At 38.8% G+C, this 113019-nt stretch overlaps 3 protein-coding genes, 1 long non-coding RNA gene and 1 pseudogene across 4 annotated transcripts; 2 read left to right on the top strand and 3 right to left on the bottom strand.

Annotated features, from left to right (window-relative positions):
• Positions 1–10488: 10488 nt before the first annotated feature.
• On the bottom strand, positions 10489–14012 carry LOC141571718 (uncharacterized). Its single transcript, XR_012496764.1, has 3 exons — positions 12946–14012; positions 11354–11445; positions 10489–10626 (listed from the first exon to the last, which is right to left on the bottom strand). It is a non-coding gene; the product is annotated as an uncharacterized LOC141571718 (long non-coding RNA).
• A 130-nt stretch (positions 14013–14142) lies between these two features.
• On the top strand, positions 14143–30918 carry FUCA2 (alpha-L-fucosidase 2). Its single transcript, XM_074333666.1, has 7 exons — positions 14143–14437; positions 17784–17971; positions 20691–21030; positions 22354–22564; positions 22802–22992; positions 28124–28232; positions 29571–30918. Exons 1-7 carry the CDS (start codon positions 14211–14213, stop codon positions 29712–29714), a joined length of 1410 nt encoding a protein of 469 aa, XP_074189767.1. The 5' UTR covers positions 14143–14210; the 3' UTR covers positions 29715–30918.
• Positions 30919–34549: 3631 nt separating this feature from the next.
• PEX3 (peroxisomal biogenesis factor 3) lies at positions 34550–66822 on the bottom strand. Its single transcript, XM_019744459.2, has 12 exons — positions 66445–66822; positions 60169–60300; positions 55332–55413; positions 49623–49666; positions 48285–48409; positions 47934–48000; positions 47773–47827; positions 47048–47216; positions 45362–45432; positions 43125–43247; positions 37659–37755; positions 34550–35354 (listed from the first exon to the last, which is right to left on the bottom strand). The coding sequence occupies exons 1-12, from the start codon at positions 66515–66517 to the stop codon at positions 35271–35273; spliced, it is 1122 nt and encodes a 373-aa protein (XP_019600018.1). The 5' UTR covers positions 66518–66822; the 3' UTR covers positions 34550–35270.
• Positions 49674–52042, bottom strand: LOC141571771 (ATP synthase peripheral stalk subunit b, mitochondrial pseudogene; annotated as a pseudogene).
• On the top strand, positions 66820–80983 carry ADAT2 (adenosine deaminase tRNA specific 2). The gene is made up of 6 exons (XM_074333667.1): positions 66820–67004; positions 70855–70959; positions 73722–73872; positions 75102–75208; positions 79190–79262; positions 79378–80983. Exons 1-6 carry the CDS (start codon positions 66909–66911, stop codon positions 79419–79421), a joined length of 576 nt encoding a protein of 191 aa, XP_074189768.1. The 5' UTR covers positions 66820–66908; the 3' UTR covers positions 79422–80983.
• The last annotated feature ends 32036 nt before the right edge of the window (positions 80984–113019 follow it).

Genomic DNA, 113019 nt, shown 5'->3' with positions numbered 1-113019 from the left:
TCACCTGTCCATGTCCTGAACCCTCAGAGACTGTCTGTTAGAGGGCGTGCTAAGGTACCCATCATTCAAATGTCAAACACACCTGGGAATTGGGTCCTCCTCAATTCAACCCTCAATACAGTACACTCAGCTGCTGGTGGCAACGCAAAATGGCATAGCCACTTCGGAAACTACTTCGGTACTTTCTTCTAAGGTGAAATGTACACTTGTACTGTGACTTGACAATTCTATTCATAAGTATTTGCCCAAGGGAAATAAAAATTTATATTCACCCAAACATCTGAAAGCAAGCGTTAATAGCAGCTTTATTCATAATCTTTAAAACCTGAAAACAACACAGGTAAGTACTTTCTTACCATAGAATACCACTCACTAATCTAAAGGTATGAACTACTGATACACATACGACATGGAAAGGGCCTCCAAAGTGTAATGCTAAGTAAAAGAAGCCAGACTCAAATGACTTTATACTATATTGTCCCCCTTCAATGGTATTACGCAAAAGGCAAAAATCTAGAGGCAGAAAATGGAGCAGGAGTTGCCAGTTGCTGGGAGTAGAGAGACGGGATGACTTTGGGGGCTAACGGAACTGTTCTATGCTGTGCTCGTTGTGTTGAGTCCCAATAGTATTTGACAAAAGTCATAGAATTGTATGCCAAAAAGAGGGAAATTTACAGTGTGTAAATCATACCTCAAGAAAAAAGAAAAAAGGAAAAATAACCCCCATCTAATTGTTTTCCTTTTCCTTCCCTTTGGAGACAATCCAGCCTAATTCCCTGGACTGGCCGAAATGTTCAGCAGGCAGAGACCCGCATAGAGATTGTTCTGTGTTTAGAAACTTCTCTGGTTCGGAGGCCTTAGACTCACATATAAAAACATAAAAGATGTTCACATGCAATTATGTGGCTCCAGGAAGCAAAGGTCTACCCTTCTGGAGGGGAGACAAAATTATCTTTTGTTCCCTCTTGATGCATCTCCAGCTGCATGGGGGGCAGCTGGGGGACATAAACAAAACAAGAAAGCAGAATAGTTTAGGGGTTGTCTTTGGGACTTGGCAATTTCTGGTTTCTTTGTTTTTAAGCTTGAATTCCCAGGAGGGGGAGGAGTAGATTAAAAATTACCTTTCATTCCTTGATGAGACTGCCCCGTAGAGAAATAAGACAATGTAATTTCTTGATACATTTTCTGCTACATTGTATCTCAGAATAGCATACCACCTGCAGAATCTATTCTGAGGGCTGAGTTTGTGGGAGTTAGAGGACTGCAGGGGCTCACAGACAAACAGGGAGGGCAGCAGGGGAGACTGACAGCAAGTAAACAAACAAGGTCATTTCTTATAGGTCTAATGCTCTGGAGAAAATCAATAGGGTATTCTGATAGGAAATAGCTGGGCAAAGGGGTCCTTTAGCTAGGATGTGGCCTTTGTACATATTTAAAACGTGAGGCATCACAGGTACCAAGAACACAGAGGGCACTGTGACAGGTTGAAGGACCAGCAGATGTGAAAATTCTGCGGAAAGAAGGAGCCACAGAAAGACAGTCAGGAGGCCCAGATGTAATGAGCAAGGAGGAGGAGGTAGAATAGGTGACACAGAGAGGTAAGGGAGGTACCAGATGCTCCACTAATCCAAGTGGAAGGAAGTCGATGAAAGATTTTAAGCAGGAGAGTGACATGCTCTGAATTACATTTAAAAAAATCTTTCCGGATTGGGTACTGATGGATTGGAGGTAGGGAACGAGGGAAAGCAAGGAATCAGGGATCACTCCAACATTTTTGGCGCAAAAATAGTGGTAAAATGAGCTAATTTTTTTTAAAGGAATAGAAATGAGACAGATGTTTTCTTCAATATTTTTAAAATAGGACAGAGCTATATAATTAAAACAATGTGGTGCCATTATATTAATTGTTAAGACTCATTTAACATGTACCATCCATCACACTAAGTACTTTAGATATAGAACACAATTCATCCTCATAGAAATGGTAAAAGACAGGGACCAATTAGCAGTATTTTATGGATGAGGAACAAAGGCACAGAAAGGATAAGTAAAATGTACCAAGTCCCAAAGCTCATGGGCAGCCTCGCTCCAGAGCCCATGTCTGAACCACACATCACTTTACCCACGGCTAGGCCAGTGGAACAGAATATGGAATGCTAAAAAGGATTATGTATCTAAATCTTTGTCATAAAGGCACCATAATAAATCGGGGGAATTCATCAAAAATCAGTGTTTGAAAATTTTCCAATGTATTTGGAAACTGTTTTTAAAATCTTCATTTGACATATTCACCAATAAAGATACACTACGTAGAGACAGAGTAGAAAGTTAAAGGTAAAAAAAACCACAGAAAATATAAACTCTTAGAAGAAAATGTGGGATAGAAAAGCATTTTCTAGAAATGAAAGTAATGGAAAAAATCACAAAGAAAAAATCAATAGGTTTGTCTTTATAAAAATGAAAAACTATAAAGTAAAACAACTCAGAAACAAAATGAAAAGTAAATTGCTTTCCTGAAATATTGTATCCAATTTATATTATGGTTCACATGATCGTATCAATTCATACCATCCCTTGCAGTATTTGTGAATGAATACCCATTATACATGGCCAGCGTTGGCCATAAAAAATTTGAAAACATTTTCTAGATTGACAAGAAAAAATGGTAAACATCTGTTGTTATAATTAGAATTTTTTTAAATTAAAGTCTGTTGGGGCGACAAACAAATGAAGAAACAAAAACGCATGTAGACAATAGTGGTTACCAGAGGGTAAGGGGGAGGGGGATGGTAGATGAGGGTAAAGGAGATCCAGTATATGGTGATGGAAAGAGAACTGACGCTGGGTGGTGAACACACAATGTGATATATATAGATGATGTATTACAGAATTGTACATTAGAAACCTATGTAACTTTAATTATTAGTATTTTAAAAGTCTCGTAACTTTGAACATGTGTTTGATCTCTTTATTGGCCATTTGTATTTCCTGTCTGTGAAATGGTTGTTCATGACCTTTCTCTGTGGAAATTTTAGCTTATTGATTTGTATGAGCAATTTATAGATCAAGAATACATTTTTTTCATATTTGTAGAAAATGTTTTGCCTAGTTCATTGTTTATCTTTTAGCTTCTATTTGACATTTTTTGTTGTTGTTGTTATTGAATTTTTTTTTTTCAAGTCAGTAGTGTATATAGGAAAGCGATTGATTTTTTATACCTTTGTAATCTAGTACCTATTGAACTCTTTCTAGCTCTAAGAGTTTTCAGCTGATTCTCTCTTGGGTTTTTTAAGTCTACAGTAATATCATCTACAAACAGAAGGAGGGACTAAGAGAGGCCAGGAGGACAGGAGGGGGGATGTTTTCTTCTCCATGCTAAAAATAAAACTTTTATTCAGGCTTGATATGTTTTGTTTTGTTTTGTGTGTGTGTGTGTGTGTTGTTGTTTTTTTGCCAGAATTTGCAGCAAATTTGGCAATAAATATCATAGTTTTTTTTCCTTATTCTAATGGAATGTCTCTAGACTTTCACTCAAGTGTGAAGTTGGCTCTTGATGTCATATAAATATTAATGTTTACCTTAGTAACCATCTTTCTATTCTAAGGTTTTTGTTTTTTTAAGGATGTATTGTGGCAGGATATCACTCCTATCTATCAAAGATGATAACATAAATTAAAGCCAAATTTTAAACCTCAGGCAGAAAGTATACTAGCAACACCGTATATATTCCATTTGAAAGAAAAAAAAACCCACAAAAAAACCATCCTGGACTATTTTCTCTGTGTAATGCACAACTTTTTTGTTTGCTTTTTACTAGTCTCTTGATTTTCCTTTGGATAATACTCCTCATCCCTTAAAACAAGAAATCAAGATAAACTTCACTGAAGCTTAATTTATATACAATACATTGTATGCATTTAAATGCATAATTTTATGAATTTTAACAGGTGGGCACACTGGTGAAACTGCCACAATCAAGATACCGGCAATTTCTATTACCCCAAAAGATTCCTGTGCTTCTTCTTAATCCATCCCTGCCTTTGTCCACAGCCCCAGGCAACCACTGGTCTGCTTTTTTGTCACTATGGATTACTTGGCATTTCCTAGAATTTTATATACATGCAACTACCATAGAACTCTTTGCGTCTGGCATCTTACACTTAGTTCTACTCCCACATTTAGTAAGGTAAATGTGACCCCTTGAAAGGCAAAGAAACTTGGTGCTACTGTAGGAAGCCTTCCTCCAAAGGAGAGTGGGGGCCACTGGAAGCACCGAGGATAATCTTTCTTCAAACAATTAATGACTAGCTCCAAAGCAGTTGTCAGAGAGGGTTAGTTAGACTCTTTGTGTTTTGAGGGTTTACAAGTAAGAGTTCCTACTGCTGGTATTGAGTTCTTACTCTCTGGGAAGGAAAGGCGAACAGATGGTCATAATCCATTTGGGCTCAGACTCCAGAAACTGTCCTGCCCCAGGTCCCCTGGAATTCTGGAGATGACCATGTTGTGTGAACTGGAAGTCCTGACCTCAGAGACACGAGCATCCAGGCACTCCTAGAGACGGCCGCTTGTGTGAGCCAACATTGCCAACCACGGAGACCTAGCACCTTGAAAATCCAGACATGGACCCCAAGGCCCTCTGGGAGATAGTTACATGTGCAAGCTAGAAGAAGTGAGTATGGAGCGCTACCAGCTTGAAAACTCAGGCAGGGGCCCCCTGGGAACTTTGGGAGGTCATGTGTGTGTATTAGTATTTTTATTGTTGCTGTAACAAATGACCACAAACTTAGTAGCTGAAAATCACACAAATTTATTATTTTACAGTTCTGGAGGTTAGAAGTCCAAAATGGGTCTCACTGAGCTAAAATTAAGGCGAGCTGTGTTCCTTCTGGAAGCTCTAGGGAAGAATACATTTCCTTGCCTTTTTCAGCTTCTAGAGGCTGCAGCATTCTTTGGCTCATGATTCTCTTCCATCTTCAAAGCCAGCAATGACCAGTCCAATCTTTCTCATGATGTCATCCTTCTGGTTTTGACTCTTCTGCATCTTTCTTCCCCATTCAAAGACTTTTATGATTGCACTGGGCTCACCCAGATTATCCAAGCTAATCTCATTTCAAGGTCAGCATATTAGCAACCTTAATCCCACCTGCAATCTAAATTCCCTTTTGCCATGAAATACGATATAGTCATAGGTTCTGAGGACTGGGGTGGACAGCCTTAGGCATTATTTTGCCTACCACAGTGTGTAACCTGAAAGAGCTGACTGCAAAGAACCACCACTTTGAGAAGCCACATACAGGCATCCTGGGAATGCAAGTGATAGCCACCCATGGGAATTCAGTGAGCTGGCCAACGGAGAGCAGCCCATTGTGAAAACCCATGCGCAGTCATCCTGGGCACCCAGGGAGATGACCACATGTGGGAAGCAAGGAGTATGGGGACAGCTTCCCTTGAAAAACCCAGCAGCCAGCCCCAAACATGCCACAGCACAGAACCAGCATTATCTGTTCAACTCCATTGGGCAGTTGCCAACACATTTCACAACAGCTAGGGGAACAGCAAGAAGCAGAGCCGTGGTGGATAGTCCAACACCAGAGCTCTCCCTGCAGTTGGAGGTGGAAGCTGGACTTACTTCTTTTTGAATATCAAGAGTGCCTACAACAGCTCATGTGGAAACGGGGCGATACTAAGCCTTCTGCCAAGAAGATAAGTGAGTACTTGAGGCAGAGGTAATGAAAACAAACAAAACACGATGAACAAAATATCGAAATTTTAAATATACACAAGATCAATCCTGCACTTAAGGAAAAAAAAAAAGAGTAAATGAAAAACTCCTGTTAATTCTGAGGAATCCATACCTGTAAGATTATGTTTCAACATTCTGGGTAAGTGAGGCAGTCCTGGAAATTCCTCAGCTGTTACGTTGTTCAGTAGCTAATGTATAAGGATTCAGATATGGATTTCACCTTCAAAAACAAGCATGGAGATTTCATAGTAGTTTGAGAAGAATTGTAATGATCAGTCCATTTTCCTAATCCCATTTTACTTGTTGATGAATAACTACATGGTTTAACGTTTAATTTTCTGTGGAGAAAACGGGGAAAACATAAAACATAGAGAACAAATCTTACACAGATATTTGAGGGAGTCTTACCTTTTGGAATGAACATTTGAGCAGTTCTGTGGTCAGATAATAATATGGGCTCTACTAATCTTCACAGAATGAATGAAGCTCTTTCTGGTAAATTCTCAAGGTGTCCACATCCATGAATGAAGAGAAATGTGTTCTGAAGGGAACTGAAACGTGGCCCCCATCTGGAGACTTCTAGGAATTGCAGTCATATGTATTACACCATCTTTATCCCTTGGTAAGAGATGCTACAGGTAATATGAAAAAGGGGTCTCTGCGTGGTGCCAGTCTGTAGGGCACGGCATCTCTTCAGATGAGCCATCACCTCAGCACTGCACACACTTGCTTCTTTATTTTGACCACTGTGTTGTACAATCTCTGATAGCTCTACCGGTCTCACCTACCATAGCCTCCTATGGGGGCTCTGGTCCTCTTATGAGAAGATGACAGCAATCTCTTCTTGTTAGACTCCACCTGCAGGACTGACTCTTGATATCCCTACTGTCTTCAGTTATTCTGGTGAATAGCCCTGGGGGCTCTAAAATGGATAAGATCCTCTGCCTGCCTCTTGTCAAAGCTACTTGAGGCTTCTCTAGTGTTCCTTATGGGTCTTACCCCGAGATTATCGTTCGGAACCCCCTCTTCCCCTCAGTCCTTTCCCTCCCATCACTCAGGTGCCCCACGCAGCTCTCGCACACTTCATCACTACTGCTCTCTGTGGACTCCTTCTCTCTCCACATTGGACTCTGGTTCTTGAAGGAAACAGAGTTCTTGGAAATTTATTCAGGGCTGACTTTATATCCTGGCCCCCTGACCCATGCGGTTTGCCTCTTCTGGAACACTGTTGCTCCCGCTGTGTGTATACCTAAGTAATTTACTTATCCTGGAGATTTTACTGAAAATTTTCATTCACCAGGGAAGCCTTCTCTGACCCTCAAGACTAGATTGGAGTCCCAAGCTCTATGCTTTCATACTATTCTGTACTTCATAGCACGTACCCCAATTTGCGGTATTCTGTCTGGATGGTCATTTGTTTAATGTCCATATTCCCCACTAGAGAACAAGTCATATGAGGGATAGGACTGGGTGTGTTTTTCTGCCCCTGCAACTGCTGCGTCCAGCTCAGTCGGTACCTGGCAGAGTTGGGTCTGAATAAATATATTTTGACCGAATAAAGTAAAGGAGTGATGACTAAACGAATGAGTAAGTGACTGCAGTGTTTTCATTTACACAATAACCAGAGTCCAGGCCGTGCTCCTCAGTTTAGGATGACGGTTAGAAACATGGGCCTAGTCTCTTTAGGCCTACCTGTGCCTTTTTTCCTCGCGTGTAGACTGGGGAAAATAAAAGTGCCTTATGAGGATTTAATGAAACTGGACATATGTACTGCGTATGTGTCACCAAACACTCAGAAGAGTGCTCAGCATATGTAGGCACTAAACAGTACATACAGCCCCTTAAAAACCCCCTCTCTGCAATCCTGGGATTTGTATGGTCACCACATTCAACTGTGGCTACTCGAGGGCACTTACCCTGGCTCACATGAATATAAATATTTTATCTAATCTGTTTGTGTATTTTTAGTGCTTGTTATCCTGTGTTTCTAAGTTCTCCAGGGCTGAATTATCTGTCCAGGCAGCAGGCACAATGCGCACGGCCCACAAAAATGTTCTTGTTTCTTCTGAAGTATAAATGGGGGGAGTGGGGGTGAGGGGAGGGAAGAAGAACTTTTAGGTTAAAGAAAATGTTTTAATATGTCATAGTAATCTATTTGCCTTTATACCAACATAGTCATAAAATATACTTTTAAACAGAGGGCGCCCAAAAAAAATGTGTACACATTTTAAGAAAGGAAAAAACTGTATTAAAATTGTAATACTTAATATATACCGATAACAGAAGATGAAGACAAATCATGTGCATACATTTTTTTGGCACCCCTGATATATGTGTATGTGTGTGTGTGTGTGTGTGTGTGTGTGTGTGTGTATGCTATTATTATTATTTTACTTATTATATTTTTTGGAGGAAGCGGCCCTAGAAGGCAACAGTGTCCCAGGGGCATGAGAGCCAGAGTGCAGAGTGCGGTTCCTACCCCGACTGACACTCCGCACCAGAGCCTTGGTTCCACAGTTAAAAGAAATGAGAACAAAAACAATGTGTGGCAGCGTGACAACTTTCGGGCACCACGTGAATGGTTGATGGTAAGGGCCGGCTGCCCACTGAGAAAGGACATCCCGGCAGTAGGTAATCTTGCTACGCTGCTTGCACCCCCGGGAAAGCAAACGCGCTCAGCTAGAACCGCCGAAGGGAAGGGAGACTCCGCTTCCCTCTTTGCCTCCCGCCGGTTCCTCAGCCGTCCCGCTCCGCCTCACCCACAGATTTCCTGCCCACACTCACCCCCTTTCCCGTCTCCCCCTGGGTATCACCATCCACGCTCCTCCGCCCCGGCTCATGGGCACCTAGTCCCCTGGGGTTCGCCTCCTAGAAGGTTCCAGTGTTTGTCACGGTGCTTTTTCCTGTAGCAAGTCCTTTTGATCCCTCCGCTTGCCTTCTCTTCGCTCATTACTCCTGCACGGTGTGTGCTTTTCTCTGCTTCGTAGTTTTCTTTTTGATTCGAATTTTGGGCACTCTTGGTTTCTCTTGTTGTCCTTTATTTATTTTATTAGCTCCATGCTCTTGTAAGTTCTTTTCTCATATATATATATATATATATATATATATAAAATGTCTACTTTCTCCCTCTTGCCCAGCTCCTTTTCAGTCCTGTTAGTTTCCTCTTCTCTTCTTTTTTCTTTTTCCTTCCCCTCCCTCTCTCCCTCTCTCCCTTCCTTTCTTCCTTCCTTCCTTCCTTCCTTCCTTCCTTCCTTCCTTCCCTTTCTTCTGCTTCCTCTTCCTCCGAGGACCTGGGCCCTACCCCCACCCCCCAGCACAGCCCAGAGGAGGCTGTCCCCCTCAGCCACAAGGGTCACACAAAGAAGACTGCTGTGTCACACAGACCTCTTCTCCCTGAATGTGGCCTCCATGCACAGGCACTAATTTGATCACTCATTTTTCCATGAAGACATTGGAAAGGAGTGAAGTAGAAGACACATGTGTCGCACATTCTGATGCTTAGCTGCGTGAGTGTCAGGGTCCTAAAAGCACCTGGCCGTCCCCATTGTTGAGCAGAGAAAACATGGGTCCTGGTTTTGTTTATTGTCAACCTGCTTGCTTTTGCAAACCAGCATATCTTCTCTCTCCCCGTCCCCATACACACACCAGTTGGTTGGTGGCCAAAATTAATTGTCCAATATGAATTCAATGTAGACAAACCCTGTAAATGAAACAGCCTCTTTAGCAAATATTTAGGCTGTCTCTCGGGTGAATATGCTCTGAGTCTCAGACGCTCCCCCAGCCCCTGCTTCTCCCTAAGGTGGCAAGGGGTTGGGGACAGGGAGGCTTAGGTGCTGCTCCCCAGTCTGCCTCTTCTGATCCTGGGGTACCGACACTTGTCCTGTTGGTGTTCCCAGACGAAGCCTGAAGCTGCTGTCATTCAGGGTCTGGCCTCTATCGGGCCCAGCTCAGCTTTCCCTGGTTGGTACGCTGGAGTCCTCTGAGGTACAGCTGCGAAGCCCACACCCTTGGCATAGAGTGGCCACAGGGAACGACTCAGGCCAGGTTTTCTGTCAGGGTCTCAGCTGCTTTGGGGTCTTGTGTGTGTTACTTGAGTATCGAGGTCATCGGGGAAAGTGAAAAAGCAGCCTCTCCCTTCGTCTAACAACACAGCTCCACCTACTTACATTCTCCAATCAGCCTAAGAGGCTTCCTCTGGAGCCCTAAATTGGATTCAGGACAGAAATGTCCCATCCCTTAGTCTCCCCTTGTTCATCTAACATACATAATAATACGAGTCACACTTAGATGAGGCTTAATATGTGTTTTCGTGATTTAATTCTCACAGCCAGCCTGTGAGGAAGACATACTGTTACCACTCACAGCCAGTGGTGTGGAAGCTGGAGCACAGAGATGTTGCCTGACTGCTCCAGGATCACACAGCCCCGCGGTACAGGAAGCAGCGGGTCTGGGAACCCGGGGGCCTGGCTGTGGAATCGGTGCTCTGACTGTGCTCTGCTGCTCGCCGGCCTCTTCTGCACCTGGTGGCCTCCTCCCTTCATTCCTCCTTCTATTTCCCATCCTCAAGCCAGTAAAAGGCGGGATTTTGTTTCCCCCATGTCATACGCTTGTTCTACCAAAAAGCTGGTTTATTTACCATATAAAGAATGAAGTGGGTTCAGTTTGTTTCAAATGCTTTTCGTCTGCATTTCCAGAGAGAGACTGCGTGTTGATGTCAGCAGGGAGGCCAATGTGTCACCTCTTCTGTTGTCCACTTCAGAGGAATTCTGGTGACAGCTGAGACGGGGCGGTGGCAGTCCTCCAACTCTCTGATGGAGAGACAGACTGTCCTCGAGAGAGCGTCGCTCAGACGTCAGTTCCACCCTCTGCAGCTAACGATAGCCCTGCGAGGAACAAGGAGCAGCAAGCTGGCCAGGGCTGGCCTCCTGCCCTCTCCTGCCCTGCAGATCAGGAGCAGTGACCCTGGTAAGCACCCACGAACCTGCAGCTGGGATGCCTGCACCACCAGCCGTGTGACCTCACAGAGAGGACACCTGTTGCTATAGGGACTAAGACCTTCTCCTTTCACTGTCTTGTCTGGCACCTCACGGTGACCTCAGACAAACAGAGTGGGATCAGGGCTCCTTGACAGTGTTTCCCACTGAGGCCCCAGGCCCCCCACGTGAACAATGTGAATCCGGGGACTCTGTCATTTCTCAAGTTATCTGGATCCTCTATGAAAACCTTTAAACTCAGAGTTTAAGTCTCAGTGTGGTGTGCCATGGCTCAACTAGCAGTAGCTTTAAGTGCAGAGACTGGGTTTGTAAAGCACTATCTTACAAAATGTGAAGTTTAACCTGTTGCATGTAGGTCTCTCCATAAGTGACCATGTTTTAAAATAGTTCATAGATTTCATTCTTTCTGTCTTGAACAGATGTGTATTTAGAGTAGAATCTCTTCTCCCTCTTCATTTCTAAATAAATCTATTTCCTATTTATTCCAAATCCTTTATCAGTGGTTCCCCACCTGGTATTGTAGGGTTATGTGTCCTCAAGGGCCCTAAGGAAACCCTTTCATTTATTTTCAGTATCTCCTACAGAAAGTGTAATTTTATGATAAGGTTGTACTTACTCACTATAAAATATTTCATTGCCTTCAAGTGAAACAGTGAACAACCCAAGTGGCACTTATGCAGATCAGAAGGTTTGATTAGCCCTCAGTACCTGAAATATAAGAAAACATAAGGAATATATTGTATGATAACATAAATTTGTTTGGAAGATGGAAACTTTCAAAATGTGGGGTTCACATGGGCAAATCATGCTTGATGAGAAGATATGGCCCTGCGACTGCATTGTCACCCAGCTATGTCTATTATACCTTTGAGAGTTCAGAAGCTCATTGTCACTGTGAAAAATGTCTTACACACTCATTACACAAACCTCTATTTCAACGGATGCCAAAGCGCAGCGACTGAAAAGGTCCATTTGTTCAAATGTGCCCTGGGGATTCAGTGGGCACTGAGATCCTAGATAATTCCAGGATCAAAGACTAAATAATAAAAACTGTCACCCACTTTATCACTAACTGGGGTTATTGCCACTGGTAATGCATGTTCAGTGGATTCCCTGGACACCCTGGGAAGATGGGGGCCTTATAGTGCAGCTGAGTGTGGTCCTGGGGACCACTGACATTGCATCACAAGCGTGAAGCTCTTATACCTGGGGCGACAGCGGCAGCTGCTTCTCCCATGTCTTTGCGGAGATAGGAGAATGCGGGCAACTAAGGGCTACTTAGTGTCATTTCCTTTGCTAACAAAAATTCCAAAAGAATTCAAAGAGAATTTTATTTATATATGATTTACAAAGCAGGGACATAGCCCTCGGTATGAACCAAAGATATGTTCCCAGGTGAGGAGGGAGAGCAGGGTTTTTAAAAGGCATAAGTTATCAAAGGGATGCATTGCTAGGGGAAACAAGACCACAAACGTACACCATTCATTTTCGGATTGGTGGGGGCAGCTGAACTTTCAACAGTTGGCTGACTCATTGGGCAAGCAAGTGGGGCTGTGAGGTGAGAACAACGGTTAGCTTGTGATTAACCATTTGTCTACATCCTAGGGAAACTGAAGGTCCCTATGACTGATTAAATTTACTTCTAGAAATCGTAGCTCTGTCTGTCTATATAACGCTCAGAAACCCAGCCTTTCCCTAGATAATCAGCAACCCCGGAGGCAGCAGAAGACAGTAGCCGGGACCTGACTAATGGTCACAAGGTTCGGACCTCTGGTGGGATAAAGATAACACCTTGACCTAAGTTATGCTTCAGCTCCTGAGCCCTAAAGTGGAACAACCCCCTGGCTACTTTCCCCTGAGACCGGACAGAGGGATGCTGAAACAGACCTCAGAACTCTCCGCAAGACCAGAAGACATGATTTATTTCCCTTACCTCACCTCCGACCAATCAGTTCCCAGCACCACCCAGAATTCCTAACCCATGGTGTCTTGTGATTTTTCCTATAGACTCTGTAATCTACAGTCCATCGGGGGTTGTTTGGGCTTTTGGGCATTAGCTTTCTGTTCTCCTGGATGGCACCATTCGTAATAAAATAGCCAGTCTTTCTTCACTGCAATTCTCTGCTAGTGCCCAGTGGATGAACTCTTCTGTTAGATAACACTAGTTCTGGTCCAGGCTTGTAGGACAAAAGCTTTTGGGATACTTACCAACAGAAATCAAACAGCACAGAGTGACTGTTCATTTTTCAGGCAGTTACCAGGCCCCAGGAGCAAAATCATGCTCTGTAAGCAGCCTCAGAGTTCAAACTGCAAAAATCCCAATGTTGGGCCACATATTACAATATTAAAGTCCCTTTAAGTCCTCACTTTCTTTGTTTTTTCATAACACTTGATAATTAGAACCCCAGTTCTAACTCAGTGAAGGGCTTCAACAGACATGCTTTGAGCGCTGCTGCTTGGTGCCAGGCTCTGCTTTAAATGCAGGGGCTACAGAAATGAAGGTCGCCATCCCTGTCCTCAGGAAGCTCATACCTACTGAGAAAAGAGATCTCTATCTTCCTACTAATACGAGACAATCTCTGGAATCTTGTATTAGAGGTTGGAATAAGATGTTAATAGAAACACACTGGATGGAGTAGACCACCTGGGAGGGAAGGTGGTGACAGAAAGATGGGAGGAGGTGACATCTGAACTGGCCCATTGAAGGACGAAGGGGTTATGCAGGAACGGAGGGGGTGGGGATTCTGGCTTTACTCTGAAAGCCTAAGAGGGGGAGACATGAGCTTTGATGATGTCCCTTGATCGATCATTCCGTTTCTGGTTTCCTTTCCCAAGCCTTCAGATTTCTCAAACGTTCATCCCACTCGTTTCACCTTGGTTTCTAACGCAGTAGTTCTCAGTTTAGTGCCTGAACCAGAAACAGCAACAAGTAGGACTTGGTTAGAAATGCAAACTGGGGCCCCAATTTGAATTGGAACCGCCTGGAATTTCGCTTGATACAGACTCAGGCACCCAGAAGCCGAGGGTGATCTGGGTTGCTTTCCGTGCCTCCAGCTTGGAAACGACTGGATGACCCACTCGAGGTACTCGCCCTAGCCTCCGGGTCCACGGTGCCACCCCAGGTTGCCCTCTCGGGAGGCTTTTGCAATGGTCGTGCAGCTAGAGGAGAGAGGCTCTCCCACAGGTCTCAGAACCAGATTCATCGCCGCCTCAGATGGATAGCCTAACCCGGACCGTAGCGACGGCAGGCAGCCCCCGGGCTGGCGTAGGGGTGTTACCGGGTCCCGTAGTTAGGCGAGGGAGCCCTGCAGCCGGCCCGGGCATTCAGCGGCAGCGCCCCACAGCGGCCACTCCCACCCCAGCGGGGGAGGTGCCTTTCTACGAGACAGCTTAGTCAGGTGACAGTGGCGGAGCAACGTAGCACGAGACGCGGAAGGACGCGAGCGTGTACAGGACCCGGGACGGCGCCGGACATGCTGCCCCGGGAGCGGCCAGGGCTCGCGCTGCGGCTCCCGCTGCTGCTGCTGCTGCTGCTGCTACTTCCCACGCAGTGTCCCGCCGGTGGCGCCGCACGGTTCGACCCCACCTGGGAGTCCCTGGACCGCCGACAGCTGCCCGCTTGGTTCGACCAGTCCAAGTTCGGCATCTTCATCCATTGGGGCGTGTTCTCCGTGCCCAGTTTCGGGAGCGAATGGTTCTGGTGAGTGCGCCCCCCTCCGCACCGTCTGAGACAGCCTTTGTCCCCCGGGCTCCAGTCACCACCCGGCCCACCGCCTCGGGCTCCTTGTTTTGCTCACTTGTCACTTTCGCCTCCCACGCTGTTTTAACCGCGTTTAGAATTTCCGGTTGTTAAATGTGTAACTTATTGTGTAACGGGTTCATCCTAGATGAACAGTGACTTTTCCCTCCGTGTGACTGCAGTTGTCAGACACTTAATGGGGCTTTGGCTTCTCAGCTTCTGGATAGTTGGTTGCACTTATCAAGTGGTAGCTGTCACACTACAGTATAACCGTCACACGATTCAACCAGCAGAAACCAATCGACTTGTGCAGGGTCAAACTATGTGGGGTGAAGCTTGAGCCTAAACTCAATACTCAGACTCGATGTCCCATCTGCTACCTGCCAATATTCAGTCGTTCTGCCATGAAGTATGGTTACAACAGAAATTCATGGGTATGTGAGACGTCTGTTCAGTTGAGCCTGCACTGGTTCTTTAATGTTAAAATGTTACCATGTGTGCCTCTAGGAATTTTTTTAAAAAAGGTTCTGAATGTTACCCTAAAAAAACAAATCTTAATTAATAGCCTACTACAAGTAAGGTGCTGCACAAAAAAATTGCTCTTTGGACTTTACCTTGAGACCTGTAAAAATGTGCATGTAATCTCTTACAACTTTGAAGTGTTGCATACACCTTTCCTGATTAAGTACTCCAGGTCCTAATTCCTCAAGATAGAAATGTAATCAAATATACGTGTATGTATATAGTATATGTGTGTGTATGCATATATAAATACATGCATACACATATACTATATACACATATATGCATACACACATGTATTCCTAAGTAAAATAGAAATGAACAATGAGTTATTTAAATCTACTTTATATTATATATATGTCATGCAGGGAGTCACGCAGGGTCTCTGGTCCCGCTCCCCACATAAGAACGCAGGACATGGTGAGGCCAAACAGGAACACCCACGGAGCCATAGGTAGGGGGAGTCATACCACTATAGTCTCGCTGGCGGCTGGGTTGGAGAAACAGGAAGCAGGAGCCACACTGTTCACAACCCTCACTGCGCCACTTGCAGGCTCAGCCACCATCCTCTTGCTAGGCCCCCATTCTCTGCTAGCGTAGCCACGGCAGTTATATTAGTGGCCAATGGCTCACTGGTTACAGCTGACGGCCAACTAGCCACAGCTGATGGCCATCCAATCACAGTTGATGGCCATTTACTACCTGAGCCAGCACCTTTCTATGTGAGGTCGAGCCTGGAAACTGCTCTCTGGGGCTCTGTCCCCACAATATATTATATAGTATACATCAAATTTAATGTATACCATATATAGTAGATACAATACAGAGTATATTGTAAACTCTATATTGTATTAACATTACATAGTATACATTCTACCGTTTCTATAATAAGATTGACTTTCTGCAACCACTAATGTCTCTTATTAAATCAAGCCAGTTGCGTCAGCTCTGGAGGACTATTCATTGACTCTTTTGAAATCAACTGATGGTAAAACAAGGGATTCTTTCTTCCCATACCATGTGTTGGCAAACATATTTCAGGATGTTATAAATCTCTCTTTGCAAGTTTTGTGCTCTAAGGCATTTTGAGGTTAGTTTTGAAATGTTTCAGATTAGCTAGGTACATAAATTAACAGATTTTTTTCCTTTTATTAAATATAATACATTATATTTTAAGTTACCATTTTGTTCAGCCCTGAAGATTAGGTAAATATACATTTGGTGCTGGAAGAGGATTTGACATTTGTTAATTGAAATTAGTACTCTACCAAAAACACCTAGTTTTAAGTAATTTTATTCTTTGTGATGGTTAAATTTTCATTTTCTGCAAATGAACACAGGGTTGTTGTGGTAACCTAGAACAATAAAGATACTTCTCAAACAAAACAGAGTATATTCCTAATGGTCTGGAAGTGCATGAACCCTGTGAAAGTTTCTTTAATTATCTATGGTTTCCCTTCGTGTCCTTTCTAAACCTCTGCTCCCCATCCTAATGTGACTTGTGGGCAGTCTACTGTGGTGATGAATATATCTGACTGTCCTGAATGCAGTTCAAAGCCAAATATAAATGACCGACTGTTTAAGTGCCTCTTTTCATGTCTATTAGTATGACATTTGAAAAGTGGCTCTAGACAATATAGAGAAAGAAGCTTCAAATTAGACTGGCGTAGGAGAAAATATAAGAAATTCCTTATTCTTTTTCTACTTTATGACTGTCCGTTTCTTTTTTGTAATTCGACTGAAAAGGTAAAAATGTGTCATAGATCAATTAGAATACTTACTCTTCAAGGTATAGAAAATCCAAATAAAACATGGAATAATAGGGGCTTGTTGTCAAATTTAGAGGTAGTTGGCTCATTGATGAAATCAAAGACATAGGCTCGCTCCGTCATCCTCAGCCTGTTGACTTGTTCCTTGCCCAAACACAGGAAGGCTGGTTTTTCTTATTAGCAAGGAACCCATTCCTGGAAGTTGGCTTCCCCTTAAATTCCATTGGCCAGCATGGGTCACAATGTGTCTATATCCAAGTTGCAGGGGAAGCTGGGAAATTATGTATCTGACTTTTGAGCAGGCAAACAATAGTGCCTGTGACGTTTATCTTCAATGAAGTCCACTCAGCAGAAGCATCTCCTGGTCATTTTTGGGGAGGTGGTGCTGATTAGGGATTGCTCATTCTATAGAAAGACTCCTATGAAAGGCGTGGTGGTGGAAGAAGTAGAAGATGGGTCAGAGGTGGGGCCTAGTTACTGCTGTATTTCTCTACAATGTATATTGTTTTTTGATACAGTTTTCCTCATGAAGGCTTGCTTAGGAAATTTAGGCCCCGTAGCTCAGAATAAATGCATATAACAAGTAATCTTTGGAGGTTGAGTCAGTATATGACAGTAACAGCGTCTTCTTAATTTTACTGTTGCCGCTTCCCCCACTTGTTCATTGCTAGCAGATCCATGTTATATTTTAGGCACCCATCTTCCTGTGACATCTTCAGCACTTACATTACAAAGATACTTACTACATGCTGCAATTTAAAAGTGGGGAATTAATAACGAATGGGTGGCTGGGTTGTCTAGAATGGTCCAGTTTATGAGCTGAGTGGATTTCACAGAGGGATAGATGGAAGTGAGAATAGTTTGGGTTTACATAAGCTTTCTTTAAGGCAATGTTGAACTTAGGTGAAATGAGAAAAAGAATCTGGGTAATATTTGAGTAAGGGGGAATTAGTAAAGGGAGCTGGCGCAATTATTTCAAATGTTTGTATGTATTCTGTTTCTGTTCCTCCCCTTAGGTGGTATTGGCAAAAGGAAAAGATACAAAAGTTTGTGGACTTTATGAAAAATAATTACCCTCCTGGTTTCAAATATGAAGATTTTGGGCCACTATTTACAGCAAAATTTTTTAATGCGAGCCAGTGGGCAGATATTTTTCAGGCTTCTGGTGCCAAATATGTTGTCTTAACTTCCAAACATCATGAAGGTAAGTAAATGCAACATTTGCAAACACTGACAATGGTTATCGAATGTAAAGTAGTTCTTTTGGAAGAAAAAACTAAAGCAAGGTCATCCACGTGAACTCAAGAGTTTTCTCTTAGGACAACCATAAGTGGTTACTGATTTTGCTTATAATTTAAGGGACCACGTGATCCACTCAATTAAGAGGCATTAGGTACACAGAAAATCATACCCTCCACATAACAGAGAAAAAGAATTTTTAAAAAGGATCACATTTTGTTATATGCATATTTAACCACATTTCAAAAATTTGAGTAAAGTTATTTGAAGTGGGATGTGGGTTGCAGGTCAAAATTTATAATTAGAATTGCACTCTTTCCTTTCATTCCACCTCTGTAACATCTTGGGTACCATGGGAGTTATGCTACTGTAGTCTTGTATCCTTACCGACATACATGGCTGTGCTTTTGGCCAACTCTTACATGGCAAAATGGTGGACAATTTGCTAGTGATGAAAGTGACACAGATCACCTAAAAGGAAAAGGATTATGGACCTGTAATGGTGCTCAGAAATATCAGAGATGGTGGAAGACTATCTAGAAGGAAACAGAGTGATTGTATTAGTCTGGGCTCTTCGGAGAAACAGAGCCCAAAGGAAGTATAATAGATACAAAGAGATTTATTATAAGAAATTGACTCAAGCCGTTATGGAGGCTGAGAAGTCCAGACCCAGGAGAGCCGATGGGATAGTTCCAGTCTGAGTCTGCAGGCCTGAGAACCAGGAGAGCAGATGGTATAGGTTTAGTCCAAGTCTGAGTCCAAAGGTAGGAGAAAACCAAGGTCTTAGCTGAAAGACAGGCAGAGAAAGAATTCTTTCTTACTCAGTTTTTTATTCTATTCAGGCCTTCAACAGATTGGATGAGGCCCACCACATTGGGGAGAGCAATCTGTTTTGTACAGTCTACCTATTCAAATGTTTATCTCATGCAGAAATACCCTCATGAACATACCAAGAATAATGTTTAACCAAAGATCTTGGCACTCTGTGGCCTAGTCAAGTTGATGCATAAAGTTAACCATCACTTTGGTCCTACATTCATAGAATCATTTCCATCTATTACCATTTTGATATTTAGAAGATCAGGAAGCATCAACAAATCATGATTGCCGTAACTTCCTGTTAAGTGATCTGACAGTTTCCTCTGTTTGACATCTTTGCCTTGGCGTAAGAAATTTTGCCTCATTGTTTGCTTCGGGGGTGAGGGAAGAACCAAAACCACAAATCTGGAATTATCTTAGAATATTGTCCCCTTTGGCCACATTCTACCAGCTTAATGATTTTCTCCTATAGATGTTTCTCCTGTTCAGATGAATATTTATGAAGTGTGTTTGTTTGTGAACGTGTTGATTTCCTGCTGTAGGAACTGCTCCAAGCTGTACGGCACCAAGTTTTACATAGTGAGCTTATTAAAAGAACAAAACAACTCTCAATCATACTGTGATGAAGCTCATGTTTATAAACTTTCCGAGAACCCATGTTGTCAGACGTTTTCATTGCTTGTGGAAAGCCCCTGCTGCACTTGGTTAGGCAGGAAGGCCACTGTGTGAGTTTATGGTTGTAATGCTGAACTGGACACCCACGTGATTTTAGCATGGCCCAACATGAGGGCCTGTCATGCTGAAACATTTTGAATGAGACTCTAAACATCCACACTTGCGTTGAAGCTTACCACAGACATCTTCGGAACAAGTGTGAGTTCTTTTAAAAGCGTCTTAAACAATGCATCTAAACAGTGTGTCCATCTTAGACGTGTCCTGTTACAAGAGTCAAGTGTTTCACCAAAAGCGCCTTATGTACGTGACTATTCTCAAAGATCCCCTTAGATTTTAGTGGGGTAATAACAACCTACCTATGTTCCTAGGCACTAACTAAAAATTTTGAGTCTTTTATATGATTTCTTAAGTATTTCAGTTTATATATTGCTTCTAATATTTTTACATAGAACAACCAGCCATCTAAATGCAAATTCCTTTTAAAATACAAATTATTTCAAAGTGCTTGTCTAATGGCAGACATTATTTTTCTCAACCATTTAGTTGGTGGGTAATTGAAAGAGCAACATCTAAGCTTATGACTTTACAGTAGGATGAGATTACAAATGGTGGGTATAGTATTTTAAAGTACAGAACTATTGAGCAATAGGGTCGTACCCACCCCCACCCCCACCCCCACCCCTTGTTAAATGAATAATGAGACTAAAGGAGATTTACTGCGACACATGGATCACCAGTGCTCTAAAAATCACACTGTAATAAAATAAATAATCCTAAAAGCAGGGAATGCACTTTAATCTCCAATGTGGTCTGCTAATGTTGATTGTTGATTTTGTGTCAGACCCAGGGCTAGCAGTTGGTGGAGGATATGGTGGAGAACACTGCAGACATGCTGTTCCTCAAGGAGCGTATATTCTAAGAGGGAAAACCCAGAAGCTAGATCAGACTGTGAAGACCTTATGGGTGCCCTGAGAGTTACTTTTACAAACCTCGGTTCTACCTCATTGAAATTCTCATTTGCTTCTTGTATAAAAGCAGAATCTCTACTATGAAAAAAGTTGCCATACAAGTTGTTTGTAGAAGCAGTTATTTATATATCGCACCTACGATCACCTCTGTTGTGGCGTTCGGACAGGTATTTACTACGACTTATCCGTACACTTACACAGGTTTTTCTTATACTTGTGCAGGCTTCACCTTGTGGGGCTCCGAGTACTCGTGGAACTGGAACGCTGTGGATGAGGGGCCGATGAGGGACATTGTCAAGGAACTTGAGGTAGCCGTTCGGACCAGCACCGACCTGCGTTTCGGACTGTACTATTCTCTTTTTGAGTGGTTCCATCCGCTCTTCCTTGGCGATCAATCCAGCTCATTCCAGAAGCGACAATTTCCAGTTTCTAAGATGCTGCCTGAGCTCTATGAGTTGGTGACTAAGTACCGGCCAGAGGTCCTGTGGTCAGATGGTGATGGAGGAGCGCCTGATTGCTACTGGAACAGCACAGGTTTCTTAGCTTGGCTGTACAATGAAAGGCGTGTATGCGATTAGATTGCTGTAGTGACCTTTGAGGTTCCGAAAACATGGATAACATTTTCATGCCCTCGCTTCTTGAAATAGTTCCTTTCAGGCTCATGTGTGGTAGGGGGGAGGAAATCATAAATAATGCTCATTAGGCATGCCAGTATTTACTCAAAATAATCAAGAGTTTCAAATCAGGAATCAAACACAACTCAATAGTCTGATTTTGAAATCAGACTAAAAATCACAGATCCAGAGTTTTGAAGATACTCATTTTGTGGGTCCCTATTTTCATCTGTTCTGGGACAACTCTATTGTTTCTGATTGTGTGCTTTTCAATTCCTCTGATTACTCCTTCTTTTTATTCTCTTACTCTTTGATAACCTTTGCTGCCTAGTCAGTGTCCCCTTCTCTGTCTTTTTTCCGTCATCGTCAGCATTCTCACCTTTTCCTGTTCTCTCCTACTGCATGTTTCACCCTGTCTCATTACAACAGGGAATTCTGATTGAGATCCTCTATTAGGCTTGAACTATATGGAACCAATTTATATTTGTGACCAGAAGGTACTTGGTATTGTGCTAGGAAGGCAGGGAGTGGTCCGCTTATGTTCCCTGGTGCACACCCTGTGCCCAAACGGTGCACATCCAAATACTCTGGAGAGCTCTTGATATTTGTAACAGCAGTTCTTCCAGGTACTCCTTCCAACGAAAAGACTGGGAGCCATCCACTTCAATTTGTGAATCGAAACTGTCCCCTCTAAGGAGAGAGGTGCAGGAGGTCCCACCTGCCAGGATCAATAATGCTGTGGGGATATTTCATGCCACAGCGAATTCCATGATGGCAACAGTCAACTTTTCTGAGACTTTTTTTCAATACTAGGCACAACTGTAAGAGAAAAAGAATGGCTAGAATGTATGTATGAGATTATTCAGTCATAGGTGAGAAAACATCTTGATTGTAAATTCAGTTTTGGCTATCATTCACAATATGGGAACGGGGGAAGCTTCAAATAATAGTACAATACTTTTAGAAGTGTTGTGTGGCTGGACACTGGGCTGGGTGTTTCATATAACTTCTGTTCAAATACTATATGAAGAAATTGATTATTCGGAGGAGTTAGTTTAGGTAACTTGCTCTAGGACAGTGAGCTTGGAAAGGGACAGACAGGACTGCAACCCACCCAGGTTTGTTTGACTTCAAAACCAGGAGCTTTGCATTGTATTAAGCGACAGCGAATTTTCAGGAGTGGATTTCAGTCAGCTCTCTTTTCAGTGATATGTCCTTTTGTGTCAAAAATCTTTACTTTTTGTTTATAAAATGTATCCTTTTCATTTCAGCCCAGTTCGGGACACGGTAGTCACCAATGACCGTTGGGGAGCTGGCAGTATCTGTAAGCATGGCGGCTACTATACCTGCAGTGATCGTTATAACCCAGGACATCTTTTGCCACATAAATGGGAAAACTGCATGACAATAGACAAGTTTTCCTGGGGCTATAGGAGGGATGCTGGAATCTCTGACTACCTTACAATCGAAGAATTGGTGAAGGTACCCTAAAATGTCTAGTAACTACTATGGTAATATTCTTAATAGTGTGGGTGTGTGAGGATTATATTTTATAATGTGGGTAGCTCAATGGCCTATAAACACAGGACGTTATTCAGTCTTCCATGTTTGTTTTCCTAGAGAGTGACTACATGTGTAAGTCCATACATACAACATATTAACACTCACAAAGGAATTGTTTTATCTCTCTAAAAACTATGTTTATTCTTAATTGTTTAGCAACTGGTGCAAACAGTTTCATGTGGAGGCAATCTTTTGATGAATATTGGGCCCACACAAGATGGCACCATTTCTCCAATTTTTGAGGAGCGATTAAGGCAAATGGGGACCTGGCTAAAAGTCAATGGAGAAGCCATTTACGAAACCGTTACTTGGAGATCCCAAAATGACACTGTCACCCCAGATGTATGGTACGTTACTCTTGTTACCAGGTACGATCTGATAGAGGAAGGCATTTAAAATTTCTCTGAGTATATATATAAAGAGAAAAGTAGGATACAAACGGAAATTGGATGAAGGCCTATCTCTACAAAATACTTTCCAAACTTTATTTATTGTAAAGAGAAGGAAGGAAAGAAATCAGCATGCTCTTGAACACTTTTTGTTTAGTGAATTGAGCCTAAATCATCTCTAGATACCTCCTAATGGTGGACAAATTATAGTGAGAAGTCGTCAGCTCTCACAAAAGTTGTAAGCCATTCAGAAAAGTAAAAATGCTGAGTGGTTAATCCACGAGTGAGACTTCTGTTAAATCAGTTAAGTAAATTCTAACTTTTGCAGATGTTGTATCATATCATATTAGCAAGCAAGAGGTGCCAAGAGGGCAGAAAAAAATATTAAAAATCAGCTCAAATAACAGCATTATTGTAATTGATTAAAAATTGTCACTTGTTCATATTATTGAAATAAATCTAAACCTGAAATTTCTTTAAAATTAATTATCTTAACTTGTTAATTTTTCTTTTTATGGTATTCTATAAGGCCTTGCCTCAGATTTTTGTCTCAGCTTTGGAAGGTTCTGTGTGCCAGTGAGTGCCTGAATCAGACCCTGCAGATATGATGGCTTCTTATTGGGTCTTAACATATATAAATAAGGGTAGTATGAGTGAAGCTCTGAAAATTTACCATGTGTTGCTACTAAAGTGATTATAGCCGGATCAAATATAAAGCAAATGATTAGACTAAATGTTCTTTGATCTCACTTGATTTATGACTTAAAAATGCTGTCAGCTCATTGAGGAAAATAAATATAGACAGAAGCAGCTAATGATAGAATTTTAGAATGTTGGGTTTGGGAGCAGCCATAATGAGAACTTAGTACTGAGCCTTCATTTCACAGAAGCCAGTTTAAATTGGTTTTGGAATTTTTTTCTCTGCTTATATTTGTCTATGAGGGTGTCTGATCTGGGACGTCACAATTATTAACCATCATTCCATTAAGTTTTCTTTCAATAAGTAAAGCTAAAAACCAAGATATTTAACAAGGCTTATAAAGTCTTGTGTGTGGCTCCTACCAGTGTCACCAAGCTCAGGTGGCCCTGCTCTTCCCTCCTTACTGTTTAGAGCTCTTTTGCCCTTGGTTTCATCATATATATTTCCCCTCCCAGTACCAGTCATCTACAGTGTTGATGTAAAAAATGCCCAAAACTGTAGAGAATTATGAGTTTATTTGAGTCAAAACTGAGGACAAATGCTGGGCAGCAAGATTTCAAATGCTCCTGAGACGGAAAGTTTGGCAGTTTCTCTTCTGCATTTGAAATTAAGGAGGGAACATGAAGAAGATTACGTGAAGGTGGGAGAAAGCCAAGTGGGGATTGGGTTACAGGGTAGTTAACATTATGTGCTCTCTTGAGGGTGGTCATGCTTATTTCACAGGTATGTTAACCTAAATGCTCACAAGCAGTGGTCGGGGCTTGCTTAAGGCAAAGGTAAACCTTTTACCAAAAAAGTTATCTGCCTGAGGTGTGACTACCCACCATGACCTATGATCAGATTATCCTGAGAAGGTTACTTTCTGTAGAACCCCGTTTGCATACAGAATAGACTCCTGGGTACATCCTTAAAATCCTTTGAGATTTTAGCCCTGACTCACTGTCCCTGTCCCCAGAACTACCCTTAACCTGATTTTCAGTCATTTAATGTCTGTATTTACAGTTTTAATGTGCTGGCCCTCAATTCCTGCACCTCTTTTCTAGGGATCGTGTCCATTCTATTTTTGCTACCTCTTCTTTTGGTCATACCGTAGACCTGAATTACCAGCGATTGCACTCCTTCCATGATCTCAACTTAAAGCATTCCACTACTGTCTCTTCTCTTTTATTTTAGCTCATTCCACATAGCACTTCAGCTTCCAAAGGGATCTGTAATCCATTGATCACACTATCTTTGATCCCATCACGTATCATCTGTCCCTCCTGTCTTACCCTCTTGTATCTTTTCTTCTTCCTTATCAAGTTCAGATTCTGTAGCTGGTTACTCCATTGCAATCTCCTTAATTCTCTCCCTCTGTCATAATCATTAAAATCTCAACTTTGATTAAATGCAGCTCTAATTCCATGCCAGCCCCTGGGCAGCTAAACACACACACACACACACACACACACACACACACACACACACACGTCAAGTAAATTCACTTTTGGCTTTAAGGCCGAGTCCTACGTGATGGATGCTATCACACACTATTCACTCGAGGACATTGTTTTAGCAGTTCTCTCTGTTTTCTCATCTTCAGTTTTTCCTCTTTATTAGATACTTTCCCATCATATACAAATACGTTATTTCTTTCATCTTAAAAAAGTACTCTTTTGACCCTGCTTAGGTTTTCAGTCACCTTCCCATTTTCTCTCATTTCCTCTATTGTAAAACATGATAAAAGAATTGTTTTCACTTGCTATCTCCGATTTCTTGCTCCAGTTCTTCCCTGTAGTAAGGCCTCGGCCCCCCCACTCTCCAATGTCACTGTTATCAAAGCCCGTAATAATCTCTCCCTTGCCAAATCCAGGATCAGTTCCCAGACACTATTTTCTGAGCTTATGGCAGCATTTGCCTCCTTTGATTTCTGTCTCTCCTCGTCTTCTTCGTGCCTGTTGGCTTTCTTAGTTTGCTTTGCTGTCTCTACCTCAGGTTCTCAACCTCTAAGTCTTGAAGTGCCCTGAGACTTAGTCCTTGGACTTCTATTCTCTGTTTATCTTCATTCTCCAAGTGATTCCATCCATTTTCATGGCTTTAAATGCCACACCAATGACCTCTACAATGCAGACACATCTTTTCTTCAACTCCAGATTCCTATGTTCAACTTCCTAGTCAACATCTCCACTTGGAAGTATAAGCGTCTTACACCTCTTATGTCCAAAACGTACATCCTGATTTTTAAATTGGGCTCGAAATTTGCTCCACCCACCATCTTGCTCATCCTTACTGAATGGCACCTTCATCCATTTAGATGGTTGTCAGGCCAAAAACTTTGGTGTCTTTAGTTTCCCTTTCTTTTACATCCCACAGACAACCCATCAGCAAATATGTTTATTTTTGAAACATAGCCAGAATCTGACCACTTCTCATCTTCTCTGTGGCAACCCTCCTCCTGTTTGTCTCCGTTTTCTCTTCTCTGGATTATTGCAGTTTCTTGGCTTATCTGTTTCCATCCTTGCCCTACTAACTTATCTGCAACAAAACCTTTTAAGTAATAAATCAGGTTATGTCACTGCCATACTCAAATTCCTCCAGTGGCTTCCAGGCACAGAGAAAAAGCCAGGTCTCATTGAGGCTTACAAGGTCCTGTGAAAACTGGCTCTTTGTTGGCTCTGTGATCTCGTCTGCTCTCAGGCTGTCCCTCAATTCCTCTCCTTCAACTACCCTGCCCTCCTTGCTGTCCTATCAACAGGCCAAGTACACCCTTGCATTAGGACTTCTCTGCTTGTCAGTCTCTCTTCTTCAGGTACTCACATGACTTTTCCTCACGTTTTTCTGGTTTCCACAATGCCACCTCCTTAAAGAGGTCTTTCCTGACTCTTCTATTTAAAATAATACCCCAGATCACTCCTTTCCAACCTAGCATGCTCCATCCTTCTTACCTGCCTGCAATTTTCTCCATAGCTCTTAATCATCACCTGACATATATTTATTTGCTCATTCCAATTTTTCCCACTACAGTGTAAGCTCTGTCATTTTCTTGGAGAAGCTTCTTACTGATGGTCTAATCTAAAGAGATCCCTGTATTAAAATCTCTCAATTTTCTTGTCCTTCATAGTACTTTTCAAAACTCACACTATTACATTATTTGTGTGATTATTTAATGTCTGTCTTCCTCACTCTAGTCTAAGCTCCATAAGAAAAAGAACTAGGTGTCTGGTTTTCTACTGTATCCCTAGCACCAAGCACAGTACTTGGCTCAGTGTTGACATATGTGCATGTGTCTGCTGAATAAGGAATATGGAGATTTGATCAGCAGGTGGAAAGTCATCTATTCTTGCATCTTACCCGCTTCACTCATACTCCCTGCCTATTTCAACTGAGAACAGTCTGATGAGGCATAGTACTAGAAAAATCTTTGTTCCAAGAAATTCTTTTTAGTCCTGGGGAAGTAGGGGAGGAAGGTGCTGTGATATTGTTATTTATGATAAATATATTTCTGCTACAGAGCTCCTAAAACTCTGAGAATTTCCTAACTGAAGAGAGCTATAATGGTGTCTTTTGTTATGTTAATGAGACAACTTTTGGACCAGCACCAAAGGATGGGGGCTGGTTGCCAGGAGACCCAAATCTCATTATTAGAGGTTTGAAACTTTCAGTCCCTCTCTCCCCACCTCCAGGGAGGGAAGAGAGGCTGGAGGTTGAGTCAATCATCAATGGCCAATGATTTAATCAATCAAATCTATATAATGAAGGTTCCATAAAAACCCGAAATGACAGGGTTTAGAGAGCTTCCAGGTTGGTGGAGAAGCCTAGAGAGTGGCACTTCTGGGGAGGGCACGGAAGCTCCTCACCTTTTCCTGTACCTTGCTCTATGCAGCTCTTCCATCTGGCTTGTTCCTGAGTTATACCCTTTTAGAATAAACTGGTAATCCAGTAAGTGAAATGTTTCTGGGAGTTCTGTGAATTGCTTTAGCAAATCAGTTGAACCCAAGGAGGGGGTCTTTGGAACCTCTGACCTATAGCCTGTGGGTGAGAAGCCCAGGTGACTACCTGGCCTTGTGACGGCATCTGAAGTGGGAGGACTGGTGAGTCTTCTAGGACTGAGCCCTTAACCTGTGGAATCTGACACTCTCTCCAGGTAGAGAGTGTCAGAATTGAACGGAATTGTAGGACCCACAGATCATGTCTGAGAATTGTTTTGTGGTGTGGGGAACCCCCCTCCCCACTCCGTGGAACTGGGATCCCTTTTGGGTGCTGTTTACATTACCCCAGGACTATTTTTCATTCCCTGTATTAATGAAGACATTGGTAAATATTTACCAAATGCAAGTATCTCTGTAAATAATTCCAGATCTGACCCATAAATGAGAAATATTACTATGCTTTTTTTCCCCTTCTAAACAGGTATACATCTAAACCTAAAGAAAAATTGGTCTATGCCATGTTTCTCAAATGGCCCACAACAGGACAGCTGATTCTTGGCCAACCCAAAGCTACTCTGGGGTCCACAGAGGTAAGAGGGAATTTTATCTTTATTGTTCCTTTAAATTGTTGACTAGAATATCCTGATGAAGACATAAATTTTAACTTCAAAGGGAGCCTTAGATGTATTCCTCTTATTACTCATTGAGAGTTATTTTAAAATGAGCTTCATCAATGGCAATCTTTGGCCAAAATCTTTGAAAATTTTCTTTCATTTCTCAGAAAACTAAACTTACAAAACAGCTGCATTATCTCCATGCGTATCAATGTAATATATTCTTCTTCACAGTCATTCTATATTGTTCAAATTCACCGTATGTATCCAAAATGATTCTTTTCATAAAACTGGAATTTGGATTTTTCCCTTGACATCCCACCCCAGAATACATTTGAATAAAAGTAAGATGTCATGGGCCTACTATTTTAAGTTCATAAAAAAATTTGGAGAAAGTTACAGGTTAATTTAATAGTTGTAACCACTAGGTCTGGCACTGAGTTCATTTTGATATATTTTATAGCTTATTTTTAAGATATTGACAATTTCCTTGGAGGTGAATTGTCCATATGATTCTCTTTGCATAATCTTTTCATATTTTATTTCTAATGCTTGTGGCTGATCAGGCAGAAAAGAAGATAAGAGTTCAAATCTGATGTTTAATTACAGCTTAGTGGCCTGGGTATAACATTATCTTTGTATTTTATCAACATTCTGTTTGGCCCTCATTAACACTGTTACATAAAAGTTCATGGTGAAAAAAAAGAAAGAAAGAAGAAAAAAAAGAAAAGCCAAAAAAAAAAAAGTTCATGGGTTTTGTGTTTATATTGCTCTAATGGTAAGCAAAGTTTTATGGTTTATACATATGTAGAAAACTACTTATTTAAATTCATTTAGTATAAGACTATGGATATAAAACAGTTACAGTAAAAATTAATCACAATTACAGATAGTGAATTAGTGGAGGTTATTGGAAAATCTGGGGAGGAAGTCTGGCTGGATAAGGGAGGGACGCCTTTCTCTAAACGTTCTGCGTGAGAACTTAATTTGGGCAGATTGGTTCCAGAGTCATTTTCCCTGATCCTTTCTTTATTCAGCATTTTCTCTAGTCGGACACTTTATTCAACCTTTACAATTCTTCTTGCCCAACTCCTGCACACATGCTTATTGGAGAATAATCTAGGAGCAAGAATATAGGAGCAAGACAGATGTATGCACTCTGAGAAAGGGTTAAAACAATTTGTGACTACTAAGTAAAAAATGGATCTTCTGTTTACAATGCTTTGTAAGAAATATCAACCACTTCCTCTCAATAAAGTAGGTGAGTCCAAGAGATACATTTGGAGACATTTGTGTGTATGTTTTTAATTTCAGGTTAAACTACTGGGACATGGACAGCCACTTCATTGGACCACTTTGAAGGTCCAAAATGGAATCATGGTAGAACTGCCACATCTAACCTCTCACCAGATGCCCTGTAAATGGGGCTGGGCTTTGGCACTAACTAATGTGATGTAATGTGCAGCAGGGTGGTTCATGCTGCAGTTACATCTCAGATGAGAAAATACCAGGTTTCTATAATTATAGCACATAGAGAAAACAAATGTAAAACAGGTCAAGAAAAGTCAAATAATTGTTTAGGCAATGCAGCCCTTTTCCCCTCTTACTCCCTAATTTTTTCCCTAAATTACGCATGTAACTGTTTTAACTCTCCGGTGCACTTTGTAAAGGGGTTCAGAACAGGCCTTCCCAAGGTGTGTCACTTTGACTGTGAATTATTTTGAGCTGAAAGTAATCAAGACCCTATAGGCTCATGAGAAACTTTTACCTCTCCCTTAAAGAATTTAAATTTGGGGCCTTGCCCATAATAAGAGTTATCACTAGAAATAACTTTTTATGCCCTATGTATAGGACAAGACAAACGTGTAATTACTGAACATCTGATTTTCTCATTGTCCCGTGAATGACCTTCCTCCCCTGAAGCCCGAAGGCACCTCACCTCAACCTTAGCTCAGAATGCCATATAAACCTCATTTCAACTTTTGGTCTTTGAACCTCATATGTATGCAGGATCTCTGACTCTCTCATGTATGTGGGGTTTCCACACATACATATGTAATTACGTTTGATTATCTTGTTTATCTGCCTCATGTCAATTTGATTAAACCGGCTGGAAGAACCTATAGAAGGGTAGGGGAATATTTTTCCCTTCCCTACATTTGCTACTGAAATCTCTTCCCTTGAATTTAATTCCACGTGTGATTCAGAGGTGGAAATTTGTATTTTAGAGTAACTAGGAATTGGTGGCATTAAGGACTGAATGGTATCTCCTGCCAAATCCATATGTTGAAGCCCCAATCTGACTGTCTTTGGAGATAGAGCTTTATAAAGAGATCATTAAGGTTAAATGAAATCTGAGGGTGGGGCCCTAATCCAGTATGACTGGTGTCCTTATAAGAAGAGGAAGAGACATTAGGGATGCAAGCCTACAGAGGAAAGGCCCTGTAAGGAGACAGTGAGAAGACAGGCCATCTGCAAGCCAAGGAGAGAGGCCTCAAGAGAACCCAAACCTGATGACACCTTGGACTTTGAGCCTCCAGAACTGTGAGAAAAAAAATTACTGTTGTTTAAGCCAACCAGCTGGCAGTATTTTGTTTATGGCAACCCTAGCAGAGGAATACAAATGGTAGGTATATAATAAATTTGACCTAATGTATTTCCAGTGCTTGTAGTAATTGTGTTTTCATAAAAAAATTGTCTTTTTTCTTCTTGGTAATAAAACTGACATATGTTCACTGTAGATATTTTAAAACATACAGAAATACTCAAAGATAAAATCACTGTTCAGATCACCGCTATTAACATTTTAGTACATATTCATCCAGATTTTTTGGGGGGTGAGGAAGGGGTGTGGGATTGGAGGTTTGGGCCTATTTTAGTAGGTGGGCTAATTTGAGTTCCAATTTAATTTAGTAAATTTGCTTCCTGTATTTGCTTTCAAGCAAGCTAAAGTTGAAAACCTAGTTGAAAATTAGGAAATCAATTTAGATCTTTCCTAAAGATAAAGCAAAATAATGAAGCAAAAATAATACTAATTTTGATGTAACTTTAAAGAAACACTAATTCACTGTTGATCAACTTCAACAAAAGATGTTCAATATGGCCAGATCTTTATTTGAAGTATTACAGCTTCCATTTTGTCACATTAATCAAATGCAGATACCTCAATGTTTCTAAAAAAACAAACAAACAAAAAAGCTTCAAATAGAGAGTGAAATAAAACTTTAAAAAAATTACTCATTGTTGAATTTCAAATTTTTGAAACCATGCCAAAGTATTTACATGAATAAATACTTTAATAGTTCTAAATCTCTATTAACATTATATTAGAGATACAATGTGGACAGATTTACGTGATCCCGAACACTAGACTAAGAAACAGCAAAAAAAAAAAAAAAAAAAAAGGAAAAAACCCAAACAAACTCAAAAAAGCAGTGTTATAGAATCTAAAAGTAGGGTCATTTTTTGAAAAAAGTATTTTTGAGACTAAAATCTGTCAACCACTTAAATTCTTACCCTGTCCACCTTTATTTACACATTGAGAATAAAGGAGACAAGTGGAAATATTTAAGAAAATTATAATTAGATATAGGATATAGTTAATAAGTAGCTATTATGGAGCTAAATGACAAAATACAAACCATCAACAAACGTAACAACAGCCTACTGAATAGGAGAAAACATTTGTAAATGATAGATCTGATAAGAGGTTAATATCCAAAATATATGAAGGACTCATACAATGTAAGACCAAAAAATAAACAGTCCAATTAAAAATGGGCAGAGGATCTGAATAGACATTTCTCCCAAGAGGACATACAGATGGCCAAAAAACATGAAAAGATGCTTAACATCTTCAAGCATCAGAGAAATGAGAATTAAAATCACAATTATTTATCACCTCACACCTGTCAGAATGGGCATCATCAATAATGGACAAATAACAAAAGCTGAAGTAGATGTGGAAAAAAAGGGAACTCCTCCTGTACACTGTTGGTGAGATTGTAAATTGGTACAGCCACTATGGAAAACAGTATGGAGACTCTTCAAAAAATTTAAAAAAGAGCTGCCATATGATCCAGCAATTCCACTTCTGGGTATTTATCTGAAGAAAATAAAAACACTAATTTGAAAAGATATATGCACCCTTATGTTCACTGCATCATTACTAGTAATAGCCAAGATATGGAAGCAACCTAGAAGTCTATCAATAAATCAATGGGTAGAGAAGATATGGTATACACACACAATGGAGTATTGTTGAGCCATAAAAAGAATGAAATCTTGCCATTTGCGACAACATGGATTAACCTAGAGGGTATTATGCATATATATCACACACATATATATACACACATTGTATATATACATGCACAGTAATAAACACATTTATACATGTTTGAAGGAGAAAAGTAGAAGCTGTTTTAAGTAATCTCCATTTAACCGACTCACTAGATTAACTGATGCTCTCCATTTCCTTGAAAAAGCAAACTGATTGATGGCAAGAGCAAGCTGCGGGCTTTCAGTTAGCAGGCTTCTGTCTGGCACACCCTTCACTTCGATTTCCACTTGCTGCAAAATATGTTTATCAAGGGTTAGTTGAGTTTGTCATAGTGGGTTGAATAATATTATTATTGAATGATACTGAATATTCCCCAACAAGTCATGTCCACCCAGAAGCTCAGAATGTGATCTTACTTGGAAAGTGTCTTTGCAGATGGAATTCAGATAAGTATTGAGATAAGCTCACATTAAATGTGGGTGGGTCCTAAATGAGAGTATCCTTATAAGAGACAGAGAACTCAGATACAGAAAAAATGACCATGTGAAGACAGACAGAAATTGGAGTTATGCTGCTACAAGCCAAGGAAGACCTGGGGCCACCAGAAACTGGGTGAGTCAAGGAAGGATTGGAAAGATTCTTCCTTAGAGCCTTCAGAGGGAGCATGGCCTGCTTGCAACTTGATTTTGGACTTCTAAGTGCCAGAACTGTGGGAGAATAAATTTCTGTTGATTTAAGCCACCCAGTTAGTTGTGATTTGTTATGGCAGCTCTAGGAAACTAATACTTACCAAACTGATGATGTCAGCTCAACTCTTTATCATGATTACATGAACTGATGACATGTATGTGTGAAGAGTTGCTTTCTGTGAAAACCAAGTTGAATAGAAAGTCTAGATAAAAGTGTGTTCCCTTTTTATTTATTTATTTTTTAAGGTATTGGTTATTTAACTGTGGACAAAACAGTTCTACAAGATTTGGGGAAATATACTGAAAATCTACAAGAATTTCGTACCTATTTCACAACTGTGTAATGTAATGCATGTAATTTGTATAGAGAAGGTCTATAAGCAGATGTATACTGAAGAGGTAGAAAAGGCCTTGTTCCTACATTAAATAATTGGCAACTAAAAAATATTTATATTTTAAATTAAAATATCTAAGAACACGTGTTATTTATTGTTTATGATATTCTGCTTTAAATGACTTTTTAGATTAAACAACTTAAGGTTCCCAGACAAGGGCTGTTACTGTATTGTGGGAAGACAAATTTGCAATGTCTAAGGCCAATTAGTTTCAAGTACATTGGTTTTTACCTTGTCGTCTTTTCAATTGCCATTAACTCTACAGATGCAGATGATTCCAGGTGATAATTTTCAGCTGTTCGGCTTTCTGTCCTTACAAGGCCACACCTGGTTCAGTCTCATATTTTCCTTGGATGAAATCCTGGGTTAATACTGCTGGAAGAGACGCCCTATTACACACACATTCACTAATTTTCCAAAATGCAGTGTCTCTGTCACCCTATTAGAAATAATATAGTCTGCCACATTTTGAAAAGAAGCATTTGCCCTCCTCTCCACTGTTACATTTTTTTTTATTTTTTAAATATTCTAGACACAGATTTCCAGGCAGTTGGCTTCGGGCCTAGCCTGGCCTTAGAAGAGACTTCACAATTCATTGTCTACCTTCCACTATTGAGCTATATGTTATGTTGGAGGAACATAAAACCATGTTACTGAAAATATTCTTAATTACTGAAAATATATCAAATATACTGATACATCATTTATTTCTGCCCTAATTACCCTTATAAACACAGCACTACAGATTTACTAGAGACAGTGAACTATTTCTTTTCAGAAGGAAATGCTATTTATTTTTTTCTAAAGCAAGTTGAAAGAAAGCATCAATTATATTACCAGTTAAAGTGAAACTTGAAAACTAGCATTTTCCCAAAATAACAGCAAAAATGCTATGAGACAAATAGCTATAAAGTATTAACAAAACCATATTTTACTAAAATATTTTATTGCAATAAGATATCCACTCTGCTCAAAATCAATACAAAGTAAGTTATTAAAATTATTTACATACAAATGAAACTATAGTTAATAACTGTGAGTAAACAGCATCAACACAATTTTAGACTCTAAATCACTATATAATTTTCTAAGATTGTTAACAATAGTAAAGGAAAAACATCCTGATCATGGTTGGTAAATTCACTGATTTACATAAAAAGAAAAGCCTTCCATCAAGTACATTTAAGACAAATAATTCATTCTTTTGAAGAGTAACTGGAGAAAGTCTAATTTACACCTATACACCACAGTCCAGTGAACTGTATGATTGGTTAAATAGCATATTTTCCAAACTTCACACCTATTTCCCACCAGATTTTACCTCAGTATTAATGTCAAAGTAAATTGAATTTCAAATATTAAAAACAAGTATCTACATTACTTTTCAGTCAGTTTGAAGCTAATATCCATGGTGTAACAAATTCTGATATTTGCACTGTGTCCATTCAGATATGCCCACAAAAAGTAGTCTGTTGATGAGTTTAAAAATACATTAAGATGACAAATCTGTTTCATTCTGAAATGAAACTTTAAGAATATATTTTTATTAGGCATTTTGGTAACAAATCATTACCCTATATAGTTGACTTATTCAGTATATTTTTAAAAGTAAGTGAAGTCCACCAGTTTTTGTTGGGAAAAAAAAAAATCATTTCTCCAGTTGTTGAGGAGTACTAAAAGCTTCGTAGACATTAGCCGCAAAGTCTCTCACTTGCTCCATCATCAACAGATCCTAGCAAAGATGACAATAAAATGTTACAGTTTGTAAAAAGTACAGATAATTTGAATTCATTTCTGAAATAAAGCAATGAATTTAGGTCTAAGTTTTGTGGCGTTAAGGTCTAGGAGATATTTATTGTTTAGGTTCTTATATTAGGGATGGTAAGTATGCTATATATTCAAGTGTGACTTTGAGAAAAGACCCAAAATGGTCTTCAAATGGATTTTTATGTGTGCCAAGTGCCAGATAAATATCTTTTGAGTAAAGGATTACAATACTAAGGATACAAGTCTAAAGGTACTTTGGCTGGACGCTGACATGATGTGGTTGAGGTATATTACTTTCTAGAAGATTTAATATAGAATATATGTAGTATGTCATATATATATATATATATATATATATATATATATATATACGCACATACATAAACCACACATGCGCACTTGAGAACAATGGTTCTAAAGGCATTTGTGAGTGAAAAGGAAAAAAAATTACATCTTTATTTTCATTAACCTTTAACTAAAATCGAGCATTTCCTTCAATCATGAATATAAGCAACAAACTGTGATAGTATTAGCAGAACTTGTGAATTTATCTTCTGTAGAAATCATTTTCGTATCATATGATAGTTGTAGAAGTTACATGAACTGCCATTACGTCTTGTATAATGCGTGAACAAAGAAGCAATATTGTGACATCAATTTTTAAAAGTATTTTGAAAATTATATAATTGATTTTCTTTAAACCCTATGTATTTTACAATATGCATTTGTAGATATTGTTCTTAGAAGGGGTCCATAGACTTCATCAGACTGTGAAAGATCCTTGACACAGAAATGGTTAAATGCCCCTGTGAGAGGCAGAGGACTAGGAAGTGAACCTAGTCTTTGTGTCCCTCTTAAGTACCAGAAAACCAAAGTGAGCTTTAGGCAAGTCTTGATCTCATGGGTAAATTCTCTGAACATCATTCGGTATTTTAACTCATAGAAATGATAGTTAAAAAAATTGGTGGAAGTCTTGTCAATTAACAGCCTATTATATACATTTAATCTATATCCAGTCACACTAGAGAACTTTGTAAACAGTATCAGTGGTATTTTTACTAGATTGAAACCTTTTGTTTTCATTATCAATTATACAGATTTTAATTAAGTAGCACATAAATTACTTAAGCACCAAGGCTGCTGGTGGTGTATTATGCTCAGTTTTATTACACTTGTCTGTCAGGATAAACGGCCTAGTGATGTAGCCAGAGACTTTATGAAAGTGGAGAAAAGTAAAGTTAAGGTTTGAATGCCAGAAGTTACAGCCTTTTTTCTCACACTGATATACATGTGAAAATTTAATTAAAAATTTAAAACCAAGTTTTTAATGTAAAAACATTTGAGCTTAAATTAAGTTTAAAATTAAGTGAAATGAGATCAGCTTTACTCACTCTTCTGCAATATGAATGCCTAACTCTCACGGGTGAGAAACATGGCAAAGAAGACTGAACAGAACAATGAGGGGAAATAAGCTTGTGAAGGACAAGCTAATGACACTATACAGAGAAAAGAAGAAATACAACCCAAGACTCAGTGCTCTTCATGTTCCTGAGTAGAAAGTCCACATAGAAAATACTCTAACTTGTCTGAGAAGATGCCGTCTTTACAGTGAGGGCTCAGGGTCTCTTCTCACTGCACATTACTGCAGTAGTTTGGAATTGAGGGGTATTGCAAGTCATTTTTTACTTGTAATACCGTTTCCAAGTTTGCAAATGACACAGAAAAAACTTTATGTGGATTCAAAGTTATCCTTTTAATATCAGTATCACTCCATGCGCTCTAAAGTGCTTTCCTAAGAAAGAAGGAGTAATAGGTAGACTAGTGAAAAAATTTCAATAACCTACTTGTCTATGCAGCGTTTAGTTAGCAAATTATTGGTGTACTATTAATAGTTATATTTGTTAATTATTAAAATGCTTTACTTCTCTACAAAAATGTTTTGGTTTTCCTTAAAATTTGAGGAACGAATCTGCCTCAAGGCTCAATATTCTCACTAGCACAGCTTAACTGTACACTGACCCCTAGAATGTATCTGGACTAAAATGCAGTCTAACAGGTGTAGAGCTATAATATGGAGATGGAAATTTCTAACCTAATCAATTTGCCATGATACGTTCTTACTCTAATGGGGCACTCTATCACATGTGGTTTCAAGTTTTTGGTTTCTTTGAACAAACATCACAGGAGAGAAATGTAATTTTACGTTAGGCAAACAGGACCACCTCCAAAAATACAATCTATTTATAAAACCCCAAAGCTTTCTTCTTACCTGAACAAAATGACTAGGTGTTTCACTGCAAACGGAATGGATCTGTCCATTTATTATTGGAATTATCTTAGCTAAAGGCAGGCTGACACTGGAAAGACTGAAAAATCATCACAGTAATAATTATTTTCTGAACTTTTCTTACAGGTATTTAACATTTTAATTGTAAAATTAATAAATAGGTATTGAAAAATCCTTAATGTATTCATAAGAAAATAAAAATCACATAATTCTACCACCTAGATAAAACTGTATACTTGACATCATGGTTAATTTCTTCAAGTAATTTTTATAAATATTGATGCTTGTGTGTTTTTAACAGATAACTATAACCTCCAAAGAAATATTGCTTTGAATTTTTAATTCATAAGCAGTTTTCACCTTATTAATATATCTCCCAAAGTTGTGTTTTTTAATTACACGGTAATCCATCTACCTGTGACAATTTATATCATCAGCTTCCTAGATTGGGCATTTAAGTTTTTGCCTAATTTTCCTTAATATAAATAACTCTTTGTGTTAACATGGGATTACTGGGTCAAAGGGTATTAATATTTTTAAGGTTTAAAAAATATATTTAAAAAATAAAATGTATATTGCCAAATGCCCTCTGCTTTTCCAGCAGTGTGTGAGAATACCTGCTCCATCATGCCTTCTAAAATGCCAAGCATTATCTTTTTCTTTAATCATTGTATGTTTGGTAGCTGAAAATGATATCTCAACAGTTTTGATATTTCTCTTAATTTCTAGCAATGTTTACTGTTTTTCCCCTCCACTCCAGTGAATTGTACCATTACTTATCCTGCTGTGTAAGCAGGAAACCTAAGCATTAGTCTTGGCACTTACTTCTCCTGTATCCTATATCCAATCTCTCCACAATCTTAAATATTTCTCAAATGTATCTACTTTTCCCCATTGCCAAACCTAGTCCAAACTAAGCATTACCTCTTGTCTGAACATTCGTGAGATGAATAAATGTGAGATTATGTATAATGATTGTTAAATGATTATATGTGATATGATGTTATTATGTATGAAATGACTCTTAAAAAACAGATTGTTGTGTTTCCAACAGAAATTGAAGAGACCACTATCACACAAGGTCCATGAAGTTAGGTTCCACATCTGCTTTACTCACTGTATTCTCCTAGCACCCAGTAAAGGCCCTGGTGCACAGTGCATGTTCAATACGCACTTGCTGAATCAATTAATCAAAGTCTTCATTCATCTACTGCTATGTCCCACTCCAGCTTCCACTTTCCCAAGTCCTTCTCCACAAAGCAAAGTGATCCTGCAAGGCAAATCCTGCCACTTCTCTAGTGGCTCCCAGCATTCTCAAGCCGAGAGCCATAATCGGTGCTGAATTCTCGCCCCAACTTCATCTCACACCACTCTTTTCCCCCTTCCGTCTGTTCCACTGCCACCGGCCTTCTTCCAGGTCCTCAAAGTGAAACTTGGTCCTCCTGTCTTCAAAAGTCTTTGGCCTGTGGCTTCTGTCTTTAATCTCAACTGCCTCACTCCAGTCCAAGGTGTATTTAATAGTCACTCAGTTTTTAGATTTCAGTTCAAATGATTTCCTCAGGGAAAAATACGCTTGCACTTTTCGTGTTTGTTCCAATACTTCCATTACACGTTCATTGTTCTTTTCCTTTCTAACACTTATCATAGTTTGTACAATTATGTTTACTGTCTGTTTCTCCTACTAGATGGTAAGATCCATGAGGGTAGAGACCTAGTACAGCACTTGATACATAGCATGTGCTCAATAAATAGATGTTCGATGAAGGGACAGATTGGCCATTTCTCTCTGTTCTTTTGTGAAGTATCTGTGTTTATGACCATTTCTTTCTGTGGGTATTTCCTTCCTTAACCGATGTGTATATAATGCTATTAACTTCTTTGTATGACATATATAGTTTGCAAACATTTCCCCAACATTATCATTTGCATTTAATATTAATTATAAAGTTAACAAAACTTGTTTGATCTATGTTTTAAATTTTACAATAAAACCTATCATTTTGTTTATCTAAAGTTTTCATTCATTCTTAGAAAGATTTCCTCCACTTTGAGATCAAACAGTTGTTTTCTATCAGTTCATTTATGTTTTTATTGTTTAAACCTCCTGGTCACACACACACACACACACACACACACACACACACACGCTATACGTATGGTACAGGAGGACTTAATTTTATTATTACTATTTTACAATTAGTCACTGTAAAATGACTATTTGTCTTATTAACATTTATGAAATAATATAGCTCTTCCTCATCTTCGTCGTGTGCCAATATCCTGCATATTTTAGACTCCGTTTGTGGCTATTACATACTATTCCATTGCTTTATCTACTCTTTTATGAATAACATTACTCTAATAACTACACATTATATTCTATGTTCTATAGGTGAAGTACATTCATTCCTCTACTTTTTCAATAATTTCTTGAATATTCTCAGCCGTTTATTCCTCCAGATCACTTTTACTGTCAATTTTTCAGATTCAAAAATAAAGCAACCACCTTCTAATCCCTAATTTAGTGGTACTTCGGTTACATTTATAGATTAATTTTGGGAGGCTAACTTCACAATTTTTAGTTGATTTGGGTTTCTAAGTGTAAAATTATGTCACATTTATATAACAATTATTTTTTCCCTCCCTTTCCAAAACTGACATATCATTTTTGAAAGAATTTAACTTAGAAAATCAAGAGTCAGCAAATAGTTTATTATATAGTAATAAATGTTCAGGAAGTTGTCTATTTGCAAGATAAATATATAAAAATTAATGGTGTTTTTGCATTTTGTTCTCAAAATCAGTCATTTCCTAGCCTCACTGCATTGGTTAGAATAAAATGTTGCTGAATAGAGGGGAGGGGGGTTCACACAGAGTGAGGGATATAAATGATAAACGTCTAAGTTTTGCTTTGTCTTGTGCACCTGAAACTAATAAAAAAAAAAAAAAGATGCTGAATAAATATGTCAGTAGTGACCATCTTTTCTAAAATTTGTAAAATAAATAACTTTATTGGGGTGACATTGGTCAGTAACATTATGTAAGTTTCAGGTGTACAACTTTCTAATACATCATCGGTATGCTGCATTGTGTGCTCACCAGCCAAAGTCTAGTCTCCTTCCAAATAGTGACCATCTTTATATTGTTTTAGAATTTAATGGAAATAATTCTAGTGTTGTAACATTAAGTACAACTTTTGATTTCAAATATTCTTTTATTATGTAAAAAGTGTTTCTTATTTCTAAAAGATTTTATTAATAATAAATGTTAAATTTTATTGAATGCCTTTTCAGTAACACTAAAGGTAATGTTTTTGTTGTTTTTTTGTCCTACTTATTAATGTTATAAAGTACTGTCATAGATTTCTTAAAGCTTTAACCATCCTAGTGGTCTTAAAATAAATCCTAATTAGTCAGTGTGGAAGAATAATTAAAAACTCCAGTCTCTGATGTGAGACAGAAGTGACTGAACATATGGCTTTACTACTTGCTAGCTGTTTGACCTCAAGTTATTTAATTTTCTCTTAGTTTCCTCACATGTAAGAAGAGGAAAATAATAGTACCTACCTCTTAATACTATTTTAAAAATTCAATGAGATAATGTTCTGAAAAATACCTATCATTATACTTGCACATGGCAAAGGAAGTATTGGTTGCTATAATTGTTGCTATATATTTCTGGATTTCAGTTGCTTATATTTTATTTAGGATTCATACATTTATATTCATACTTTAAGTCTATACAGTTTTCCTTTTAGTTTCCATCTTTATCCATTATATTTTATATGGGTTATTACTGGTAATAGAAAATTTCTTGATTCTTAAACATTTATTATACATATAGTAGTATATATACATTATGTGCATGTTACATATAGTATATAAATATACACATAAATATAATTTGAGCTATTATTAGTTTGCATCACTTTTCAATTGACTCTCTTGAGGGTTCTGGATTATTAATTGTAATACAAATAAGTAATGATATTTTCTCTCTTTTCTAATAGTAAAAATCTTTTTTCTTGACTTATTGTGATGGCTAGAACTTCCATGATATGTTAAACTATAGGAACGAGAGTAGGCATCATTGGAATATTTCTACTATTGAATGTAAAGTTGGTTATTGACATGTAAGAAAAAGGCTTAGATAGGAAATATCTACTGAGTGCCTAGTGTGCATGATGAAATATGAAAGGGCAAAGATGACTTTGAGAGGAGTCTTAAAATGTAACTAAGGAATAAGACTCCAGTTTAAGGTGAAACCTGTCTGTTGTATATGAAAAGTACAGATGAGTAGTACAAGAGTTCAGAAAAGGAAGACTATCAATGGCTGATGTGGTTGTAGCAAAATTTTACAATTCTTCAGTGTATAAGAGCAAGTACTTGTTCATGTTAAAACAACTGTTACAATTCTTTATTACCACTCAGGAAATAACTAATACTTTGCTAGGTAGAGATTATAGTGAAATTTTATTAATTGGAACACCTTGATTTAGGAAGTATATAGGGGCTCAAATTTATTTTTTGTATAATATAAAGAATTGCTAAAAAAAATCTTAGGATGATATTTAAATTGCTTCAGAAAATAAATTTTATGGCTGCAAGCATTCCATAGCCTCAATGTTAATTGCAAATTATTCTTTTTGTACAATAAAGAAGAGTCCCTGAGAATTGGGCAAATAATAATCTCTTGCCCTACATATCTAAGAATTAAACGGATATTGCACATACATACTGCATATCAGTTACTGTTTCCTCTATTTTTAATGGAAGAGTTTATAGTCAGTTAACATTGATTTAGTACCTATTATTTTCTGAGTTTAATATAAAAAACAGAGGTTCTCAGAGAGTAAAGTCTAATAAGAGATCCAAGGTGCTCATGTTGAGATGATAAGGATATAATAAAACCATAAAATACCTTTGGCAGCATGAATCCATGACTTAGTAACAGTTATGATTAAAGGTACTAACAATAAGGGCTGAAAATTAACACATTTATGTAGCTGTAGAACTAACAGATAACTCATCAAATGGAAATCTATAACAGGAATGCCTGGTTATTATAATGACCAAAGTACTGGGTTATGTAGGTCAATTATGGTTTGCAGTACTGGAATAAATTAGAGAATACATTAAACTTAAAACATTTTCAGTTTTGTATTCTAAAGAATTAAAGAAAATCCAGTAATTGGAATTTGGCCTATAAAGGTAGTTTAATAACTTAAGTACTTCTATGTAGTGGAAAAATTGGGCGAAGAAATTAAAGTTTTAATATTGAATCCAGAGGGAGTTCTAATGAAGGAGTCATTGGTTTAACAGTTCAATTTGCTGAAAAATGAACATTCAAATTCATCCTCTAAATTTTTTTTGTTACCTGAAACAAAACATAAACGTATCCAAAGCACTATTTTATTAGACTGATTAACATTTTTACATGTAATCTTACCTATTCATGGAGTTACCATGTTGCAGGTCCTGTTCAGTAGGTCGAAAGAACTCAGCCATATTGTCTAGCAGTCTACTAAAACCTCGGTTTAAACAGGTATTCAAAACTGTACTAAAATCTGGACTACACAAAATAAGAAGAATAAGTTACTTTTTAAGATTCTCAATGGAAAAGGAAATAAATTCTATAACTGTGGCTACGTTTGACAGCCACCAACATTTCTAGGCACAATCTAGTTTTACAGCCTATAACACTATAACAATGTATCAAGGAGTCAATCTTTAAAATTACCATAAAAGTGAGCTTATTATTTAACGCAACACAATGAGAATATTCATTCACTTCTCTAGATTTTCTTACATTAGTCAGCACTTTGTACAATGTATTTTTAAAGCAATCAATAATATTATTTCTCTTAAGGAAACTCTTGAAGAGAAATCCTCTTATAGTCATAGATTATTGGTTTACTTTACACACTCCATCATGAAATACCAGTGATTTAGAAAATGTTGTTAAACTGTACAGATGAGGAACTGGATACTTGAGGGATGAAGAAATTTGTCAGATGGGATGCAATTAGTAAATAGGGGAGCTAGAATTTGAACCCAGGCCTTTTTGACCTTAAAGTTCAAGCTCTTTTCTTTATACCATATTAGTACTTCACAAAAAACTCTTTTATATAAAGAATAAAATATAGGTGATATGACAGTTGGAAAATGCCTAGTTGAACAGATTAGTTCTATCTTTGACATGCAGAAATCTCAATCTAGGTCAACTCATGGGAGTGGAGGGCTAAGGCTATAACATTTGGGAATTTTTAGCATACAGACAGTAGTGAAAGCAATAGTACATAAAATTGCTTGAGGCACGTGAGGATGAATTAACAAATACCTGGGAAACACTAATATTTAAAGGAAAGACAGGCATAGAGGAACCTAAGAAGAAATAATCTGATAATTTAGAGAAAAATTAAGAGATTATACTGCCATGGAAGCCATAAAGGAAAAGAATTTCAAGAACGGCTTGATCAACAGTTGTCAATTATGAGAGAAAGGTCAGGTAAGATGAATATTATGGGTTGACTGGATTTGGCAAATGATCACTGATGACCTTTTCTAGAGCTTCATAGAGTGATTTGGTGGAAACCTGAATAAGAGAAAAGGGGAGATCGCTACTGCAGAGTGTCAAAGGACTAGAATGTGATGAACTCAGAGAGTAGATTCAGTAGCTGAGATAACCTAAAAATTTGCTGATTTTCTTCAAGATTCTGAAAAAATATAAGCAGAAGATAGAATTTCCTCAGAAAACAGAACTAGAGAAATGGTCTTAAATTATCTTTAAAAGAAGTTTTGATATTTTAATCACTCAAGACAAAGTGGGAAGGACTGGTATTACTACTCAGATTTTACAATGATAAAACTACCTCCAAGAGTTTAAGTAGTGCAACCAGGGTGAACAGCTAGTAGAAGAGTCAGCCTTGAATCTAGGTCTTCCGGTCTTCTAATGTATAGTCTGGGGCCTGGCTGTCTTCTGGGTGATTTAAAACAGTAATACTCAGTTTAGAAAAGATGGGAAATTTTTATCACTTGAGATTTTAGATTACAGTCTATCCTGAAAGGGTTAGGGGGAATAGTTCTCAATATTGGGAGGGGAGGGGAGAAGGGGATGGAAGAGAGAGAGAGAGAGAGAGAGAGAGAGAGAAGTGTGTGTGACTCTGTGTGTGTGTGTGTGTGTTTACATGAAGATTAGCTGAAGCTAGGTAGCTCTGGCTTACAAGAGCATCTCTTCCCAACTCCCCAAGTCAGTACTGAGTGACTTCGAGTTGGTGGTTAGAACTGCTGCGGTTACCATTTCAGTTTTTTTGTTTTTTTTTACATAGGTGGTTCCTAAATATTTACTATTTATTAATATATACTGGGTACACCAGAATCATCCTTGAAAGCTCTTTTCAAAATATAAATGCTAACTATCTTCCAGTTCCTCAACTAGAATATCAGAATCTCTAGGCTAGGGAAGTAGGTGGGCAAGACACGGGTTATCTTGAAAAAAATCTCTGCTTCCCTCCCCACCGTAATAAGAGAAGCACTAATTTAGGTAGGAAATCTTACCTAAAGGCAGGAGAATAGATTCTAAATTTAATTTTAACAAAATATTATGTTGAATATATTGTTTAAATAAAAATGGTCATCATACAATCAAAATAGAAATACGTTTTCTGTTACACGCAGTTCACATACCTTTCCAACATGTCTCTAGTTTCATTGAGTAGTTTAATAGTGGTAACATCTCTAGGAGAAAGCCCACAGGCCTGTGAAATTAAAATGCCACACTTCAGATTTCAAATATTAGCACAGGGTTACAATGAAACTAGTCATATTAATAAACTCAAGAGTTCAAGAAGTCTAAAAGTTTATGTTCTATCAACAATTAAAAAAAATGTTAAACTGAAAAAACTGTAAAGGTTCATATGTACAGGTGAGTAGTATTACATATACGAGTCAAAGTAAAATTAAACTTTGTAAGATCTTTGTTTATCTGGCCTCTCTTGGACACATTTCTAGAATATGTTTACAAAGGAAAAAATAGGCTTTGAGGTTGCAGAGGCCTGGAATATTTTTTTTCCTTTTATTGGTTAAGACATTTTATAAGGACATTTACATGTCTTTTTCATCAATCTACTCTAGTCTGGGGCTCTGTGTGTGTCCTTTCAATGTCAAGTTTCAGGTTTTAATTCAATTCAGTAAAATTTGGTCCATCATTCCTCTCTTCACCTGTTCTTTTGAACCATTTTATTTTTTAGTTCCACTGTCAAATTTTAAAATTTGGAAATTGTTTTGTTACTTCAGAAAACTTTTTTAATACTCTTATTGCATCTCCTTGAGATTCTATTTGTTCGTAACTTTTCGCTTGTTTCTTTCATTAATTCTGTCCCATCTGTTCTGCTTGTTCATTTTAGCCTCCATCCTGCAAGCATGCCTGAAATGGGTTGCAACTTTTTTTTGGCCTACTCATGAATGTAGGCTCTCTCAGCATCCAAATCAGTCTATCTTTGGGGTCTTTAAGGGAGGGCAAAACCTGCAAGCAGTGAAAAACATGGCAGACTTTATTGTAATGCTGAAGTAGGAAATGGAGGCCTTTCTGGTTTAAGACTTCTTTAGTTGTCAAGTGAAAGAGAGTCTTTTCTCAACTGCAAAGAATCGGTACAACCCACTCACATATGAAAAAAACAGTAATTATTTTAAAATGAGGTATATAACCTACACTCTTTGGCATCTTTTTATTCTTAATCAATGAATAACTTAAATCACTACTGCCTGGAACACACCAGTGTCTAACAACACTATGGTGGATAACTGTTAGATTAGGCATTTGTTTCTCAACTGGATGACTACAACTTCCTTCAGTCCATTTGATTCTGCAATCAGTTACTGGCCTGATTAAAATTTACCTTTCTTTGTCTATAAATTGAAGTTCAGACTACTGACCTGGCGTACAAAGCAATTCACAATCTTCCCCCAACTGTCAGCTCTATTTTTTGCCACTTGATCTCATAGAAATGCACTCTAGCCACATGAATTGGTCTCCGGAGTTTCCCATGTGTAATGCAATTACAATCATAATGTAATGTAACGGTAATTTCAGTAACCAATTGTCCTATTCATTTTATATTCTGATCATATAGCATAGTATCTGGCACATAACTAATACCCAATAAAAATCTGCTGACTATCTAAAATTATAAATGTTTCTAACTAGAATTCATGTTTGAAATTTGTTTTCTAAATTAATGAGATTTTACTTAAATTATTGAAATTATGTCTTTAAATCACTTACCTCAGAAATCTAAATTTTAAGGGATAGTAAAAAAAAAAAATTAAAAATATAGAGTAAGTGGTTTGGTTAGATGGTTATAAATTAAGCACCTGCACTGCTAATGGAGTTTCTTCGTCTGGCATCATGTAATGGCATAATAAAGATTTGGATCCATCTTTATTAATCCAAGAGGAAGATTTATGCTGCTCAACGAGATTTCTGATTTCTTTTAGTTTTTGCTCCAAGTCCAAAAGGGACAGAGAATGTTTAAGAGAAACACTAGAAACAGAGAAAACGAAATTGGGATTAACTGAAACTATACAACACAATATATACTCTTCCTAACTGGTGACTAACTGGGATCCTGTTTCATCCAGTCAAACCTGAAACTGCTGATGGTGAAATCATCAGAGTAGATTAAGAAATCAGCCATCAGTTAAGGGGCACTATTACAGAGCCAAGAAAAATCTTGCTGCAGATTTCACAAGTAAACTCCCACTGTGATTAGAGACATTATTAGTATAAACGGGAGATAAACTCTTCAGAGGTAGATTTTAAAGTAGAACTTTTATCTCATGACCCAAATATTTCTGATTTGTTTGGAAGTCAATCAATAAACAATGAAACATTAAAACCTCCCTTAGTATCAAAAGGTTGATAATGGTGAAGAAAATGGATTCCATAATTCAATATCCAAGGGCTGTGTCTGTCTTAGGTTACAAAGAATTTCACGAACCACCATTTGTCAAGTTTCATTAACTTCGCTAGAACAATTCTGATTTTTCTTTTATTCATCAGAATAAGGAAGTCAGAAAAGCCAAACAAAATGCCTTACCTTCCTAAAATCTTCTGCACAGCTTGTTTAATGACAGTGATCAATTCTGTCAGACCTATTAAAGGAAAAACAAACATAAAAGCCTTGTTTATCTTTTAAATTCCTCAGTAATACCAGGAATGAATTACAATTAGTTTAAAGGTCACAAATAAGAATCTCACCATCTCCGAGGAGATGCTGAATGCTTGACAAATATTGCTGTTGGACATCTGGCGGAGCAAGAGCTGTCTGTATCAACAGAAATAAGGTTAAATTATCCAGTATTATTAGTAAATAAATAATACTTTCAGTATAACTTGAGCAATTTTCAGGACCTGGAATAATAGGCAAAATAATACTCTTTAATGTAACAAAAAGTCTAGTTTCAAAATACGAAAAGCAATAATGCTAAAAGTTTACAATCACATAAAATATGAAGATATTTTATAGAAATTATCGGAAAAATAATATTCGGTTAAATTTTGAACCTCTTGAAACAAAGGGCAATATCTTTTTAAATCTATTAAACTTACAGTGCCATTTTTGCCAACTGCTGCATTATCCAGGTAAATGTATCCACCAATAATGTTTAACTGGACTCGCAAAAGAACAACCAGCATACAGGTACTATATACAGCTACGATACTTCTTGTGAAACCTTCACAGAGAAAAGAAAACCATTTGGTACTATTATTAAAACACAAATAAATGTATAAAATCAGAAATCATCCCTATGGTTATTTTTTCATAAGATGATTTAAAAAATTCATTTGTAACTGTTTTGTACAAGAATATATCAATTCAAAATATTTCAAAGTCTATCTCCTTATAACTTTTTAATGTAAATTAGGTATGATCTTAATTGCAACAATAACACATATTGAGTTAAGGGTTATATATTATTAGCTTTAAAAGGGAAACAAGAGGACTGGGAAGCTAAGAGTTGCAGCCTCAGAACTGATTTGTCCGGGGAGCTAGTTCAGAGTAAGAGAAGAGGGCTGAGCATGGAAGAACTCCAGCCTCCAACGGCAGGCAAAGGAGGGTGAGCCCATTAAAGGGCTGGAGGAAGGTATGGAAACTGGGGGAACATCTGGAGACGAGGCTTCATAGCAGCCTAGGACAGAGTGTTCAAAACAGAGGACAGAGCCAAGGCGTTGACTGTTGCCGGGAGGCCTAGCAGGAGGAAAATGTCCACTGGATTTAGCAACACACAAGTTACTACTGACGATTGCAAGAGTTGCTTGGGTGGAGACTCGGGACTGGAAGGCAGGCTGTAGTGTGTCAAAGAGTGAGTGGGAGTGAGAAGGGAATGTAGAAATCTTTGGTATCATATCAGGGGTGTGAGAACGTTTAATAACTGAAAGGAAATACAGGGTACTACACAGGTTTAATTTATTTTCAAATAGGCAAAGCTTAAGCATGACTCAGTTGATAAAGATTAGTCAAGTGGATGGGAAAATGTAGGAATAATAGATAGCATTAAGTTCTAAGACGTGTGTGTGTGTGTGTATTACCCAGGGCATTTCTTTGTTTCAAATTTTTATCACTAATGAAAATTTGTATATAATATCAAAGTAACTATCTGGATTGGAGTAAAAACTTCCTTTAAAGTGTAATATCAGTACCTAGTAGAGGCATACAGTGATCTAGGACAGGTTTATATATTATCATAACAGTAACAATAACAACAGCACCACTGCTGCTAACATTTACCCAGTACTTTCTACGACCAGACATTGATCTACTTGCTTTGTGAGATTTAATCCTGACAACAACTATGAGATAAAGAAGAGTCATCCATATAACAGAGTATAAATTTCCCTTTAGAAATATTTTAAGGATGTGCTGTCACACAGAATATGTAGGCTTACTGATAATCTTCAGATCCTCCCATATTTCTAGCTTGTTTGAAGGCCTAAAGAAAAAAATATGAAAATAATCAGGTAATCTAACAGAAAACTTTGAACTTTATAGCTCTACATTTAATTATAGTTTATCACAGGGTAACTGCAGAAAACAAAGCCCACAAAATATAGGAACAAAACTACTGCAATTTCAGTAACCAATGATAACAACCATTTTCACTAGTACATTGATATATACCCTTCCAGTCCTTTTCTTCTCTTTGGAATTTTTGTAAAATCATATAGGGAAAGAAGGAAAAATGTTTTTTTTCCCTGATTTACATTTTACGTATAATAAAGTAGGTCCTATAATCCCTTCTAAGGTAAATAATGAAGTATTTTTTGTTTAAAGTGTCATTACGAACACATGAATTTAAATGTATATTTGATATGTTTCAACCCACTGTAGTTATTAGTCTTATTGATGTTAAAATTACCCATCTTTGATCAATGAGGGGACTATTCAGGTTGGTTCCTGAATCCTTTTGACATGACCCCAATTAGCCTTCCTTGCTTATTGACACAAAAAGTTGTTCTGGGTTTATCTTGTTCAATTCTTGCAGCAGACCTGAAATCAGCCATTTTTTCCGAGAGTCCTAGTTCCCTGTAGTAGGAAACGGTAGTCTGAAACTGCAGCCTTCGATTAGGGATATGCATTGCTACTGGGTAGGTCATTATTTCTATGCCTTTTCAGTAGACTAAGCTAGTAAGTGTGTGTGTGTGTGTGTGTGTGTGTGCGCGCGCGCGCGCGCGCGGGCATATCTATTTATATAAACACATATTCAAAGAGATAAAATACATTAAGAATTCATTCTGAAACTTCTAATTCAAAATTAGAACCATGGGGCTTTAACTTCACATCATTGATAATACCCCCGTATTTCTTTGTCAACACCAGAAATCAGTGAAACCAATGCAATTACTAATTTGCATTATCCCTCACTCTATGCACAACAGTCTCAGAATAGCAAAAGCAATATTTAAAAGACTTTAATGTTTTTGTTTTTCAACTCTGTGAGCTCTAAGAGCATATATCCCACTAAGAATTTACAGTCAAATTTCTGTTTTAAAGGCCCCTGGCACAGTTTCTGTCTTTGCGGTTATACCACCAACTAGACACATTTTTAGGCTAATTTATTTTACTATCATTTTTAGACATTGGTTTTTAAACATTAAATAGTTTTATAAATATGTATTTATATGGTCCCAAAGGCAAATTTATATAACACAGTATATTTAAAGAAATCTGTTCCCATTCCCCTTTATCCTCCCTTCTTCATAGATTATTATTTAAAAATACTTTGCCATGTTTTGCTCCATATAAATAAATATGTATTGATATTTATATCTGCCCCTTAGATAAATGGTAGCATACTATACACATTATACTTTACCTTTTAAAAAATACATAACAATATATCCTGGAGATCATTCTGTAGGAATATAAAGATAATCACCTCCTCCCCCACCATTGGTCAATAGATAGTTTGTTTTAATTCTCTCATATGAGTCTCAGGCATTTCATTTTTAGGTAGTAGACAACAATACAGAAAGATTCTGTCACACAGTCTAATTCCCACTTAGTCAACTGTTTGTAGCTGTCTTAACTGGGATGCATTTACAAAACTGGCTGTGTCTGGGCCATCTTTGCAGCAGCTTTAGGTCTGCACTTCCTGCCGTGTAGATACATTCTGTCTCATGTGCTTATCATGTGCTCTTGCTCCTTCCAATGCATCATATTCTGCAGAGATATGATAGTCTAGGCGATTCTTTACCTCCTTGTATGCTCTATGCAGCCATTTCCGGTAAGTAACCTCCAAGGCTATAGCATGTCATCCCTCTGGACGTCAAAACTGTAATGGTGTTTCTGAACCAGTGCCTGATGTGACTTCTCCAGATCAGCTGCACTCTGGATGTATTTGAAGGAAGCCTGTTTTACCTCTTCTAGTTGGGCAATTTTTTGCTTATTGAGTTTATCATCAAATTCCCCAATACAGGCACCATATATTTTTTTTTTAACTGCGTAGACAATCAACCGTATTGTTGATATGGCAGAGATGGTCTCCGGTGTAATCACATATATTTCTTTGGATAGAAAATTTAAGAGAAGCCCAGTTCCGAGCACATAGGGTCCTGTTACACCGGTTTTAGGATTAAGGAACAGGGATCAGCCCATGATGAACTTTTCCTCCATATTCAGGAAGAGGCGGTACAGGGACAAGACTCGGCTGCCCAGGGTGAAAGATCCTTGTTGCCTCCAATACCTGTGGGCCGAGGAGGGCTGTGTTCTCGAGATGGGGCTGCTGTGGCAGTGGCAGAATGTACCACCCAGGACAACAGTCTGCCTGGGGCAGGAGCAAGATAGTTGCTTGCAAGTCTCTCCTTTTTTTTTAAACCACAGCACAGTACTCCCCTGTGTGAATACGCTATGTGGATAGAGTTCAGTGCTTTTCAAACCACCTATGTGGAAGGAACAGTTGTTTTTTTTTTCTTTCTTTCTTATTTCCAATCTGTCACAGACCAATACTATTGTAAAACACAATTAAAATAAATTACTAGAAAAATGAAATAAAAACCCAGAAAGATATACAAACACATATTCTTTATTACTATATTCAGAAATAAATTTACATTTCAATAAGAAGTTGAGTTACCATTACAATTGTGGGACATTACTAGCGTCTTATCTTTCTTTGCCACTGAACAGACACTAGAGCTCCCATTACCCCTTTCCTAGATGGCACAGGTTCAGAAGATCTATGGAGTGAATCCTACAAGGTACTGCTGCAACCTGAAGCTAATGTTTAAGCCTCACGGTGGAATGCCATATTTATTCTGATAAAATTGAGAATCAACCAAAATTCAAGGGTTAAGTATTCTAACACAGGTAAATCACATTTTCTTTTGAATGTTACCTCATAAAAAATTTAAAGTGCTTGTTACAGAAATCTAAATGAAACAAGGTAAGAAAACAGCACTTCCAAAAATTTCAATATAGGAAGTACTTAGTAGCAACAGTCTAAGGAAGGGGAAATAAGTCTTGAAACTATCTAGTTGAGGTGACTTTAGTAGGAGAGGGAAGAGTTATAGCCATACAGGACATTTCTTCATATTGCCATTCACCATTATTAGACCTTAAAAGTAGACTTAAACTTAGAGTTATAAGAAAAATAAGTTCCGGAGACCTAAGGCACAGCAATGGTGAGTACAGTTATTAAAATGCATTGTATACTTACAATTTGCTGAGAGAGTAAATCTTAAGTGTTCTCATTACACACACACATGTAACTACATAAGGTGCTGGATATGTTAATTACCTTGATGGTGGTAATCATTTCACAGGTATGTATTTTTAAAAAATGATTTAAAAAAATTCACCTTATTATCTTTTTAAAAGATTTCGATTCCAAATCTATGTAGAAGAACAGAGAAAACACTTTGTATTTAAAGATTCATTTCAAATGATTTGTCTAATGGAATTAACTCCAAGTTAAATACCACGACACTCTTTAATGTCACTGAAATATAAGTATCTGTGTAAGAATTACACTAATCCTTTCCAAGTGTTCTACCTCTCTTGTGAGGTAGGCTGTTGAAGATTCTTTGTCACTGAAACTTCATGGCCATTATCAATCTCCACTAAGAATGCCAAGCACTGAAAACAGTGATGGACATTTACTTGCTGTCACAAAACTGACAAAATAAGACTACCAAGTCTTTTATTTATTTCTGATTAGCTATTGTTATAATTAGTTTAAATAGAAAATGAACTTGCTTGACAGGCTTATATGAGAGCTTAGCTGACTAAAAATTAATACAAAAGCAGTCATAAGATTGGAGGCCTTATTTAATTACACTTCGTCAGGGCTTAAACCCCTCTTTAGCAAATGGTTTTCAACTGGACATTCTCACCCCACAAACTGCAAATAGTACATTCAAATCAAAAGAAAGGCAAGAAAAAAATAATATGAGATATTTAAAAAGGAAACAGTCAATGAGAACTGTTGCCCGTCTTAAACACCCAGGAGCTTAAGAACTTCTCCTGTGTATTGAGTAAGAAAACAGGAATGACACCTTTTCTTTAGAGCTGTCCAGGATGAGCCATCAAAATTAATCCCTGTGTTCTCTAGCCTCCCATATTTTCTCCCCACATTTTACTTCTACTTTTTACCCTAGATTAAACATAATGTCTTGAATTATCATACTTTATTTCATCTACTTCCTCCCTTGGATGACAATGTCTTAAAGGGAAAGAGACAAAATCTTATCTTGAATCTCCTAAAGAACAGGGAACATAGGGCCTTGCAGGAAACAGAGTCACCGAGAAGGAACAATGCCACTATATGTTTATTGTGTCTGTTTTTATGTTGCTTTTATAAAAGTGCTATTCACTTATTTCATTTGTCTTATCTCCCCAATAAGACTAAAACTTATGGCAATTATAATGCATTTCTATTCTTTATCCCCTACTTATGTACATATTTCTTTATCCCCTATTTATGTTCATACAGGTGATAATTAAGCCTTTATTTGAGAGTAATCTGCTTACATGTTTCTTCTTCATATAATTATATGAACTAATTTATAAACTGAATCTTACATCTATTAAGAAAGTGTGTCAACCTCTAAGAGAATGATGAAATTTAGGAGGAAAACCCCTTATCACTAGCATTATACTTTAATCAAATTGAAAAAAAAATCCCAAGTATACAAATCCACTGGTATTTTGGGAGGTATTCTCTGAATATAGAAAATGTTTTTCAAAGAAATTTTCCAGCTTACTATTTAAGCTGTCTGAACAGTAAATTCCTATCTGCAAAATGGAGATGCTAATATCTGCCTCATAAGGATATTGTGAAAATTAAATGGGAGCATGTATATAAGACATCTGGCACTGGGCCTGGCACAGAGAAACACTCCAGAAATAGTACTTCCTTCCCCCAGCTATTGAAGGATGATTTATAAGGAAAGTGAATATTTCAGTAAGTTCACAATGATTAGTATTTATTTATTGAAACCATTTCCCTCCATCTTGTTCATTAAAATAAGAAGCCCTTTCCTTCTGGAACTCTTCTCAAATGAACACAGCACCACACTAAATTACAATACCCCAACACATACTGCACTCCGTATACGAGGTCCTATGAAAGTGGTTTGTACACAGTAAACTGTCATGGTAAGGTAAATTGTCATTATTGTATGCTCATGTTATATTTTTACTTCATTTTGTTAATAATATAAAAGGCAAGTTCATATGCCTTATTTCTCTAAGATATATGTTCATATGCTTTACCTATTACTGTAAACTCGTTACGAAGCACAATGTTTAACATAACTTAGCTTCACAACATCTGGTTCAGGAACATATTCCATAAGCACGCAATAATTAAATTTCTGAATAACATCAAAGTAATATAAGACCTATTTACACGAAAACCAGAATGCATGTAAATATTGACCTAAATATTTTGTGCATCAAGTTAGAGTATAAATAAATAAATGGACAAAATAGAATGAATTCAATGATACAGTTAGCAAACATCTTTTTCTCAATAAGCCTATGTAAGTTTTAATTAGAAAAACAAGGAAACAAAGACCCCTGAACTATTTCAGTTGATCAAATCAACTTTAAGAGCAGTATATCAACAAAAAACAGTGTAGCTTGCATTTATTTACCTGTTTTTTAGCAGAGCTGTGAGGCTCTCAGAATTGAGTTGCTGCATTAAGGCCTCTCTCAGTGTGGGCAGCATGGAGAGCACTGCAATACGAACAGAACATACAAACGGTCACAAGTAACATGGCTGCCCTCACCGAGAAGTGCGCATTATTTTGGGCTGTATGATAGGACTAGCAACTAGCAAGGGCTGGGAGACAAGGTCAGGGATAGAGTTTTCAAGTTATTGTTAACATTAATAAAAATGGATTATGTACTAATAATTTATCTGCTTATGTTAAGTGAACAAAGTTTTATACATATTATGATCACAGCAATGTAAACAAGTGCACAAAGAAGAAAGAATGTGAAGAATTATTCCCAGATGTTAACAGTGGTGGTCTTTGGGCTATGGATTATGGGTAATTCTTTTTTTTCTCTTTTGTACGCTCCAAATTTTCTTTACAATAAATGTTTATTTCTGATAGAATGAAATGATTAAAAACACTTTTATCTTTAGCTATACGTTTTGCTTCACACTTTATTTCTAATTTTAGAAAAAAGTTTATTAAATACTACGAAGCAATACGCAGTTATTAAAACCTAGACAAAAGCTGCTGAGTTGTAGTTTTGGTTTTGCCAATAGCTATTGCCTGTAACTCCCATGAATAACATCATGATAAAATAAGATACAGTACTCCAAGGAAAAAAGATTGCATGTAATTTACAGGAGTTGATTTATGGCTCCATGCATGGCATAAGACATGCTGGAGAAATACACACATATAAATTTAAAATGAGTTTCTAACACTAATAAGCAATGACAAAACAAAACTGAAAAATATCAAGAGGTCACAAATGCCACATTTTAAAAGGGAAAACTTTAGTGTATGATTTTTACTTCTTGACTGGGCAAGACACATTTATTACAAAATCCATAACATGATATGTTACCTTACCAAGAAAAAGCAAGGCTAGAGTCCTACATTCAGAAATAGAAGTTAGCAGGGAACTAGTTTAAAGATTGTGTGGTGTGAACCACATTGAAACAATAAAGCTTTTCGCAGGAAAAAAAACCCCAAAAAGATAATGTGGTATAACAACATGATCTGAGAGGAGTCTCTTCAATAATTCTCCTGAGAGATAAGAGCTTTTTACGTTCCCTTTAAGCCTATTCAACTGAAGAAAAGCCTATTCTTCTCTTCCAGTCGTCAGTATTAACACTGAACAAATATGTTTCTGTATCTAGTTGAATACAGCTTTCATGTCTTCTTTTAGCCATCTGGTCTCCATGATAAGCATCCCCAGTCCAACCACAAATCACAGATGACCCTTCATCAGCTGTGAATCTGCGTGACCTGAGAAAGTTACTTAACCTCTCCGTGGCTCAATATCCTCATCTGTAACTGAGGATAACACTGGATCTACCTTGTACGATTGTTGTAAGGATTGAGGCATACAAAGCATTTAGAACAGTGCTTCTTTGCACATGGAAATGCTCAATAAGTGTTAGTGCTTATTATTATCCTTACTTAGCTTCTGACATATTCCAGTTTGTATCTTCTTAACATGTGAGAGGCAGAAATGGACCTGTACTCTGATTACTGCAGAGCATGTTGTAATTACCTTGGATCCAACTGCAGACTTTATTACTGTCGCCTAAGATGAAATTAGTATTTCTGTAAGCCTCAGTATACGATTTGCTCATAACAAGCTGGACAATTCTGTATCTGTACAAGTGACTTTTAATGCAGACAATTCATTTATTCCAGTCTAGCACTTATATGGGACAAGACTATTTTGCATCCTGAAACTTCATTTATAGTGTCAGATATGTGTCTAAGCACCATGTCATGTGTAAATTTAGGAAGCATTTCTCCTAAATCTTGAGTAAAATCATGAAGAAGGTAAAGCCAATGGGCAGGGCACAGAGCATTCTATTGATGCTACCTTTCAAGTTGGGGCTAACTTCTTGGGTAGAAAAACTAGCTATATTTACCTAAAAGTACTAAATTTTTCTAGTATATTCATCACATCTTATCCAAAAGGATAGAAATGTAATCATGATCTGTAACCCCATTATCAATGCATCCAGAAAGCTAACTGGGAAAGTTTTTCAGTGAATCTATACTTTGGCTCCTAGTGATCACCATATTTTATTTTTAATTGCCTACAGTCAGCTACTCAATTCATCTGAGGGCTGTGAGGTCATAGAAAAGTGCCACCACATTCTGGTTGCAGGAGCATAAGTAGCTGACAGCCCCAGCTGCCACCCCTCTGGATGCATTACCATGTCGGCACCACTCCCAGCCAACCAGAGCGCTCAGTGGGGACATGGAAGCAGGACGATTCCTGCGGGACTCACCTACCAGGGGACTTAGGCTTGAGGACTCCCGACCAGCCTGCCAAAGCTTTCTAGAACTGTGCTGCAGATGGAAACTCTTCTTACCTAATCTTCCTTCCTTTTCCCTTTCCATTCACCTATCAGACCTGCATTGTAGTCTAAAGGCTTTCCTTGACTACTTCCGTTCCCTTCCCTTTATTCTTCACAGGGGCTTCCCCCAATTAAGCTCTTGTACATCTAATCCCATCTTAGCATCTGCTTCCCAGAGGACCCAAACTGACACAAGGGTCCATGCCAAACTGAGATGATTTTGAAGCGCCAGAGTCTACCTTTTTCCATTTTCTGAAAATGTGAGTAATAACTAAAAACAGACTGTTCTTATTCTCTAAAAATTCATTATAAGGTCCTTGGCAGCACCACTATATTGAATGCTGAATATCCATTTAAAGAATTACATCACTGTAAAAAAGTTACTGAGGATTCTATGCCAACCACTTTATATGCACTATCTCATCACATTCTCACAAAACATTTATGAAGTGGGTTTTAGAAGATCTTTGTATAGAGAAGAGAGCTGAGATTTAGATTTGCCCAAAGACACACAGCTATTATGAGGCAAAACTGGGAAGTGAACCAGAGACGCCCCACTCTTGAGCTGTGCTCTTACACACTGTGTCTTGGGTTGTCATTATATACCGTATTTGTGATTACTATTTGCTTTATAGAATGCCATATTATTGTTTCAAATGTAAAAAATCATAATCCAGCTGTAACTTTGGATGTGTCTCTTAATTTCCTTAATCTCAGTCTCTTTAGTTGTTAAATGAGACTGAACTAAAAATAAAGTTCTCTGAAAAAAATTCTACTTTTAAAATTGAACAAAGAGAACCTACCTTTATACATTCTTCCTAAATTAATTGTTCTTGAAAGAAATGTCAGAGAAAGGATTAAGTTTTAAATAATAATAATAATAATAATAATAATAATAATAAATCCCAAACAGGTTTGACATGGATGTGAAAACTGATTCTTTAAAGTTATGCCAGTTACACAATAACATTTTGTTCTTTTCAAACGATTTTGTAATAGCATTCTACTAGTAGGTTTCTAGCTCTGGAGGATAAACTATTACTATTAATTATCACTGACTGACTGTATAGTATTGTACTAAACTTACAGGTCTGTGGTTGCCTACTGTAAATTTAACAAACTTGAGACGCTCTGCTGCGACATGTAAGAGCCAGTGGGATCAGGCCTACCTGTGCAGCCTCACTTCCTAACACGCATCCGTTGCTCATTCCACTGTAGCTACACAGCCTTTTTGCTGTTTCTTGAATGTGCCAAGCTCGTTTCCATCTTCCAGGCATTTTGCATGGTTCCTCCATTGTATTATCTGGTTTCTCCTCAAATGTCACCTCCGCAAAGAGGCCTGACTCTCCTGACTGCTGTATCTTAAAGAGCATTCCCACCCCGTCAAAGCTTTAGTCTCCTTATAGCAGCCACCACTGCCTAAAATTATCTACTTGTTGGTTATCCTCATTTTCTCTCACTAGCACATGAACTCTGAATGTCTGGGATTTTTTTATTTTTTATTGTTCACCTTGTTTCCTAATCGCTGGGTACCCCCAGTATTTGCTGAATGAATAAATAAAATGAATGAACAAGCATTTATATTGTATACTGATTTATATTGATTTTTAAAAATCCACATTAAATGATGTATTTCAGTTAAGTCATGTGATAAATACTTGTTAGATTTATCATTTTTCCTTTGCCTTTTAACACGTTGCGTATGGCGGGGTTTAAATCCCTCATACCCCTCTGTTACGGCAGGTTTTTAAAAGAAACTACATTAAAATGCACTCTTCTCTTTAAAGCATAAATGCTTCTATGTCATTTATTATTTTTCTATGGAATTTTTTAGGATTTACTCACCTATGATGTTAGTAATCCCTCCTGGTGTGATACTGCAGAAAGCAGCTTCCTTTGTGCAGTGGGACAATATGTATTTCATGAGGTATCACCGAAGAATTAAATAAAATAATTCGGTGTTTTTCCAAAAATAACATAATTCAAAATCGCCTAAGGGATACTAAGGTTCCGAATGTTATAAACAAATCACTACAGTTCTGGAAAACTCTGTTTATTCGTACATCCACTGTTGTGAATGTAACACGTGAAATGACTCATGGGTGAAAAAATGTATCCGATTCAAAATCACTATTTTTTTAGAAAAAAAAATAATATGAATTCTAAAAAGTGTACCTATGATGCAGACTTTATTCATTAACGACATTTGCCCGTTAGATATTAACGAAACACAAATAATTCAATAAAATATGCAAAGTAAAAAGAGTCAACAGTAAAAACGAGAATTCTCGTTATCCGTCCTTAACACATGGCTCAGAAAAAAACGAAGATTCTCGTGATCCGTACGCAACGTGTTAAGTTTGGTCCCAGAGTTATGCAAATTAATATAAATCATCAAATAACTATCAATATTCTCTTTGCCTTACCAGTCATATTGCAAGTCCTCTGGTTACTTTCAAAATGGTACTGTCGTCGCGCTTGGGCGATGTATTCTGCAGCCTCCTTTTCCTGTATTTCTCTGATTTTCTTCTGTCCGTATTTCCCCAGGATATATACTCCTAAAATTGTATTTTTAAAACAAGCTAGTATATTAATCCAATTCATTAGAGTATTAAAAATTCCAAATAGTAGTTTTAACCTGGTTTATCCAAATATAAGGCTTATATTAGTGAAAAGCTAAAAATTACAACTTTTAAAAACCTAAATTAAAGAGTTATGTAAGAACTGTGACCTAAAGAGAAGGAAAAGGAGATTGGCATTTTAACAGCCAATGATAGAGGGGTACATAAGGACTAGGTCTGAAGAAACAAAAAGGAATTAAGTCTCCAAAGTCTGGTAATGCCTTTGATAGTGGACTGGAGGTATTCTAAATGACCAGCAATAGGGTATCGTTTAAATAAATTATGGTTCACGAATACAATGAAATTTGATGTAGCTATTAAAAAAACACATTACTATACAGGTAATGACTCACGGAAATGTCCATGTTTTACTGTTAGGTGATAAAATAAGATCCTGGAAGTTTTGCTTTTTAATGTAAGCTGATATACAGAAAAACAGATGGGTGTTAATTTCTAACATATAATAAACAATGGTCAGTGTTGAATAGTGAGATAGCAGATGACTTTTTTCCTTCTTTTTGCTTCTCTATATTTTCTTCAATAAACATATAATACTTTTTAAAACTATAAGGAAAAAATTTTAAAAGGAAGAATAAAAGAAAGGTACACAGTCAGGCAGACTTCTAAAACCAGTAACTTATGCAAAACCAGGAGGGAGCGGAGGGTATAGAAATTTCTCAATTATAACAGTGTAAAAATATAGGCAGGGTCATGTGGCCAGCAACTTACTTTAACACAGTTCATCATAGATAGCATGATATAAATGTGTACATTTTGGTCTATACCCCAGGGGCAGTCAGTTGTCCTAACTGGGAATGTGAATACTCCAGAGTGGTTAGCTAGCACTTGATCAAAAGCCCTACTCCAAGGTTTAAGCACATCAACTAACTTTTATCTAGCATAAGGAATATCAGAAATGGATTTCCACAGATTAGATTAATTGTGTTTAAGATTCTGGATTAGCTAAAACATTTTAGTAATACTCATTTGAACAAGAATGCACAAATCCAGCGAGTCCTTCACCTTTAGGAGTGGCTTACCTCAGATCCTCAACTGCTGGTTTGCAGGATTCTTAGTCAGAGGTGTTAACTGCATGGCCAGCAAATCCTACAGCTAGACTACTGTTGCATTTCCTTCAGGGAAACTATTTATGCACGGTTCTATTGTAGCAGTAAAAAGGACACTGGGACTTCACTGAGCTGATAGAAAAAGTTATGATACTCTTTTATCTATGCTTGCTAACAGATGTTTTTATGTGTGCCAGAATTTGCTTCACTACAACCTGGCAACAAGGTTCTAGGGGGGTAGATAAATCCTCACCTACCTCCAACTGTCTGGGGCCCCCAATATCTACCAAAAAGAACCTAAGAATTGGCATGACCTAAAAATTGGGTTTGGCCTGTTTGTCACAGATGGGGAGGAGGCAGCCCTTTAAGAACTGTAAAGCAAACACATATCCAGAATTATTTTCACTAACATAAGCATTATAGATGAACTGATGCCATGTTATGTTTTCCTAAAAATAACAGTTCATTAAAAGGTATGTCCTACAAATCATTAGGCAGAAATAAAGTATGAGTGCTGTTATGTCTGTCTGCAAACAAAGACATTATAATCATGCTTAAAGAACAAGTAACAGTTCATGTAAGTGGCTTCTTCAGAGCTACCTGTCTTATAATCTGTCTTCAATAACCTGATGACGGGGCCACAAAACCAAGGAAGAAACTGGCTTATATTTCACAAAGTAACACTCTGATAGGCAACTGTTTGTTACTTGACAACTACTTCTCAATGAATTACTTGTATTTTATTTGCACAACAGATTGCAAATTTTGTGTAAAATTATTTCTCAAATAATAGTGTAAAATGAAACACTGCAATAATGCGCTTTGTATAGCTAAGAATTTTCTGGAATAATAGTATATTTGATTGGTATATGTGTTTTCCTGGGGAGAGGGCCCACTGCTCTCATTAAATCCTCAGCACTGTCAGGTAAAATTTTTTTAGAAACTATTGATTGATAAACATAGTATATTTTAACTAAAGCTAAAAGAAGAAAATGAATTGTTATGGGTTGAACTGTGTGTATCCCAAATTCCTACGTTGAAGCCCCAGTACTTCAGAATGTTACCTTATTTGGGTCTTTACAGAGGTAATCAAGTTAAAAGGTCATGAAGGTGGTGCCTAATCCAATATGACTGATGTTCTTATAAGAAGAGGAAATTTACACACAGACGTGTAGAGAGAAGATGATGTCAAGACACAGGAATATGGATAAAAAGTGGGCTCTGTAATACATCTGACTGAAAGTAGCCTCACAGGGTGATGTGATCATAAATCCCTAACAAGGCAGGTCACGGTGGGTAGTCACAGCCCAGGCCTGTACAAAGGTTTGTCTCTGCCCTAAGCAAGTCCATTGTCCTGATGCATCTAGGTTAACACACCTGCGCAGTGCCAGAGTGATCCTCTTTTTAGACGCCTTGAAGGAGTAACCACCCTGGAGGGAACACAATTTTGTTAACTGTCCTGTACCTTGCTTTCTCCCATCTACATGTAATCTTTACATTCCTTACTTAATTCCAAATGTATACCGTGTTTCCCTGAAAATAAGACCTAGCCGGACCATCAGCTCTAATGCGTCTTTTGGAGCAAAAATTAATATAAGACCTAGTCTTATATTATAGTAAAATTAGACAGGGTATTGTATTATATTATATTATATTATATTATATTATATTATATTATATTAATTATATTATATTATATTAATTATATTATATTATATTATATTATATTATATTATATTATATTATATTATATTATATATACCTGGTCTTATACTGTTAAAGTAAGACCAGGTCTCATATTAATTTTTGTTCCAAAAGATGTGTTAGAGCTAATGGTCTGGCTAAGTCTTATTTTTGGGGAAACACGGTAGAAGAAATTGCAAAACTCATTTTCTGGAGCATTTGAGATCTTGTTCCCAGGCATATATTGTCAGTTTGGCTCAAATAAACTCTTACAAAACTTCTGCACAGGTTTGGACATTTCTTGCGTTGACAGGGAGGAGAGGGCCGTCTACAAACCGAGGAGAGCGGCCTGGAGCAGATTCTTCTCACAGCCTCAGAAGGAGCCAATCCTACTAACACATGGATCTTAGACCTCTGGCCTGCAGAACTGTGAGACAACACATTTCTGCTGTTTAAGCCACTCAGTTTGTGGTACTCTGTTATGGCAGCCTTGGCAAATTAATAGACAGAATTAGGCCAAAATTCCACAATCCATTATTCTTTTTGGAGTAGCACTGAAATAAGTTCCTACGCAAAGTCTAATTTACCCAGGCTCTCATTCCCAAAATTCATAAATTCTGATTTTGTCAGATTTATCTCTGTAGGACAGTAAGAATGAAGGAAGAGAATTAATTAGCTAAATTCTGGAGCTCAGGACCATCTGATTCTGACTGGCTGCCTGAATTCTGGCCTAGAAGACAGCAGATACTGATGACTGTGGCACCAACTAGGTAGGTACCTCTGAGCAAGTCCCTTCCTCTCTCTGGGTCTAAATTTCTTTACTCATAAAATAAAAGGATGGAATCAGATGAGCTTTAAAGTCTCCTCTGTAGCTATAACTTTATTTATGAATAATGAAAAATTCACTAAATGCCTCAAAAAATAAATGTGGAATATTTCAAGGTTTCCTTTCAGAACATTGCTGATAAAGCAAGATACCTTCTAGTCTATCCATATTATATATTTGGATTTTTATAACCGTTTTAGTCTCCTCTTCCTGGATGAAAATCCCTGAAATGCAACTATTTTACCAGGTTAATAATTTCAATAGAAGTCTGAAAAGGTCATAAGGTCATAAGGGTGGGGCTCTCATGAATGGGATTAGTGCCCTTATAAAAGGGATTTCACCCAGCTCCACAGACCCTTCTGCCAGGTGAGGTATAGCAAGAAGTCTGAAACCTGAGGTCAGGCCCCCATGTAACCCTGCTGGCACCCTGATCTTGGACTTCCAGTGTCTACAACTGGGAGAAATAAATTTCTGTTGTTTATAAGCCGCCCATTCTGTGGTATTTTGTTATAGCAGCCTGAACGGACTAAGACACTTGTTTTTCATTCTTATCAGACCATAAAGTCCATGAAGGGAAAGTGGTATAGTGTGCAAAGAGAATGTGCTTTGGTGGGGATCTAACACACCTGGGTTTGAATTCTAGCTTCCTTCTTACTAACTCTGAGACCCTGGGCAAGTTTCTTAACTTCTTAGGGATCTGGTTCCCACATTTTTGAATGGACATAATAATCACTACCCTGTTGTCATCCCCACTGAATAGAAGAGCTCAGCACAATGTCCACTGGGCACCCAATAAAGTGGAATTATTACTATTAAAAATCTCCAAAAATCTTCTATTTCCATCACATTACCTTCAATACAGACACTTGATAAATACTTCTTAAATTAGATAAATTGAAATGTAACATGTTATAGGACGTTTTCCTTTAAGCAGAAAGAATATGAGACTCAAGTGCCAATCACAGTCATCTATTCTTCTTTTTCTTTTAGACTAATTTCCTTTTTTGTTATGAAGCTCTAGGATTATTTTCTTTTTCTGCCTCTGGCAACCCTTTCTCATTCCTCTTAATCTGTAACTATAAAGCTCTCAATAGATTTTTGAAAAAAATCTATTACCTATCTCTTAAGTATACACTCTTTTGCTTCTCCTATGATTACTTCTAATCTACCATGAGATTGTTCCATAAATTTGAAGGGGGTATGTTAGTCTTCCTGAGATTGTTAAAGAGAGATTATTTTCTTTCCTTCAGTGGTGGCAAAAGTATTTTATTTATACTTCTTCCATCACACATATATCTGTAGCTTCTACAAATAAATTGGACTCAGCAGTCTTAGCATAATCTAAATACACATTAGATATCAGTGGCTGAAGATATCAAAAAACACATTTTATTTATAAAGGATTTCTCCAAAAATGCGATAAAAACTTACATATGCTCATTATCAAATTATGACACAGACCTCAGAGACTAGGAAAAGACTCTCCTTACCTCATCTACAAGAAGCCTGTTCCAAACTTGCAAGAACCAACAGACCTGAATTATTAATTTAAAATTGTTTGGGGTTAATAGAATATAATTTAAGAGCAAGAGAAAAGCAACCAAATTCTTTCTGAAACATCTGTTCTTGATTTTTAAGTATGTGGGTAACCAAAGCATGTAGTTGGTGATAATATTTTCAAAAAACTCAGATTCTAAAAATTCCTTCTTAACATTCCTACCTTTTTTTCTTCTATATCTATCTCACAAGGCTTTTTATTCTGTCCTTCATGTCCCTGCTCATTATGACATGACTGCTATATGAGGAAAAAGGGTTCTTAACATTATCTTTTTCTAAATCTCCTCTCCTCCTGTGCAACTAGATGGGCATTGATCCCAAACTTGAAGAGGAAATAACATGCCACAAGCGCTGTCTTACTGCATAATTTACTGCACAGTTTGTATTCTAAAATCAGAAACGAGCTAAAAATATTGAGGGTTTCTTTTTTGTGTCTAGTATATACATTTCAGTTCTGTACGATTGTGCTGTTTTCAAAAATTCAAATTAACTTTAAACAACACTCGAAATGCACGCTTTAAGTAACTCTCCTAGAATATTATGAAACTTCTGCGAAGGGTGAAAGCCAAGCAAAGTACCGGGAGTGCCAAATAGAAACGAAGGATCTCACAGGAAAACCACAGAGGAGAATTAAAAAGCATGTGTCTGGAAGAGAATGGTGCCTTGAAACAGAAACGTAATTGTGGTGGGTCCTCCAACGGTCAGCGAGAAGAAAGCATAGGCGGAAAACAGAGTAAGGGGCACTGTCAGGGCAAAGGGCACCCATTTCACCACTGGAGAGATGGAAAGAACCTCGGAAGTTTGTCACCCCGCTCCCCATCCGACGGCTGAACGAAGCCCTTCTACACATCCCGGACTACGGTCTCCAGGCCTCTATGTTTTAGAAGACAGTCACCTCTCTCCCACCCCCTGCTCCCAATGCCCCGTGCCAAGAACCCTGTCACCCACCTCCGAGGACCGTGCCCAGGAAGATACATTTCTTTTTGTGACGTTTCAGAAAATTCCACATAGATCTCAGCATCTTCCGGCCCTGGGGGTGCGGGCTGCCTAGGAGTGGGAGGGTGGTTCACCAGGAAAGCGTTTCTCTGTCACCTGACCTAGACGACCCGGCAGGACCGTCGTTGTTCCCCTGGGTGCTCTCCAGAAATCACACACCCAACTTTCCGCAGAGACTGTCACCGGAGCGGGAAGGGGGCGTGGACTACAGCAGAGCAGCTGCGCTTTCTGTTGCAGCCACTGCGCCGCCGCAGCGGCTCACTGGTCCCCGGCACCCGGTCCGTCCAGAATTAGCTCCCGAGTGCCTCGCTGTTCGACTCCGCCCGGAAACGGCGGCCGGCAGCCGCCGCGTTCCGTTGCCGGCGCTCTTCCGCTGTTGCGGCCTGCAGTGCTGAGTTCCGCGGCCCCAGGACGGTATGGAGGTGAAGCAGGCATCCACGCCGGCTCCTGGCGGAGAGTTCTCGGTGTTGGTGGAGGAGACCGAAAAGTGGATGGAGGAGGCGATGCAAATGGTGAGCAGCCTGGGAGGTGGACGCCGCGGGTGGGAACTTCCTACGGTTCTCATCCCAACCCTATCATTTGAGCAAACGTCCCGGGTGCTTTCTCATCACCACAGTCTCGATGGCTTGCACGCTCTCTGGGTGGCTGGCTTTCCTGCCCTGAGATTTTATTGCGGCCATTCTCACAGGGGCTTTGGGGGAGGAAGAGAGGAAATACAGAAAGTTTTTTCAACTGGCATGAAGTATGCGCCAAATATCCCTATTCAGTTGTTGTTGGCACGTATGTGCTGATTCCCCTTCTTTCCCGTGGACACACTCGCATATGCGCCAAGTCACATTGTTTTGTATTTATGACCCCTTGAACCCATCCAGTAGAAGGAAGCTGAGCATGTGCCTGGTAGAGAGCAGGATAAAAACAAGTTCCTCTGCAGCCAGATACTACCTGCCATTCATTCGCCCATCCACTCATCACACTGCTCTCTGTCCCTTTATTTCCTTCCATCCCTCCCTTTGAAACCAAGATTAAGGAGGGCTCTAATCAGATTTTTGTAGAATCCAAGCTTTACCCATACTTATGTGTGCCAGCGAGCTCTTTAATAGGGATTAAAGTGTGTTTGAAAAGTACATATATATGTACATTCTTAACCTTTCAGCCTCAGTGTCTTTATTTGTGAAATGGGCATATATGATATCTATCTCACAGGGTTGTATAGATTAAGAGAAAATGTTTGTAAAGCACCTGACAAAATATGCTCAATAAATAGAAGCTGTTTTTTTAAATCAGATGAACAAAGACTAGAGGAGAACACACGAAAATAATTCATTAACAGATAAAGTTATGGATTATTTTAAAGAAATTTAACAATTTATTTTTGTAGCAAAAATATTTTAACAAACTCATTGAAGAGATAGAATTACAAATATAAAACCTGAAAAGAACCAGTAGTAAATACATGTTAGTATTTCTCGAGAGAAGGCCTGGAATGAAGACGGACTCTTTAAAGTCTATCACCAAAGGCAGAAAACATAAAAGAAAAATTGACAGGCTTTAATTGCATAAATACTGAAAATGTCTACATATTAAAAAGGCAAGATACAAAGTAAAGCAAATGCCAAAGAGGGAAAATATTTGCAACATATATAAAAAGACAGATTTGATAACTTTAATACTCCTGTGTATTTTGAAACCATATGGGGCAGCTGGATGGCTCAGTTGGTTAGAGCACAGGCTCTCAACAAGGAGCTTCTGGAGGGGCGGCTGGATTGTTCAGTTGGTTACAGCACGGGCTCTCAACGGCAAGGCTGCCGGTTCAATTCCCACATGGGATGGTGGGCTGTGCCCACTGCAAGTAAAGATTGAATAGGGCAGCTGGTCTTGGAGATGAGCTGCACCGTCCACAACTAGATTAAAGGACAATGACTTGGAGCTGATGGGCCCTGGAGAAACACACTGTTCCCCAATATTCCCCAATTAAAAAACAACAACAAAAAAATAGATATTCTTAGATTGCCTTCTAGAATTATGTTGATCACTACAGTACCCACCAGCACATGTGGCTATTTAAATTTAAATGAACTAAGATGAAATAAAATGAAATATTCAGTTCCTCAGTCACGTTAGCCACATTTCAAGTATTTAGTAGCCACACATAGCCAGTGGTTACATATTGGACAGAGCAGATCAAGAGACATTTCCATTACTACAAAAGGTTCTGTTGGACAGCACTGGTCGGAAATGGTCACAGTTCCATCACCAGTGTACAAGGATGTTTTGTCCTAACCCCTATTCCCGCTAGCCCTGGAATTACCACTCTTTAATATTTGGTAATATAGGCAAGAAGTAACATCTGTGTAACTTTTTGTTATTCTTTGATAAAGTTATCAAACTTTAAATAAAGTCATTTGCTTTATTATTCTTTTGTAAAATCACTATTTTTCATGACAGTTTTTTTTTGGAGAGCTAAGCATATAATAAAGGTTATTGTTGTAATCATCACAGCATCTAATTCTAAGGGTATAGGCTTGGAAACATATATAAGAATAAGTAACAGTGTTGCACTCTTGTTATGTTCCAGACACAGTGCTATGCACAATGTTTCCTGTGGGCCATAATATATAAGTCCCACAGCAGCCCTATAAGGTGGGTATTATTACTGTCCTTATTTTCATATGGGCACATTGAGGTTTAGAGAGTTAAGTAAATTCCCCACAGTTAGTGAGCTGGTCAGGACAAGCCGTGATTTGAACCCAGCCATTGATCTTCACCACTGGCCTATACTGTGCTGTTTGGTTGTATATGCTATATATGTATACATGTGTATTTTTTATAATAGATGTATGTATTATATATGTATGTACTCAGTATGTGTACACTCAATATGTGTAGACTATATGTACACACATATATATTATATATATGTATGTATATATATATACATATATATACAGAGAGAGAGAGAGAGAGGAGAAGGCAAGTTTTCTAGAGTAAATCAATTGTATATTATTGTAGTATACATTTTCTGGGTGCCTAGTCAGTCAAGCACAGACAACCATTTCCACAAATTTGTAATGAACTATTTCCTATTTTCGGCCTTGTGTCGGGTGTTGCGGCTGCAAACGTGAGCAGGCATGCTAGTACCTGGATCCAGTGCTTGCGTCCCAGGAGCATTCTGTTTAGTTGATGAAATTAAGCCATGCACAAATGAAAAAGTTAATAAGTAACACATCCAGGGTCCAAAATAAGAGTCAGATACAAAGCGCTATCAGCTAACAGGTGGCAAAGTCCTGAGCCACTCAGTTGAGATAAATTTTGGATGCTTCCTGAATTTTAAAGGAATAAAAGGGATGGGTGTCGATGGAAAGGAAAGGAAAGGTTGATCAAAGCAGAGGAACTATTAATGACAAAAGAAATGGAGGACCTCATCTTGGGTTAGGAGGTGATCCAGCTATCTGTCTAGAATAGGGCTTCCTAACCTGGGCCCAGGTTTTCGGGGGATCTTTAAACCCTGAAACTGTATGTAACAATATTACGTGCATGTGCCTGTGTCATGTGAGAGAGTCCATAACTTTCATCAGATTCTCAAAGGTTTGGCTCTAAAAAGGTTAAGAACCAAGGACCTAGAAGAATAATGAAAAGTTAGGCTGGTTCATTTGGGTGGTGGGGACGTTGGGTAGTAGTTGGGAGCCTCTCAGTGCCAGGTTGAGGAATTTAAAGTTGGTAGAGGGAAAAACAGAACTTCTGAGTGTCATCAGCAGTAATAATAGTTGTAGTGTAACCTTTTGGACATTATTATTTTCTACCTAAGAGTTGTTCTGGTTAAATCGTCTCCCCCCACCTTAGCTTTTCTTGTCTCACTTAGAGCAGAAATTGTGGGCACAGGGAGACATCCATTCTGGTCACCTTTGTGTTACTGAAACTCTAGAGAACATTTTCTATCATTTTCAGAGAAACAAGAAAAACAAGCAAGTAGAATTTTAACAAGGACAGAATTTTAATACAGGATTTACAAATGTTATTTATTCTTCTACCTCTTTGCAAATATATGTACTATCTCTGAAAAGGTGCTTAAAAATGACAGTCAGTAACAGTCTTTTGATCACCTCAGCTTCCAATGAGGAAAAAACAAAAATCAGGGAGCTCAAGACCTGTGAAAGGGATTTGTCCCTGAGTCTCCCTTAATATGGACACAACAGAGAACTAAGGCACTACATACTTGTACTATATTGGAGAAAAGGGAAACTCATCTGCATTTCCTTGTTCTAGGATTTATGCATGTGTTAACTGCTCGTGCTGCATCTATTTTTTTTTTTTTTCTATAGTATTTTCACTTATCGAACAAAGATTTTCCACTTTGTCTTTCAGGCAAAAGAAGCCCTAGAAAATATTGAAGTTCCTGTTGGCTGCCTTATGGTCTACAACAATGAAGTTGTGGGGAAGGGAAGGAATGAAGTTAATCAAACAAAAAATGTATGTGAGTTGAATAGTATAACTGAGAACAAAGGTCAGCGATGGTGGGAGTAGAGTGACTTTATCAGTTGGTGAAAAGATGGGTCTATGCAGTGTCCCGTAGGTATCAATGAAAGGGTAGTTTCTCTACACATCTCTTTCTTCTTCTTTTTTTAAAAAAAATGTTATTGGGGAATATTGGGAAAGAGTGTGTTTCTCCAGGGCCCATCAGCTCCAAGTTGTCCTTCAATCTAGTTGTGGAGGGTGCAGCTCAGCCCCAAGTCCAGTTGCCATTTTCAATCTTAGTTGCAGGGGGCGCAGCCCACCATCCCGTGTGGGAATTGAACCGGCAACCTTGTTGTTCAAGGCTGGCACTCTAACGAACTGAGCCAAGCTGCTGCCATAACCATCTCTTTTTTTGAATGCCTTTTTTTCTGATTAAAAAAGTGATACATGTTGACTTTTTTAAAATTTGGAAAATGTAGAAAAAGTTGAATGAACCCATATAAATTTTCAGAGCTAATTTTCTATTTCATGGAGATTTACTGTAACACTTGAGTGAAACCTAAGAGTTGGTTTTATTACATTGGCATGTCAGTGCAGAAGAAATGAGTCTATATCCATTTTAAGCAAATCTAATATATGAAAATTCCACTTTACAAAACATATCAATTTAACTCATATTGCATTCTTTAGTACCTTTAAATAATGTGTTCCTCCTAGTAAATTAAAAAAAAAAAAAAATCACCCCCCAGTTTAAATTTTGGAGGTATAAAAGGATGTATGAAGAAGCTATTCCTATTTCAGATAATTCATGGAATGAAGTCTCCATACTAGCTGTTTTTACCTACACATAGTATGTATACTTTCGTAGCTTGTGTGACTTTTAATTTATTGTGGTTAGGTTGAGAAGTTCATCAATTAAGGCAATACTTCTTGAGCATGGTATTACAACGGTGTCACAGTAAGTATAAATGAAGAATCAGATTTTATGATTACAAGAGGTACGAGGGAGACTCGAGAGCTTATAACCGTAACACCACTCACAGATTTTGACCTTATCATGTGATCTTGGGAGCCAGAGAACAAGCTGGTGTTGGTGCTAGTGTTATGTGGACTTGAAAGTTCACCCATCGCATCTGCCAAAAAGAAAACTGAGATTTAGCAAAACATGCAAAATGGGAACCCAGCTTCACAAAGCAATTAGTCTGTGGATGTCAAAATACCTGTGAGAGAAGTAATAAACATAATATAGCAATTAGTGAATATAGATACTTATTTGGGAGTGGAATTTTATATTTTAGATAATTGTTATATCTCCCTATTTGTACTTTGTGGTTCAGTGCAATACCGTTCACATAAGAACTTTGAATATCCTAACAACATCCAGCTAACTGCCCAGTGACCTGCGTTTCTTCTGTACTTTGAAATTAGCCTGGATTTATTTTGGTTTTTGGAGTCCTATAGAGATGACCCTGTAATCACAGTATGGAAAGACTCGTGACCCCGTTTGAGTAGACCTGAGTCCTACTTTTGTCTTTTATACCACCACTGCCTCCTGTCACCACCACCGTCACCTATGCCAGCTGTGTGTCTTTAATGTCCTAACTTAGCTTCTGCCATAAAAGAGGAAGTTGATTGAAATGATTCAGTTCGACAATGATTTATTGAGAACTATGGGGGGATTTGATTTAGTAATTCTGAATCTGATTTTTTAAATGTTGGGGAACTTTTTTTTTAAGCTCCCCAGTTGGTCCGGCATGCAGTCAGGTTTGGGAACCTCTTCTCTAAAATACCTCCTAGTTCTGAGTTTAGAATTCTGGCTCTCCTGGCACCTGGGGCCACTGTGTCAGCACTTTCCACAGCCTGCCCTATGTCACAGGTAGATGAGCACCTTTCTCTTTGTCCCAGCTGATTTTATACTTGTTGAGGACAGAGACTTTTTATCCCCCACAGCATTTAGCACAGTGGCTTGGACGTAATTAGCTGTCAGTGGGACATTGTTGATGAAAGTCATGATTGTGAATATTATAAATAATGTCACATTGCAGAGTACATTTCTAACATTGTGTGGCATGTGCTTCCTGTAATTCAGATTGCTTTAAGAGGTGTAGATGGCAGTACATCCCATTTTCCATAGGGGGAAACTAAGGCTTAGAGAAGTTGTATAACTTGTCCTGTGCCACATAATTTATAATGTCCCGGTCAGGATTGAAATTTAAGTGTGGTTGATTCCAAATGCTGTGTGATCTCTCCTATATTCTGCTGCCTCCCATGACGCGTCCGAGAGCAATACCAAATCTCTGCTTCTCCCTAGTGTCCACCAGGATATAAAATCTCATCCCAAAGAAAATGTAAGTGATGACCTTCCAATAAACTAAATATAGACTTACGCATAGTGAGGTCAGCGACAGCCTTGAAAACACATTTGAAACTGGAGCACATGCTCGTGAACATTTCAAGCTTCCCCTAAAATAATCAGAATCACTGGACTCATCTTTTTTTTTTTTTTTTTTTTTTTAAGACTTATTTTCTCTATGGCATTTTAATTGAAAGAGTGTCCCCCAACTTCTTAGGTACTTAACTAAAATGTCTTTTGTTGGTGAGCTTTTGGTACTTGTACTGGGGAATATGCTGTCAACTGCTAAGGGTATCCTGAAATCTGTATTTGTTAAATGTTGGAAGAAATGAGAGGCCCGGTTTTTTGTATTTATCTTTGAGTGTTTGTAAAAACACAGTTACATGTAGCAACAATGTCAGTGCAAGCCCCTCTCTCTTTTCAGGCTACACGACATGCAGAAATGGTGGCCATCGATCAGGCCCTTGATTGGTGTCGTCGAAGTGGCAAGAGTCCTTCTGAAGTGTTTGGACACACGGTGCTGTATGTCACCGTGGAGCCGTGCATTATGTGTGCCGCTGCCCTCCGGCTCATGAGTATCCTTTGACTTCCTGGGTTATTGTCTGTACCCTTCCTATGAACCTGAAAATGGCCAGACACGTAACTCGTTCCTAATCTATGAAAACAGAGATTTATGAAACATTCTGGGAGGTTTACATTACAAAATATAGTATCCCTTGGCCAAAAATTTTTAGGAAAATGTTTTAAATAGTAAAATGATCTATTTTTTTAAATATCTATAAACTTTTAAGTGTTAAATAAACTGGAGAAAGAAAAGCTTAGGACTAATTTAAAGTGTTATATAAGAACAAATTATAAATTAAGTTAAAGTAGATTATAAAACTGCATAGGAAAAGGTTTGAAGAATGTGCACTTAAGTTTTGCCTTTGGACAATAGATTATAGGTGATTTACATATTGTCTTTATTTATATGTTTTTGTTTGTTTATTTTTGCCACAAATACCTATTATAATATATGAAAAACTTCAAGTCAGAAAGAAGTCAATACAAAGTATAAAACAAGCCAATCGTTTATGATATAATTGTAAGTAAATGGGAAATTGATAAAGTTACAGCTCTTTGAATTCTTTCATAGAGTAAGTGACATATATACTGAATGCTGCAAGTTATCTTGAAAAAACAATTTAATAATTTGAAAACTCAGTTTCATACTACATATTATTTACTTATTTTGTTATGTACGTGTGAGTCATTTCTCACTTTAAAAATAATGCAGAGGGTTTTGAGTATGATAAAATGTACAGTCTCTGCTTTTTACAGATGGGACGTATGGTCATCAGAACTCTCCCCATCCGGCCTTACCCAGTGGCTCACCTTTAGTCTGTTTTGTACTGGAGCACAGGTTATATTTTATTTGGGGCAAGAACAGGGAACGAGCTAGTATTTTTAAAAGGTGAAAATTCCCAGATTAAGTGCCTGCCTCCTTTCTGGCTCCCATTTTATAATGAATCCAAAAAGGTGATCGGTAAAAACTAAAGAGAAGAGCACCAAACTGTGAACATTTAGAAACGGCATATTTAGTTTTCATTCTGTTTGCAATTGTGAGATGTTAATGTCTCTATCCTTTATATCTCTTTCTTTTGTGTAACTGGATTGCATTTTTTTCAGCCTAAGCCTCAGCTTAGTTGTTTTTAAGAGTAGCATGAACTTTCCTCTCCAGGATGGCTGGTGTGGACCTACCCTGCATTTCTCACCATACACACTTAAACGGCACATTCTCTAATGGACCTTAATTCTCTCTTATAAATCCCGCTGGTTGTATACGGCTGTCAGAATGAACGGTTTGGGGGTTGTGGCTCGGTTCTAGATATTGCCTCTGCGGATTTACCAAATACTGGGACGCCATTTCAGGTAACACGAACTGTGTATACTTTTTCTTTCTTTCTAATTACTTTAATCTCATCATAGGCTTGCAAATAGCATGTGATCGGTATACCAAAAGCCACACTAGAATTAGATAGGCTCTCAGGACTACTGGTTGAGTTCATTTACGCCTCATTGTTAGGTCATAGGCAGTCATTTACAGGTGAGTGCCTAGCTCTCTTCATGAACAGAACCTCTACCAAAGGAGCGTCCCCAGCCTTCTGAGGTATCTCCTGACAATCCTCACACGTCTTCCCGTATGTTTGAAGACATTATACCAGTGTTGGTGTTTTCACTCAGTGAGTGTTCCTAGCTCCACACTAGAATAAGTTTGTGTGAAGCAGTGACAGTAGATGCTATTTACAGTGAACACGCAATATTTTTGCACAAATTCAATTATTTTGCTTGATTGTCACATTTTATTTTTGGTGTCTAGCAATCAATACTTAAGTTATTTTTTTCCCTGCCTTTTTAACGTTAACATTTCCCTCCAGACCCAAGAATCCACATTTCTTTCATGTTCTCTTAGAAATTCTACTTTCCCTTTAATCTTGCAACTTTTATGTTTAAGGCTGTGAGCAATATGAATTTATATTTCAGTGTTTGGTCTGGAGACATATACCTTTTCTTAAACTGGTTTGCTTGTTTTTCTCTCCAAGATGTGAGGTTAATCCTAAAAGTATTTTTCTTTAAAAAGAAAAGGATTTAACAAATGTTGGACATAGTGTGCAGTTAACTTTGGAGACTCAGAGTTTCTTAGGAGAATATTAAGTGTGAAGAGCTACATTTGGCTGAACCCCACTGAGAACAGTTTTGAAATATATTCTGAGTTTTCCCAGCTGAACATGAGCTTTCCTAACAAGTCCTGTACATTTGAGAACAGGCGACTTTTAACATTGCATCAAAAAGAAATTGGAACGATGAAGAGTAAACACAAATAGCTTGATCATTAAAAAATCTGCAAAGTGATTTGATTTTTTCCAATCATTTTTATTAGTAGCTCAAATTTTGCTTACAAAGCTCTGCAAATGAATTGCTGACTTTGTACTTCATTTATGAGAAAGATCTAAAGAATTTCTCAAAGCTTCCGGGCAGAAAAAGATGAACCCTTGGCTATGAGACACGGGTGGGACATTTCTTCCAACACATTAGTGACGTTGAATGTACACAGTCCTCTGCCACCTACCATGCCCCTGAACAGAGTTGATCTGGCCGAGCCAAAAAACACGTTCATTTGCAGTGTGTGTACCTGGCCAAGTTGGCTCCATTGAGATGAATGGCCATGGTTTAAAGACATATCCCCAGGTTTGATGCCACATTATGTTTTTTTAAAGTGTTTTGAGATTCTAAAGTCTTCTGGATGCTGTGTTTTCTTCCTTTATTTGCTGGGTCATGTGTGTGTGGGGGGGTGAGTTTGTGGGAGGTGGAATGCTGTTTACATATTGCAGAATTATAGATGCTTTTAGTGTTATAAGCAGCATTAAAGTTCATAGAGGAGACCTACGGAACTATTATTTTTAAAGAAGATGGTGATTATAATACCTGCTCCATTTAAAAGAAATTATTTTAATAAGAATGTGTTTTTTTATTAAAGCCACAAATTTGTAGCTATAACGGAAACTTGAAAATATTGCCTTGGTGCCTTAGAGAGATACAATTTCCTTCTCCACCTGTAACTCAATGGTCTCCTCCCTGACTGCCTGTTAGGTTTAAGCATGCCTGTGCTCCACCCCCACCCCGGCCAACTGAATCAGAAGGCTGGGGGGTGGGGGAACATTCGTCTTTTTTAAGAGAGCTCCCAAGCAATTCTACTGAGCAGCCAGAGTAGAGAACAAGGATGAGAACTGTGGCTCTAACTCCATGTGAGACGATAGCGCTTTGTGCACATGGGTGCTTGTGAGAGAAGTGAGAGGAGAGGTGGGAGCCCTGGGGAGCAGGAATACAACACGGCAGAAAGAGAAGGGGAGTGACTGACGATGCTTAGAATGAAGACGTATTGGGAAGCCAAGGGAAGAGAGAGTTCTAAAAAGAAGCAAGTGTGGTCAGCAGTCTCTGCAACGGCAGAGTGAAGGAGGATGCAATGACCAGTATTTTGGTCAATCAGGGCCCTTGGGATATCTGAGAGGGCAGTTGCAGTGGAGTCCTAGGGGCACAAGCCAGTGAGGAAGAGGTAGAGGAGGAAATGAGAGCCCCAAAGTGACGGCCGTGATTCTGGAAAATTCTCAGGAGCAGGGTAGCAACTTGCTTGGGGGACAGGGTAGCAGGAAGGTTGTTGGTTTTCTGGTGTGTTTTTTTCCCCCCAGCTTTATTGGAATATAATTGATCTATAACATTGTATAAGTTTAAGGTATACAATGTGATGATTTAATATGTGTATATTGTGAAATACTAATACATCCTTCATGTCACATAATTACCATTTTGTTGTTGTTATGGTGAGAACATTTAAGCTTTACTTTCATAGCAATTGTCAAGTATACAATTGTTAACTATCATCCTGTATCTTAGGTTCCTGGAGCTTATTCTAACTTTTATAGTGAAAAGTTTGTAGTCTTTGGCCAATGTCTCTCCATTTTCCCCACCCCTCTGTCTCTGGCAACCACCATTCTACTCTGTGCTTCTAAAAAGAAAATACACACACACACACACACACACACACACACACACAGAGAGAGAGAGGGAATATTACTCAGCCATAAAAAGGAGGAAATCCTGCCATGTACGACAATATGGATCGATCTCTAGGGCATTATGTTAAGTCAGACAAAGATCTGTCTGATCTCATTGTGTGATTTCACTTATCTATGGAATGTAAAAACACTGACCTCAGAGGAGGTTATTTGTGTCAATGGTGAAGGCTAACGCAGGGTTTGTAGGCCCAGGCAGGAGCCCACTGCAGGCACAAGAGACAGGGAGGCTGGTTCTGAGCAGCAGACCACGCCTGCCGGTTCCTGTGCTGGTTCCATCCTCTCTGCCTGCTGCTTCCAGACGTTCCTCCTTGACATCTCCTTTCACTGTATCATTTCATGCACCTCAGAAAGGTGTAACCTATCAAGTCCAAACTCCTGTGACAAGCCTTCAAACCCTATATATTTCGGCCTTATTTTGTCTCTTCAGTTTCTTTCCTTATACTCCCTTAATAATCACCCCTGCCCCCATCAGCTAGTTTCCTTACACAGAACCCAAGCTTATTCTTACTCTTTCCCTGAAATGCTCTGCTCAGTCTCTTTAAATATGCTTCATCATTAAGGCAAGTTCAAGTTTCATCTCCTTACTGTTACCACAATTTCTTATTTTTTCAAATGTTGATCTCTTCTCCCCAGTCAGTTACCAAAGATAGCACAAACGGAACACTTAAAAAACATCCTCTATAGTAAGTATAGGAAGAAAAGGATCTTTTCTGTAAAGAGCCTGATAGTAAATATTTTAGCCTTTGTGAGCCACTTATGTCTCTGTCACATAGTCTTTTCTTTTCTTAACAACCCTTTAACAATATAAAAACCCTTCTTACCAGACAGTCCATCTTTGGCTGTGGACTGCCAGCCGTAGCTTTATAGCATGAAACGCTCAATGGATACTTACGATGTGCTAGGTATTTAGCCAGTATTATTTTATTTAATCTCATTTAATCCTCACAAAATTCTTCTGGGTTAATTGCTATAACTATTACCTTTTACATATGAGGAAACTGAGGCATAGAACTGAAGTATCTTACCCAGGATCACAGAGCTCGTAATTTCAATAGTAGTTGCTTGAGAAATAATAGTTGATTGAGAGAGGGTTCTGATTGAAGCCATACATCTATTCTCTGGACATATACTTCCTTACCCGTGTTACTAATATCCACAAGGTATATTAACATTTTCTGAAAAATGTTTACCTAATTATGTACATACATGTTGCTGTTCTTATGGGATGTAACACATTTTCATGGGCCTTTGTTCATTCTCGACACTCTTGTTTCATCAGTGCATCCCTGGATATCGGGCTGAGGAAGCAGTGGAAATGTTAAAGACATTCTACAAACAAGAAAATCCTAATGGTCAGTTTTCCCCAACTGTATATAATGTACCTCACTTGAAACAAACCAGTATGAAGAGAATCTGACTTGGGCTTACCTCTTCATTTTCTCTTTTTCTTTTCTGTTCTTTTCACAGCACCAAAATCAAAGGTTCGGAAAAAGGAATGCCTGAAATCCTAAACTTCTTCTAATGAAGAACTAAGGCCCCTGGATGAAATTCTTGGACTGAAAGCTGGTGACATCACTGAATCATATGTTATACACTTTCCTTAAGCCGTGGGAAAATGGTCTCATCATTTGCTCTGTTAAAAGAACAAATTAGCACTTTTAAAAAGTCTGACAATTGTAATCAACTATTCGCTTTTCCACAAGCTGAAAGAACATGGTAAGAAGGGGAAAGTTTAAAGGTTGAGGTTTAGAAATTAGTAAGCAGTGCCTGCACTTCCTGCCAGAACCATTATGCCCAGTCCAGGAAAGTGCCGACTGTCAGAGAACGTGCAGCCGGACGTTCAGCGCGAATGTGTGTGTGTGTGTGTGGGGGGGGGGGGGGCGCTGCACGGCGCACACCTGCTCCAGGCCTGGAATTTCAGAATCGGGGTCTTCATTCTTTGTAGCTGCTGTGTTCTCCCAGGGTTTTAGGGGCCCATGACTGCCTTGGAGATTGAATATGAGTTGTATACACGTAGACCATGTTTATGTGGTCTTTGGAAAAAACTTTTTGCTTTTATAAAGCATTTGGAGAAAACATATTTTTAAAATAAGTGCTTAAGTAGCACTTTTAAATTACAGCATATTGCTATAATAAGACCTTACTTAGGGCCCTTTAAGATGACTAGTCTTAAAAATAAAAAGTAAAAGCATAACTGGGACATTGTTTCTTTGTCGTTGCACAGCTGTACTGTGCCAGGCCCCGTTTGGTCATTGAATCAGTGAACAAAACAAAGAATCCCGGCCTCGTGGAGCTTATGTTCTAGCAGGGGAGACAGATAATAAACGGAATAGATTGTATAGCATGTTAGAGGGTGGTAAAGATATGGCGAAAAGGAAAAGGAGAACAGAGTAAAGGGGATGGGCATGCCCTTGGTGCTGGCAATGCTGGTTGCACAATTAAGTGGAATGGGGAGTTTGATCTGAAACCGAATACCGTTCTTTCTTTTTATAAAAATCCAGATTTAGAATTTAAAATCTAAATTTGCAAAATGTGAACACAACCCCAGAAAGGGTATCCAGAGCAGGAAGTCCCAGACACTCAGGCTGGCTGAGTGCGTAAGGGCTGGTGCTGAGGGAAGTGCCGCTTGCAGGCCACGCTGCAGTCACCGGCTCTGCCCAGAAGGGGGCCTCGCCGTTCCACCGGAAGCCCAGCGCCAGGCCCTGGACGGCAGCTTCTTCTCGGTTGCATTTCTTCAGTGGATTCATTTTCTTGATGCAAAGCATCTGTATTTGTTAGTTCTGCCATTTGGGCGATGTCTCTGACTTGTTTGTTTTGAATTACATTACAGGCTGGAATGTAATTGTGGTGAAAGTACTTTTAAATTGCTGAGAGTAGCAGCTAATCAGTTACATGCTTCAGAGGATTTATAATTGCTTGGTTTTGTACGTGTGTTTTTAACCGCATTTGAGAAGTTTTATAGAGAAGCATATGCATGGTTTTAAATCTATAATAAATGTTACATGTAACTTCTCTTCAATTTCACCTGCTTTTAAAATCATCCTCATTAAATTTTAGTACTTTGACTCATTTATCCAATTTGCAGTGGTCATAATTCATTTCTGACTCCTTATGCTTTTCTGTACAGACTTCATTGCACTTATTGTCTTCATATCATTTTGTCGGGGATTACTTATAGACAAAAAACCTGGAATCTTTCCTCTAGAGAGTACCACCAGTAAGTCTGGCCTAAGCATTCTTATGCCAAGTAGGTTCTTGGTAAACATTTGTTAAATAAAATTATTAATTAAAACTTTGGGGACAATGAGTCATAAGGAGCATATCTAGGATAAAAAGCCAAAGCCAAAAATAGTATATGAGTATTTAAACCCAGGGATAGCCATTATTAAAAAGATCAAGAAAATATAATAATAAAACTATAAACAGGGAGGGATAGAAAAGACTTAACGATACACATACGTCTGTCTTTGTTCTGTTTTGGAGAATGGGTATTTTCTAATTCCCAAGCGTGGCTGAAAATTTAAATTTTGATTACAACCTTTTTGATTCTCTCTCCAGTGATTAACTTATGGAAGACTCTGTCTTAATTTTTTGGTCTTAGGCACAGTTCCCTCCATTGTTTTTGGGGGAAATCAGTTTAGACAGCGTATTGCAGATTGACAGGCGGCACCTCCAGTGCTGGTACAGGACGATGGTGGGGTCATAGACACTGAGGCTGTGGGATTCTGACAGCAGTTTTGAAGTGGTGGTGAGGAGTTGTGCCTATCTGAGGAGGTGACCCTGCTTCCTGAGTACCACATTCTCCAGCTACTTAGACAGGGCTTAAAATATTAAGACGCTCCAGTTCAAAAGATGAGTCTAATTGATTGATACTGATAGTGCCTAAGAGACTAGCTGAGAGACTTGCTTTGTGTATGAGATAATTCTGGAAGTTGTGGGATGTAAAAAGGTTTTAGCATCTGGGCCCTATTTAGAGAAATTAGTGGGAAATGATTGCATCTAAGTTGCTGGAGTATCCAGTGTTTGCTGGTGTTTGCAGTGGACTCAGCTAATAGTGGGTAATGCTTTGTCAAGCTTCAATCACTGACAAAAGATCATGTTAAAATATCTTTGCACTTTCTTGTTACTTGGCACAAACATCTCTTCCTGTGTTGTCTTTGGAATATCATGGAGAGAAAATAGATAACCAAAAACTCCAATATAGGCAAGAACTATTAAATTTTCTTTAAACTATTTGGAAATAATTTAAAACAGAGAAAAGTTGAAAAAGTACCCATATGTCCCTTATTCTTTAAGCTTATTAACATTTTATAGCTTTAGCTTTATCAATTTGCTCTCTATTTTCTCTATAGATAGATAGCTTGATCTATATGAATGCATATAATTGTTTTCCCGAATCATTTTGTAGAAAGTTACATACATACATCATACACTGTGGGCCTTTACCATGAAATGTTTCAGTATTTCCTAAGCATAGGATATTCTCTTATATAATCATGATATAGTTTTTCACTTCAATAAATTTAACAACAATACCACACTTTTATCTGATATACCATTTGTGTTCCAGTTTTTTTCATTTGACTCCACGTTGTTTTTTGGAGAATTTCCCCCACCCCCTGCAATATTGGATCTATTCTAGGGTTGGGTATTACATTTAGTTGTCATGTATCTCTAGCTTCTTTTAATCTAGAACCTTTTCATTGCCTCTCTTTGTCTTTTATGACATTGACATTTTAAAAAATAATACAGTCCTCCTGCAACACCCCCCCCAACCTTTTTTTATTATTATTATTATTATTATTATTATTATTGTGGTGTTTTCTCATGATGAGATTCTGGTTATGCATTCTAGGCGATCTTATGTATTCAGAGTATCACATTGGGAGGTACCCAAAAGCCATCTGCCCTTCACTGGTGATGTTAACTTCGGTCATCTGGTAAAGGTGTTCTTTGATTTCTGCGCTATGTAATTATTGTTTCTTTCTCCCAAGGAACAAGCACTTTGGAGAGAGAAATGGTTACTTTTTTTTTTTTTTTAAATTTATTGGGGTGACAATTGTTAGTGAAATCACATAGATTTCAGGTGTACAATTCTGTATTACATCATCTATAAATCCCATTGTGTGTTCACCACCCAGAGTCAGTTCTCCTTCCATCACCATATATTTGATCCCCCTTACCTTCATCTCCCACCCCCCATCCCCCTTACCCTCTGGTAACCACTAAAGTATTGTCTATGTCTATGAGTTTTTGTTTCTCATTTGTTTGTCTTGTTCGTTTGCTGTTTTTGGTTTATATACCACATATCAGTGAAATCACATGGTTCTCTGCTTTTTCTGTCTGACTTATTTCGCTTAGCATCATACTCTCAAGAGGTTACATTTTTAAGAGAAAATATATTTGACATTGATGGGAAGGAGAAGAATATTTATGATATAAATTTCAAAGCAACTGTTAAATTATTGATTACATTCTTCCTCTTTTATTACAGTTGCCAAAATTTACAAAATTGTTTTGCTAATAAGAACATTACAAATAGGGCTGTCTTAATAAAAATTAAAAAGAAGCCTCAGACATAAGTTCTTTCCTTATCTCCTCATCAAAACTAAGAAGTATGTTAACTTAATTGTATCTGGTAAGATAGAGTTTTGGAAGAATACGTGTAGCTGTTTCTCATATCACAGATGGCTATAGTGATCCAGTAGGATATACAACTCTAGGTATTTATTTGGCCATAAAATAATAGTTCTCTTGGGTTTCCATAGAGACATCTAGACTTAAAATGTTTTAAGCACTGCTACTTTTAAAATGAGTATCAGTAAAAATAGCAAAGCCAAAGCTCTTTTTCAAAAAAGTAATGAAAATTTTTTTCAAGTAGTGAGATTCCCAGTTAAAAATCCCTGTTGAAGCCAAAGCTTGTCCTTCCCAGTCTTTCTGCATCAACTGGCCTTGAATAGCTCTGAGGGGAAAGGAATCAAGAACTGGTTTCCCTGCCTTTTGGCAAAGGAATGAGACTACATTGACTTCATCTGTGAAGACAACTGCCAACTATTTTCTGACTGTAATTGTTAATTGCATGTGGTGAGGAAAGGGGTGATGGGTGACGTTATTTTTATGGGTAAGACTGATATAAGTTCTGGTGAAAGTTTGACATCTTTAGGATCTTATGTTTTTTCAAGTTGAGCTAATAAAAACAGGCTCATGGGCTTATTTCTTACCTGGTTTTTAAGTGAATATTGGGCTAAAGACTATGTGCTGTGGTTGAAGAAGCATGAACTTGGGAGTTTAGAGCAGGAGTAAGGAAAATATGCCCATGGACCAAACCCAGACTGCTGCCCGTTTTAGTACCACTCATAAGTTAAAATGGTTTTACGTTTTTAAATGGTTGAAAAAAATTCAAAGATGAATTTAGTGACCTGTGAACATTATGTGAAATTCAGATTTTAATGCTCATAAATTAAGTTTTATTGGAACATATCCATGCCCATTTGTTTTCATACTGTATGGTACTGCCTCTGTGCCACAAATGGCAGAGTTGTGTGGTGGTGACAGAGACCTATGGCTCCCCAAGCCTAAACTATTCAGTGTCTGGCCCTTTATGAAAAGGTTTGCTGCCCTCTGCCCTAGAGGATATAAAATGTTGAGGTTGAATCTCAAAGTTGCTCTTTCAAGGTCTGTGACTTTGGAACTGAATGTGGCTCATTGTGCAGCTGTGGAGAATTGCTTCAGTACCATGATTTTTTAAAAGTTGGTTTATAAATTTAAGAGAGATCGAAGACACCCAAGTATTTATTCTGGCTTAAAATATTTTGTTTCCTGATACACACTTTAAGGGAGTGTCCAGGAGAAAAGAAAATTTATCATTTTATTCGAGCTTAGAATAAACAATACATTTCATTTATGATCATCATATTAAAAATATTAACAAGTATTTGTCATCTTTAAGAACTATAAGGTCAAAAATATGTTGGATCCTTTTCAAACCAGGATGTGAACTGCAACTATCTCCTCCGTACCATCCCCATCACTGTGTCTTCCCCAGTTTTCTCTGAAGGGTTGGTAGCAGTTTGGTGCTAGAATCATGTATACTGGGCTTGAAGAAAAGACAAAAAATAAACATTTGTTACGTATTTTGAGTTGTTTTTTTTTCACCCAGTATTGACTTCAAGACAAAGCCTTATGTACAATAGACAAGTACTATGTCAATTCTAAATTGCATAGGAAAGAAGTATTTGGGGGAGACTTCCTGGAGAAGGAGGGACCCCAGCTGAGTCCTGAAAGGCAGGTAGGATTTGGGAAGGTAGGTAAGAGGTGAGGTAGAGCATATGCAATATTACGGCAGAGGAGGAAAATGACAGTGATGTGAAGATACAGGCGAGGCATGCTGGGAACAAATCATCACAATTAAGAGCCCCAACTGTTTTCTAAGAAGGAGAGACTTTTCATTCTCTTTCTGATGTGTGATTTCGTACTGGTGCCTGGAGTATGTGTGGTTTGGGGTGGGTGAATGCCAGGGACAGTCGCTGAGGTAAGAAGCCTGGAACTGAGCTGTGGGGATGGAGTGGGTCAATCGTAGAAGCCAATATTTACATAGAACTTACTAGGTGCCAGCCTCTATTCATATGTTACCTCGTTAATCCTCGTAATAGCCCTATGAGTCAGTATTCTTATCTCCATTTTACATCAAGGAAACTGAGGCACAGGGAGATGAAATGACTTGCCCAGGGTCACAGAGTACTAAGTGATTGCATCAAAATGGGGTAGGTCACGCCAAGCTAACAACCCTCATGTTTTAGTGGCTTAGAGCAAAGGTGTAATTTTCTCATGCTTCACTTCTTGTCCATCTCAGGTTAGGCCAGGGTCTTAGGCTAAACTCCACCCTCTGGAACATCCTCAGTCCAGGTGGAAGGGAGAAGAGAAAAGGGCGAATCGTGCTCTGTGTCTAGCACAGGGCTTCCCAGACTGGAAGGTGCGCATGCATTACCTGGGGAGCTTGTTAAATGCACACTGTGATTCCAGAGTCTGGGATAGGCCTGAGAGTCTGCATATTCAGCAAGTTTCCAGGTGATTCCTATACAGCCGGACCATGCCCCACTGGCGTCAGCAGACCTTACTGACTTGTTCCCGGAAGGGACACATCACATCTGCTCACACGAGAATTAAAGGAAGTCACATAGCCCTGCCCACCTTCAAGGTGGCAGAGATTGTAATCCACTATTTAACTCAGGAGGAGCAGAAGTGGAATATTCATGAACAACCCCAGTGAAGAGTGAAAAATGTAAAGCTAGGATTTGAATTGAGCAGGATGTCCCCAGAGTGTTTGCTGTTAATCATCATGCCATCCAGTCAGAGCTGTTGGCTCATCCTCTAGGGAGAAAGGGCAGCATGATGGCACCCGCCCTCCTTGGCAGACAGCCGTTGGCGGTAGTCCTCAAGACTGACTAGTGGCAGTCAATTTGTGTGACGCTGATGCCGGAGGTCCCAGGCAGCAGTTCTCCACCTAGTGTTGCAACTCTGTGAAATGTTTTAGTTCATTTTTTTCCTTAATAATGTGCTGACATCTGTGAATTATTTCTTTTTGTTCAAAGCATACCTTAGAGTAGATTCAAGCCTTTCCCAATGACACCCTCATTGGATATTCGACAACGCTTTCTTGTGTTGGAGAAGGGGTGGGGTGAAAGCGAGCAGTCAGGGGATTGTGTGTGATCCTGGGGAATGCTCATGGCTGTGTACACACACACACACACACACACACACACACACACACACTATCCATCAGGTATGTTTGCTGCAAAGTGCTGGAGTTGCTGGTCTGGAAGGGTCCTAGACTTGTGGTTGGCACAACAAACTCAGTTCCCAGGCTGGGGGTAGTGGCTGAGAAGCAGCTTCTCTGAGCCTGCAGCCTCTACCCATAACTGGGAACTTGGGATATGGTTCTAAACGATGGAGAATTGTGAAAGTGGGTGGTGGATTCCAGGCCCGTGTTAGAGTTTAAATGGAGAGAAGTGGACTGGGTTACTTACAGCGCAGTGAACATGGCCTCTCCTATGAGTGACCCTCTGGCACCCACAAAAAGCCTTGCTGTCAATTCCCAGGCTGACGTGTAGACGAACTATGTAGAAACACCAGTTTAAGCAAGGCCCCTGTCTGCCTTGTGGAAAGCCTGATCTGCAAGTGCTACTTGGAATGAAATAGGACTGTTCTTCCTCCATGAAAAAAAAAAAAAAAAAAATGCTCCCAAAAGGGAAATAGAGGTACATTTCGGTTTTATGTAATGATTATGTAATGATAGGATTTCAGAATTAACCCACTACGCCAGGCGATTCAGTCAGCAATTTAGCTAGACATGAGGGAGAAAATGGGCCTTGATGGTTTTTCGTTTGAAAAATCGTTTGCCTTGTTGAAAAATGCTTTCACTTCTGTCCACCTGTTCTGTCAGTAATCATGGGAAGAACTGGAGAAAACTGTTCCTCCAGAGACACTTTTGTCCTGTAAAATGGTAGGTAGTTCAATTAAAATATGCAGATGATGCAAAATTAATAATTAAGGGAAAATAATAAAACAAAGTATTGCTCTTTTCATTAATTACTTAGACTGAAGCCTGCAGTATGACTTTTTTTTAAATTAATGGAACAGAATTCTACTACTTGATTGTTCAAGTCCTAATCCTCGAAGGTATTATCAGTGATCTTTCGCAGCTATTAGTGCCCTTTGGAAAAAGACCTCAGTTCACCGGTAATCCTGACCACATAAAAGTGCTTTCTTCAGCTTGTAATCTAGTCTGCACTGGCATTACTATTAGGTTGGGGCAAAAGTAATTGCGGTTTAAAAGGTTAAAAATTGCAAAAACCACAATTACTTTTGCCCCAACCTAATAGAAAGTCATTTCTTTCAATGCCATTTCCATATTGGAGACCTAAGTAAGTTAAGGATGGCAGCTTGATATTTATATTGGCAACGTCACTGTCCTGATTCAAATGCTAAAGAATTTCAGGAAAGATTACATTTCTTCTTGACCTGAGAGGAATCCCATTTTCTTAGTGACGAGCTACACTGGCCGGGTGCCAAGGGGAACCCAGCAGCTGCCTTCCTTGGTGGACCTGCTTCTCAGGTAAGCCAGACAATCCAACAATCCTACCTGCAAGCACAGTGTTCTTTTATCCTAAGCACATTTTATCAACGTCATAAATCTCAAGCATTATTTTACTCTTCCCTTCAAAGTCCTGCAATCTCCATGAAATCTTTTCCAACTACTCCAGCCCACAATGATGTTGTCTTCAAACGCCTACTTAGTGTCACACAGTTTAACACTCAATTGGTCTCTAATTATAGTAATTAGATTGTAAGCTCCTCCAAAGCCAGGACGTAGCCCAGTGCTAGGCCCAGAGGCGGTTTCCGCAAATGCCTGCTGAGTGATGGATTTCCAGCTCTGGATGGTTTCCAGTGAGCAGGACAAATGGTGAATTAGCACTACAGAGAGAAGGCTGTCTCAGTTTCCTGAGCAGGGCTTCTGCGTACGTGCGCTTTTGTGAAGGCCATTGATGCCAGACAGCTGTGGGCAGTCAAGGCATTGCAACTTAGAACCCCAAGGCTGTCCTCCAGCTCATCTCCTCTCATTAAGAAACCTTCGTTTTGAACTTGGGCTTGCAATTCCCCATTTCCAGGTTTGAGAAGTCAGGAAGAATAAGCAATAGAGGCGCAAAGAGGTAAAAATATTTTCTATCTGCTTTGCAAGAAACTATAACTTTCCCGTGCAGGCATAACAAATAAAGGGAGGACATGTTGCATATTTAAGAGCAAGTAAATGCTGTGTGGAGAATTGATTTATATAACTTTTTTGCTAGACTAGTCCAGAAGCTGGATTAATATTTTAATCATATTCTCTTGAGAGGAAAAGGCAGCTGGTGAAATTGTTGGAGGTGACATGCCAATCTACATAGAAACCGAGTGTGGTTTGGAGACCACCATGGAAATAATAACTTCAGTCATTAAGTGGAGAATGAAAGGAGGAAAGAAACCAGATAAGTTTTCCAGGATCAAGAAGTTATTTTTATTATAAACTAACCTTAGGGAGACCATAGACTTTATTATTATTGTAACATTTAAATTCAAATACTGATGGTTTTATCTTTTCACTGTTGATTACCCTTGGCAAAAGCAGAACTAGCAATGAGTGCAATAGAACATCCTTCATTTTCTTTTATTTTCAGTTGCCATTTTAATTGTGTGTACAAACTCAGTTGTGTAGGCAAAACATGGCAAGGAGCACACACTAACACAATTCAGGTCTTGATGCAGGGCTTCTCTTTCCCTTTAACTTGACTTTCCAGGACCTGAATTCTAACAGTGGGTACAAATTCACTGGCATTGTGAAATTTGAAGGAAGAGGTCTTGCCCTTTTTTGGTTTTCTCGAAGACCTGGATAACATCGAATCTTTGCAACGGTCAGTAACTGGCCCTAGCAATAAATGTCTGGAATATAACATGTTGTGCTCTGGGAAATGCTATCATTTGCTTGGATGGAAATCGATATTTAGGTTATTACTGGGAATTTGTGATGCTGGATTTTGTGGGATTAAGGCTAGTGCTGTGATTTTTCTCATATCACATCAACATGTTCTATTGACCCTTAGGTATTTGAGAAAAGAGGGAAAAGAGTGTCTTAGGGTTGACATAATCAAATTTTGAAGGTGCTAAGGCTCTACTCCAATTATATTGGCAGATGGCCTAGGGTGCAGCTGCTGTCAGACAAAGGATCCCAGATTCCACCAGAAGGCCCAATGCCATCTATTCTGCCTGGAACTGAATCAGTAAAAAGAAATAGGGGAGTGCAGAATTTTGGACTGAAATTTCTCTGTGGGAGCAACAGATTGAATTGATAATGGGAGAAAGTTTGTATTGTTAGCTTTTATAAGGTGGCAGTAAATATCAGGAATTTTATAATGTTGGCAGATTATTTGGGCCATATTTTCACCTGATGCTCCTTGTTCATCCTGCTTGGTCGAAGAGCATAGCTGAGCAGGATCTAAGATGAGAAGGAGAATTGGGGCTGACTGTGGCACTGGACTAATGTAATTAATGTCCTGACCTGTTCCCGCAGCTTCTGGGGGCCACAACAGAGAGCCATTTATAAGGGCCCTGAGTGGAAGAAGCAGCTATCGCTTTGACACCAGTAAGATAGGGAGGAAGTGAGGGTAAGAGAGGATATGGAAGCAGTGACTCCATGAAGGAGGGGTAAGAATTTTTTGACTTCTCTTCTGATCTCTTTTCCTGAGCAAGACAACTCTACTCAGGGGAGACTAGGGCTTCGATGGTTAATGTTACTAGATTAATAAAAGAAATAGCCAACAAAGGAAGAATGTTGGTGTAGAGAGTCCCTTCTCTATTCATGCCATTGGTTGCTTAGGGCATTTGACAGGTCTCTGTGCTAACGGACAAAACTATGGCACAAAGTTAGAAGTCACTTTGGACTCTTTCTCATAAGGGGCTAGGTAAGATGGCTTGAAAACCGCTAAGAAACATCACTCTTGGCATGTGTCCAAACCCCATTTCTTCTTCTCTTTCGTGGGTGTGGCTTTTCCTGACACGGCTGTGTAAAAATCTGAGATTCAGTTTTTGATTTACACTTAGTTTTGATCTATAGGTAGTTCAATAAAATGGGCTGTTTTGAATCAAAACCTATTAGGCTCACCTTGCGTACACAGTGGTGGTTTCTACAATCTTGCCTAGTTAGAAATGCAACTGAACACAGGCTCATTTGTTAAAATAACTAGTGATAGCTGATACTTATTGACTGTTTGTTGTGCACTGGACACAGCTGTGAAGGCCTTGCAGCTATTATGTGATCCTTGCAGCAGCCTTAGGAGGTTACTGTCCTTTTTCCCACTTAAGTGAGTTAATGGAGGTTGATAGAGTTTAACTTGCTCAACATCACAGGGGCAGAACTAGAGCTTAAACTCTAGAGCTCACATTCCTTAACCATCACACTAAACTATTTCAAGATTACCCAAATAGGAAAAGAACAAAAAGAATGGTGATTTTTTTTTCCCTGCCAAGCCCTCCACTGGGATAAAACCCTATAACTCCAGTGTATTCATGAGGCTAACATTTGGCTTCTCTCAGTATGTCCTGAATTTGAATGTCTTTCTCTGCTGTGTGTGTGTGTGTGTGTGTGTGTGTGTGTGTGTGTGTGTACAGGGGGCGGGGGCTGGCGTTGGTGTTTGATTTTAAATTTTAACAAAGTAAATCTTCTAGAAAGAAAATAATTGTTTTACTTATGAAAACAGGTCTCAGGATACTTTTAAGCTTCAAAAAATACAATTGGACCATCATCTCAGTCCTTTACAAAACCTGGAAGTAAAATTGTATGATTATGTAAAATATTTTCAATGAGACAGGTCTTGTTCAGGATCTGCAGATGAATTGAATTGCCAATACCTTTATTACCGTTTCCCTGAAAATAAGACCTAGCTGGACAATCAGCTTTAATGTGTCTTTTGGAGCAAAAATTAATATAAGACCCAGTATTATATTGTATTGTATTATATTATATTATACCCAGTCTTACATTAAAATAAGACTGGGTCTTATATTAATTTTTGTTCCAAAAGATGCATTAGAGCTGATTGTCTGGCTAGGTCTTATTTTCGGGGAAACACGGTGTAGTCTGTAATTGTTTTGCTGAAAGAACAGCATATATTATCATTGTGGTTGTTATTATGACCATTAGGTACTGTCCTAGGTGATTTACATGTATTTTCTCACTTACATTGATATGTACGTGATAAGTACTACCATCATGTATCAGTTATCTATTGTCACAGCAATGCTGCATAATGGAAACCCAAAAGACCCCTCACTGGCATGAAAAAACAACTATATTACTTACACATCTAGGACAATGGGCTAAACAGATCTGCCAATCTTGGCTAGACTAACTCATAACACAGAGGGTTTGGCTCACTGAAGACTAAGCTAGCCTGACCTTGGTTAGGATGAATGGGGAAATTCAGCTCCTGCATTTGTCTCTCATCTTCCAATAGACTGGGCTGGGCATATTCTGGCTGGGCAATTGCAGAGCTGTAAGCCCTAATCACAAACTCTGAATAAGCTTATTCGCATGAGTCCATTTCAACCTTCTGCTTGCAATGCGTTTGTTAATATCCCATTGGTCAAAGCAAGCCACACCGTGGAATTATGCACTTACTCCCTTGGGAGAGCCCTGGAAAGCAGCATTGCAAAAGGTATGGCTATAGGAAATGGTAAACAATTGCCATCTGTAACATATTTTCATTTTGCAGATGGAGAAACTGGGACTTAGCTAGTAAGTGGGTTGCCTGGGACCACATAGACGGTGACAGAGTTGGAATTTGAATCTGGGTTTGTCTTTTCTCAAAGCTGGAGCTCTTAGTGATGTGCTATAAAAGCAAGATTTAGAGACTAGCTCTGCCTCCAACTACTTTCCAGATCTGAGCAATCTTTTAACTCCCTTTTTATGCATCTTCACCAATGAAGACAAAATGCAGCTGTTGATATTATGGAATAAGAATGCTGTGAGAATGTTAGCAAATTCTCTGAAAAAATGCTAGGTATTGTGATCAAAGAAATAAACAGACTTTACTTTTAAATCACTGCTTGACCTCATTTTACGTTTTGAGTTTTTCAGATCTGTCTCACCTGCCATGATTTAGAAATGTGCTGAGTATAAAATTTTTTCATATTCTCACTTCTTTCTTCCTCAACTCATCTCAATCTGCCTACGTTAGCAGTAACTATAAATGAAAATAATACTCTATACAAATTCCTGTTTTGAAAAATGACAGTAATATCTTGAGGACTGTCCAGAAAGTTGTACATTTTAATAATTGACAAACGTGGACTCTAAACTGATAAAATTCAGTTGTTATATCATCTGCCCTTTCAGCAGATGTGCCTTCACCTAGTTTTGCGTTGTAACTAGCTACTACTGTTGTTATTCTTTTTATCAAGTCAATTTCATGGCACATATTTTGAAGAAAGTTGAAAAGTTTTATATACTTCTGTTGACCCTAGAAGCAAAACAGCTGAAGAGCACATTCAGACATATTGCTTGCCAAAAATACATTCCAAAAGGAGAAATTTCATGGCGTACCCTTTGGCTCTTGGCACTCTGGTCCTGTCCTGGACCTTTGACAATATACCAGAGACAAGTTTCTGCTTCTCAGAAAAGGGAATTTTTTATAGGGCTCTGAGAACTCTTGAGGGCCCATCAGCATCTTTGTTAATGACCTCTGGTTCCATTAAGGTATTGGAAATCACCTTAGAAACATGGAATTAGGGAGACTATGGAGAGGAAAGGGGAAATTTGAAGAGAGCTGATACCGGAAGATGAAGGGACATTGGCTCTGGAATGAAGGGGAAGAACAAGTTTCAATCAATATACAAGTGACCGGGGGAGATGGAGAAATTCATTTCAGATTCTTTGTGAACATAAAAATTTTGGGAACTTGAGTATGTGCTGTATTCCCTCATCCTAGCACCTGCCACATATGTGGTGCTCACCTGTTCTGCCACAAGACCATAAACTTGATGAGGGCAGAGACTATGTATGTCTTCAGTTGTGTTATCACAGGATAGTTCAATCCATTACACTCAGCATGCACTATGTAAATATTTGTTTATCAAATGTCCTAGGACCCACATAATACTTCTGTTGTTTTCCTCTAGCAAAAACTCAGAAACTGCCTTTATCTTGTGCATCAAAAGAATAACCTATGAATTGGATGTAATGTGGGAATTAAATAAAATATAACCAGCATTTAATTGTGTCCTGAAGGAAACATTTCTCACTGTAGTAGAGAGGGAAGGAAGGAACATCACTGTAAATCAAGGGACCTGTCTTCTTGTTATAGCTTTGGTTTAGATCTTGGTCACATGACCCAACAGCCGCTTTTCCATGTATACAATAGGAATAAAAAATGATGCATTATATTTGAAAATGCTTCAGAAGTAAAAGTGCCAAATTAATACTAGGTACTATTACTGTATAAGACACAAGTTAAACTGGAAAGAACTCCGAATACAGGAGTATGGCAGGTGACATGTCTTGTCTAGTTCATCTTGCACACAACTCCGGTGCCTAACTTCGTGCATGGGCAGTAGTTGGCACTCAGGATGTGTTTATGGAATTAACGAAAGCTCCTAAACTGCACATAGAATCATCATGATGATCTCAGATATCCTTGTTTATAGTTGAAGATTTTCACATATGATTATTATCATGCAGTTGAATTGTTAAAAATTTATGTAAGATATATAGAGTTGTAGGGCAGAGTTTCTTCCCTCAAGACATTTCCTATGTCATTGATTCACAACACTTAATGAACTCTTCTTCCCTCAAATTAAACAGTAAAAAGGCTATAGGAGAGTCTTATTTAAGTTTATTTGGATTCAGGGAGAGATACTTACTTTGGCCAACTTAAGGGAAGAAAACAAAGGGTGCATCACAGAAATGAAGGAAATATGGAAGAGCCAAGTCCAGGAAGCCCAGGTCCTGGACCTCCCAAGACCGAGGGGGTGGGACTGGGACACAGGCTCATTAGGACCCTGCACCCAGGGTGGTTTACCTCCACTCATTTTTCTCCTTCAGTGACGCTATTCAAGATTCATATTCTAGGGAGAGAATCCAGTTGGTATGACGAGGGGACATCTTCACTCCTTGGACAAGAAAGAAGAGTTAGGCAAGACTGTGTGAAGTGGGGACTACTTGCTTCTCCGCAGCACAATTTGGGTGCATCTCTGAGATGCAGTGGGTCCTATTGACAGTATTACAAGATTTCAGAGAAGGGAGGTTCTGTTGAGACTTCACAGATGAAAAAGGGCTCAAGCTGGACCTTTAAGGGTGGGTAAAAATGAGATAAATGAAGAAGAGGAAGGATTTCCAGGGGGGCCACGAGAGGAGCAATGGTTTAGAGTGAGGAATGAGCCCGGTGTGTTCACCAAAGTCAGAAGTGGCAGAGACAGAGGACAGATGTTACTAAAAGGCCCTTGGCTTTGTTTCAGCAGAGAAGTGAGGATAGATGCCAGGTTTAAAGGATAAGCCAATGATTCGGGCTGGGAAACAGTAGAGAGCTTACTGTATAGAAAATATGCAGGGAAAGCATAAGCAAAGCCTATATAGTTTTGGAAGAAAATCAGAAAAATAAACGATCATTGGAAGATGCTTCTGTGTGTGAGACTGAGACCCAAATAAAGAGGTGAGTCTCGAAGAAGTTGTCACTCGTTCAGAGACTGGAGGAGAGTATGGGGGCTGATGATTGTGGAGCTATCAGCGCAGTGATTTAGGTGACATGTGTTCTAAAGATAGCAGATCTTAGTAACATAAACGAGAAGCCACTGCTGAGTGAGTGAAGGGGTCAGTGTTGGATGAGGACTCGAAGATTAAGTTGCTTTGAAACATCCAATGTGTCCACAGTGTGTAGGCACCAAGAGGGGTCAGTGAAAGATTACAAAACAGCATCTCTGCCTTGGTTGATGTTAAGCATCAAGAATTTGAGTTTGATTAATATTTAAAAGCTAGGGTTTCCAAAACTTTGAAGCAGATTTTAAAGATAAGAGGATGTATTCAGGAATTTCACGTTTGTTCCTAGACTTAAAGGACTATTGGAAATATTTGGAAGACAGCAGATTGGCATATGTTGTGTGTGATGTTTTGCACCCTGGATTTATGTATATGGAGCAGTTGCCACAGAAGTCTCTTGATCTTGTATCATTTTCATAAAATAAATGTATTACTAGAAACATCAGATACGTTAGCGTTTGACTCAGCAATGAAATAGCACTGAATAGAATACGTTTAGACATTTTCAACTTTCTTCTGTGCTTGCCCATTATTTATGCTGGAGTTATCTCAAAAATGGATTAAAGGAGAAAGCACGGATCTACAAGCAATCCTTAACCTCAGATATTGATCTATGTCATCACATTTAAGTAGTTCAGAATCTGCTTAGAACAGACAAACCAGGATTTGGCTTCTCTTTACGCCTTTGAAAGAGTCAACATTTAAGGCTTATTAGTGAGCCTGATTTTCTCCATGCCTGAGTCCCCCACTGGTGGCCCTTTCTCAGCCTCCTTAAGGGAATGTACAAATAATTACTCTGTGTCATACATCTGTTTCTGCAAAATTAAAAGTAAACCAAATGCTCTTTGCTCCAAAAGAGGACTATGAATCATGTTATAATAAAAAGCAACCACCTATTATTTGTTTTGTAAGCTTAAAATTTCATGCATTGGATTTGCTTATAATGAGATGTATCAAAACTTTCGAGGCATAGCCTATGGGGTATCTACCCAGTCTCAACAGGGCCCTTTAGTGCACTTTAGTGTGTAATTGTTCATAAGAAAAACCTTGTTGTTGATATTGCTAATCGTAACAACCACAATAACGAGGGCTGGGGATTCTGTTGACTGAGTTTTTCACTAAGTTGTCTATTGAATATAAGTAGTAATATAGACAATCATAATCCTATGAAGTGAGTATAACTGTTGACCCATTTTTCACATGTGCAAACTGAGGCTTAGGAAGATTAGTCTGGCATCACTCGATTAGTAAGTAACCCGGCCAGAATGCAGCCCACATTTGGATGGTTCCAAAGCCCATGCTTTTTCCAGGCATTAGAATTTCCTGACTTAATAAATGCTCCCATATGAGATATTATGCTAGGTTCTTGATCGGAAGGCGGTACCCTTCATTGTTGTTTGTTTTTAGTATTTTTAAAATTAAAAACGTTTTAACTTTTCACTCAATTTTAACTTTAAAAAACTTGTACAAACAGTACAAAAAATTCCTGTATATCCAGATTCCTCAAATGTTTATCTTACATAACTACACAGTTCAATGATCAAGATCAGGAAATTAACCTTGATACGATTCTAGTGTATAATCTTACAGACTTTATTGAAATTTCACCAAGCTTCTGCTAATGTCCAGGTTCAAAACCAGGATTACATGTTGCATTTAGTTGTCAGGTCTGCCTGGTGGCCTTCGGGGCCAGCTCTACCCTCACATGACTGAGAGTCGGTGCCCCTGTCACATCTTGTACCCTAATGGCACTGCTTGCTTCATACCAGTCCCTGTAATAGAGAACAGTTCCTCAGCCTGCCTTTGAGTTTCATAACCTCCACACTTTCAAATAACACTGGCCAGTTAATTTTGCAGAATTTTCCTCAACTTGGGTTTGTGTGATGTTTCTTCATGAATAAATGTGGACTGTAGATTTTTGGTAAAAATGCTCTCAAAGTTATCTTGTGTCCTTCTCAGTACATCATTCCAAGAGGCACATAAAGTTGATTAGTCCCATCTCTAGTGATGTTCACTTTGATCATTTGGTGAAGGTTGTGTCTGCTACATTTCCCCACTGCAAATGACCTATTTTTCCATTTTAATTAATACATATTTTGTAGGGTATGTACTCTGAGCCTTTGTAAGTATCCTGTTTCTCTTAGTACTTTTGCCACTAATTTTATCATTACTTGATTATTTTTATCTGAAACAATTATGCCATAATATTTGAAAATGGTAACATTCTTTTTCCATCATTAATTCTACATTGATCAGTTGGAGTTTTACTGTAAGGAAGAGCTTTCTCTTTTCTCCCATTTATTTATTTATCCAATTATTTATTTATATCAGTATGGACTCATGGCTTCTTATTATAGTCTGTGGGTTATAATTGATTACTATCATTACTTGTTTGTTCAAATTGTCACATATTTAACCAAAAGAGCCCCTTCAAGTTGGCTTCTGTATCCTTTTGACATGTTCCCATCATTGTGTTTTAAAGCACTTACTTTCTGGCACCATCTCCACCTAGCCGTGGCATGAGCCATTTCTCCAAGGAGCCCTGGTTCCCTTTGATGGACAGTGGTATTCAGAAACTGCAGTCTGGGTACCAGGTGTACTTACTACTACTGGAGCATCATTGCTTCTAGTTTCTCTCAGTGGAGAGAGCTAGAAATACACGTGAGTATATGCACACTTCTGTATTGGTACATCTACCTTTCTGTATATGTAATAAAAATCATTACTTTGTAGTGATAACCACCAATTCCAATCAAACGCTATAAAGTTTATTCTAAACTCTTTGTTTGTAACTCCCTTCTCTGACAATGATAAAACTACACTAAGTTCTTTACAAATATTGTCTATTGAGTATAGACAATCATAATATAGATAGTAATATAGTTAATGATAATCTTAAAATTTCCACAATATATTCACTAATATTTACTACTCAGTACTAGAATTCACAGAAAGTGAATTCCCATACCCCTGTAAGTATATTTGTGCATGGTTCATCTTATCTTTAGTTTCAGTATATACAATAAAAATACCATTTTTGAAAGTAATTTTGGTTAGTTCCTTTTACTCCCGCCGCTTTCTGTGTGGTTGTGTTACTCATTTGTGATTATATGGTTAGGTTTTTTTGTTTGTTAGTATTCCCTGCCAGCTATCGATTTATTGCCCCTTATCTCCAAATTCACCCTTCCTTACCTACTCTGCAATAATGGAGGTGGATCCTCTAAGAATTACTCCTTTGTAACAAGCATTATGTTATGACTTGTCAGTGCAGGGCCCTGGAGGGAGACCTGGAGGGAGATTGTAGGAGAAAGAGGCTTCTCTTTCTGGTTCTGGTATCAGTCAGGGTGCTGCTGTTTTGCTATCTCCTTCCACTTAGCACATGGCTGCCAGCAGTGTAGAAAAATCCTGTGCTGCTCTGCCCTCGCCACTTCTCTAGACCACAGAGTCCCTTGGTGAGCTCAAGGCTCTGGCCGCAGTCCAGTGAGCATCTCTCTGTGTTCCTTCCGGCATGGACATCATGCACTCTAGGCCTCATGCTGCTCTGTTGGTGGGTGAATGGGCTTCCAGTGTCCCAACTCCTTTCGTGTATCTGTCTGCGAGTCCTGGCCACTTGTGCCCCAACAGAGTACTCTTGGCTTGCTGGCCCTGCCTGATATTCCTTCTTGCCAGCTTCAGCCTGCCTGCACCCTAGAAGGGTATTTTCTGCTTCTCTGGTGACTGTGGAGCAGCTCTGGTCCAGGAAACCCACTAATTTTTAGCATTCTCTGAATGTCTCCACCTACCACTACAACCTGTTCAATGAGGTCTGAATGTCATTCTTGGGGAGGGGCCCCTTCCAAGTTTGTTCATTTCTTAAGCGCTCTCTCTCTCTCTGCCCTAGAGTATTTTTTAGAGTTCTCTTTAGACCTTTACAGTTATTCCTATGTTATAGTTTATATTAAATTTTCCTATTCAAATCACTGCATTTTTGCCTCCTGATTAGACCTGCCTGATACATATTCCATTTTTGATTCCCTTTCCGATCCTTGTTGATTTTATCTACCTGTATATCTTGACTGAATGAATCACTACTATGGTTTTCAAAAGTCAGAACTATATAAAAAGGCTTACTCATAAGAGTCACTCTCCTGCCCCCATCATCCATTCTATTCTGTTCCCATTTCCCCATCCTATCAACCATTCTATCTCACTGGTTTATGCTTTCTATTTCTTTTGAACTATTGACCAGATCCATGTATAGTTTCTTATTTCTTTTTTCACAACAAGGGATAGCATTCTATTGATATTCATTCATACTTTGCTTTTTTCACTTAACAATATATCCTAGTAAGCACACCATAACAGTTCATAGAAACCTTTATCACTCTTTATTTTTTTTCCATTGTCTGGATGTACGATAGTTTATTCAGCCACTTTTTAAAGTATGTGTATAGTCACGTGTCACTTAATGACAGTGATACGTTCTGAGAAATGTCTTAAGCAATTTCGTCATTGTGAGAACATCACAGAGTATACTTTCACAACCCTAGATGGTATAGCCTATTACACACCTAGGCTATATGGTGTAGACTATTGCTACTACGCTGCAAACCTGTACAGCATGTTACTGTACTGAATACTGTAGGCAGTTGTAACGCAATGGTTAAGTATTTGTGGATCTAAACATATCAAAACAGTAAAAGGTACAGTAAAAGTATGGTATGAAAGATAAAAATTCGTGTACCTGGATAGGGCACTTACCATGAATAGAGCTTGTAGGACTGGAAGTTGCTCCAGGGGAGTCAGCATGTGAGTGGTGAGTGGATGTGAAGGCCTAGGATGTCACTGTAGACTTTATAAACACTGTACACTTCGCTTACTGTAACTTTTTTACTTTATATACTTTTTGAATTTTTTTAAACTTTTTGACTTTTATAATACTTAGCTTAAAACACACATTATTGTACAGCTGTACAAAAATATTTTCTTTCTTTATATTCTTATTCTATAAGCTTTTTTCTATTTTTAATTTTTTTTTTTTTTTTTTACCTTTCCAATATTTTTTTGGCGAAGGCTAAGACACAAATATATTAGCCTAGGCCTACACAGGGTCAGGATCTTCAACTCCACTGTCTCCACCTCCACATCTTGTCCCACTGGAGGGTCTTATGGTCAAGAACAGGCATGGGGCTGTCATCTCCCGTGATAACACCTTCTTCTGGAACACCTCCTGAAGGACCCACCTGAGGCTCTTTGGGATGTGTTACTCTTTTCAGAAATATGTCCATGGTAGTTTGCTTGGTTTCTTTCTTTTTTTCATTATAGATTTGTTTGTAAGCAGATAATGCACCATGAACATTCCTCTCCAGTAATGAAAACCTTTCAGTGTAGAGTTTTTAAACTTTTTAAGGAGTTCGCAGAGGTCTGCAAAAGCTTCTGCCAAACCCTTCACTGTGAATTTTCTTAGAGGTTCTTCTTTTTCTTCTTCTGCAGTTTCCTTTTCTCTTGCCTCTTCTTCAGGTTTGTGCTCCTGTTCCAGTTCCAACAACTGCTCATTAGTCAGTTCCTCAGAAACCACCTCTAGGAGCTCCCCAGTATCGTCCTCATCCACACCCAGTTAAAGCTGTTTGCCATCGCAACCACTGCCTGTGGATTTGTGCAACCTCCTCATCCTTGGCAAGTCCTTGAAGTCATGGATGAACCTCTTGCGCGTCTTCTTCCAGATGCCATTCCTTGGTGACATCACCTCAAGCCCAAGCAAGGTTCTTGATGCAGTTCATAGATGTTGTAATCCTTTCAGAATTGCATCAGAGTCTTCTCAGTTGCAGCAATAGCCTGGGCAAAAGTCCTCCTTAGGTAGTAGGCCTAAAAGCTGCTATCACTCGTTGATCCATTGATTAAATCACAGAGATGGTGTTTGGAGGGAGAAACACCACTTTGATCCTGGGATGAAATCACCAATAAAGAAGGGTGTCTGGGAGCATTATCAACAACAAGAAAAATCTTGAAAGTTATTCTCCAAACAGTATTTTTCTATTTCGCTGGCATAGCAATTCAGGAGGACATCTTGGAAGAGGAGTTGGTCATCTATGCCTTCTTATTGCTCCTGCAGTGCACTGGCAATGTGTGTTTATTGATATGTTTGAAGGCCCTGGGGTTCTCACTGTGCCACATCACAAAGGGTTTCAATTTGTAGCCTACAACATTACCCCCAAGCAAGACTGTTACCATGTCTTTAAAAACAGCCTTGAAACCTGGAATTGACTTGGCCTCCTTCCTTATGGAAGAAAATCCTTTTAGGCATCGTTTCCAGAATAGGGAGATTTCTTCCATACTGAATATTTACTCTGGCAAGTAACTTTCCTCTACCATCAGCTTATCTAGAGTTTCCAAAAATTCTTTAGCTGCCTTCACATCAGCACTTGCAGACTCACCGCTCACTTTCCCATTATGTAATGAATAATGATTCTTGAATTGTTTAAACCACCCAGAGCTAGCAGTAAATTTAATATTGTAGTTGGGTTCAGCCTTTTCTTTCAACATCGCAAACAAATTTTTTTCTTTGGCTGTGATCATCATGGCGCCAAGAGGGATACGTTTCTGTGTCTGGTCTTCTATTGTGTTTCCTCGAAAATAAGACCTAATTGGAAAACAAGCCCTAGCATGATTTTTCAGGATGACATCTCCTGAACATAAGCCCTAATGTGTCTTTTGGAGTAAAAATTAATATAAGACCTGGCCTTATATTCGGGGAAACACGGTAGGTCATTAGGAGTTTCTCCATGTCTGATAGAATCCCTTCTTGAATTATTCGTAGTCTTATTGCCTTCAACGAAGCAGATCTTTTAACAACTTCTATCACTTTGTTCTTGTTCTTCAAGGTCATAGCTATGGTGGAGTGTGACACGTCTGACTGGTGAGCAATGGCCATCTCTGATTTCCTATCTTTGTAGTTCTCAATGATTTTTAATTTCACTTCCAGGTCAATCACTCCATGTGACCTCTTACTGGTAATATTAGTAGTGGATTTTGTGTGCTTAGGGGCCATGATGAACAAAATGCCACAAAATTCAATCAAGTACAAGAGAAAATGATGCAATCAAGAGGTAAGGTAAACACGAGATGTATGAGGCTGCTGCAATATAATTTTGCATTCCATTTTAGAGCAAACTTCTTTTTATAAGTAGAAAGACTACATTGTAAAATAATGATTAAGAGAATAATATAGTAAATACATATATTAGTAACATAGTTATTTATTATCATTATCAAGTATTATGTACTGTGCAGAATTGTATGTGCTATTCTTTTCTACACCTGGTGGCATAGTGGGTTTGTTTACACCAGCATCACCACAAATGCATAACGCATTGTACTACGACCTTACAATGGCTACATGTCACTAGGTGAGGGGAATTTTTCAGTTCCATTTAAGATTATAATCCTATGAGACCACCATCGTATATGCGGTTGACCAAAACATCATTACATACTCGTAATGCATGACTGTATTTAAGCCCTTTCCAAACAATGTTGCAGTGAATAACCTGTGCATATATATTTTTGTATTTTTGCAGATGTATCTTCAGGGTAGATTCCTAGAAGTGGAATTGCTCAATTGAGAGGAAAATGAATGAATTTTCTTAGTTATTGCCAAGTTCCCCTTTCAAAAGCCCGTGCCAATTTGTATGCCCACCAGCAATGCATGACAGGGCCTGTTTTCCCCTAGCTTTGCCAGCAGGATGTGTTGTCATACTTTTAAATTTCTGCTTATCTGATAGGTGAAAAATAGTATAGTTCTAACTTGCATTTCTTTAATTATGAGTTATTTAAGTATCTTTTTATGTGTTTAAATGTCATATATATGTTTGAAAATAAATTTTCTGTTTATGTCTTTTTCCTATTTTTCTGTTAATTTTGGTCATTTCTCCCTCTTTAAGAATTCTCTAAATATTGAACCCCTTGTCTGTGGTATAAGTTATAAACATTTTCCTCAATGTGTCAGTTGTCTTTTGACTTTGCATATGGTGTTTTTCCATGCAGTATTTTAGAAATTTTATGTCACCACATTTATTGATCTATTCTTTTATTTTTTTTCTGGATTGTGAGTCATGGTTAGAAAGACTTTCCCTCTAACGTGGTTAAAGAGGAATTCACCCATATTTTCTTTTTGTACTTGTATATTTTAAATGTTTACATCCAGATTTCCAATCTATTTAAAGTGCATTCTTGTGTATGGTGTTAGATACAGAACCTGTCTTATTTCCAGTAGCTGCCACGTTCTCTTCCAGAAACACTCTCACAGACACACCCAGAAGTAATGTTTTACCAGCTGTCTGGGCATCCCTTAGCCCAGTCACATTGACACATAAAATTCACCATCACTTTCTTTGTTTTTGTTTTTTATATTAAAATCTTGCTGGCTGCAATTTATTTCCTTAGGAGAGTCTTCTCGAGATGCATGCCCCTCACCCTCACCTTGTGTTTCTTTTAGCCTTGCTTGCTTAATTCGGGAGAGGGAAGCACCTCTATGACCAGGTTATTTATTAATTTAAGTGACCTAACTGAGAGCCACCCTCATTCTTGAGGTCGAAAATAAATGACAGACGTATCTGCAAGAAAAGGAATTAAGGGGTACAGTGAGACACCTCAGGCACAGCTGACTCCACGCCATTCTAAGGGGCGGAACTGGGTTCTACGCTGACCTTCTCCTCTTCCTCACGGCCTGTCTGGCTCCTGGATCTTCCTCTCTCTAACTGGAGACCCAGGGTTGTCACTAGCCCACTTGGGGCTTTGTGTGAGTTACAAAAACATCTCCTTTGGGTGAAAGCAACCCTGCTAGTCAGTGTTTGGTGAGCAGATGCTGTCTGTGTGTGAATCGGGGAAAGGATTTAGCTCTACTTGCAGAGTAGAGCAGGGGCTTGATTCCAGCCTCCCTCCACTGACTCTCTGGTTTGGGCATCCTTTTTTGGGCACTGTCTGCATGACCTCCCCCAAGGCCCTCCAAAGGATGCTGGATTTATTTATCTTTCAGATCTGATGTTTGAAAGATTCATATTTTGCCTGAGCTCTTAGGATTTGGTTTTCAGCCTCCTTTGCCACATTAGTCCAGGCCTTAGAGTTTTGGGTAGTATATTCAGTAGGTTTGTTTGGGGCATGGTCATTTCACTATTTCATTGAAGACAGAGTTTTCTTCAGTGAGTTTTAAGAGAGGGGAGTAAGGTCCCTGCTTCCTCTACCATGTTTAACCAGAAGTTTAATTTCAGAAACATAACATTATAACTGATTTGAAATTGTCTTTCATTTTACACTTCTTTTCGATGCTTACTTACTTATTCATAATTGGCTTATGTTAGTCATGTACACTCTCCACAGAGAGAATATGTACTTAGGTTGCTAAAGTGACACGGTATTGTTCAAAACCACGTGTTTTGTTTTTTTTTTAACTTGGCTTTTGTGCCCGCAAAATGTTTCCCAGTCTTCTTTGGTTCTTGTACTCGCTTCACTGTGCTTTTGCAGTTTTCCAAGAACGCAGCTGTCTGGGGAGGCACACTGAAGGCGTCAACACTTAGATCATGGAATAATTCACCCTTTTCCAGTAAACATCACCAAACTGTGCATTGCTTGGTTTCAGAATTCCAGTTGACTATGATGACTGTTTGAGCTCAACTCTTAGACAGTGACAGGATTGGTGGCATGGTTTGAGTTACGCTGTGGCTATTTGTAAGTCCACATTAGGGGTAGAGGACAGGAGAGAAGAAATATCTACTCGATAAAGAAAGGCCAGTTCTTTTGAGGCTATTTTTTTGTTTGTTTTCAATTTTAATTTTCCTGGGTTGTTCACTCCAACTGGAAAAAGACCAGTTTACAGTTGGCCACATAGGTAAAGAGTTGAGTGTGGAAATCCAAATGATGCGGTGCCATATTTTTTTTAAATTGTTTTGCTATCTTAAGGGTTGCCACCCTGGGTGGGTGACTGGTTTGTTTGTAGGCTGCCACTCAGAAGGAGAGCTCCTGGGGTTCTTTCTTCCCCCAGAACTATGGACCTCAGAACAATTACTGATGCATTCGTGACCCTCCCATGAGACCACTTCAGCATGCCAGGATGCTCCTCCGTCCTTAGATTTTGTGACACAGACACCAGGGTATGAACAACAGCCCTATTTGTAAATAGTTTCAAAACCATCTCTTTGTCTCCAGGGTTATGTTGAGCCATTTCTTCCTGTTTTTTAACTTTGTCAGTGGTGGGGCAACATTTTCCTCAGGAGAGAGTCTTTATTTTAATGAGTCTTCATCTAAAAAATAATGTCATTTGGATTCCAAGTTACTTTATATGAGGAGAAACCATAAAAACATATTTATTTATAAGGAGGGGAGGAGTAAAGAGAACATAAAAGTAACGCATACTTAAAAGAAGCTGTGACAGTCTTAGTCTAACCAGCATGGTCCAAGACATTGTAAAAAACAAAAAACTCAGCACCAAACCAATCACTCTTCAAAGAGAGGAGGTTGAGGGTGGCATGTACCGAAGGTGTCAGGTTTAGGTGGAATACATAAACGAATCAACCTGTCCCCTCTGGGTTTTGCTGAATGCTGTAGCAAGAGACAGGATAGCAATGAGCATTGGCCCCTAAAATGCTCAAGATCAAGGTTGTTTATAATTTGCACCGATGTGTAATTGAAGCTCCTTTCCACAACTATCTATAGTCTTTAGTATAAAAATCGGGGAATCAGCACGCGATCTTCTAGACCTGGCCCTGGATATTCAGGGAAGGCTGAAGAGAAGAGAACCGAGTGACAGGTGCGCCTGCTGTGAAGCCCCTGGGGATTCTACAAAGCTGAGGAGATTTGCGAGTTCACTTGTCTGGTTACACCCTTTAAGCAATACAATCTTAACAGTTACTGTCATGTTAAAAAATAGACTGGCCAGTCTTGCTAAGATATAGCATACATCTCTGTCTCTTCAAAGCATGATGATGGACAAAATAAAACCTCTTCTTGATGTGTAAATCAGGGATGGCTTTAAAAGCATCAGTTGCTGTACTGAGCTGTTGGCAGAGTTTGTGCCAGGCCCATGGAGGTTTGGGAGATGGCCCAGAGATGATCCTTTTGAACAAACAGTGTGTCTGCGCTTTGTGTTTTCTTGGTGGTGTTCCCGCCTTCTGGCTGGGCCACCTTCTCAGCGCTCTCGGGGTCTTGCCCGTGACTCCTGGCCCACACAAGCTTCTCTTCTCTTTATTTCCTTGCTATTCCCAGTCTTCTGGGAGCTTGAAAACCCTTCAAACCCTTGTTAAGGTTATTAATCTGGGTCAGTGACACCAACAAAGGCCTGAGGGGACTCGCCGTGATCTTTCGTATGGGCCAACGAGAGTTATTTTTACCTTCTAAGTGCCTTTCTTGCTTACTTCCTGATTTCTGGCTGTATTTTGTATAGATGAGGTTTTGTATTGTATAATTTAAGCTAGATTAGGAATCACCGTAATTTGAAAGAAGAGGATGAATAAAAACATGGTAAAGGCAATTTTGTATTTGGAGCTTGTGTTCTCTTCTGACCACTTTGAGGGAGAATCCCCTCTGCGGCTGTAATGCCAAGTGGCTGAGCATTAGGAGAGCTGTCACCAAGTCTGGATGGTGTGAGAGTGTATAACAGAGCCATTTGGGGTGGCTTTGGGGTGAATTTGACAGAAGGATATGTGACCTTCTGTCCTGATTCTGCTACTACCTCAAAAAATTACCCATTCACCACGAATGTATTTCCTTAATTGTATGTTGAAAGATTTAAAATAGAAGATTTCTCTAGCTTAACATTTTGAGGTGTGTATGTGTGTTTCTATTTAAAGTTCTTTAAAATGCAGGACTCATGGCATATGGCCAAATGGTGAACACAAGGTCTAGTGCCATCCTGAGGTCAGATCTAGGGACCAGGGCAATGGAACAAATTACCTGGGCCACTGTCGTCATCCCGGACTTTACGGAACAAGGCCAAATTAGAGATGGGTACCATTTTTCTGCATAGTAACTTTTAACTGGCCTCCGTTGGACAACAGAGAATGGGGTGGCTTCTCTGCTAGGCCCAAGAGCCATCAACATGATGAATAAGAACAATTATGACACACTCCTGGCCAGTTAGCCTCTGGTTGGTGTTTGCTGTGCTGTCTGAATGTTAGAATCCTCTTTCTTGTTCTAAAAATTGTTAATTCTCATTCTGTATGTTCCATGATGGTCTACATTTAATGTTTTCCTGCCCCTTTAGATCTTGCCATCTGCATGTTGATGTGTGAAGAGATATCTCACTTTGAAAATCTTGAGTAACTTTCGTTTTGAACAAAACTGCAAAATTTATAAATTCTAACAGGAAGGAGGATGGGTGGGGAGGCACGTTTCACTATCAACATGTTGTCAGAAATGAATGAGCTACAGTCTGGAGAAAAAAAATCTTGGCGGTGAAATGATGATTTTTGATACCCATGAGTCTGATCTGTCACAGTAATGAGAACAGACAGATTGGTTCTTCCTGAGAGTCCTGGGGTGCTCTGGAGGATGGGAGCAGGTTTGCAATGAGAGCTGAGAGTTCCCTCTCTCCCCTTCAGACTGTCTTTGTAAGCTTGCCCACCAGACATGGAATCTGAGAAGAGCCTCTGATAACACTATATGCAATATGTAGAATTCACTGTATTTTAACTTTGCTTATTATTCACGACCACACACATGCTTAGGAAATGGAATATACATGTTATTTGGACACTCATGGTTCAATATTTACACATGTGAAACTATATCTGTGTAAAGTATTAGAGTCTCCTACAGGGTCCCGAAATTACCATGCCGATCTGTCAACTTTATAGATCCAGGTACATGTCTGGTCACTGGACAGTCGTCATCCATTCACTCACGTCCCAGGTGCTCTGAGAGCTTCTGGGATTGCCCTCTAGGGTCTAATTCATACACTGTACTTACAGGTTGAATTATAAGCCTACTCTACCTAAACCTCCACCTTGCTTTCCTATTACGTATAACAGTAAAGTCAAATTCCCTGCTAAGAGTTGCAAGACCCCCTCTGAACTGGCTCCTGTCACAATTGCCACACCTCCCACCTCTTCTCTTATTCTCTCTCTCTCTCAGTCACTCTTCTTGTCTGTTCCTGGTACACACCAATCTCATTTCTTCAGGGCCTTTGTACTTTCTGTTCCCTCTGCCTCAACTGCATGTCTCATTCTGCAAGGTTGGCTGCTTCTGGTCACTTAGGTCTTGGCCCACAGGTCATGATTTTGGAGAGGTCTTTCCTTACTCCTGTATTGCATGCTACTCCCTCCCCACCCCTTCATGACATGAATGTTTTATTTTTCTCGAAACACATCATTCTGAGAACTGATCTCTGTCTATTGACTTGCTGTTTGCTCATCTCCCACTCAGAAATGCAGGCTCCATGGCAGTAAGGACATTGCTTGTATTTTTTGAGGCCTGAGGCCTGACGCCAGCTTCTGGTAGAGGACCCGGCACAGAGAGCTAGATACACATTTGTGGACTCCACGACCACACATGCGCTGGCCACAAAGTGAGCTTTATGGTTTGAGAGTCAGAACAACAACAACAACAACAAATTAAAGTAAAAAAAAAAAAAAGGCCTACTGAACAATTGTCCCTACCATATTGTAAATCTGCATTTCCTGGTGGATTCACCAGGAAATGAGAGATGAAAGAGAGAGATGAAAAAGTAAAATTCTGTTATCCCACAGGTTTTTCCGCACCCACTTGCTTGCCTCTAGCCTTGTCCCTTTGTGACTCCCTCTCTGCTTGCTGTGTTCCACTGTTTCCTCCAAAGCCATATTCAGAGCTCACCACCCTACAGAAGCCTTTCTCAGTTTCCTTCCCTTCCTGCCTCCCTTCACACTCCTCAGCATGCTGTGGGTGCTTGCACATTCAGATGGCCTCCGTGCGGTGAATTTGCATTTGCTGATATCCTTTTCTAGAAGAATATTTCATCTTTTGGTGGGTCAGGTGACAAGGAGGGGACAGGCAAGGTACTTCCTATTTTCAGGTGTTTGAAAGTAAAACTTAGTGATTTTTTATTCTTCTGCAAAAATTCTCTTCCTCTATTAACAGATATAAGAAGCCACCTGGGTCTTCTATTAAATGGGCCTAGTGTCATCTTCAGAAAGGTAATTCATTGTCTGAGAGAAACAACAAAGTTATGTTTGTCTACTGCCTAAAATTTAATACACCACATGTGAGTATGTCCTTTCAGAATGGGCTCATCCTTTCCAGTAATGGGAACATGCAGTTCCGTGGTCCCTGACGGCAGAACGCCATGAAGGGCACATATCCCTGTGAATTATAGGGTTGAAGCATGTTAGAGGTCTTCTCTGCTTACCTCCCAGCCCAGGAGAGACCCTGTGAAGCCATTCTGCACTGTAGCAGAAGCAAAGACCGTGTTTCCCCAAAAATAAGACCTAGCCAGACAATCAGCTCTAATGCATCTTTTGGAGCAAAAATTAATATAAAATCCTGTCTTACTTTATATTAGATAAGACCTGGTCTTATAGTATAATAAGACCGGGTCTTATATTAATTTTTGTTCCAAAAGATACGTTAGAGTGGATCGTCTGGCTAGGTCTTATTTTTGGAAATAATAGGGTTATATCAATTCATCCTTTCTTTGTCCCAGAGGCAAGAACAAAGCTAACCCACTCTAGTCAAATAGAGAACTTTTACCAGATCCCCACACACTCGCTCTTCGGCGTTTCCAAAAGCATAACCATGGTGTGGTGATATGAAGTGACAACCCAGGAAGTCAGGGCAAACCAATAGGGATGCTCAGTTCCCTTTCCCGGGCTCAGACACCAGCCCGCATTCCTGCGGTTTCTATGGAACAGAAGCCTTTGCGTGGGTTTAGTAATCTCCAGGAGAAGCTGGTCATGAGGTGGCTGCCTCTTCCTTCCCTGGTGCCAGAGGGATGAACCCAGTGACTTCATACAGCAGGCGTTTCCCCCACGTCCTCGACCTAATTTTCGGAATCTGAAGGTTTCATAACTCAACCTGACTCAGAGTGAGGAGTTACTTAATTACATGGTAAAACAAGGGTGCATATTTTGCCATGCTCACACCTGCAGGGTTTTGAACCACAAAAAGCAGGAAAGGAGAAAGAGCAGAGGCCATTGAAACCCTGTACATCATTTTCATATCTCACTAGTCCTGTTTCTGATACGCAGGCATTTCTTTCTTCTACCATTTTCTCCTCACTGAATCCTCATAGCTCAAGTAGAAAACATGCAAGGAAAAAAACCAACGGGAACGATCAAGGAAAAACATTGACTGGGAAATAAGGAGTGGGACTGGTTCAGACCTCCTGTGTTTGTCCAACTGGGGCCTCACGGCTTCAGTCCGGTGGGAATACACTGAGCGTGGGCCAGCAGCGCACATCCAGCTGAGTGAGGCCATCACCCAGATTGAAGGGTCTACGCGCACGTGCATTCGTGGGTGTGCGCAGGGAGGAGGCCCCTGATGACGCTATGAAAAAGGCTCAAAAGTCGACTTTCAAAGAGTATGTATTAATCCAAGAGTGTCCCCACCAAAGAATTCTAGAACAGAACTAGAGACAAATGCATCCTTTTGTCAAAAGTTTTTGCCAAGAAACATGTCAAATATTTGTGCTTTTCATTCAAACTTAGAGGTAAGTCATTCGCAGGCTCATGAAGACTGTTAAATAAAAATTCCAGCCAGAACAGAGTTATCTGGAGCTCCACAAGGAATCTGCCTTCTGTCACTGGATGTAAGATGTCTGGCCCTGCTGATGTCACTGCATTCCCCGTATCTCTCCGAACTTGTTATAGCTCGTGTTTACACTGTCACTTTATTCCCTATCCCCAACAAGCCGTTTTATTTGATCAATCTCTCATATATTTTTCTTCTAAACACAAAAGGGGAAGTATCACCAGGGTCTTCACAGAATCATGGCTGTGACATCTAAATAGCAGCACTCTATGGCAGAGCCAAAGTTGTCTCTGCTTTGCTAAATGACAGGTCGGGGGCACAAAAAAGAAAAAAATACTGTCTCTCAACTTACAACTCTTCTGTACTTTCATGCATTTTCAGCCAGATTACTCGGAATTATTATTTGATAGCACATTGGAAAACTGATTTCCAGGTCATTTTTCTAAAGCTTGAGTCTTCCTTCATTTCATCCCCAGCTCAGCTGTTGACCTGGTAGCATAGAACCCTCTCAATTTTCCCGTTTAAGAAGAGGGCTAAAAGAAATGGGCCTTCAATGAACTTTCAGAAAGACATGATTTTTAGAGTCATTTTGAATAATTTAGAAACGAGCACAATTGCTTTTTCTGTCCTTTGGCTGGCTCATGGAGAAGAGGGTTTCTTAAGCTAAAATGGGGACTTCTGGAAGGATCATGAGCTCTATGACTCTGTTTTTAATAGGCAATGCAGGTCTGGGGTGGGATGGATGACTAATCCCCAGCTTAAATCAAATATGGTAGTGGGTGGGGTGAGAACTCCAGACAAGTTAAGGAGTACAACCTTAGACACAGGAATACATGGAGTTTCAACTCCAGCCCTATCGCTTATGTGTGACTTTGGTCAAGTAACTTTACATCATTCTGAATCATAATGATGAATAACATCATTATGTTACTAGCAGCAATACCAAGAATAGCAACTTCATAGGACTGTTGTGTTACATGGGACCATCCGTTTTGGTTACTATTCTGGCATACAGTGATTATAGAGTAGAGGGAAGAGATTTGTTAATCACTGAGAAATTGGGAAGATGAAAAGTTTAATAAAATTCAAAAGGTATTGGAAGGGGGCAATACTTCATGTAATTCACGTCATATTTTGTTTATTTTATGAAAGCTCTTTGGGTTTCTTGCATATGTATGGGTGGCTCTCACCTTCCCCTGCACCCCTGACGTTTTAAGCTAGACTAAATGAGCTTCCCCAAGGAACGCATTTTGTCACTTTAAAGTTGGTTAGATGGGGGTAGTGCATCACCATTTTTGAGGTCTTGGATTACACTTTAACTATTTTCAAAAGACTTGTGGAAGTTCTTACCAAACATGCCTCAGTGCATTCTGGAATTACAGAAATTTCTTTCTAAATCATATCCAAGAACCAATTATACAAACTGTCAGTTACAAGATAAATAAGGTCTGAGATTCTAGTGTGTAATATGGTGACTATAGTTGATAACACTATATTGTATAATTGAAATCCACTAAGAGAGTAGAACTTAAGGTAAATATGTGAACTGATGGATGTATAATTAATGTGATGGGGTGAATCCTTTCACAATGTATACATACAACAAATCATCACATTATATACTTTAATTATCATTTCATTTGTCAACTATACCTCAATAAAGCTGAAATAAGTAGATGAATGAATGAATGAATGAATAAATAAATAAACAAACAAATGACTCAGAACAAATGGTTCCATCTCCTCTCAAATGGAGAAAGGTCTTTTTTGGTCAAGAGGTGGGACTTTCTTTTCCTCAGTTCTCTCCGCAACTCTCAATGCAACCCCAAGTAAAAATTGTTTAACTTCTCAGATTTTCTTAAAAGAATTGTCTCCCAGTGCCACGATCAGCCATGTTGCCATGTTTAAACACAATCAGTTCTTTTCGTTCACCCATGATTGAGCTTCTTTCTACTTGATTCCTTTCAAAAAATGGAAATTAAGTGGGGAGCGAAGTATCTGCCTGTGTGACCTCCCTGATAGAGGGATGGAAATTTGACTGATGCTCTGTCTCACGGGCCAAAGGTGTGTATGTTTTA

Source organism: Rhinolophus sinicus, linkage group LG05 (assembly GCF_036562045.2).
Source record: "Rhinolophus sinicus isolate RSC01 linkage group LG05, ASM3656204v1, whole genome shotgun sequence".
NCBI classification, from domain to species: domain Eukaryota; kingdom Metazoa; phylum Chordata; class Mammalia; order Chiroptera; family Rhinolophidae; genus Rhinolophus; species Rhinolophus sinicus.
This window is presented reverse-complemented; position numbering and strand designations above follow the sequence as displayed.

Excerpts from the sequence above, each read along its gene's own strand:
- ADAT2 (XM_074333667.1), top strand. The coding sequence starts at position 66,909 with ATGGAGGTGAAGCAGGCATCCACGCCGGCTCCTGGCGGAGAGTTCTCG. Across the intron at positions 67,005-70,854 it reads TGGAGGAGGCGATGCAAATG|GCAAAAGAAGCCCTAGAAAA; the intron begins GTGAGCAGCCTG and ends TTTGTCTTTCAG. Across the intron at positions 70,960-73,721 it reads AAGTTAATCAAACAAAAAAT|GCTACACGACATGCAGAAAT; the intron begins GTATGTGAGTTG and ends CTCTCTTTTCAG.
- PEX3 (XM_019744459.2), bottom strand. The coding sequence starts at position 66,517 with ATGCTGAGATCTATGTGGAATTTTCTGAAACGTCACAAAAAGAAATGT. Across the intron at positions 48,001-48,284 it reads CAGTTGGCAAAAATGGCACT|ACAGCTCTTGCTCCGCCAGA; the intron begins GTAAGTTTAATA and ends CTGTTGATACAG. Across the intron at positions 43,248-45,361 it reads ACTAGAGACATGTTGGAAAG|TCCAGATTTTAGTACAGTTT; the intron begins GTATGTGAACTG and ends TATTTTGTGTAG.
- FUCA2 (XM_074333666.1), top strand. The coding sequence starts at position 14,211 with ATGCTGCCCCGGGAGCGGCCAGGGCTCGCGCTGCGGCTCCCGCTGCTG. Across the intron at positions 22,993-28,123 it reads ACTGTCACCCCAGATGTATG|GTATACATCTAAACCTAAAG; the intron begins GTACGTTACTCT and ends CCTTCTAAACAG. Across the intron at positions 28,233-29,570 it reads CTACTCTGGGGTCCACAGAG|GTTAAACTACTGGGACATGG; the intron begins GTAAGAGGGAAT and ends TTTTAATTTCAG.